Source organism: Carex rostrata, chromosome 10 (genome assembly GCF_964058835.1).
Source record: "Carex rostrata chromosome 10, lpCarRost1.2, whole genome shotgun sequence".
In the NCBI taxonomy this organism is placed as follows: Eukaryota; Viridiplantae; Streptophyta; class Magnoliopsida; order Poales; family Cyperaceae; genus Carex; species Carex rostrata.
The window spans coordinates 6,096,100-6,218,278 of record NC_135927.1 but is presented as its reverse complement, the minus strand read 5'-3'; the positions used below and the strand labels follow the sequence as shown (position 1 = coordinate 6,218,278).

Sequence of the window (122,179 nt, the reverse complement as noted above, 5' to 3'; positions counted from 1 at the left end):
GCCGCATGATATATTCACTGCATATATATGTATGTTAGCATTGCGTATTGGTTAGTTTATTAATTTATTATTATTTGAAAAAAAATATTTGATCATTAATTGGGAATATTTTGTATTTGAAACAAAAATTAACAAATAAGAATGGGCAATTAAACAATTTAGTTTTCATTTAAATTATAGTCTTTTTTATGTTAATTTTTTTCTCAACAATTTGAAATTTTAAATGTTATTATTTAATTTTTATTTTATCTAACAAAATTTTCTAATCAAACAAAGAATCAAGAAATTTTTAATTACATCAGGACAGTTGGTCAATCTACGTATTATTAACAATTTTCTCTCTCTCGTAAAATAATTGACCATGATTATATTGGCTTTGTTTAAATTGCTCAAGTTCGGAATTCGACTGATGGATATTTAAAATTGAAATGCTTAATCCCACTTTAGGAAATGCGTCCTCTTTTGTTTAGTAAAGAGACAACTTATTATGAAATTATTTGATGCTATGTCTTGTTTAGCTACAGGTGTATATATATATGACGAGGCATCCGATTACATCCTTTTTTGGTGACACCGGATTACACCCTATGTTTATAAAGTCCAAACTGTTCAACTTGTTGGATATGTTCAAATTTTACATTTTTTAGAATTTTTTTACTATTTATTAAGATGGGTACAAAAATTCAACGGTCTGAATATAGCGATTTTGTTAAATACTTAATAAATAGTAATAAAATTCTAAAAAATGTAAAATTTGATCTGCAAGCACATTTTAACATATTCAACAAGTTGAACGGTTTGGATTGACTATTTGGACTTTGTAAACTTTGAAAATGAAGAGTGTAATTCGGTGTCACCAAAAAAGGGTATAATCGGATCCCTCCTCTATATATATATATAGAGAGAGAGAGAGAGAGAGAGAGTAAGGCTACCATACATTGCAATGCATAGGCATCTTTGTGCATTGGACTATAAATTACCAGATTTAAAATCCAAATAACCAATCCAATCCGTTCATCTTGTTCTCCATATTAATATGTGCTTGGAGACCAAATTTTATATTTTTTGAAATTTTTTTACTATTTATTAAGCCACCTTGAAAATCGCTGATCCAACAGTAACAGTAAAATCAAAAGGCACCGTTGGATCAGCGATTTTCAAAGTGGCTTAATAAATAGTAAAAAAAATGCAAAAAATATAAAATTTGATCTCCAAGCACATATTAATATGGAGAACAAGATGAACGGTTTGGATCAGTTATTTGGACTTTTAATCCAGTGATTATAGTCCAATGCACAAAAATGCCTATGCATTGCAATGTATGGTAGCCTTACTATATATATATATATGGGATGGGCTACGCTACTCCATGGAGTAAAATGAGTTGGTGCTCCACTCCGCCATATTTTTATTTTGAAAATCCAAACGACCGATCCGAACCGTTAGATGTGATCTCCACATTGAAATGTGGTTGGAGATCAAATTTTACATTTCTTGGAAATTTTTTACTATTTATTAAGCATTTTTTAAAATCGCTGATCCGATGGTCCATAAAATTTTACTGTTTTTTACTGTTCACAGCAAAACAGAAATTTTGAAAAATACTTAATAAATAGTAAAAAAATTCCAAAAAATGTAAAATTTGGTCTCCAAACACATTTTAATATGTAGATCACATCTAATGGTTCGGATCAGTCATTTGGATTTTCAAAATGAAAATACGGCGTAGAGTACAAACACGTTTTATTCCATGGAGTAGCGTAGTCCTTCCCTATATATATATATAGAGAGAGAGAGAGATGGGCTATGGTGCATTGCAATGCATAAGCACCATTGTGCATTGGACCATAAATCACCGATTCAAAGTCCAAATGACCGATCCAAATCGTACATCTTGTTTTCCATATTAATATGTGCTTGGAAACCAAATTTTATATTTTTGGGAATTTCTTTACCATTTATTAAGCCACTTTGAAAATCGCTGATCCGGTGGTCCAGAAATTTTTACTATTTTTTACTGTTCACCTAGATTTTCAGATTTTCAATAAATCTAAAAAAATAGTAAAAAAATTCAAAAAAATGTAAAATTTGGTCTCCAAGCACATATTAATAATGGCTTGGATCAGTCATTTGGACTTTGAATCGGTGATTTATGGTTCAATGCACAAGGGTGCCTATGCATTACAATGCACCATAGCCCATCTCTCTCTCTCTCTCTCTCTCTCTCTATATATATATATATAGAGAGAGAGAGAGAGAGAATGGCTAATATCAAAACGTTTGCACTACGCCTCCCGTGCAACCGATTCATTTTCTGATTTGTAAAGTCCAAATGATAAATCTAAACCGTTAGATGTGTTCTCCATATTAAAATGTGCTTGGAGACCAAATTTTATATTTTTTGGAATTTGTTTACTATTTATTAAACCACTTTGAAAATCGCTGATCCAACGGTGGCTGTTTGGAACAGTAAAATCAGAAGCCACCGTTGGATCAGCGATTTTCAAAGTGGCTTAATAAATAGTAAAAAAATCCAAAAAATGTAAAATTTGGTGTCCAAGCACATTTTAATATGGAGAACACATCTAACGGTTTAGATTTATCATTTGGACTTTAAAAATCGGAAAATGACTTGGTTGCACGGGAGGCGTGGTGCAAACGTTTTGATATTAGCCTATCTATATATATATATATATATATATGAGATGAGTTACGCTACTCCATGGAGTAAAACGCGTTTGTACTCCACGCTGTATTTTTATTTTGAAAGTCCAAACGACCGATCCGAACCATTAGATGTGATCTCCATATTGAAATGTGCTTGGAGACCAAATTTTACATTTTTTGAAATTTGTTTACTATTTATTAAGTAATTTTGAAAATTGTTATTTTGCAGTGAACAGTAAAATTTTCTGGACCATCGGATCAGCGATTTTCAAAATTACTTAATAAATAGTAAACAAATTCCAAAAAATGTAAAATTTGGTCTCCAAGCACATTTCAATATGGAGATCATGTTAAGCGATTCGGATAGGTCATTTGAATTTTCAAAATAAAAATATAGTGCCATGGAGCGCGCGCACACATATATTTAACCTTCCCCTCCCTTATTAAATAAGAACTCGCTTAGCAAAAAGAATAAAGCTATTGGTAGGGACAGATCTTTTTATGTTTTGGGGTAGGCAATTAAGTGTTTAAAAAATAATTTGATCTAGTGTAATTTTTAATGTATACCTTCTTCGATTCTGACCCAACATTGTGTCCAATCTTGGTCTAGAGAAAAAATTATATCAGGTTCATATCGAATGTGTTAGAAGTTCTCATTGATATAAGAGGCTTTAAGATTAGTCACATAAAGCAATTTCAGTAAGATATATTTGAATCCGATATAAGATGAAGTATATATATGTTCTCCTAAAAAAAGTAAGATGAAGTATATAAATTGAGAATCAATTATTATTTATTAATCTAGCAAGATTGAAAGTTACAACTTCAAATCTAATTCAAAAGCATGCATTACACATTCAATATTATAATATTGAGATGTTTATTTTAGGGATCGACTAACAGTCTCCCTAGTTCAGTCCCCTATCAGTCCCCCGCACTAAAAAACAAAAAAATAGTTAAAACTTGCTAACTACCACCAAAGAGCAAGATTAATGTTATTTTATTAATAGTCAAAACGTATAGTATTCATACCTACAAATTTATAGTATTCATACTTATTATCAGAACTATTCATCATATGTAAACACAAGTTGGAGGGAACCAGTAACGACCAGGGGGACCGCTGACATCTTGTGACAGTCTGGATTGGGGATCGCAACCGTCTGAAAGCGACATTTGCCAAGATTGGAGACCACTACAGCGAATCTATATATTATTTATATCTAAATAAAGAAGTATTCATATCTAAACAAATGAAGTATTCATACTGGCGATTACGAAGTATTCATACATGTTTGAAATAATTTATACAATTCAAAATTCAAAGTCAGATTCATCTCTCTCACCCCATCTCTTCCAAGAAGTATTCATACTGACGATTACGAAGTATTCATACATGTTTGAAATAATTTATACAATTCAAAATTCAAAGTCAGATTCATCTCTCTCACCCCACCTCTTCCAATAAGTATTCATACATGTTCAAAATAATTTATACAATTCAAAATTCAAAGTCAGATTCATCTCTCTCACCCCACCTCTTCCAAGAAGTATTCATACTGACGATTACGAAGTATTCATACATGTTCGAAATAATTTATACAATTCAAAAATCATTGTCAGATTCATCTCTCTCACCCCACCTCTTCCAAGAAGTATTCATATCTAACATGAAGTATGCATATCTAACAAATGAAGTATTCATATCTAACTAATAAAGTATTCATATGTTCCACTTTGACAACCTTTGCTGGGCTAGCATGGACCCCTCCAATGGTGCACCACGCCCTCCCACCCGGATCTCGATGGTGCACCGCACTCTCCTCGCCTGATCTCGTCGGATCTTAATGGTGCATCACGCTCTCCTCGTCGAATCTCGAAGGTGCACCACGCTATCCTCGCTAGATCTCGACGGTGCACCACACTCTCCTTGCCGGATCTCGATGGTGCACCACGCCGAGAAAGAGACTCGGAGAAGGCAGCCGTGGAGATGGAAAATTTGAAGTTCAGCGAGTTTAGCGAGGGATTTTCAATTATAGTTAGCGGGGAACTACTAATGATTGCATTAATTAACTACCATAAACCATTAATCGGGGAGGACAGATAGGGGACTGGAAAGGGGAGGACAGTATCTTTACTCTTTATTTTATTCCTTAAAGTTGTTAACATTTTGCAAATTATAATATTTATTTGGTAATTATCAATAAACTCTTTGATAATAATAACAAATAAAATGCTTTCAATGAGAACTTCTAGAAAACACCTGTCTTCATCTTTCTCTAGACTCCCTTTTATGGCTAGTAGTTCGTGCTAGCACAAGATCAGCTCGAAAAAAGTTTGTAAATAGCTTGCGTGATCCAGGTTAATTTTCCTTTCTCTCCTTAATTTATTAACAAAAAGACAAAAAAAAAATAATTAAACCCTAAGCCAAAAAAAAAAGTCTTTTATAAATTAAGCTTACCTTCTTTTATATAGGTACCTGGCCTTCTTACTAACTAGTGATATCTTCTTACTAACACAAATAATTATAGAAGAATTAATTCCGATTTGGTGGTATAGTGTTACATTAATCTTTTTCTATCTGACAATAACTTTAGGCGTGAAGCATATTAACTCTAAAAATTCAGGAAGCTAATCAACTCACGCGACAATTGAAAAGTTAATATTTTGGAATTAAAAATGGAGTTATTTTTCATTTAAAGTTTCTACACTCTGGGACCATTTTTTTTATATTTAAAAAGAAACAGAGCCTCAATTTCTCAAATCAGCCTAAAAGTTTTGTTACATGAATTCAACATGTAAGAAAATATGTCTAAGACAAGCATGTCAGCAACTATAGTTACTATGATATATTGTGTGATGTGTAAATTCTAAAAACATTTATAATCACCTCTTAGTTCTCAACTAAGGAGTCATTTCAGATAAATGAATAAAGCTTCAACGTATGACAAGGTAACAATGCATTGGTACAGGCCTGGCTGGTACAATTGTACTGGTAAAACACTATCTCTACTGATATTGGCACCATCAGTAATTCTACCGTCAGCATTGAAATTCATATCACCTAATTTGATCATGAAAGCACTCTTATTAATAATTCATATGAGTTTAGATTGAGACCGTCAGATCTGTTTTGGCATGAATATAAAAGGGGCCCGTACATCCACCTCGGACCGGATTGGCCCGGATTCTGATCAGACGGTCCAGATCTAAACTAAAATTTGAGTTAATTCAGAGGATCCGGACTCCTCTTAGTGAAGGTCATTGCAAAATGGTGATACCAGATTTGAAATAGGAGCACATACCATGAGAGGCATTTTAACAAACACCTTAGCTGCAGACAACATTTTTATGGAAGATCTTTGCAGCCTTGATCTTTAATAACAGTGTTGTAAGTGATCAAGAATTGAATTAGGTGCACATCCCTGATCACCTACAACACTATTATTGAAGGTCATTGCTGCCCTGGTGACATCAGATCGACTTGAATTAGGAGCTCATCTCATGGGAGGCATTAACAAACACCTAAGGTGCAAAAAAACCCTACGTTATCTCTGTAGATATGTCTTAAAAGGAATGGCGGCTGAAGAAGTGCTTTTATAGTTGCAGTTTGGTTTTATAGGCCGTATTTGGGCCATGAAAATCAGGCCTCGCCAACACAAAAAAAGGAGATAATAAAAGAATCTGAACTCATTAATCTTGGATTAAGTAATTGATTTAACCGGACCCCTCTGGGCTCTGGCCCTCTCTTTTATATACCTTCCTCTGCCTTAGACTAAAGAAGAAAGGAGCAGGTAAAATACCAGTTTGTTGTTTTGGTTAAAAGAGATCTTCTCTTTTTGTATAATTGGGTATAATTTAAAAAGAAATTCAAAGAAGGTTGTAAATTTCATTGGTTGGTTACTATAAAGTTTGCACCTTTCTTCCTCAGTTAATTAATTCTCCCTTACTGGTACACCTCCTGTAGCAGCATAAGTGTCCTCCACTATTCAACTGCAACAGGAATAATTTGATATATAATACATCTGTTCAGATGCTAAGTCATGATCATTGCAGCCAAAAATCTATCATTGTTAAGCTTTGTGTGATTAAAACAAACATTATTTCTTTCAAAACACAATCTATAAAATGGTGCCATAAATTATGGAATAGCCTCGTCTGTTGTCTGTGAGCTGTCCTTCTGTCTTGAGATTTGAGAAGGAAAGGAGAAACGCCTGTCAATATGGTCCAATTAAATACACACAAATGAATATAGTACATAAGCACAAAATACACACAAATGGTCCAATTAAAAAAATCCTTCTGAAATCAACACTGAGCAATTGAAAATAAAATGCAAATATTGTAACAAATATCAAGGTCTTTGACAAATTCATAAGATAAACTCTTTTGAACTAACAATCGAGATTAAGATTGATTAATACTGAAACCTGGACCAAAGCAAGTAATTATTAAGTTTAAAAAACTGGAGATTCAGATCTACCCCCGTTTAATTTGAGTTGCATGGTTTGAGTACAAGGTGGGTAATCAAGATGCTATTTAATTCATACTCCATTCTAAATTCAGCTGGCAAACAACCCCTAATATTTGAGACAAGGACAAAAACAATTCTATTTTAGGTTATTTTTGGTGTGTCATGCAACATGAGGATATAGGTTCTGTGACTGCTTACAGCCGCCACGAACTAACCAAGGCAATATCCAAATGCCTCCTTAAATTAACCAATTACCAATTCACAAACCAAATTCCTTGCATAGATTTCAAGACCCAGTGCTGACCACAACTAAAATAACAAGCGAAAAATAAAATCATCAGCATATGTCAGAATTCTCGAAAAAGAAAAATAAAATCATACATTACAGAACTAATACACTTTTTTTTAAACATACATGAGCACACACATTATCCCACAAAAGTACAGTACAACTAAGCATTTTCACATAATCAACACGTACAACAATTAATATTATTAATAGCTATTGCTTTTCATCTTCATCTTTTCTAACATCTCTCATCTCCGAAATAAGTTTCTTCATTTCAACCGGACTCTCATGATTGCTTACTGCATTTAGAAGTATATCAAAGGTGACATCATCAGGCTTAAGGCCTTGCTCCATCATCTTCTCGGCCAAATGTAGAGCCTCTCTGATTCTGTTATTTTTACAATAGCCGTTGATTAAGGTATTATAACTGCGTTTGTTTGGCTTAATGCCTTTTAAATCCATACTTTCGAATAAAACTGCTGCTTCATTGAGATGGCCCTCTAGCACATAACCTTGCAACAGTGTTGTATATGTGATTACATTAGGTTTCACTCCTCTTTCCACCATAAAACCGACCAGCTTCTCTGCTTCACAGGTTAGGTGTTGCTTACACAGTGAATCTATTAATGCATTGAAAGTCACTACATTAGGTGAAATGCCTTGATCTACCATATCGCGGAATGCCCCAATGGCACGGCTCCAGTCACCGACAGCAGAAATCCCATGGATAATTGAACTGTATGTGACAACATCTGGCATCACTCCTCTATCTCTCATATCCCGAAGAAGCTCCGAAGCACGCAAGAAGGCCCCCTCTTTGCAACAACCATCTATTAAGGTACTATATGTGAATTTATCCGCTTGAACCCCACAGCCGACTAATTTGTCATATATTTCAAAAGCCTTGTTGATATCACCAAGCTCACAAAATCCAAGAATGAGACCATTGTAGGTATAGACATCGGGAGCAACTTCTTTTGCAACCATTTCATCAAACATTCTGAGAGCACTATGAGTGTTACCCTGGCTACACAGACTATGAATGAGAATGTTGTACGTGATCACACCTGGTACAACACCTTCAGGAGCCATGTCATCAAACATCCTCAAACCACTATTTGTGTCACCCTGGCTGCAGAGACCATGAATAAGACTGCTATAGGTATGCAAATTGGGAACAAGTCCACAAGTAGGCATTTCTTCAAACACCTTCCGTGCTGTGATAACATCACCATTTTTGCACAGGCCATCAATGAGAATGTTACAAGTGATCACGTTGGGCCACACTTTTTGAGCAGCCATCTCCTTAAAGACCTCTACGGCCATATCAATTTCACCCTCTTTGCAAAAGCCATGAATTATACTGCTATAAGTAATAACATCAGGTTTGGAACTACTCTCTTCACTTGCCATCTTACGACACAAGTCAAACCCAAGTCTGGTTTCACCAATGCTGCAAAGCCCTTCAATTAAAGTGTTGTATGTGATCACATCAGGAGTGCATCCCATAAGAGGCATTTTAGCAAACACCTTAGCTGCAAGCCCAATCTGTTTCGATACACAAAGTCCCTTGATGAGGGAGCCGAACATGATAGTATTAACACCACATCCTTCTCTCAAGGACTGACCAAGCACACAGAATGCCAGATCTGCTCGACCCATGCGACGGCAGCAATCTATGACGAGGCCAAAGGTATGTATGGTGGGAGAGACGCCTCTATCTCTGGTACGCTTCAAGCGATTAAAGAGGTTGAGTATGGTTGAGTAGCGGCTGGAGTGTTTAGTTTTAGAAATTGAGAGAAGAAGTTTGTTGATGGTAACAATGGATGGCGAGTGATTTTGTGAGGAGAGGAGGCGATGGAAGAGAGACACAGCCTCGGGCAGCTGAAGGCTCTCTCCAGATTGAATTTTCTGTTGTACCAATCTTTCGAGGTGAGGAGCGAAAGGTTTGGCTGCGTTGGCCATAGAAAAATAAAACCAAGTTAAATGTGATGGTTTAGTGCTTTAGGTCATGTTTGGTTGTGGAGTAAAGTTAAACCGGATTAAATTTCTTATTCCAAGCTAAATCGGAGTAAGTTAACCATGTTTAGTCGAGTAAGCTAAACCACCTTTCTAAGTGGTGTAAGTTACTCCGGTTTAGCTCAAATTTTACTCTATTTTAAACCGCTTATGTTACTACTCGTTTGGCTCCTTAAGCGTGAAGTAAGGAGTTTACTCCACCTCTTACTCTACAACCAAACATGATCTTAGAGTTCAGTCTTGCGAAGAAGTACGAGAATATATAGGTTGCGGGAGGATGGGGTTCTTATCGGATCTTAGATCCGAAATATTCCAACCTGATCCGAAGGTTGAGAATTTTTTTTTTTTTTTTGCTTCTTAAACGCCCGTAGGTTTGGAAGGTTGAGAAGTTGAGATGGATTAATTTGGGTAAAGTCATTTTCATTTCATGTGTTAATTTTCTTCGCGCCTTAATCAGATTAAGAAAGAATGACTGCGATTATGTATCATAATTAGTTGTCAGAGTTAGATTGAAATTCAGATTTCAGATATTTAGTTAATATTAAGATGAAATTAACAATAAATCAGAGTTAGATTGCATATTGTGTTGCTACTCGAATAAATCGTTGATCCAAGCGATAATACTCTTAAAAATGCTAAAATTATATTATAATTAATATATTGTTTTAAATGCTGAGCATATACATTTTCATTATTGAAAAAATGAAGTTATTTGTCATATTCGTAATTAAGCAATATTTTTAATAATAATTCTAGAATATTTTTATAGTTGTAATTTTAATTAACAAAGAGAGTAATATTTTGTATTGCAAACTAATTACAAAAATTTATGTAACACTTCTGAATGAGCATTTCTATTTTTTTTACAAGTGGAATGAAGATTCTCCTAATATAATTAAATTAGTCCTCTTATTCATATTGAGTGTTTTTATTATTTGCTTTAATCGCTTTATTTTGTTATGGCTTGAATGTTTCTATTGAGTGTTTTTATAATTAAATTAGTCCTCTTATTCATATTGAGTGTTTTTATTATTTGCTTTAATCGCTTTTTTTTGCTTTAATCTGAATAGATTATTAGTTAACAACATGTGTCATTTTGTTATGGCTTGAATGGTATTTTTTTTATTCGTTGGATGATTGAATTTTTTACTGAGATTGATTTTCTCTAATTTTATGATCGGGTCATCCAACAAAATTTAGATAATTATTAGAGAAATCTAGATATATACCCCCCCCCCCCCCCCCCCCCCCCCCCCATCATAACGAATCCGTATCACCTTAGGTACCTGAGGTGAAAGTTATAAATCCGGACCGTCCTTTTAACATGGCATGAATCTCCAAGCAGATCTCCTACGGTTTCAATAGACTCCGGATTGAATTTGAGGTGGTTGAGTTTAATCTGGATCATCCATTATTTTCAATTGTACCTCAAGTACTTTTGAGGGACACAATTAAACTCCATCATAACTTAGCAATTTAGATATTTTCTCATCAAAATCTAAAAAAAAAAGTTATTTCCCCATCTAAACTTACATAATTTACTTCAATCAATTTAAAACACAACTTAATATTAAGAAAAGAAATGTCAATCATATATACCAATACATTAATTAAAACACTGCACCTCCGTTTCCTTAGAATGGAAATTGAAATAAAATGAAGGGGAAATCAGGAAATTGAAATAAAATTTGTAATGCTTGCATGCTGCTACCATTGTTCAACAAGTATATGCTCTTAAAGAGACATCGTTAGTTGTTTGTCCCCGAAAATTTCATTTCAGATTTAATTGTATCCATGAGATTAATTAAATTTAATTTGATGCATTATTTGTATCTATAAAATTCACAAGTTCTCTTAATAAAATATTTTGCAATAAATTAATCTTGATATTGATATATACTAGATGCACGATGGGTGCTACAGTCGAGGTCTGAGGCAAGAGAGAGGTTTTGGGTGATCGGCGGGAGGGTTTTGGTCTGATGTCAAAAATAATTTGGGTTTTTTTTGGGTCGCCAATGATTTTTGGTATTTCTATTTTATTTTTTTTGAAAAAATACTTTCAGTGACTGGCGACAGCCCCGGTCGCTGATATCGGTCACATATAACATTTTTTGCTGTAGTGATTTCAAATTGACATAAATATTGAAGGATTCTATAAATTTTCAAATTGTTTCAAATTTGTTTGGATTTTGATCGGACGATTCAAATTTCAATTGTGAATTAACAAATTCAGTTTCATTATTTGAACGACCTAGACCTAAGATATATCTTTTATTAATTAATGCCATTTTTGTGGGGATTTATTAGGCAGCAAATTAACCACATCAACAATTAATGTCTGTCATTTGTACTATTAAGCAATGCCAAAACGAATATTAAGCTATCTCAAAACAAATATTTAGCATTGGTTGAATAAATAATAAGATTTGGATAACAAATATTAAGACTTCCGTGAAGCAATATTATTAACAATTAATGGAGTTATTTCATCGACATGGCGGGCCTCCTGCACGGAAAAAATCATTATTAATTAACAATTGTTTGTTTAAATCAAGGTTCAAAATAGCGTTTATCGCGTCATAGTGGGGAGCTTTCAAAAAAAGCTACAAATAGCGTCGCTATAGCGAAAGCTATGCCACATAGCGTTTTTTTATTTTTATAAAAATTATATTATATATTTGTACTAAATATCAACATTATTAGTCTCATAGAACAATAAATAATACCAAATTGATTAAAAAATTATAATATTCATATTGAACCAATACAAAGTCCAAATTGCGACTCAAAATATCTATAGTAATACTAATATCATAAACTATCGATCTTTTTCTATTCAAAATATATTAAGTATCATGACATAATATTTTTTTTTCTATTTAAATTTCAAAATAACTTAGACATCATGACATAATTAACTATCTTAATCCATTCAAGATATTCAAACTACCATATAGTAAGTATCCTTTTGTTACTTCAAGAAATATCTTAATATATTCAATATGAGTTTTTATTTAAAGCCCATATAAATTGAAAAGAAAAAAAAAACAGCTCATGTTGCATAGTGCGCTGTAGCTTCCTTATTTGATTTCATTTGATAGATCTCTTATTTAATAATTAATAGTTTAATATAAAGCTTAGTACGTCAATTGCAAAAAAAAAATTACGGTTAAAATCTAGCGCGCGCTATTTGCTCTATACGCTATGTGCTATAGCGGACCGCTATTACCGCTATAGCGTCTATAACTCAAATAGCATATGTCGATGCCATAGCTTAGCGTTTAGGGTCCAAAAACGCTATAACGCCACTATAACGACGCTATAGCGCACTATTTAGAACATTGAATACATATTAAGTATTAGATAACAAATATTAGACTTTCGTGAATCAATATGAGACATTTATCTCAATATTAACAATTTTTTAATACATATTACGTATTAGATGACACATATTAAGATTCTTTTGAAGCAATATTAAAAATTGAGTTGTTTTAGCACCAAACTTGGTCGACAACTGACAAAAGCAATTAAGACTTTTTGAAGCAATATTAAGAGTTAAAAAAACCAATATTAAGACATTTGTGAATCAATAATAAAAATTCTGCTTTTTTAAGCACACTGGTGGGCGCTGACGTTGTGCGTTGCAAATTGTAAAGTGGTCCAACAATCAAAGTCTTTAAGCGTTAGAGTCGGAAGATAACTGAGAGACTTTAGACGGGGACGAACTGTGGGTGTAAAATGATCCAATATTATCCGATTTCGTCTGAGTTCGAATTCAAAAAATTATTTATTCGTATCTGTATCTGCAGAGGCAGATACATTATATGTAAATAGAGTCAATTGACTCTCATTTATTTAAAAAAATTATATTTATTGTTAAATTTGTATATAATTTAGTAGAAGATGTTACATAATTGTCAAATTGACCCCCATTTGCAGCATAAGAAATTTATATACTTGACCTCTATTCACATTTGACTCCCATACCTTAAATGTTTGGTTCCGCCCCTATGTATATGTATCCAAAAATTATAACGGATAAGGGTACAATAAGATTTTAAATACTTGTATCTGACCGTTTATACTCCTAAACCATAACAAATGCACGATAAGTTCTTAAATTGATTATTTAGTTACATATTCATACCAATGATTTATTAAACTGCATATACATATATATATTTTGATGAACAATTTTACAATATGACATGATTAGTGACTAATATTTTGATAATTTGATATATATTTTGTAATCAACAAATTTATTATGAAAAATATTAGATCTAATTTATGAGTGAAAAATTATATTTAGGTGTTATTTTTTTACTGAAATATACATTAGTAATTTATTTTTAATTATCTGAATTATACTCATATCTAATCCGTGTCCATCCGATATTTGATCCGTATCGATAATGTTTAATATTCATTCCATATCTGTATTCGAAAAATTATTATAACGGAGAAAGATACGGTTTGATCACTATCCAATATGTATCCGACCGTTTGCACTCCTAATCGTGTCTCATAATACAAATAGCTTAAATTATGTACGCACTTTCTGTAAAACAATAATAAAATTTTATTTTTATTTTTATTCTAAAATTAATCTAAATAAAGAAAATTATACCTCTCTCTCTGTATATAACTCATTAAAATTATTATAAGTGCATATACAAAATACATAAGACTTCAATTGTGGTCTACTACAATTCCGGTCTAATTTTTATTCGAACTCAAAACCCGATTCAATTTGACCCATTAATTTTGAAAAAAAAAATTGATCTAAATACTACAACTATATACAACTCAAAAGTATATCAAAATTATATCAATTCAACAATATACATCTAAAAATTATATCAACTAAAAAAAAATTAGAGTAGGGCTACCATACTTTGCAAATTAAAGTGAGTGTTTTAATTTGCGTTCATATCTCTAGTTTCAAAATTCAAAACGTTGATCTGAACTGTTCAAGTTAATATCCATATTAAATTGTACTTGGAGACCAAATTTTATATTTTTTGAAAAATTATTACTAATTTTTTTAAAATTTTGAAAATCACTGTTTTTGATGGTCCAGAATTTTCTAATAACACTGATTTTCAAAAATTCTAAAAAAAATAGTAAAAAAATTTCAAAAAAATATATAATTTGATCTCTAAGCACAATTTAATATGGATATAAACTTGAACAGTTCGGATCAACATTTTAAACTTTAAAACTAGAGATATGAACGTAAATTAAAACATCAACTTTAATTTTCAAGGTAGCCTTACTCAAAAGAGTTATATCAGTTTCTAATTTGAATAATTTGAAATTCTGTTCGACTCAAAATCTGAAGAATTGAATCATGCATGTTTGAATCTTGGTTTATATATTAAAAAAAAAATCGGTCTCTAGAGCCTAGAAAGCTCCATTGAATTGAACAATAAATAGCATTAAAGAGAGAAAAGTACGTAGGTAGACCCGCTGCTGTTGTAAAACCCTAGAAATCAACCCCTTTCTCCATTAATTGCTCACTACCTTCAATCTGCTTGTGTAAGGTGAGATTTTTTTTCCCTGTTTCTCTCATTTGTAGATTAATTAAGTTCGAAAAAGTCTCACTTCTTTTCCAAAATTATTCTTTTTTGTATATACACAATCTTAGGGTTTAGTGTTTTTTTTCCATCTATCTTTCTCTTCCTGGGTGGGTTGCTCAAAATTCTCTATTTCAATTTAGCAACAGATGAAATTAAAAATCAATTGATTCTCTCTTACATTGTTTCCAATTCGATAGCAGCTTGCTTGCTCATAGTTACGCGGTGTTCCTTCCGTGGTTTGTGCAAGTGTAACATCCGATAAATATAATATTTTTTTCCTTTTCTAGAAATTATTTTAGATGTTTATATAATATTTATAAAAAGTTTAGGGGTTTAAAGTATAAACAGTAAAATTTGATAACGTGGCACACTATGGCCACGCGGCTTATGTATGTCTTGCCATCTTGAATTTTTACCACCGTTAAAAACCCCCATAAAAGCATATTTATCTCTCTTTACTGTTGTGATTTTATTATTCTTTGTCAAATGAGTTGCATCTTGATTGCTTTTGGTCAACAAAGGGATCATCAATGGTGAGCATTAGGCTCAAGGGGAAACTGTTAGAGACCAAAAATCAAGGAGAGAATCTGAATCAAACAGAAATTGATGAAGGAGAACACTCACAACCTTCCGATCAAGTAGAAATGGAGGCAATGAATGTAACCGATCGAGGTATGTGTTCTGATCCCATCCCGTTTTTTTTTATTATTGAAAACAGGAAAGAAACTTTTTTCATTATCAAATCATTTGGATTGAGCTTTAGCTTTAGGTTTAGATTTAGGTTTAGTATCAAAGCCTTTAAATTTATGTTTGTTTTTCTAGATTTGTTTTGATCTACTATTAAGTTCTTCTAAGAGAATATTAAGACTTGTTGCAGAAATATTAAGTGCAGGTTTGAGGTTAGATTTAGGTTTAATATCAGTTATTTAAATACGTACTTGTTTTGCCTTCATTTTTATTATGATTTAGTATCAAAGCATTTGCATGCAGACTTGTTTATAGGTTTAGGTTTAGAATTAGGTTTAGCACCAAATCTATTGAATCGATAGGTTTTTTCCCTTCATTTCTAGCACTAGTACTTCTAGATTTGTTAATGATCTACTATTATGATATTCTGATAGAATATTAAGACTTATTAAAGAAATATTAAGTGTAGGTTTAGGGTTAGATTTATGTTTAATATCAGTGATTTGAATACAGACTTGTTTCGCCTTCATTTTTATTAAGATTTAGTATCAAAACATTTGCATGCAGACTTACTTTTCCTCAAAATTTAGGATTAGTTCTTGGCTTGTTTTGATGCACTATTAAGAGTTTAAGACTCTTGGGATTCATATTAATACTTTAGGAAGTATTGTAAAACCAAAATTAACTTGTAAGTATTTCACAAATTGAGCATTCAGTCCAAAAAGTTATAATAAAAAGCTGAAAAATTACTTTACGGTATTAAGTATTTTAAACTTTCTAAATCTATAGTCGCAGTCAAGAAAATTGTTGGAGGAGAAGTTGCGAGTCAGAGCACAAGAATGATACAATGTGGACAGAATTCTGAGTCAGAGCAGCCGAAATCAGGAAAGAAACCGAAGGGACGGCCGGTGGGTTGGAGGAAAGGTAATTATGGCTTCAATCAATGTCATGATCTAATAATTTAATTGGACATTTATATGATTTTTTTTTTGTACTTTCCTGTGTTTGTAGACACTCATATGAAGAAAGAGAAATCCAATAAGCAAAAAAGTATCACACACAGATGCTTTCCTGATGAAATGATGGATTTCTTCTATAACAAAGTATATGATAAGCTTTCGTCTAAGCATAAGGAGTTGTTGTCTAAAACCCCCTTTCTCCACCTCTTTTGTTTTCCAAAGAAAACCCTAGCCAGCAATGTTGTCCTACACCAGATTCTTTTGATGTGGGACAATAATAAACGTTGTTTCAAATTCAAGGGGTCTGTTCTGAACTTTACCTCCGAGGAGGTATCTTTACTGATGTGCCTTCCTTGCAAAGGAAAACCAGTCTCATACCCTAGAGAAAAAGGGGCAAAACGAAAACCTTCCGTTCTTCGAAACAAATATTTCGAACCCAACAAATTCATCTTGAGAAAGGATCTTGAGGACAAGATTTCGATTGCATTAAATGAAAACCATGAAGCAAAAGATGTTGTGGGGTTGTTGGTTATGTACCTCTTCACCACTGTACTATTCCCTTTAGCTTCTGGATATGTGCCAGTTAACATGTTTCAGTATGCTGAAGACATTGAAAGTTTGTGTGGTTATAATTGGGGGAATGCAGTCTACCGGATGTTGAAGGACAACATCCCAACTTGTTCTTTGTTTGTAAGAAAATGGAGAAAGGTGGAGAGACAGAGAAAAAACTTAAGGGACAGCTTCCAGGGTGCGCTTTGACACTTATTGTAAGTTATTGTAACTCAGACTTATTAAAAAACATCTATATTAAAAATAGATTGTTTAAATACTAACACTTTAATGAATTGATACCAATACTTGATAGCATTGATATTATTGGCTTTCTTGCTTGGAAGTATTAATGCTCTTCTAACACCATTATTTTCTTCCATTTTGTTTTTTTTCCCCTTTTTGTAGGTGTGGTTCTTTGAACACACGAGATTTACTGGGGCACTCAAAAGCACTGGTGCCATTCCAAGATATCTAAATTGGAACTTGGATAAAAGTTGGAAAAGAGCAGGTTTTGTGCCTGCAATTGACGATGACAGAAATGTGGATGTCAATGGCAACAAATTGGAATATGATGAGCATGAGCAACCTTTGAAGGGATGTGGTTTTGTTATATCGCCTTTCAAAACTATGCTTGTGGATGAAGAGCAATTGACACTTTTCATCAACCAGGGAGTGTACTACATGTGGATTCAAATGTGCCCTATTTTGTCGAAGTTTGGGGTGAATCATTGTGGATGTATTGCGAACCAAGTTCAAGCAGATAGGATTCAAGAACTTGAATATAAAGTGCCATCCAAAGAAAGTGAACCACGTCTTCCTAAAGTATCTTCTATGGTTGAATATAAAGTGCCATCCAAAGAAAGTGAACCACATCTTCCTAAAGTATCTTCTATGGTGGAACACGAGAATCCATTAGGTAAGCAAAATTGAGCTGAATATTTTGAATGTATATAACATATAGTTTTCTGTACTTTCAACTTAAGTGCTATATGTTAAATTAACTTGAAGGCAGTTTTCTGTATTTTTGCAGCAGTTTTCTGTATTTCTGAATCAATATTTAGACCTTATGAACCAATATTAAGAATTTCTAAATCAATATTAAGCCCATTTGAATCTGTCACATCAATATTAAGACTTGTATTAAGGCTGTAATAGAAACTTATGTATTGTGGACCCAACTTCACAAGACTGTTTTAATTATGTATTTTGCAGTTGTTGAAGGTGCTACTGCAATGGAATGTTCTTCAAAAAAAGCAGCGAGGCCCTTGAAAAAGAGGAAATTAGCTTCCAAGAGTCGAACATCAGATGGTTGAGTGGGTTGCTGATGGCAGTTAATGAAGTGGATTGTTTTTTGGGTTTTGTTATAATCTTTCCTCAGCCCTATTAAGTGGCTTATAGTGTTAGGAGTTGATATATTTTGTGGAGCTTGTGGACTTATAATAGACAATGAATTGTTTTCTGTATTGTTTGATGCCTGTGTGCACAATGAACTGTTTGTGATTGCTTTTAGATGCTTAGTATTGTGTATCAAGCCATGTAGGCTTGTAATGGACATATGCTAGTGAGTAGATAAAACCCTTTAACAGGTTTAAACTTAGGTCATGCATTTATAGTTTTATACTGAATGAATATTTAAAATGTCTTATTATAAAAGAAGCCTTTTTTTTTATACGAAAAATTGGGAAAGGGAGAAAGTACTATAAAAATTATTCATGAAAAATATATATATATTTTTTCCCTCGTGCAACTACTATAACTCCATTAAATTGACTTAATAGCTGCGTACCTTCTAATTTCTAATATCTGCATGCGAACCTTTTTTTTAATAGCGGCGTACTTTTTTTTGAAAATTTCCAATAGTGGCTATCAGAATTACAATATACCAGTATACACCATAAAACAACTAAACATTCCTACGGCAATTACAGCAATGAGAAACAGGAAATCAAACCAAAAACTACTAGACCGAGAATCCCTCAATTCCCTGCACTACTCAACAAAATTTCATCCACAACTTGGCTTCTTTATTGGCATGATGTGCAATCCAAATTGGGTCTGTTTCACCCTCTTCGAAAATCTTCTTATTGCGTGCCCTCCATAAAAACCAGCAAACTGCAAAGAAATAGGAACCCCATTTATTCCTGGATATCCATCTCTTGCAAGCTCTCCATGATTTATCTACCGTAGCCAGCACTGTGTAACCTAGCTGTAAGATGTTAACACCTAGCAAAGCATTCATCCTTGTCCAGCATCGTCTTGCCCTATCACACTGGAAAAATAAATGCATCGCAGTTTCAATAGGACAATTTAGGCAAACCTCACAAGGCAAGTCACACTGTAAACCTCGGTGGATCATAACATCGTGTGTTAGAAGTCTCCCCTGTAATAATAGATAAACAAAAACCCGAACAGTTGGAGGTATTTTGAGCTGCCAAATGAACCGGTATCCCCAAAGTGTTTTCCCTGCTGATATTACCATCTTATAGAATGAATTAGCTGAATATTCATTGTCTCTTGTCCATAACCATACCACTCGGTCCTCTGCATGTTCTTGTACTTGGGGTACCTGACAGAGACCACTACTTATGGCCATTTGAAGTGAGTATTTTCTGGTACAAGGTTCAGGGGTAAATTGGGAAATCATTGTTGGATACGACCAGGAATAATAGCGGCGTACTTTGTAAACAAAATCCAAAGCAACTCACTTCACAAGCATTTAATCAAACATCATCAGCGCGTACTATGCAACGCCATTAGCAGCCATGTCATCAAACATCCCCAAAGCACTGTGTTACTGTGGATGTAGAGACCATGAATTAGGAGCACATACGTATCGTTAGAGGCATTTTAACAAACACCTTAGATACAGATAACAATCTTATTATATATCAAAGGTGTTTGCAGCCTAATTGATCTCTAATAAAAAGTGTTGTAAATAATCAAGAGTTGAATTAGAAAACACATCTGTGATTACTTACAGCACTGTTATTGAAGGTCATTGCAGCGCTGGTAACATCAGACTTGAATTAGGAGCACATCTCATAAGAGCATTTTAGGGCTGGTGTATTTATTTTAGTCTATGGCTTACGATACCTGGCGTACTAAAATAATTTTAGTGGTAAGTTAAGTACTGAAAATGAAAGGAAGAAGAGACTTAGGTGTGAAGCAGAGAGAAGTAATGGATCCCTCCATTTAAAATTAAATGATATATTAGTCAATTTAATTTTTAAATTAATTAAATAAAAATTTAAGTAACCCTTTTGAGCAAGGACTCAAAAGCTTTGGTGCTATAGATAGCATAAGAACATCCTTGGTGCTATAGATAGCATAAGAACATCCGTACTACGGCTTCAAAAACATATCGTATAAATTTTAAACTTCAATTTAAGTACCTCAATAAATTGGTTATATAATAAGCTTGTAGAGTACTAATTTTCACAATTTTTGAAAATTTTTTACTATTTTTTATGATTCATAAAAGATAGTCTAAAAATAAAAGAAAATTGTTAATATTTTAAGCTATTTTTTTCCATCTTTCATAAATCATAAAAATTACAAAAATAGTAAAAATTAGTATTTTACAATCTTATTATATAACTAATTTATTGAGCTACTTAAATCGAAATTTGAAGTTTATACAATATGTTTTTGAGACCGTAGCACGGATACTCTTATGCTATCCATAGCAGCCAAGCCTTACTCCTAAAAGGGACAGAAGAAAAAAAGAAGTTAAATTTACATAGATATATTGGATATTATGATGTATTTATGGAGAGATTGACTATTTTGAAAGTTTGTGTGAGCACACCGAAGATTTTCCCATAAATAAAAAACCTTCAATGGAAACTTCTAGAAAATTAAAAAAAAAAAATAGTTATAAAGAAACACACATCGCCATAAAATAGGCAGCCGGATTCCATAAACAACGCCCACTTGCTATATGTATCCGTCTTTTATCACCAAAAAAAATATATATATGAAAACAAAACACCAGTCTTTCTCTCTCTCTTTTATGGCTAGATGCAAACGCACATATATACACACAAAATGATAGGAAATACTGGTAGACTCACAATTGGTGACAACTATATATGCTAATTGATTTAAAATGACAAGTATTTCATTTGAAACTAGTTCAGACAAAATTAAATTTGCAATGACTTGAATAAAATAAAGTTAATCGACTAAAATGGCACAAGTATTGGACTGCTCAAATGTTGAGTGTTGACAGATACAGATTTTACAAATAAGACCTTGTAAACATTTACATTTTTCGTCGGGTCGACTGACTCATAAACTAGCTCACGAACTAGGTCAGTACCATTTACCATCCCCTGAAATTCAGGATTTCTGAAGTTGGGCCATGACAAAGTTGTCACCTGAAATCCATACTGCATAAGCAACAACAATTGATGAATAATTAATAACAAAGTTGAAGCAGTTGCTAGTCTGCTTGAGCCGAAGATTACTACAGGATGCTGGTTTGTTACCGGTCTTCAGTAGTTAGTGAATTCACACTTGTGCAAAAGTTATACACAAGTATTCATTTTTATTATTTCAAAAGAAAGATACACATTGAATAATGATCTTAGCAAAGTAAATTTCAGATCACAATTAATTTTAGATTCCTTTTGCAGCTTGAATGCAAGAACTGATTTCTAGCCCAATTCCTCAAGTATTTTTCTTTTCTATTTTCTTTTCTGTTTAGCATGCATGCCATTTTCTTCTTGAGATCCCAAATGCTTAACTGGTACCGTACGTGCTGGTACCAGGATAGTACTGGTACTTGCTAATAATTTGGGACCTGCAATTTGGACGATTCAAGAAAAAGTCAAAAGTATAATTACCCTAAATAGTAAATACACAAGTCAGATTAGGAAAGCATGAATTAGGCTACTAAATACTGGAACTTTAGTAGTACTGTAGGGAATCATAAATTAGGCTATATTTGTACAAAGTTTAAATTAACAATGACAAAGATAAAAGTACCAAGAACAACTTACTGGTATTGTACTGCTATAATAGAAGATCTGAGTAGATGTATTTTGCTTCGATATACTCTTAAGAACCTACTATGTAAATTACACATAGAAATAAAGACTTTACTCGGAGTTGTCCAAGAGGTTAGCTCACCATAGTTAGTGAGGAAGCGAAGCTAGTAGGGAAGAACGGGTTGGTTTTTTGAGGTGTATGCGGGGATATACCCTAAAAAAAATCAAGGTTTTTGACAAATTTAAAATGCAATCCCTTCTGCACTATAAAATTAACATTGATTTATTCTTTAACCTGGACCAAAGCAATGGTTTCTTAAATTTAAAAATAATTGGAGATTCATACCTTAACAAAGTACGGTAAAGCGAGAAGTGAAATTGCCCCAATAGAGCTGCTTCTTTCCAAGAGTACCCCTAATATTCGAGATAAGTACAGATACAATTTTAATTTAAGTTATTTTTGGTGCATCATGCACTAAGCTAAACAAGGCAATCTCCACATGCCTCCTTGAATTAACCAATTACCGGTTCAAAAAACAAAATGTCTTGCAAAGAATTCAAGACCACTGCTGACCAAACCAAATTTTAACAAGAGAAAAATAAGATCATACATTAAAAAATTAAACTTTTGAACTAATACAATTTTTTTTAATATACATCAGCACACACATTGTCCCACAAAATTCACCATAATTCACCATAATCAACATGTAAAACAATTAAAATTATTGATGGCTATTAGATTTCATCTTCGTGTTCTCTTCCATCTCTCATCTCGGAGATAAGTTTCTTCATTTCATCCGGATTCTCATGATTGCTTACTGCATTTAGAAGTATATCAAAGGTGACATCATCAGGCTTAAGGCCTTGCTCCATCATCTTCTCGGCCAAATGTAGAGCCTCTCTGATTCTGTTATTTTTACAATAGCCGTTGATTAAGGTATTATAACTGCGTTTGTTTGGCTTAATGCCTTTTAAATCCATACTTTCGAATAAAACTACTGCTTCATTGAGATGGCCCTCTAGCACATAACCTTGCAACAGTGTTGTATATGTGATTACATTAGGTTTCACTCCTCTTTCCACCATAAAACCGACCAGCTTCTCTGCTTCACAGGTTAGTCGTTGCTTGCACAGGGAATCTATTAATGCACTGAAAGTCACTACATTAGGTGAAATGCCTTGATCTACCATATCACGGAATGCCCCAATGGCACGGCTCCAGTCACCAACAGCAGAAATCCCATGGATAATTGAACTGTATGTGACAACATCTGGCATCACTCCTCTATCTCTCATATCCCGAAGAAGCTCCGAAGCACGCAAGAAGGCCCCCTCTTTGCAACAACCATCTATTAAGGAACTATATGTGAATTTGTCCACTTGAACCCCACAGCCGACTAATTTGTCATATATTTCAAAAGCCTTGTTGATGTCACCAAGTCCACAAAATCCAAGAATGAGACCATGGTAGGTATAGATATCCGGAGCAACCCCTTTCACAACCATTTCATCAAACATCTTGAGAGCACTATGCATGTTGCCTTGCCTACACAGACCATGAATGAGAATGTTGTAGGTGATCACATCTGGAAATACGCCTCTAGCAACCATTTCATCAAACATTCTCAAGCCACAATCAGTGTCATCCTGGCTGCAATGACCATGAATAAGAATGTTGTAGGTACGCAAATTAGGAACAAGTCCACAAGGAGGCATTTCTTCAAACACCTTCCGTGCTGTGATAACATCACCATTTTTGCACAGGCCATCAATGAGAATGTTACAAGTGATCACGTTGGGCCTCACTTTTTGAGCAGCCATCTCCTTAAAGACCTCTACTGCCATATCAATTTCACCCTCTTTGCAAAAGCCATGAATTATACTGCTATAAGTAATAACATCAGGTTTGGAACTACTCTCTTCACTTGCCATCTTACGACACAAGTCAAGCCCAAGTCTGGTTTCACCAATGCTGCAAAGCCCTTCAATTAAAGTGTTGTATGTGATTACACTAGGAGTGCATCCCATAAGAGGCATTTTAGCAAACACCTTAGCTGCAAGCCCAATCTGTTTCGATACACAAAGTCCCTTGATCAGGGAGCCGAACATGATGGTATTAACACCACATCCTTCTCTCAAGGACTGACCAAGCACACAGAATGCCAGATCTGGTCGACCCATGCGACGGCAGCAATCTATGACGAGGCCAAATGTATGGTTGTTGGGAGAGACGCCTCTATCTCTGGTACACTTCAAGCGATTAAAGAGGTCGACTATGGTTGAGTAGCTGTTAGGGTGCTTTGATTTAGCAATGGAGGCAAGAAGTCGATTGATGGTAAAAATGGATGGCGGGTGATTTTGTTTTTGTGGTGAGAGGAGGCGATGGAAGAGAGACACAGCCTCGGGCAGCTGAAGAGGTTTGGCTGCGTTGGCCATAGAAAAATAAAACCAAGTTAAATGTGATGGTTTAGTACTTTAGTGTTCAGTCTTGCGAACAAGTACGAGAAGAGATTGTCGCTAGAAAGGAAGAAGCGAAGTCCAACATAATAATAAAAAGGAGTATGTCATTTTTAGACTATATATTACTAACTTCAAAATCTATCAAATTAAGTTCAAATGGTAAATTTAAATTGTTCAAACCGATCTATTTCATTAGTTGTGCGTTTACATGTAAAATTTATAAGTTTTTTAGTTTATTTGGTATCAAGTCAAGCGGTCAAATATTTGAGTTTTTAAGTTAATTTTAATACATTTAGTTTTTAATTTTTTTGCCGCTTGATTTGATACTAAAATAACTCGAAAATATAAAAAGTTTGCATGTAAATGCATCACTCATAAAGTAAATTAGTTTAAACAGTTTGGATTCACCATTTGAACTCGATTTGATAGGTTTTAGAGTTGGTGTTATATAAACTGAAATGACACTGATGTTATATTAGCCATACTCAATAAAAAGAGGGAATATATAGGTTGCGGGAGTAATTAGGGAGAGAGTATCCTCTGCAGAGTATTATCTGCAGAGCTTTTAATCTAGTGCGTTCGTTTTGATCGGACGGACCAGATTAGAGGGGCCCAAATTTTGAGATCTGATCTGGTTCGTTCATTCAAAACGAACGGACCAGATTAAAAGTTCTACACAGCTCCGCAGAAGATAGCGTTCCAGGAATGAGGATGGGATTCTTATTAGATCTTAGATCCGAAATATTCCAACCTGATCGGAAGGTTGAGATGGATTAATTTGGGTAAAGTTATTTTCATTTCATGTGTTAATTTTCTTCGCGCCTTAATCAGATTTAGAAAGAATGGCTGCGATTATGTATCATAATTAGTTGTCAGAGTTAGATTGAAATTCTGATTTCAGATATTTAGTTAATATTAAGTTGAAATTAACAATAAATCAAATTGCACATTGTGTTGCTACTCTAATATATTATTTAAATCGTTGATCCAAGCGATAATACTCTTAAAAATGCTAAAATTATAGTATGATATATTTTTTAAACACTGAGCATCTACATTTTCATTATTGAAAAAATTAACTTCTTTGTCATATTAGTAGTTTAGCAATATTTTAATAATAATTTTAGAATAATTTTATACTTGTAGTTTTAATTTTACTGACATGACAAAAAAAAAATTTAATTAACAAAGAGAGCAATCTTTTATATTGCAGGGCTAGAGATGCTCATATCACTTACAAAATCATTACAAAATTTTATGTAACACTTCTGAATGAGCATTTTTAATTTATTACAAGTGGAATGAAGGTACTCCTAAATTAGTCATCCTGAATTCGATGCATGGCACTCAACTCGATACAAAGATAATTATGAAATTGAAACCGTAATTATCCTCACAAACAATATTCCAAACAATTCTAAGAAAAATTCACAATTTGATAAATTATTTAATTTGTATAAAGCAAACAAGAAGGATTTCTATACAGACTAATTGAAAAATTTGAAAATAATCAAACCTTTGTTATCACCACGGAGCTAGAGAGAAGACGAATACTTTGGCGCAAATGAATATAAAACTTGTGTATATTTTTGTTCCACCTAAATTTCCCTGAGAGTTTAAATAGCATTTTAGGATGCAATTACCATCGTCATTTAATGTGGGGTACTATTGGTGCATCTTTTAAAAGATACAGAGGCGATGCATTAATTGAATGTGTGCACTATAAACAGTTTATCTTACAAAATATTAGTATGCATTGTAATTGGGTTCCTGCCTTCTAACTCAAGATAATCATCATATCAGTTGGAACAGACAAGACAACCAGCATTGGAATAGCACCATACAAGCTCCAGACCAAAAGGATTTATTCTTCCATGAATAATGGTTAAACAAATAAGATTTATTATGTCTATTTGTTAAAAGATGGATAAATTGGATAAAAAGGTCAGGTGCAATTATATTTTAAGCCATTTTCCTTGCATCATACACCATGAAATATAGATAGTTATATATTCAATTAGTCTCCCAGAGTAATTAACAACAATTACATATTTAAGTAGGTGCTACACAAACACCAAACCACAATAAGAAATTGAGAGAAATTAAAACAACTAGGTCGAAGCTTGTGTTGGACACATTTTCTTAATTCAGAAAAGAAAATTATTTCAGTAATTGTAAATTTTAGTTATAAGACAAACAACAAGAAAGATGAAAAACTAAGATTAAAACTATTAACTATTGCTTTTCTTCAACTTGTTTTTTTTCCATCTCCCATCTCAGAGATAATCTTCTTCACTTCATCAGGATTCTCGCAATTACTTGATGCTTTTAAAAGTATGCGAAAGATGATGTCATCAGGCCTAAGGCCTTGTTTCATCATCTTCTCCGCCAAATGCAGAGCCTCACCGACTTTGCCATTTTTACAGTAGCCATTTATTAGGATACTATAACTGCGTATGTTTGGCACAAGTCCCTTGAAAGCTATTCTTTCTAGTAAATCTGCTGCTTCATCAACGCGGCCTTCTAGCACATAACCTTGCATCAGTGCATTGTAGGTTATTACATTAGGTTTCTCCCCTCTTTCAATCATCAAACCCACCAGCTTCTCAGCTTCACAGGTTAGTCGTTGCTTGCACAGGGAATCTATTAATGCACTGAAAGTCACTACATTAGCTGAAATGCCTTGACTTACCATATCACGGAATACCCCAATGGCACGGTTCCAGTCACCGACAGCAGAAAGTCCGTGGATAATAGAATTGTATGTGACAACATCTGGCATCACCCCTCTATCTATCATCTCCTGAAGAAGATCTGATGCACGCAAGAAGGCCCTCTCTTTGCAACAACAATCTATTAAGGTGCCATATGTGAATTTATTGGCTTGAAGCCTAGAGCCAACTAATTTGTCATATATTTCAAAAGCCTTGTTGATATCACCAAACCTACAAAATCCAAGAATGAGACCATTGTAGGTATAAATATCCGGAGCAACCCCTTTCACAACCATTTCATCAAACATCCTGAGAGCACTATGCATATTACCCTGACTGCACAAACCACGAATAAGAATGCTGTAGGTGATCACATTTGGAACAATACCTTTAGCAACCATTTCATCAAACATCCTCAAAGCACCAGGTGTGTCACCCTGGCTGCAGAGACCATGAATAAGACTGCTGTAGGTATGCAAATCAGGAACAAGTCTACAAGCAGGCATTTCTTCGAACACCTTCCGTGCTGTGATAGCATCTTCATTTTTGCACAGGCCATCTATGAGAATGTTACAAGTGATCACGTTGGGCTTCACTTTTTGAGCAACCATCTCTTTAAAGACCTCTACCGCCATACCTATCTCACCCTCTTTGCAAAAGCCATGGATAAGTATGTTGTAAGTAAAAACGTTAGGCTTGCAATTAATCTCTTTTTTTACCATCTGATGACACAGCTCAAGCCCAAGTCTGGTGTCACCAGTGCTGCAAAGACCTTCAATAAGAGTGCTATAAATAATCACATCTGGAGTGCATCCCATGAGAGGCATTTTAGCAAGCACCTTAATTGCAAGCCCAATTTGCTTCAATGAACATAGCCCCTTGATCAGGGAGCCGAACATGATGGTATCAACACCACATCCTTCTCGCAAGGACTGACCAAGCACACAAAATCCTAGATCTGCTCGACCCAAGCGACAACAGCAATCTATGACGAGGCCGAAGGTCTGGATGGTGGGAGAGATGCCTCTATCTCTGGTACGCTTCAAGCGATTAAAGAGGTCGACTACAGTTGAGTAGCGACTGGAGTGTTTTGTTTTAGAAATTAAGCTAAGAAGGCTATTTATGGTAAGAATGGATGGCGGGTGTTTTTTTGGTGAGAGAAGTCGATTAAAGAGAGACACGGCTTCGGGCAACTGAAGGCTCTCTCTGGCTTGGATTCTCTTCCTCACCAATCTCTCCATGTGTTCAGCCGAAAGTTTGGCTGCCTTGGCATTCATTGATAATCCCAAGTTAGATGTTATGATTTACTCTTCAATCTTCTTGGCAGTAGAGATGTGATGGTTTACTGTTTAATCTTTTCCCCAGGAGCCAAACATAAATTTGGGTCTGGACTCCGGAGTGAACAGAGAGCAAAATGAAAGGTGAAGACTGGATAGAGCTTCTTCAATCTTCAGTTGCAAATTGCATATTTGCCCCTCAAAAGTTCATAATATCGTATATATCATTCTAAATTTCAAAAACTCACAAATTTATTCATTTTATTTCTCTTTTCTATCAAAACTCAATTTTAAATTTATAAAATACTCATTTTACCTTTTAAAAGAAAAAATATGTAGCATATTTCAGAACAAATGTTAGCCTTCTAATTTAACAATTTCTCTACTTAAGACATTTACACAGTGACATCTAGATATATACTCATGTAAGCGTTAAAAGTAGAGAAACTACACATTAGTAAGCTTTCAGTTGACACAAATTATAATTTGAAAGTCAATATTGGATGTCGATTATGATTGAAACTACAATATATATATTTTTTAATTTTATTAGATACCATATAAAAGCACAATTATATGAGATATAAATGGAGATCAATACCTCTCAACTTGATCTGCCCCTTACTAGACAAACATAAATCTTGTATGTTCAATAAATGTAACCAAACTGGCATGTAAAGTTTCTTTAAAACATCGTATAAACTTCTCTAATGTCTTTCCATGTATATATTTTTAAACGTATCTTTGATCATTCTTTTTATTAATTTGATTCATATATAGCTCCATGTAATCATAAAAATGTGTTTGGTCACAGAGGTTTAGAGATAGAAGCCCCTCAATTGAATATACACATATGAAACATATAGTTTAGCACAGCAAGATAAATAGGGTACAAAAATATACAAGCAACTATGAACTATGCTTCTAATCTATCAAAAATTACAGATTTTCTAAGAAGCTAATAAATGGGAATATTGCACTACACATTTTCCTCCATTTTTTTTTCCCTTTTTTAATTATTTTCCATTTTTATATGTTACAACATAAATGTGTTGTGGATGCTGTACAGTAAAATTGGTACAAAACAGATCCTAATAGTGAATCAGTTGTCATGCAGCTTGTAGCATTTGTTGTGTATCATTCAAATTCTCAGGTAGTTTCTTCAAAACCTTAACTCGAAACATTGCCTACATAATAAAAAAAATATGTTTAACATTAGAAACATACACATCATACTTCAGCTTTTTCAAATTCAAATTTTCTGTACCATTTCTCAGCATGGATGAAAAACCAAAAATTGTGAAGAACAATATGTACCTTTTTGTCAGATCCAAATTCAATTACATCAGAGGGATGAAATCGCACAGGAAAGTTTGGTGGGATTCGGTACCTCCTCCCCTCAATGCTGAATAGATAAAGATAAAACAAAACAAGGCAAATATAACATAAATTTCGGATCTAGAAGTATTGTAAAGAAATATTTCATCGTATTAATTCAAGCACTTACTCAGTAACCCAGGTGCCATGCTCACTTCTCAAATCGGTTAAGTAAAAGACATTATTCTTGCAAGTTATGCATGCATGTTTTTCTGATACCTGCAAATTAAATGGAGATCCGTTTCAATCACTCATCTGAAGAAATCAATGGAAGCTCTTACACGACAAGGGATAAATTGTGCTTTATTAAAATACAGTCACATTGAAAGTTAGTTGAGGCCTAATTGAACATTGGTACATCTAAATAGAAAACATTATGAGGGCAAAGAGAGAGAGAGACCTGCGGAGAAGACAAGGCTAAAGAGAGCCCTGAATTGCTAGCATCTGGCCGATTTCTGCATATATAGACATATCTCATGCTTGTAAAAGCAAATAATAAGGAACAAACATAAAGAAATCTGCATGTTCTGTTTTTGTCACTATCCATCAGAAACAAGAAACAATGAATAAAACGGAACTTATATTGTAATTGATATCCCTAAAAATTTAGGGATATTTTTGCTACATTTATTTTACCTGGACCAAAGAAAAGGAAACTTAAAAGTGCACAAAAATATGCACCTTTTCCTAATTTTTTTAATATTATAATAAGAAAACTTAAATTGACTTTCTTGACCTTCCAAGCAGAAAAGAAAGGAAACTTTTTCGAGTTGTAGAACTTAGATAACAATTGCAGTTTATAGAAAGACAACGATCTATAAAAAATGCAGTACCCGACAGATATAGGCATCTTTTCATCCTTTATCAAATGGATAGGTCCAGTTGCATCACTTTCTCCGCTATTTACTGGGAAGAGGTACCACCTGTACAAAACAGTAAATTAATAAACTCAATTGTTCTTCTCTACCATATAGTCAATTGTAGCAACAACACATTCCGGTTGAGTTTTCTCTTTTTTTCTACTTAATGGGTAATAGTTATAAGAGCAGGGTTCAAATGCCTCGTATCTTTCATGCCTCAATCATGTATCACATCCTCATCTCCTTTTTCAAAGTCCAAACAGTCGATCTGAACTACTCAACATGATCTCCATATTAAAACATCCTTGAGGACCAAATTTATATTTTTTTGGAAATTTTTTACTCTTTTTTAAATAGGTATAAAATCACTGTTTTTGGATGATTCAGAATCTTATGAAAAATTGTGATTTTGTACCTATTTAAATAAATAGTAAAATATTTCAAAAATATATAAAATTTGATCTCTAAGCACATTTCAATATAGAGATCACATTGAGCGATCTGGATTGACTGTTTGGACTTGAAAACGGGGATAAGAATGTGAGGCACGATTGAGGCATGAAAGACATGAGGCATTTAAACCCCACTCTAGTTATAATTATTTCGAGTACTTAAAAATAGACTGGTACATGCAAAATTATGCAGCTTATGCGTTCTGACAATCACAAAATACAGGATGAAATTGACAAATGCAATGGTGTCAAAAGAAATATTGAAAAGAGAAAAAATGTCATACTCTCCATTGAGAGCCTGCTCCAATGCATCGTCATCTTCAAACCATTTCTTAAGCTGGTCACTTGCCTTTAGAAATGTTTATAAATTAAATACATAACCAGATGATTTTACAATAAGTTCACAATTTTACAGTATTTTATACAAATTAAAAAATATAAAAATAAAAGATTTTGTCATATCAAGGTACTTGGAGTATACCTTGTCAGAGAGCCGGCAGCTCAAGGGTCTCCCTTCAAGCTTTGTGCTGGAAAACAAAATAAAAGTTTTTTCTTTAACTATTTATTAGACGAAACCCAAAATAAATTGGTGGTCCAAATCTACATTAAAGGTTCATACTGGTATCTCCTGATAAGGTACTGTTCATTTAATAAAGCAGCCTGTTTGGCAAACGATGTTATGGTTATATTTTCTAAAAGAAATGGAGAAAATTGAAAGAAAGTTATAATAGATATACATAATCAAAGATTGGCAGCAAAAGACATACTACATCAGAAAAAAGTTAAATAGACCAAAAGAGGTATACTATGGAACAGCCTATTTGGTAAAGCTGTACTATTGTTAAAAAAAAAAATAGAAGTACCTGTTCCCACCAAGAACCCAACTTAGCATCAGAGGCATTCCAATTTTTATGAAAAACCTCCCACCGACACGGCCTGGGTGTGGTATCCTCAGCTTTGTCAAAAACTGAAACACCAAAAAATTTAAAAAGTATGAAAATCATACAATAAAACCATCACAGTAATTAACCATAAATGAGGAGCAATTGCAGAATGGCGTGTTAGGTTAGGCAAGTTTGGGTTGATTAATTTCTAAAAAAACTGGTAAAGTAGGAAAACTTGGGTTGATTATACCCTTGAAAATTGCAATAGGAGGATTAATTAAATTTAATTTGGTTGATTTTAGGGTTATAACTTACAGACAAAGGGCCCAAGCCAACCCCCAAATAGGGTCTATAAGTAGTAGCCATGATGGCAGCCATTCTTGCCATTCCATGTATAATTGCGACACGAAGCCTTCTCTCCTCTTCATACCTAAATTCAAAGCATGACAGCAAAAAAAAAAAAAAGTCAGTATAATAGTACAGAGGCAGAGACAGGATTTTAATCTATGGGGGTAAATATGCACATGAAGATTTCTAGTAAATGAAAATATAACATTTTAATCAATGGGGGTCAAATTTAGCATACATAAAGCAATTGTATCTAATTGTCCAAGTTTAAGGGGTTTTTAGATTAAATGGGGCTCAATTGACCCACATTTAGCAAATGTAACGAAAGCAGGTTTACTTGTTTGCTAGTTTGGATATTAGTTCATCCATTTCTTTTTCCCTGCTGGCTCTTAATTATTGTCATAGAAATATACAAAGCCTAACGATTTAAAAGAAAAATTAATGTTCAAAATTACCGCTTTAAAGAAGAAACAACGTCCACAGGTGTACCAGTCTTGGAACTCTCTACCCAAGCCTTCTCAAGCTCTACAGCAAGTTGATAACTATCCTGCAAAATTTCAGTGAAAATGTTTATGCTCAGATATCATGCTTCTTTATATCAGTGGTGTTTTTTAGTCTCGCAAAAATTTGCTTGGTTGTTGACTTCAAAATTGTTCATGTTCAAATATTGCACTTGAGTATGCATCTTAATAACTTCAAATTAACATGTCGATCTAAATTCTATACATCAAATAATTAATTTGCTCTCAGTAATTTCCCAATAATTCACAAAAGTATGGTCATATAAGTCACATCTAAATATATTTTTATTTGTCTATACATTTGTTCTATTGATATTAAAATTGGCAAAAAAATAAATAAAAAAGTCTTCATTATTATCAAAATATAATAATATTTTTTTTCCTTTTTATTTTTCTTTTTCATTATTAAAAAAAATTAGCGAAGGAGAAGGCTCGCAAATCACGGGTCTTTTTACAAATTACTCACTGAATGTGATGTGGACCTAATTTGTAATTTACCTCTATGGCCATACAACCACCTTGGCCCAGGTTGGGTTGCATGGCATGAATGGAATCTCCAAGTAAAGTGACGCGGCCTTTTCCCCAAGTGATAGTAGGGGCACGGTCGTAAATGTCACGTCTAAGTATTGCCTCTTCATCTGTCGCCTTTATCAAGTCTACCGCATTGTCACACCAGTCTCCAAAAATATCAAGTAACCTCTTCTTTTTACCTACCAAAGCATCAGATAAAAATTTTCATGTTATTGAATTTTCTGTCGCAACATTCTGTTTTATTTGAGACTACAGTGAAGTCATATTAGGTCAAATTGAGCTATCTTAGGTGCATGTTGGTGGTTCTATGATGCATTTAATGCTTTAGTTGGGGTTTTCAGCAGTTCAGGTTTCAGGTCAGTTAGGTATAAAACTATAAATATTCTGAGATTTGGTTTCAGTCAATCAGACATTTTGATTAGTCAATAAAAAATTTGTATGTGTTGCACTAATACTACTTTTGTTTGAATCTATTTTCAGTTATAGTTAGACTCTTATTTTCATGTAGCAGAATCCTTATGGAGGTATTTTCAGTTAGTAGCACCACACTGGATGTTTAGTACCAGTGAGATGAGATGGGCTAAATTTCAAAAGTCCTGGCTAAGTGCTAGTAAGTTGATGTGCATATCTGGTCAAATCATGATAAATTACAATTTTTTTTTTATTTCATACTGAGATTGAAACCTTCTATAGGAATCAATATATGTGTATATATATATATATATAGAGAGTTAGGCTGGGGTGCTATGGATAGCATAGTGGCCTCTATGCTACGGCTCAATATTCGAGTTTTCAAAATCCAAACGGTCGATCCGAACCGTTCATCTTATTCTCCATATTAATATCTGCTTGGAGACCAAATTTTATAATTTTCTGAATTTTTTTACTATTTATTAAGCCACTTTGAAAATCGCTAATCCAACGGTTTTACTGTTTTGTGCAGCCACCGTTGGATCAACAATTTTGTAAAATACTTAATAAATAGTAAAAAATTTCAGAAAAATGTAAAATTTGGTCTCCAAGCAGATATTAATATGGAGAATAAGATGAACGGTTCGGATCGACCGTTTGGATTTTGAAAACTCGAATATTGAGCCGTAGCATAGAGGCCACTATGCTATCCATAGCACCCCAGCCTAACTATATATATATATATATATATATATATATAGGAATATGCTAGCATGCTATGCATAGCATAGAGCCCCTCCATGCAACGCCTTGGATTTCGACTTTTCAAAATCCTAACGGTCGATCCGAACCGTTCATCTTGTTCTCCATATTAATATATGTTTGGGGACCAAATTTTACATTTTTTGAAAATTTTTTACTATTTCTTTAGATTTATTGAAAATCGCTGTTTTCAGCAAATCTGGACCATAAAAAAACAGCGATTTTCAATAAATCTAAAGAAATAGTAAAAAAATTCCAAAAAATGTAAAATTTGGTCCCCAAATACATATTAATATGGAGAACAAGATGAACGGTTCGGATCGACCGTTAGTATTTTGAAAAGTCGAAATTCAAGGCATTGCATGGAGGGGCTCTATGCTATGCATAGCATGCTAGCATATTCCTATATATATATACACATATATTAGCAAACGTACCATTTTCAGGATCAGTGCCACCAGCTGGTTCATTGTGAAAAGCATACCATTGCATTTTCCCGGCACCAACATCAGAAGAAACAAAATATTGCTTGTGACCCAGAAAAACTCGGTAACTGTTGATTAAAGAATAAATGCACAAATTAATCAACAATAGGATATGCATGCCAATTACGGCTTCATGACTGTTACTGGTCTCTTTATTGGGAGTTTAGTTTTTATCTGTGTTAATTGGTTTACTTCCTTTTTTCTTTTGAGTTTATCATGACATTAACTGAATTATTTTTTAAGAGAAATTTGAAGAACATTACGAATATTAGGCATTAAATACACAAGCTATGAAAAATGATAGAGAACTCTGTCTTACCCAACGGTTTCAATATCTGGTGGCACAAAATCAGCTATGCCAGTATAACAAGTATAACCTGAATAAGTTGCGTCTTTTGGTCCAAACAATATTTTGCGAACCTATTAATAAAAACATAGTGAGAATTCATTCATTTATTTAGTGATAGCAAATGAGAAGATCTGGCCAGGTTAGATTACATATTCCTCAGGCCATATTTTTTAAGTCATTCATTCAGGTTAAGAATTAGAGTGATGGTTTGTTATACTGTTTTGCTCAATTTGCCACAAAATAAATTAATAAAAAATAAAAAATGAATAATCTTTCTGTAAAGAAATTATATTGTGAAAATCAGGTGGTTATAAGAGTTAGTACCCTTGACCCAATTCCATCAGCGCCAACCAAGAGATCTCCTTCGAACTGTTGTCCATTTTCTAGCGTTACAGTAACCTATAATTAAGCAATGTAGAGTGTTACATTAGCTCTATTTTGCAAATTAAAAGGCTAAATCTAGTCAATCTATTATCTATCAATTTTTCTGTTTCCAAAAACCAAATGTTTTCTTTACTAAGTCATGTTAATGAACTAAACCTTTATTTTGACCAGATTTTCAGCTATAATTGTACAGAAATAAGGAGGCATGTTTTGTTTTGGACTTAGTAACCTAACTCACCTTATTTCCAAGATCAATATAAGTGCTGATATTGCTAAAATTTCATATGATTTCATCCAATTAAGAAGAATCCAAATGTGTACTTATCATTGCTATAATTTTGGCCAAAGTAAATGGGTTGTTTTTTATTAACTGGTAAAATGTAAATTTCCTTAACTTTAAAAGGTTGTAATACCTAGTTTAGTGAGTAATTAATTTTTAAATAAATTAAATTAAGGACGTGTAATAATTTGTAAAAAAAAAATTACATATGATGGTGTTGTATCCAAGTACACTAAAATAATTGGTACGATTCATAAAAGTACTAAGAAAATGAACCTACCTTATTTCCATCATCAACAAAATCGACAACATTGCTATCATTTAATATGATATCATCACCTAGTGCCTTTGCAAGTATCTGTTGTAAGGTCATGCGACTTATAACCCTAGTGACTGGTAGGCCCCGCTCAGCCGCTGGTGTGAATGTGTCAAACTTCACGTACCTAAATTCAAAATTCAAGTCGAAATTTACACACACAAAATAAATCGAGACATAAGATTTGCAAATTCACATAGTATATAAAGAAAAATATTAACATTAGTTAGCACAATTTCAATATTTTCCCGCTCCCTACAATTGTAATTATATTCCCGTCCTCCTTTCATTGCTATTTTTCAAAACAAACTACGAAATTAAAACAAACAAAAATTAAATAGCTAACAACTGGATATTTAGCAAAAGCTCCCACCATTAATGAGTCTGTATCATCTAAGATATCTCAAAATTTTCAGCTTTTTTCGGTGCCTATTCGGAATGCAAGGGGTCAGTATTATTGTGCTTTGAGATTCGTGCAGAAAGGATTTATGAAATCATACAAATTGAATTATAAATCCAAAAGCATCCATAAGTTTCATATAGTTAAATCATTAATACTACTAGTATCCATTATAAATCAGAACCTAATTTAAGTCTGAATCATACAAATTGAATAGTCAGAAAGCAAATGATACCAGCTTCCAGACAGCCCATCAACAATACCATTAACCCGATTACCCGTCAAGCAACCCGAATCAATGACCCGATCCGCGACTTCCATGTCAATCGCCTCAAGTGCAGCCAAGGCATTGCTTTGCAACTGGATGGGTCCCCTGTACTTTCCTTCCCCTCTAACTGCACTCAAATCCCTCTCCAAAACAACCACCTCAAACCCTCTGTTTCTCGCCGCAATCGCAAACACCAATCCCCCAATCCCGCCTCCCGCAACTAGAATTCGCGCTTTCGGAGATCTTTTCTCTCCGTAAGCCATAGTAACTAAACACTTGTAGTTTTCTCTTTTGATTGTTGGATTTATGATTGAAAGATTGTTTCTCATTAGTGGTGGTGAGAAGGGTGAAGAGATGAAGTGGCTTTTTGAAATGAAGTATGGATGCATTGGAATTTTGAACTGAATGAAGATTTTCTGTTGTACCAGTGAAGGAACCTAGCTGCTCCTGTTGTAAAATTTCAGCTTGTTCACTAATGAAATTAGTTTCTTTTGTTGGTGAAGAAATGAAGCTTTTGAGGGGAAAGGAGAATGTAAAGAGCTGGATCGACTGTAGGAGAAAGGGACTCCACTTGAGCTGGCGTCAAGATTCGTGCGCATGCTGACGTGTCAATCCAGGATTGAAATACACAGACATTTTTATATTCAATGCAGGAATTGGTCGGTTTTGATAAGATCTTTTTCGGTGCTCACTGCTCAGAGATGTGAAAATATCTCTTGTGCTCTTTTTATTGTTTCCTCTCATTAAGTGAGTCATCTTAAAGAGTAAAAGAAGATCGCCACACAGGTAGTTTCACAGTATTGTGCACAGAAGATATAATGCATGAAGTGGATGTGGCACTATTTACTAAGTGATGGTATCTACCGGAGATTCGGCGATTTATTATGGAAAATAAAGTACCAGGCTACCAGCAGACGGTGGTCAACGGTCAAAAACTAATGGGGCGGTTTGACTATTCTCATGGATTATTTACATTAAAACCCTGCTACTTTATTGGAATTGAACTTTAAAAGCTAAAAAATATACTGACTTTGCTGCTGTTAATCTGTTATAGAAGAAAATGGTAACTTGCAACTGGTTTCTAAAAGTTATGAACGAGAAACTTTTTCACATTCACCCTTAAACTTAAGAATATTATGATACTTGCGCCTATGACAGAATTATACAACAATTTACCTAATTTCTTAGTTTTGGAAGTACCATAGAAGTCTCTTGACCATTTCCCATACACAATTTCCAGAAAAAAAAAAATGGCAAAAATTATATAGTAAATTAAAATGAAATGTTAAACAAAGAAATAAATTGCTATTCACCATGAACCAGAGATGCCATCAACAAGGCCATTGATCCTGTCTCCAGTAACACAGCCAGCTTTCATGACCTCCTCGGCAACGTTCATATCGATCGCCTCCAATGCAGCAAGCGCATTGCTTTGTATCTGTATCGGGCCCCGGTACTGCCCTTCGCCTCTAATCGCGCTCACGTCTCTCTCGAAAACAATCACCTCAAACCCCTTTCTCCTTGCCGCCAATGCAAAAACCAATCCTCCGATCCCGCCCCCGGCAATTAAAATCCTCGGCTTTTTTGGGGTTGCTCCGAGTTTTGTCTCCGCCGGTAAAGTGGAAGGAGCAATTGCGGTAATTGCGGTTGAGATAAGCTTGGTTTTGGGTTTAGTTAGTTTTGTTATGAGGGATGAAGATAGGTGAGGTTCATCTAAGGAGGCGAGAAACCGGTGTTTGGAGAATGCCGGTGACGATGACACGGTGGGAGTCGAATATAGTAGTGCCATCGATCAACCCGGTAAGCTGGTATCGTATGAGGATAGAGATGCAAATGTTATTTGACTATCTTCTTCTTCTTTTCCTTTTTTATTTGTTGAGCTTGATTTGAGGAACTAGTGTTTGTGTTTGTGTTTGTGTTTGTGTTTGTTTGTTTTAGTGTTTTTGGGTTGTTGAGAACTAGGAAGAACTCAGAAGAGTGAAAGGATAATTGGTGGCAGAGAAAAGTGTGAGATTTTCTATAGACATTTAGATAATTGATATGAAGTAACGAATAGTTACATTTTCATTACATACACTTTTATTAAAAAAAATGACATAGAATAATTCATTTTTTATGCTTATTCAATATGTTAGAACACCATAATAAAATTTACAAATTTGGATTGTTACAATTTTTTTTATACACATTACTGTCAGCACACAGAATGCCACAGAGAAACTGAGTTATAGAGGATCTAAGGAAGCAAGGAGAGCCAGTGAAAAGATTTCTGAAATGATAGACATATACGCGCATTACATGTAGGTGTAGTGTTGCCACGTGGAAGCTTTACGTTGGCTGAATCACTGCGGAGATCTTTTGATGATAGTATGTGGTTCCTATCCGTAGGTTTGATCCTCTCCATTGCATGAAAGACCGGAGATGTCAGATGAACTTTGCAAAATATTTTTATGTCCAATTGTATGATGGAATTAAACAAAATAAACTTCAAGAAAATTTCAAATGTATTTCATCAACTTATTATCAAGATTATTGTGGTTACTTCCAAAAAAAAATACTGAAAAATAAAATGAAATGATGAAAGTAACTCATCAATGCAAGTGATAATAATGTACTATTGAGTATTTTCTTAATTTTTAGTTTTGACCATTTTTTTAAGGTTGGCGGATAACCATCAACAATATATTTCTAAAAAAGTTTATGTACAGAATTTTAACTAGAGGAGGGTTCAAATGCCTCCATTTTTTGTGCCTCCACCATGCCTCCATTTTTAATAACTTTAATAACTCAAAATTTAAAACTTAAAATTTAAAATAAAACCGTTGGATATGATTTACATCATTTTATCTATGCACGTGTAAAAAATTATGGCATTTCAAATTTGTTTTGGTTGTCATTAAGAACTTGTAAAAAACGTACTAATATGGATAATTTCTAGACGTTGATTTTTCAACTTATTGATTCATATAAAAACAAAATTGAAATGTAATAATTTTTTATGAGCACATAGAGAAAATAATATAGATCACATCTAACGGCTTTATTTTGACTTTTAAGTTTTAAATTTTGAGTTATTAAAGATTTTAAAAATGGAGGCATGGTGGAGGCACAAAAAATAGAGGCATTTGAACCCTCCTCTTTTAACTATTATCTTCCTAAACTTTCTAATATGTGAAATCCGCACCCAATTTTTCATTCAACTTTAAACAATTCATTTTGGATGTGAATGTCCATATATTTTGAACAAACATATTCTTCCTAGCATTTTTAATTATGAATTGTTTATGAAATTAAATTTTTTTAGGAGAATAAAACAATAGATAAACAAAATATAAAAAAATGAAATAGAAAATAGTTCAGTGTTTTATGAATATGTCATACGAATACTTGCATTTTGAAAGAAAAAAAATCATCCTTTTTGCTAAATAAGATATAAAATATTATAAATCATGGGTTCAAAATCTGAATGGAAAAATTATTTATTATAATAACAATGCTATGAAATTTGAATGCTCGACCTCCATCTTTCTTTAAAAAAAATGTTATGAATCATATATATTTTATACACAGTAGATTTTTTTTTTATGAAGGAGTCTCATATACCCTAGCATATTTTAAATATTATTTTCGAGAATCTAACATGCAACCTCTCCGTAGAGAGGTGAGACTCATGCCACTATAATAAGCACGCGATTCTATACACATTAGATATTAGAATGTGTTTTAATTATTTTGTTTTCAAATTAGAGTATATAATAGCATATTAGCTACTTAGGGATTGAGGGAGGTTTCAATGCTGTCGATTGTTTTGTTTGAGAGGGGGGCTGAGGGAAAATCTATTATCGGGAATTAAAATTAATTCAGATGGCTATATATCGTAAACATTGCATTTTTTTGAAAGGAGATAAGGGGAAGTTTATTGTCGAGAATAAAAATTCATATGGTTATTTATAAACAACTAGAAATTTTGGAGACCCCATATCATTACTCCCTAAAATATTTATCAATACAATGGAGATGTCCAGTACTAAAATACTGGAGACATGGTGCAAGTTGACTAGGTTATTTAGATGGTCGGCATCAAGGAAATGGATCATACACTATTTTATATTTTTCTTGTTGAAACCCTTTATGAAAGAAGAAATTATAATTTGTATAGCAAATGACTGAAATCCGGGACCCACACAAGTTTTTTTTCCTTGTACTGATGTTTTAAAGGCCATATTTTATTGTACTTGTAAGTTGTAACTATCTGACTGTATCTGAATTTCCATTTTGAGTTATAATAGCTTACTCTAACAAATAACAGTCACTTGTTATTTGTAGTGTGAAAAATTATTGGGTTCCTTGTTATTTATTTTAAGAAAATATCATGCTCCGTCACCATCAGAGATTTGAGGTTAATAACCTGTAGCCACGCTAGCTGTATAAAGGAAAGAATCCAGGTGGAAGTCGGTAGGATCTGCTCTAAGTTAAATAAAGAAAAAATAAATAAAAGATAATTTTCAGCAGAATCAAAATCATTTTGGTACCTATTTACACCCTGTTTGGGTGGAGAATAGGGAAAGGAAGGGGAAGTGAAGAATAGAAGAGAATGGAATGGAATAGAAAGGAAGATTAATATATTTAACTTGTTCGTGTTTGGATGATTAATGAGAAAAAATAAATTTAAGTTTTATTTCTTCTTATTTCTTATTTGGTTGATTAAAATTTAGAATTGAACATTTGTGGCAAAAAAATTGTATGATAATTATATTGGTAAGATATAGAATTGAACATTTGTGTGATTTTTTCTAAAAATATTTGCAACAAAATTTATTTCCATCCGTTACATCTCAAATTGAGAGAGAAACCGATTCTATTGTTTATGATGATATAAGGTTAAACCTTTCACCTCATGTACCCTTCACCTCTAACAAAATTTTATAAACCAAACATGATTTGATGAAAAGTTTTATTTTCTTTCTATTCCCTCCCTTACTCTCCATCCAAACAAGGTGTTAAATTAGTGAAAGGTTTAACTTAAGATTCATTCTATATTAAAACGGACAATGAGCCGGAACTAGAAATTCATGATAGAAGGTGCAAAATTTAAAATGAACAATATATTGTTGGTGAAAATTGAACCGAAATTCTCTGCAATCACAAAGAAAAGAAAACTCTCAATAAATTTAAGAGAAAAGGTTTTTGTCCACAGACCTTTGTCCACGGTCTGTCCACAACTAACAAATTGGTCCACTTCTAACGGATTTTATCCAATTCCTCCGACCTTTCCTTTATAAGAAGCCGCTTTGCCCTCTGCTCTTTGCCTTTTCCCACCTCCGCATCCAAAGAATCTAGTCTACCAAGAGAGCAGACTTATTGGCGAATCAAAGTCAAAGTAACTTCCATTTCCGATCAGATCTTCTCAGCGATTTCCTTCCTTTTTCGTCAATTCAAGAGTTCCTAGTCGCGAGTTCTTCGATCGAGCCTAGGTTTTCAAAACCATCGCGATTTCTTCTCTATTTCTCGACGAAATCGCTGTTTCTCGACGATCGACTAATATCCACGCTATTGTTTCACTATTTCTCGCTGATCGACTCATCGCTGTACTCGGAGGTTCTTGTATCGTTACTTTTTTGCTGATTAAATTTCTAAAATGAGAATTCGTTCCTTTCCTTTGCCATGGTTTTTCTTCTTTTAACTTCTCAACGATTGACTGCAGATTTGAATGAGCCGAGCGCTCACTAAAGCGACAAACTCCGAGTGTGATAGGTCAGAAAAGTACTTGAACAAAAACAATCAAATAAAATCAGAGAAATCTAATCTCGGTGTAACAAGGTGTAAATTGCTCAAATCAAAGGAGAGACGTCTTGCTTGGCCAAGTCTATTGCATCATCACCTCTCAAGGTAATTAAATGCAGTTCTTTTCTCTTTTGATCAAACCGATTTTGAATTTTGATTTTCCTAATTAATGCATAGGTGACAAACGAAGAGGAGCAGCAGCCTCAATCACTGATTTCCCTTCATCAATTTGTTGTTTGTTTTACCTTTGCTCGTCACGAATTTTCGAGTTCAATGTGTTTGGAGATATGGTTTTAATCGTCTCTGGTAAATTTACTACAAATTTCGAAAGATTTTCAAGTTTGATTACATTGCACAATCGTCTCTGGTAATTTTCAAGTAGTAGCAGCTCAATCGTCTATGGTAATTTTACATGATACATGAAGTAATTTAACACGATACATGAAGTAATTTTACTGGATATATGAAGTAATTTTACAGGATACGTGAAGTAAATTTACAGGATACATGAAGTAATTTGATATATGAAGTAATTTTACTGGATATATGAAGTAATTTTACTGGATATATGAAGTAATTTTACTGGATATATGAAGTAATTTTGCAGGATACATGTAGTAATTTGATATATCAAGTAATTTTACTGGATATATAAGTAATTTTACAGGATATATGAAGTAATTTTACTTTACTGGATACATCAGTGCTTTTGATTTGAATGTTTTTTATCGTTTGTTTTTGTAGTTGGTTGAAATGGTTCTGAGTGTCATGAAATTTGAGACGCCTGTCAAGGATAAATGGTTCTTCATTAATCCTTATTTGTCTGTAAGTATTTTTTTTTTCTTTTTTATTTTATTATCTCTTTATTAATTTAATCTTTTTATTTTTGCTGTTAAAATACTTGAGTACTCTTTAATGCGTTTTATCTTGTATGATACAGGTTTGTATGCATGATTACACTGTATATGCTTTTCAGTTAGGTAAATAACTTGTAAGATTATTTTGTAATTCTCATTTGTTATAAATCGAATTTGTTTCATTGTTTATTTTATTATTATGCAGGATGACATCTCAAAAGAACGTGTTGTTCTTGTGATGAGGCTTCTTACTCATTCGAACAATGAACACAAGAGGTTTTTAATGTAAAAGTTATTTGTCCATAGTTTTTTTGTTTCTATTATGCTATTCTGAATGTTGCGGTGAATATTTTTATTTTGTGTTGAACAGATGTTGTTTGTGGTGAACATATATTGTTTTGTGGTGAACAAATTTTTTGTGTGATGATGGATGTATGTATAGATTTAGCAATTTTAGAGTATACATGGTATTATTTTATGGTTTATATTTTGCAATTTTACATTATACATGATTCTTTGTAGGTTGTAGTTTAAACTGAAATGTAGCATTTGTTACATTTTATCTTACAGTATAGATGGTATTATTTTATGGTTTAGTTTTAGAAATTTAACAGTATACAAGATTTAATTGAAAATTTACAGTATTATGTGAAAATTTTACAGTATACAAGATTCAATTGAAAATTTACAGTATTATTTGAAAATTTTACAGTATACAAGATTTAATTTTACAGTATACAATATTCAATTTTACAGTATACAAGATTCAATTGTAAATTTTACTATGTAGAAGATTCAATTTTACAGTATACAAGATTCAATTGAAAATTTTACTGTATACAAGATTCAATTTTACAGTATACAAGATTCAATTTTACAGTATACAAGATTCAATTTTACAGTATACAAGATTCAACCCAGTGCGGACGCTAATAATTAACTCTAACTGTCAATAACCGCTAATAACTAACTCTAACTGCCAATAATTTCCTATAACTGTAATTTCTGAAAGTACAGTTTGAAAGTACATTTATTTTGTCCTGTTGTGCAAGTTGCAATATTTTTCTAACTATCATGGGACCACTTCAAATAGTTGCTGGATGTTTTGTGATTAACTGATATATTTTATGGGATATATTGTATAATTATACAGCATGTAGAAGTAATTTTACAGTATTCACGCAAGTCAAAGCTGTGGACAAATGGTGGACAAAAGGCTGTGGACAATTAGACGCTTCCTAATGGGTTACAACTGTCAGCTTGATTTGGACCCATTTTTCTTGCAAGGATTAAACTTTATATATATATAAAAAAAAGCATATCATTATATTTTCATAGTTTTTTTTTTCTTAATGGGCTTAATGGGCTACAACTGTCAGCTTGATTTGGGCCCATTTTTCTTGCAAGGATTAAACTTTAAAAAAAAAAAAACACTTATCATTATATTTTCATAGTTTTTTTTTTCTTAGGAGCAAAATATGTAAGAAAATTCAACTTCGTTCTCTGGTGACAGATGAGGGAAGGAAAGCTGAAAATATTTGATTTTTCTTTGACTAACCTATTCTATGGTATCATAATTTGTTCTAATTCAAGCCAAAAGTTGATATCCAATTTTAACTTAAAAAAAAATCAAATTTATGTTTCATTTAATGAGGGTACACTCTTTTTTTAGACTTTCAATTTTTGAAATTCTTAAATAGTTCAAAACTCAAATGTCAAAAAATGATTGAAATAATTTAATTAGCCTTTTTTATGGTGACATAACATATAATATAATAACATAATTGAAATAATTTATAATTCGACTGCTATAATGAAAGAAATGAAAAAAATTGATAATCAATTTACGACATAAAGAAATGGTAACCTATAAAAAGAAACCACCAAACAAATCCCATATGAAGGCTTTTCTAACTGCTGTTATCACTATTACATCTAGTATACATATTTATATCAAGCAGATTATGACGATGTATATCCAAAGAAAATAAAAAAATAAAAAAAATCACAGAATGTAAGATTTACAGTTGTACACACAAAGAAAGGATCAATATATCCTCTTTGCCACATTCAGACATTATTAAATTTGAACATACTTGCTCTCCATTGCTTTATTAAACTGTCATCTGTCAAGCAAGAACCAAAGAAAAAGGTTGGAATTTGAAAAGAGGAATTCAATATGTAACTTAATAGAACTGTCATTTCCAATACCCATCAAACCAGTGTTTCATATATGAATTTGTGTTGATTTGGCCGTGATTTGGGTTCAAAGTCCCTGGCTGGTACTAATCTTACACTAGGTTGGTACCAACAAATAATCTGTAAACTGACAACTGTTTACAATTTCCCGGTAAAAGATAGAAATTCAAAGTATCTACCAGACACATCAATACTTTTTCTAGGGTTGCTTTGACATTTACGACTTTTCAGGGATATAAAATTTGAAGACTTACTTGCTGGATGTATATTTAGTAATTGCAGCTAATATTTTCTCCTTGTCTCTTGTTGCGAATGATTCCAGTAACACTCCATCTTTATAGAAGTGAAATAATGGTACCACCTGTAAAGAAATAATGATCAGCTATCAGTAAAATACGAAATCTGTTATCTAACAAGATGAGTTTACTTTTGTAATTTTCAGAAATTAACTAGACTTTCGTATCATTGCAATTTTGGCCATTGCTATGAGACCCAATTAACCAATCCTTGTGGCAAATAGAGCTAAAAATTTGAAACTTGGACTCAATTTCATCAGAACTTGTCTCAATTGAGCCTCAAAAGTGTAACAAGGCTTAAAACAGGGATCAATATGCACCTTAATTAACCTTTATGTACAATATAAGCACCAAATAACACCATAGTTTACCTTAATTCGAAGTCGATCGGCAACTTCACTTTGCTCATCATATTCATCAATAACCTATTTTACAGCAAGAAAAAAAATTAGTACCTGAAAAATATGCTATAACTAATTAAATTTATATTAAACGGTTTTCTTTCCATAATTCCTAACAACGGTACTTGAAGAACTTATTTGTAATTTTTTATGGAATGTTTATATATAATACTGAATTAATTAGAGGACTATTATATAAAATTACATTGTGCTTTAGAAACACCACATCAGCATCTTCATCTCCTGCTCCTCTACATATCTTCTTGAAGCCTTGTTCAATGTACTTGCAACTCCCGCAAGATGTTCGATAAAAATCCACAACCACAAGTGCACCTCTCTCCTTGGCCTTCTCTAATATACTCTTGAATTCCTCATCGGTTTTGAACTCGGTCACGCAATCAACTGGACATACATCAATGTCTTCTTCTTCCTCCTCTTCCTTTTCTGATGAAGTATCCTTCATGGTGCCATTGTTAATGGCTCTGAGAGGAGAATACTTGGTTTTTGCCACTGAAATTGGAGATTTCTTCTGTGAGGCAATTCGTTGAACAGGTGATGGGCGGTGGGAAGAGAGGTAGAAAATGGGCCTTTGTGTGATTAGGTGGAGAGAGGAGGTTATCATGGCAAAAATGTAGTGGTATTTGATTGGTGATGATGATGCATTTGTTTTGCTTTGGATAAGAGGATAGGATACTTGGTGTCACTGTTGTAGACTTTGTAGCAGAAAAGTGCAATTTGTGTCTGAGCACAACTTGGTCACTGTTGTAGACTTTGTAGCAGAAAGGTGCAATTTGCGTCTGAGCACAACTTTGAATTTAAATCATTGAAATTGATCTACTTAATTAGTCCAAATTTACGTTTGAATTTTTTTTTTTTAAGTTTTGTTTTGTATACACATTAGAAGGTTAAAAATTACTTAAAAGGAAGTAGAAGCATCAATTTTATGGGTAAAGTTTTTAACAGAGTAGTTTTCACTTCATGCAGCGCACATAGTATATATCAAAACAGCACTGCATATGATTTGTACTCTGCATTAAGCCAAAATTGTTATGTTAAAATATTTACCCAAAATTATTCGTTGTTCCTCGTTTCGCCATGTCTTAATATATATCTGGTCTTTTGGGCCGGGCTTTAACAGCAAGAACTTTGGACCACTATTACAGCCCATTAGGGGTAAAACAGTAATTCTATCTTCGCAGTTCCATTAATTTACCATTTCTCCGGTCTCCACACGAGGTCCCATTCCTCTGAAGTAACTCAAATTCTGAGTTTAGATCTGGACCGTCCGATCAGAATCTGGTGCAAGCAAGTCATACTTTAATATTCGTGCTTAAACGGATATGACGGTCAGGATCTAAACTCAAAATTTGAGTTACTTAAGGTGATATGAATTCATCTCCACACTACCATTCTTCCATTGAGAAATGGCGCCTCGCTCTGACAGCAACACCGGCCATGGCGATGTTAGCGTGGCCACAAGACTGGCACTGGCCTCCATCTCCGCCTCTCTATCCGAAATCGCCACCTTCCCCATTGACACCATCAAGACCCGCCTCCAGCTCCACCGTGCCTCCTCCGTCTCCACCAGTTCCAAACTTCTCCACGTCTCTAGTGAAATCATCGCCAAAGGCGGAGGCTTCCTCGGCTTCTACAGCGGCCTTTCTCCCGCCATCCTCAGGCATGTGTTCTACACGCCGATCAGAATTGTAAGTTATGAGAACTTGAGAGGATTTGCTGTTAATGCTGATGGTGAGGTCTCTCTCTTTAAGAAAGCTTTAGCTGGTGGCGCTTCTGGTGTCTTTGCACAGGTAAATTAACAGTAGAGAATTTGATATTTTACTGCATAAATTCAATTTTGAGGAATATTTATGATTTTCCTTCAACTGGGACTTAATTTGTAATCAGATTAACCATCTGAACCTGTTTAAGACTTTGAAGAGATTCAACATTCTTTGCACTACACTGATCTGTCACATTAGTAAAGATTAGAATGCTGTTTGTTTCTATATATAATTTTGTCAAACACACCATATCAGAATTGATTCTCAAATAAAAAAAGTGAAGCAAATATGCAATGAAACTGGCATCGAGCATCAGTTGACCTTGAATTGTGTAAACTCTAAGCCTCGTTTTGATTGAACTGCCTCAATTGTTCCTCAGATTTTGTGTGCTTGATTTGGAGGTATCATTTTATCCAAAATAAATGCTACTGAATCTCAATTTTGCAATGACATAATAAAAGCTACTGAATCATACATATATGATACCTGACCTATATGCAGGTGGTGGCAAGCCCAGCCGACCTGGTTAAGGTCAGGATGCAAGCGAACCCCAACTTATACACAGGAATCTATGATGCATTCTCAAAAATAATTAAACATGATGGTTTTTGTGGGCTCTGGAAAGGCATAGCACCAAATGCACAACGCGCATTTTTGGTAAACATGGGGGAGTTAACATGCTACGACCATGCCAAACATTTCATATTGAGTCGAAACATTTGCCACGATAACATATTTGCTCATACATTATCATCTGTGTGTTCTGGGCTCTGTGCCAGTGTCATTAGTTGCCCAGCTGACGTGATCAAAACACGGATGATGAATCCAGGGGTTACTGGTAAAGCTGGTTATCAGAATTCGCTTGATTGTTTGGTGAGAACAGTCAGAGACGAGGGGGTTCAGGCCTTGTGGAAAGGGTTCTTTCCCACTTGGGCTCGACTCGGACCCTGGCAGTTTGTTTTTTGGGTTTCTTATGAGAAATTGAGACAAATAGTTGGTCTTTCTTCCTTTTGATTCTTGAAATTAGTTTTCTTGTTCTATTAAATCATTTTTTGTTGATATTTGGTGTTGGAAAAAAAAAATTCATGTATAACTGGTATTGCAATAAAGTAGTATTCATTTTTTTTTTTTTTTTGTAAAGCACTCTCTATAGAGGACTTCATGTAAAAAAAAAAGTCCTTTTTTTTGCATTAAAAATCTCACCTTTTGAAATTCAAATCATTCAATGCAACTCTCTGAACGTGATATACATATTAAATTTTGTTGGAAATCATATTGTATATGTTTTTTTATTAGAATTTCTTTTTACTAATATTAGAGAGATCAGAAAACCATATTACGCATAAGGTAAGAAATAAGATAAAATCTTAGAGTTTGCTCAAATAGACCGTTATAGTTACAAAATCATTTATTTGTAGTATAAGCATATCAGGAAACACCACATCCCCTAGAGATTAATAATTAGTAATACAACTTGTCATTTGATAGCCTGGGTGTGGGTATAGCAACCAAAGGGACAACCAGCTTTGTTATAGTCCCATATTTCTCTGATAAATTGACCTCCTTCCCTTCTGGGAGCTTCCAATCAAATGAATGCACCATTGTGGCTAGCAAATGACATGTCGTTCGCTCAGCCATAACAACACCTGCACAAATTCTCCGTCCATATCCAAATGGTAGGTAGTCAAATTCTTTCCCAGTAAAATCCCTCTTGAATTCCTCTTGTAAAAATCTCTCTAGCTTGAACTCCAATGGATCCCTTTGAATTGCCCATGCATTCACAAAAACCCTAGTACCTTATGGTATGAGGTAACCATCAATTGTGCAAGAGGAGTTGGGACAGCGTGGAAGGAGGAGTGGAAGTACAGGGTGGAGGCGAAGAGTTTCTTTAATGACACAAGAGAGGAATGAGAGTTGTGGTAAGCGGGATTCATGCATCAATTTGTCTTTTCTTATGGCTTGGATAATTTTTTCTTGTTGTTTTTGGAGTATGTTGGGCTTTTTTATAATCTCAGCCATGGCATTATCAACAGTGGATGATGTGGATTCTGTTCCTGCCAAAATCATTTCCTATTACACAAGGTTGTTAATTCTTAGAATCTTCCTAGAATTTATTTAAATAATTAATAAAGTGTTTTAGGACTTTAAACGTATTTGGAATTCCATACTAATTTTCTTATATTACTAGTGTTGTACTAATTTATGGTATTATTCTAAAGAGTTAGGCTGGGGTGCTATGGATAGCATAGTGGCCTCCCGTGCTACGGCTCAATATTCAAGTTTTCAAAATCCAAACAGTCGATCCGAACCGTTCATCTTATTCTCCATATTAATATCTGCTTGGAGACCAAATTTTATAATTTTCTGAATTTTTTTACTATTTATTAAGCCACTTTGAAAATCGCTAATCCAACGGTTTTACTGTTTTGTGCAGCCACCGTTGGATCAACAATTTTGTAAAATACTTAATAAATAGTAAAAAAATTCAGAAAAATGTAAAATTTGGTCTCCAAGCAGATATTAATATGGAGAATAAGATGAACGGTTCGGATCGACCATTTGGATTTTGAAAACTCAAATATTGAGCCGTAGCATAGAGGCCTCTATGCTATCCATAGCACCCCAGCCTAACTCTATTCTAAATGGATTAATTCCGCAAACACTTTTCTGACCATGAAAATCGAAGTACTTGTGGAACAAATTTGCTAATTCCATTTTCAACCTTCAAGAAGGAATAAAAAATGTTGTATAAGATTAGTGACAATGCATATCATGAGCAAAGCCTTAACAGGACTTTTCGCGAGAGAAAAAATGCATTTATAACGGGACTTTGTCACGAATAGAAAAAACACGTTTATTACGGTACTCCGTCGCGAAGAGTCACTTTTTATCCTCCCGAAAAGTGCCTGTCTTTTGTAATTATTACGTACACTTTTAAATGATTGAATTCAGAAATAGACATATTAATAAAAATAGTTAGAGTTAGATAGATAAATAACTAAATTTCAAATTTAGATGGAAAAATATCTATATCATAAATATATTTATGATGTGTATAGATCTAAATTTCTCAAAAAAGAGAAAATTAGACTGCCGGTGTCAGCATAACTTGACGTCTAACATTTTTTCTTTCTTTTGATCAAACCTTTTAGCATGAATGAGACAACCGCAGGCGTGCCATAGAGATTCAATTTATCTCTTGGAAAAAGACAAATTTATAAGAGGATTTTGGAATATGTATTGGCCCACGATTGACAAACCACCCCGGGAACAATTTTAAGACAAATGGATTCAGATTATTTTATGAGTGAGTCTATGGTACTATGCATATCACAGGTTGATTTGTAATACTGTTCAGTATTTTTGTTTTTAAAATTTTAACAGTCGATTTGAATTGTTCAACATATTTTTTATATGGATATGTACTTGTATACCGAATTTTATATTTTTAGAATTTTTTTATTATTTTTTAAGATAAGTAGAAAATCACTTGATCTGAAAATTTTGGATCATAAAAAACAGTGATTTTCTATCTATTTTTAAAAATAGTAAAAAAATTCTAAAAAATATAAAATTCAGTCTACAAATACATATTCATATGAAAAATATGTTGAACAGTGCAGATCGACTTTTAGAATTTTGAAAAAAAAAATATTGAACAGTATCACCGACCAAATCGTACTATGCATGTTACCATAAACTCACTCTTATTTTATTTTATTTTATTAGCAACTGTTTTTGTGTTGGCGAGGCCTGATTTTCATAGCCCAAACACGGCCCATAAAACTAAACTGCAACTATAAAATCACTTCCTCAGCCGCCATTCCTCTAAAACATATCTACAAATAAATAACGGAGGGCATGCAATGATGCAGCTAATCTGGTGTTCTCTTGCCCTAATCTGGTGTCGCCGCAGCAAAAACCTTCAATAACAGTGTTTTTTGCACCTAGGTGTTTGTTAAAATGCCTCTCATGAGATGTGCTCCTAATTCAAGTCTGATGTCACCAGGGCTGCAATGACCTTCAATAACAGTGTTGTAAGTGATCAGGGATGTGCACCTAATTCAAGTCTTTATCATTTACAACACTGTTATTAAAGATCAGGGCTGCAAACTGCAAAGACCTTGGATAATAAAAGTGTTATCCGTATCTAAGGTGTTTGTTAAAATGCCTCTGACGGTATGTGCTCTTAATTGATGGTCTCTGCATCCATGGTGACACACATAGTGCTTTGAGGATGTTTGACGACATGGCTGCTAATGGCGTTGTTCCAGATGTGCTTACCGACAACATTCTCATTCATTTCATCAAACATCCTCAGAGCACTATTCATAGTCTGTGTAGACAGGGTAACATTCATAGTGCTCTTAGGATGTTTGATGAAATGCTTGCGAATGGTGTTTCTCGAGATATCTATACCTACAAGTCTCATTCTTGGATTTTGTTTATTCAATAGTTTGGTTCTCTAATGTATGATTTTATTTTTCTCTTGTTATTTTTGTTGTGGTCAGCACAGCTCTTGAAATCTATCCAAGGCATTTGGTTTGTGAATTGGTAATTGGTTAATTCAAGGAGGCATTTGGATATTCCTGGTTAAAAATGTTGATTGAAAGATTTTGAATTTCTGGTACGGACCAAAAGGGAGACCAGTCATGGTTTATTTTATGATGGTCAGAAGGTGTTTGATGGTATTTTTTTTTTTCCATTTTTGCAAATTCATTTAAAAAAACAAAAAAGTCATGAGGGATAATCTGTAAACCTTGAATTTGATACCATGATGACTAACCATGTATGTAGTGTGATACCATGATGACTAACCATATATGTAATGTGGTACGATTTTTTTTTTGTTAACAAATTAATTATTTGTCAATATTCAGATTGGTACTTGTCATAGGATGAAATTTGTCTTACCTACTACAAAGCCACTGTGAATTGCTTCTTTAAAAATTAAATTACTGCCATTGAACAAGTCACATGCTTCCATTTCCCCTGCCACAACCAGGATAAGGCATCACCACCTTCTCTTTTGTCTCTTATAGTTATCGGATCACATCCATTTGTCCATGACCTGTCCGAATTGCCCGAGCTGGATGACCTCTTCTTACCTCATACTAGAGGCACAGAATCTGGCTTCCCAGCTTTTTGGGGCCCGCAACACTTGGTTTCTCATGAATGGAAGCACCTGTGGGGTCCATGCAGCTATAATGGCTACATGTAACCCAGGTATCACACCTGTCAGCCACGTCTGGTATGGTGCTGACTGGCGCAGTACCAAAATATATCATGCCAGTTTATAACTTTGATTGGGATATTGCTGGTGGGGTCAGTGCATCAGAGGTACAAAGGGCAGTACAAGAAGTAGAGAGAGATGGACATAGTAAAGTAGGAGCTGCTTTAGTGACCACTCCTACATATCCTGGCATCTGTAGTAATTTGGAATAAATTGTGAGTATATGCCACAGTTTGGGTATCTCAGTAATTGCTGATGATGCTCACGGGGCCCACTTTCGGTTTAACAAGGCTTTTCCAAGATCAGCTTTAGAACAAGGTGTTTATGTAGCAGTGCAATCCATACACAAGGTGCTTTCTTCCTTGACCCAATCTTTGATGCTACATTTATCAGGTGATTTAGTTGATCCGGGTCAGGTTAGCAGATGTCTTCAATTGCTTCAAAGCTCAAGCCCCAGTTATCTCTTTCTTGCCTCTTAAGATGCTTCTAGGGCTCAGTTAGGTCATGACACAAAAATATTTGACCAAACCTTGGATTTGGCCTTCAAGAAATACTGGGTATTGCTCTACTGGATTTATCTAGTTTTGGTTTAAATTTCTACGAAATGGATCCTTTGCATATAACTGTTGGGACCTCACGTCTTTGGTTATCGGGTCATGTTTCTGACAATATATAATATGAATACTATAAGATAGTTTCAGAAATTGTTGGAACCTGGCCTTTGACCTTTGCTTTTAACCTAGGGACCCGACATGGATCTAGAGAGGCTTATTCTAGGGTTAAAGCATTTGTCAGATAAATTCTTTCATGAAAACTCTTAAGATAATATGTAATGAAAGAGATGGTTCATTTGAACCATTTGAGAGTAGTCAAATGGAATTGACTCCTAGAGATGGATTCTTTACTAAGAAGAAGAGTGAGCATAGAAGATAGCATTGGTAAGACATGTGGTGAATTAATTTGCACATATCCACCTGGTATTCCATTGCTTATTCCAGGTGAGGTCATAACATAGGATGCCATAACCTACTTGTTGGATGCTCCGAAGCAAGGTGCAACGGTAAGTGGTGCAGCTGATAAGTCAATTTCTTCTATAATTGTGTGTGATTAGTGAATTATACACCAAAATTTGCGGCATATAAATTTTGCAAGATATTGGATATGTCAGCAGAAATTATGAGAAACTTCTTGATTGATTGGTGTTGCACAATTTAGTAGTTTGTTTTGTAAGTAAGATATTGTTCAATTAACGCTAAAAATAACACTTATTTTTTTACTGATTTGGCTATTTTCTCTTGCAAGAACAGATTGAAACATGTTACAGTACCAGTAACTTCAGTAAGATAAAAAAAAGGGAAAAAAAATAAACATTTGCGAATTCAATAACTTGCAAATGTAAAAAAGCACAACAACTTGCAAAGGCTACTTCTATGATGATTAATTTGGTTTCTGATGCTATGTTTTATCTTTTAGGACAAGTAGCTTTTTACTGATTCATCCTCAATCTTGAACATATAATAGGTCAACAATGGTGAAGAACAGTGTTTTCAGCTGTCCCTCAGCTGTTGGATGCAGATCCAACGTCTGTGGTCTTTGTGGTGATTTTTACCAGCACATGATTCAAGGATTCAATTTATCCCTGGCTGCTCTGTATAGTGTGCCTTCATTTGTGTGGTTCGGTTCGTGCTCTGCCACTGCAAGGGCTTGATCTATACAGTTCCCATTAGATTCATGTGCTTTTTCTCACTGCAAATGAGTTACTTCTGTCAAGTTTAAATGTTGGTTTGGTGTATTCTGATAGACTGGTTTGATGCTTTTGTGATGCTTTGATTGTATTCTGATAGGTCCGGTTTTCAGTATTAACAATTTCTATACGTTGTACAGGATTTTTTTTATTTTAATACAGATTGTTGATGAGAACTTTTCTGAACTAAATGTTTTATTATTCAATTTAAATGTAACATTTTATTTGTTGTTTTGTTTTTATTTCAATTAAATATTTGATTTCATTATTCAATTTAAATGTTTGATTTATTGTTTGATTTTATTCAGTATTAATTAATCTTAATTTCAATCGTATGGTCTAGATATTAATTTAACTCTTGACAACTAATTATGATCTTCAATCACGACCATTCTTTCAAGATCTGATGGACTTAAAAAGATCAACGAGCGAACACAATTAACACATGAAAAAAATGGTTAATTTCTCGTGTACCCTTCAAGAGTTGTTTAATTTCTTATTTACTCTTTACTATTAGTTATATCTCACATCTCTCAAGTCTTATTTTTTTTTTCTATTTACCCTTTGAATTAATAACCCACAATTAAATATTTCTAATTTATTTGTTTCCCATTGTACCCTTATTTTTTTTCTTTGATTTAAATTTTGCAAAGAAAAGAGTGCTATACCTCAAAGAAGAAATAGGTCCAAACCGGGTCGCTTATTTCTTTCTCTTTGATTTAAATTTGCTTCATAACTGTACTAACTTTTTTCCTTTACTGTTCCCTACTTTCTTTACACTGTTTCAGCCATTTGAAGAGCAAAGTTATGTTTGGTGAAAAATTGCACGCCAGTTAATGGTCATGTTTTAGCATCGCATCTTGTTTTGTGATTATTTGTTTGAAATAATATTTTTATTTATAAATTGAGAGAAATGAGAAATCTAGATTTTGGTTTTGTCAAACTTGTATTTATTTTTCTCTCTGTACTGCGTTGATAGGTTAAATTGATTCCTCTGATTGAGACCGGTCTTCAAGAGTCACAATCAAATATGTTTAATGCATTGTTGCAAGATTTATGTGCAAGTTTTGAATTTAAATTGCAACTGGTCTTCTTGCAACTGGCACAAAAATCTCTCATCAAAACTTCAACTCAAGAGTCATGAGGATGAACAACAATAATGCTCTTTGTAAAATTCAAATAAAAAAGAAAGAATATCAATATAATGAAAAATAAATAAATTAGATAATATTTAATTGTGAATTATTAATTCAAAGAGTAAATAGAAGAGAAAAATAAAAATAAAAATTAAGAAATATGTGAGATAAAACTAAAAATAGTGAAATAAATAAGAAATTCAACAACTCTTCAAAAATACACGAAAAATTAACCAAAAAAAAACAACCACAGTATTGCATTGACACAACACAAGATACATATTTGATATTCCAACCGCATCGACTCTTCTCTCTCTTGTAACTGCAACTTAACCCCAATTTTTCTATTTTTTCTTTATTGAACAACCGATGCAGTTGGAATATTTCGGATCTTAGATCCGATAATATCCCCATCCTCCAGCCTCTTCCCTCTTTTTATGTTAGGCACTTGGGCTTCACTTCCTACTTCCTACTATAACCAGAGGCGGAACCAAGGGGGTGAGAGGGGGGGCCAGGCACCCCCCATAAAATTAGGATGTTCCTTATATATATAGTCTAAGCGCACATTTTCATATGATTTTTTACAGATGCATACCGATTGGCACCTCCCAAATTCAAATCATAAGTTGTTCTTTCGTCTTTCGGCAATTCGCCCCCCCCCCTAAATTCAAATCCTGAATCTGCCCCTGACTGTAACAATCTCTTCCTGCGAAGAACATTGAACATTAAACCATCACATTTAACATGGCCAACTCAGCCAAACCTTTGGCTCGTCACCTGGAGAGATTGGTACAACATCGTCTTCAAGCTGGAGAGAACCTCCAGCTGCCCGAGGCCGTGTCTCTCTTCCATCGCCTGCTCGCTCCACAAAATCACCCACCTTCCATTTTTACCATCAATAGACTTCTTGCCTCCATTGCTAAAACAAAGAATTCCAGCCGCTACTCAACCGTACTCAACCTCTTTAATAGCTTGAAACATACCAGAGATAGAGGCGTCTCTCCCAATATCCATACCTTCGGCCTCGTCATAGATTGTTGCCGCCGCATGGGTCGAGCAGATCTCGCTTTCTGTCTACTTGGTCAGTCTTTGAGAGAAGGATGTGGTGTTAATACCATCATGTTCGGCTCCCTCATCAAGGGACTTTGTGTATCGAAACAGATTGGGCTTGCAGCTAAGGTGTTTGCTAAAATGCCTCTTATGGGATGCACTCCTAGTGTGATCGCATACAACACTTTAATTGAAGGGCTTTGCAGCACTGGTGACACCAGACTTGGGCTTGAGTTGTGTCATCGGATGGCAAGAGAAGGAGGTAGTTGCAAACCTAATGTTATTACTTACAACACCCTAGTCCGTGGCTTTTGTAAAGAGGGTGACATTGCCATGGCAGTAGAGATCTTTAAAGAGATGGCTGCTCAAGAAGTGTGGCCCAACGTGATCACTTGTAACATTCTCATTGATGGTCTATGCAAAAATGGAGATGTTATTACAGCACAGCAGGTGTTTGAAGAAATGCCTGCTTGTAGACTTGTACCCAATTTGCATACCTACAGCAGTCTTATTCATGGTATTTGCAGCCAGGGTGACACTGATAGCTGTTTGAGAATGTTTGATGACATGGCTGCTAAAGGCGTTGTTCCAGATGTGATCACCTACAACATTCTCATTCATAGTCTGTGTAGTCAGTGTAACATGACTAGTGCTCTCAGAATGTTTGATGAAATGGTTGCAAAAGGAGTTGTTCCTAGTGTTTCTACCTACAATAGTATCATTTTTGGATTTTGTGGGCTCGGTGATATCAACACTGCTTTTGAAATATATGACAAATTAGTCGGCTCGGGGCTTCAAGCAGATGGGTTCACATATAATACCCTAATAGATGGTTGTTGCAAAGAGGGGGCCTTCTTGCGTGCTTCGGAGCTTCTTCAGGAGATGAGAGATAGAGGGGTGATGCCAAATGTTGTCACATACAGTTCTATTATCCATGGGATTTCTGCTGTTGGTGACTGGAACCGTGCCATTGGGGTATTCCGCGATATGGTAAATCAAGGCATTTCACCTGATGTAGTGACTTTCAATCCGTTAATAGATTCCTTATGCAAGCAAAGATTAACTTGTGAAGCAGAGAAGCTGGTCGGTTTTATGGAAGAAAGAGGGGTGAAACCTGATGTAATCACCTATACAACACTGTTGCAGGGTTATGTGCTTGAGGGCCATCTCAATGAAGCAGCAGTTTTATTGGAAAGGATGGCCTTAAAAGGCATTGAGCCAGACCAACACAGTTATTGTATATTAATCAACGGTTATTGTAAAAATGACAGAACGAGTGAGGCTCTACATCTGGCTGAGACGATGATGAAGCAAGGCCTTAAGCCTAACCATGTCACCTTTGACATACTTCTAAATGCAGTGAGCAATCATGAGAGTCCGGATGAAATGAAGAAACTTATCTCTGAGATGAGAGATGGAAGAAATAACGAAGATGAAAACCAATAGCCATCAATAATTTTAATTGTTTTAGGTGTTGATTATGGTGAATTTGGTGTGCAAGTGCGAAAGTGCTTAGTGATCCCCCTACATTTGTGGGACAACATGTGTGCTGATGTATATTAAAAAAAAAAATGTATTAGTTCAAAAGTTTAATTCTCTAATGTATGATTTTATTTTTCTCTTGTTAAAATTTGTTTTGGTCAGCAGTGGTCTTGAATTCTTTGCAAGATATTTTGTTTGTCAATCAGTAATTGGTTAATTCAAGGAGGCATTTGGAGATTGCCTTGGTTAACTTAGTGCATGATGCACCAAAAATAACTTACATTAAAATTGTATCTGTCCTTATCTCAAATATTAGGGGTACTCTTGGAAATAAGCAGCTCTATTGGGTCAATTCCACTTCTCGCTGTACTTTGTTAAGGTATTAATCTCCAATTTTTTAAAATTTAAGAAACCATTGCTTTGGTCCAGGTTAAAGAATAAATCAATGTTTATTTTGAAGTGCACAAGGGATTGCATAATGAATTTGTCAAAGACCTTGATTTTTGTTGGAATGCATTGTAATTCATAGCTCAGTCTTAATTCTATGTGTAATTTACATAGTAGGTTCTTAAGAGTATCTCCAAGCTAGGGGTGTTCATTGGGTCCGGTTTAATCGGTTTTGAACCAAACCGAATTAATTTGGATCAAACAGTTTGATTTTTTCGGTTTAACGGTTCGGTTTGTTTTTTAAAACTGAATTATAACTTCGGTTCAATTCGGTTTGGAATTTTCAAAACCGAAATAACCGAACAGACCGAACTTTTATATATTATGAATTTGATCCGGACCGTTCCGGTTTATTTCTTAATACCCCGGTTTATTCCTTAATTAATTACTTTAAATATTTCGGTTTATTTCTTAATATCCCGATTTATTTCTTAATATACTTCGGTTTATTATAAATCAATTGCTTTAAATAAAAAATTAATATATTTCGGTTTGAACCGAACAAACCAAACAAACCGAACAAACCAAAATAAAACTTTGGTTCGGTTCGTTTCGGTTGCAATGCTAAATCGGTTTGGTTCGGTTCGGTTCTATTTTTAAAACCGAATTATAAATTTGGTTTTCTTAGTTCGGTACGGTTGAAACCGAACCGAACCGATGAACACCCCTACTCCAAGCAAAATACAACTACTAAGATCTTCTATTGTAGCAGTACAATACCAGTAAGTTGTTTTTTGTACTTTTATCTTTGTCATTGTTAATTTGAACTTTGTACACATATAGCCTAATTTATAATTCTCTACAGTAGTAATAAAGTTCCAGTATTTAGTAGCCTAATTCATGCTTTTCTAATCTTGACTTATTTGTAAATGTTTACAAGGTCTTATTTGTAAAATTTGCAGCTGACAACACACAACATTTGAGCAGTCCAGTACTGGTTTGAACTAAATTCAAATTTTTGAGCAGTCCAATACTTGAGCTCATTTTTGTTAATTATACTTTGTGTTATTCAAGTCATTGAAAATTTCATTTTGTCCGAATTAGATTCAAATGAAATACTTGTCATTTGAAATAAATTACCATAGTTGTCACCAATTGTGAGTCTACCAGTATTTCCTATCATTTTGTGTGTATGCTTGTTTGCATCTTGTTTGGTAATTAGCTGATGATTGAAAAGTTCTCTTTCTAAATCATTTTCTTCGACTCTATCAAAATGTTATAATGTGCGGGTTGTTTTTAACAAATGTGCATTTGAGCCACTAATAATTTGTGTTAGTACTGTTAAGATTTGTGAGTACTAACACAAATTTAAAAGTTTGTTGATTCTTATTCGGTTGGAATTTTATATAGAGATTTTTTTTGTAAAGTAGCATTTCAAAATTTACATTGAAAAAAAATAAAAACTAAAAGAGACTACATTTTTAATTTTTCAATATGTTACTTTTGATTTATTTTCCAAACACAATTTTTCCTCAAATAATGATCAAATCTTTTTGAATATAATGTGCAATTTAAATGACGTTTGATATGGATATCAATTGAATGTCTTGAATCTTGATATTAATTTGATTCTACAATTAATTCTGATGTTTAATCACGACCTTTCCTTGTAGATCTGACGTTCTGAAAGAGATTAAAGCGCAAACAAAATAAACACATGTACCCAGAACGCATGACATATTTGAACGAATTCTCATCCCCTCAGGTTACCTGAGTGAGTACAATTAAATCAGACAGCCCAAGATTGCAATTTTTAACTTAGCACGAATCTCAAAACACAAATAATACTGCTCCCTCCAGGTATCTGACTCAAGCAAATTGAAACGGACGGCTCAGATTTTCTCAGGCGGTACCTATTCGAGATAACGCAGGGGGCTAGTATTATTTGTGCTTTGGGATTCGTGCGAAGTTAAAAGAATGATCGTTTCAATTGTCAACCTCTTCATTACTCGTGCGAAGAAATTGAATAGCACACCATTACAGTTGAACTTCATGATGTCATTCATATAAACCAATATAATATTATGCATAAACGAGACAACTGCCGATTCGTTTTCCAGGATAGAAAATTGTTAATAATATGCATATTGACCAAGTGCTCTGATATGACTAAAAAAGTTTTTTTTTTTTTTTTTGTTGTTGTTCGGTTAGAAATTTTTTAAGACAAAAAAAAATAGCATTTAAAATTTAAATTATTAAAAGTTTAAGTTAAAAGATACTAATAAATTGTTTAATTTTCAATTCTCAGGTGTTAATTTTTGTGTTGTAGCGCACTGATATACAACCCATGTGGTAATAATACGAAAACAAGCACTGGCACAATTAAGGTATATGAAGTTCTCACTGGTGTGCGATTCATGTGGTATTAAAGTTTTATAATTTGTCTAGGCTTTTCAATATAGATATTCCAATCTCATGGGCTTTTGTCTTGTAACTGTAACTAGGCCCAAATTAACCCATCTCTCCAATGTGGTTGGAGTTGGAATGCTTCCGATCTAAAGATCCGAAGCAGCTTCGCACTAAACCATCACATCACATTTAACTTGGGATTTATTTATTCATGGCCAAGGCTGCCAAACCTTTCATTCCTCACCTGGAGACAATGGTACAACAACGCATTCAATCTGGAGAGAGCCTTCAGCTATCAGAGGCTGTGTCTCTCTTCCATCGCCTCCTCTCCCCACAAAATCACTCGCCATCCATTGTTACCATCAACAAACTTCTTCTCTCAATTTCTAAAACTAAGCACTCCAGCCGCTACTTAACCGTACTCAACCTATTTAACCACTTGAAGCGTACCAGAGATGGAGGCGTCTCTCCCACCATACATACCTTTGGCCTTGTCATAGATTGCTGTCGTCGCATGGGTCGACCAGATCTCGGATTCTGTGTGCTTGGCCTGTCATTGAGAGAAGGATGTGGTGTTAATACAATCATGTTCGGCTCCCTGATCAAGGTATTCTGTGGATTGAAACAGATTGGGCTTGCAGTTAAGGTGTTTGCTAAAATGTCTCTCATGGGTTGCACTCCAAATTTAATCATTTACAGCACGCTTATTGAAGGGCTTTGCAGCATTGGTGAAACCAGACTTGGGCTTGACTTGTGTCGTAAGATGGCAGGTGAAGAAGGTGATTGCAAACCTGATGTTATTACTTATAACAGTATAATTCATGGCTTTTGCAAAGAGGGTGAAATTGATATGGCAGTAGAGGTCTTTAAGGAGATGGCTGCTCAAAAAGTGTGGCCCAACGTGATCACTTGTACCATTCTCATTGATGGCCTGTGCAAAAATGGTGATGTTATCACAGCACGGAAGGTGTTTGAAGAAATGCCTACTTGTGGACTTGTTCCGAATTTGCGTACCTACAGCAGTCTTATTCATGGTCTCTGCAGCCAGGGTGACACAGATAGCGGTTTGAGGATGTTTGATGACATGGCTGCTAAAGGTGTTGTACCAGGTGTGATCACGTACAACATTCTCATTCATAGTCTGTGTAGCCAGGGTAACACTCATAGTGCTCTCAGAATGTTTGATGAAATGGTTGCGAAAGAAGTTGCTCCCGATGTCTATACCTACAATGGTCTCATTCTTGGATTTTGTGGAGTTGGTGATATCAACAAGGCTTTTGAAATATATGACAAATTAGTTGGCTCTGGGCTACAAGCAGATGAGATCACGTATAATACCTTAATAGATTGTTGTTGCAAAAAGGGGGCCTTCTTGCATGCTTTGGAGCTTCTTGAGGAGATGAGGGAGAGAGGGGTGATGCCAAATGTTGTCACATACAGTTCTATTATCCATGGGATTTCTGCTGTTGGTGACTGGAACCGTGCCATTGGGGTATTCCGCGATATGGTAAATCAAGGCATTTCACCTGATGTAGTGACTTTCAATCCGTTAATAGATTCCTTATGCAAGCAAAGATTAACTTATGAAGCAGAGAAGCTGGTCGGTTCTATGGAAGAAAGAGGGGTGAAACCTGATGTAATCACTTACACAACACTGTTGCAGGGTTATGTGCTAGAGGGAAATATCAATGAAGCAGAAGTTTTATTAAAAAAGATGGCTATAAAAGGCATTAAGCCCAACCAACATAGTTACAGTATCTTAATCAATGGCTATTGTAAAAATGACAGAATGAGTGAGGCTCTACATTTGGCCAAGAAGATGATGAAGCAAGGCCTTAAGCCTGATGATGTCACGTTTCACATTCTTCTAAATGCAGTTAGCAATCATGAGAGTCCGGATAAAATGAAGAAACTTATTTCTGAAATGAGAGATGTTAGAAAAGATGAAGATGAAAACCAATAGCTATTAATAATCTTAATTGTTGTAAGTGTTGATTATGGTGAAAGTGTAGTCACACCCTACTCTTGTAGGACAATTTGTGCTGATGTATATTAAAAAAAAATAGTATTAGTTCAAAAGTTTAGTTCTCTAATGTATGATTTACTATTCTCTTGCTTCTTTTTTTTTGTGTGGTATTGATCAGCACAGGCCTTGAATTCTAAGCAAGACAATTGGTTTGTGAATTGGTAATTGGTTAATTTAAGAAGGCATTTGGAGATTGCCTTGGTTAACTCAGATGCTATATTCATATGGTCCATGATGCACCAAACATAACTTAAAATAAAAATGTATCCGTCCTTATCTCAAATATTAGTGGTTGTTTGGCAACTGAAATTTAGAATGGCGTAGCAGAATAGTTGCTATTCTAGTTAATCTCGTGCCAAATGTCAAATAGCAGTATGGAATAACCTCTTGATTAGCATCTTCCACTATTCCATCAAAGGGTCGAATAGCGGAAGAGTTCATTATTCTGGTTTTCTTTCTAACAGTGCAACTCGAGTTGAATGGAGTAGATCACTGGTACACTCGGAAAGAAGCAGCTCTCTTGGGTCAATTTCACTTGTCATATTCATTATGGTATGAATTTTTTATTTTTTCAAATTTAATAAAGCCTTATTTTTCCAGGTTTCAGTATTAATTAATCTTAATTTTAATCGAATAGTTCAGAAGGTGATATTTTTTTAATTTAATAAATCCTTATTTTTTTTTCCAGGTTTCAGTATTAATTAATCTAAATTTTAATCGTCAAATTGTTCAGAAGGGTTTGCATTGCAAATTTGTCAATTACCTTGATTTTTGTTAGAATACTTGCATTATAATTTCAATTGCTCAGTCTTAATATCAGAAGGATTTTTTTTATTTAGTTTAACCATTTGTGTGTATTTTGTGCTTATTTATTATATCGAAATATAAAATGAGTACTAAGTAGCACTTGTTTTATGAAAAATGTGCCCTCCGTCGCGCTTCTTCTCCTATGTCGCGCTGCCACTTTGCCTCAAGGTACTATAGCTAACTAATTTCCCTGCCTCATGCATTTTGTCTTTGAACCTAGGTGATGATACCACAAGTATAACCTGTTGTATGTTCCAACTGATATGATTAAATCCTTGTTGGTGTTGGAATTAAGATTCTTAATTGATACTTGTTACTTTATTTCCAGTGAACAGAAAATTTATAGTGATCTTAAATTTGAATTTTTCAATATTAGGTGTGTATGTATTTAGATGGTGATATCAATAGGCACTGACAGTGAATTGTTTTGTAATTTCAATGCTAAAGCTCGTAATTAGTATCTAAAAGTAGCACTTTTGGGCATGTGTGCTGAAGTTTAATTTGGTATCTTTCCATGAATCGCTGAGTTCCAAAACTGGTCTAAATAAAGAGGGCTTACCAGATTTTGGTCCCATAACCCGACCTGGATTTGTTGATAGATTATATCAGTTTCTTCAGATTTTTCTGTAAATTCAGCCTCTTCATTTCTTTGCTGATAGATCATCATATTTTGGATTTGCGCAGCATGCAAATTATACCCATGGTTTTTGCATCTTAACTTGCTTTATCATAGGGCTGGCATATACAGTACCTAGATTTATTAGCAATGGCTGTTATGTTTTCAAACTGGTATGTACGGTACCCGTGATTGCTGGCAATGGCTGACAAGAAAAGGTGTGATCATCGTTTTCTTTTGAACTTCTAATGGTGTTTAATTATCCTGTAACTGCTGACTTGTAATGGATTTTTTCTTGTAATATATATATTTTTTGTTTTTGCAAGACAACTTGATGATTTGCATGCTCTTTTTTTTTTTTTTTCCCTCTTTTCTTTTTGTTGAAAGAGAAGTACCCAGAAAACAAATTGGTTAATCTAGGATCATTGTGTTAGGTTTTTGAAATTGATACGCTATATGGTTGAGTTTTTGATAAGCTTTTGTTTGGGCACAATAGATAAACTCAGATTTGAAAATTTTAAATTAAAGTTTGTCGATTGTTTGAAGTTCTGGTTTACATAATTGCATGGTTATGCATGATGAGGTTAAGCTCGGATTTTTTTTTAAGGACTATTTGTACAGTTTTATAATTATAGAGGTTGAATATGTGAAAATATTGTATTTTGTGATTGCCGAGGGTTGAAATAGGAAAAACATATACAATAATAATGACCATTTGATTTGATTCAACTGTATATGCTCATCACTTTTCCTTAGTTTTTGTTCATTTCCTTTAATTTTCAGGTTGTGACATTGTTGAAGCACTTCTCCAGGCATGAAACCTAGTGTCAATGAGAATTAGAATAAAAATAAAATAGCGATCATTATTACTTTGAAGATAATTAAACACAAAAATATATATAGTTTAGTTTAAGCACAACTTGGCTTCTTGAGACGTTACAATCATATATACATATATAATTTGTTCTCTTTGAATATCTAATATTTTGAAGACTTAATTATGTGTACATTTCATAGAATAAAATATATTCTAGCATATCATCTACTTTACTGACTTCACATGTAATGGTGTATGGATTTGAGAAGCTAGCCAATACAATTTCTTCTCTCTCATATTTAATGCCAGAAAAAAGTTGTACAAAAGTAAATAACCAACATGAAAACCGGGCTTTTAAAACCGAGCTACTCGTTTTTTTTTAATAAAAAAACGGCCCATTAAACTGGTTTTTAACTGTTCAATGACAGAGCTCAGACTTCTTATTAGAGAATATATATATATATAATCTCATGTTTTTTCAAATAGGCCGTACGTCCCCTTCAGAAGTTTGACCGCTCCGTTATCAAATAGCTTTTTTCCTTAATTAATTAATATGAACAAGATATGAGGGAGCGTGTGTTGTATTAATTAACTTTGAAAACATTAAAAATGTGACTAATCAGATTGCACGTACAGTACTCCTCACTTATTTCATGCCATGTGAAATTTGTGCGATTGTTAACAGGTGCCGCAATTAACTCTGATTCTACGGTCTGCTATTTTGAAAATAAAGATATGAGGAAAGAGTGCCCGTAAGAATACAAAAAGGATGATGCATTTTAACCGTCCTCTTACAAGAAATGGCGTGGCACAGTGGGATTGGTAAATTTTGCACTGTGACTCTGTGAGTGCTGTCTAGCCTCTAGTGTAGCAATGTCAGTATTTGTAAAAAAAACGTGAACTTTTGTTGTAATTGAGACAGATTATGTTCCCGCCACAATTGAGCAGGTTTTGGTCGGAGTTTGGATTCTTCTGTGGCCACACTGTGAAATGTGCATGTAACAGACTAATAAAATAATAATTATCATCGTTTAAGAAGTATACACATTATTATTATTATATTCATATAAATAATTATGGTATACTATATTTGATTGAGTCTTATGTAATATCTAAAATATTAGGGTCATTTGTAAAAATTACATGAGATAAATAAAAACATGATGATGTTAATATTTGATTGGGTCTAGGGTATTAATGGTCGGGCGGGTACGAGTATCCCGGGTATACCCGGGACGGGTACCGGTACGTCTCGGGTACGGGTAGGACGGGTACAAGGGTATTCGGGTACGGGTATGGTCGGGTATATTTTTCAAAAACCATATCCTACCCGTCCTATACCCGTACCCGTGTACCCTTGACGGGTAGGGCGGGTACGGGTACGGGTACGGGTACGGGTATTTTATTTTATTTATTTTTTTTTTTTTTTGCAGTTTTTTTCTGGTTTTTTTGTTGGTTTTTTTTTGCTGTTTTTTTCCGGTTTTTTTTCTGGTTTTTTTGTTGATTTTTTTTTTTGCTGTTTTTTTAAATTCGGATGAACAGTGGTCGGGTATCGGGTACGGGTACTCGGGTACTAGGGTACAAATAATAAATACATTACTGTAAATAAATTGGTTCGATTATTTCCCAACTGTATATGCTCACCAGTTTAATGAGCCGTCTTTTAAAATCGAGCTACTCGTTTTTTTTTTTTAATCAAAAGACGGCCCATTAAACTGGTTTTTAACGGTTCAATGACAGAAGCGGTCTCCTAATCGAACCAAACCGGAAAGGGCTCCAGTTTAATCCGGTTCAACCAACCTGTCTAGTCCGGTTCTGATAACACTGCTTTAAATTAATGGCATAAAGACATATAACATCTGGTTCAATTGGAGAAAATTACATTTTTTAAATAGAGAACAAGATTTTACACGCAAATATTGTGATTTTGTTATTGCTCTAGCTAGTATTCTATTTTATGTCTTCGCCTTATTTATTAAGATGCAAGCATAATATGATGAAAGGATATACTGAAAATTTTTATTTGTAAAAATATATTATCAACATATATAGTTATTGAAATTTTAAACTACCAATATTAATTAATTCTTTATAGTATAATTAAATCAAACATTGAATTAATGTAATTTAATTAAAAGACATAATTTGGTCATTGATGGAGTTCCAATAAAAATAAAACACTAATAAATTATTCGAAATAAGTATCATACACTTCCAATCTAAAAAAAGTATATTTACAAAAAAAAAAAGAAATTGAAAAAAAGAAAAGACAATTAAGTCGACATGATGGATACCCAACCTGTGATCAAAGATTGTTTCTTAATTTCTCTCCACAGAGCTCAGACTTCTGGCGCCCCACGTTTTAAGTTCAATTGGCTCGTGATATCCATGCTTCTGAAATAGGTTTTTTCAAATAGGCCGTACGTCCCCTTTAGAAGTTTGACCCCGACATTTTTAAAAATACCCAAAAAGAAAAACAAATTATTAATAATAACCAGATTTTTGGAAAAATTTTAAAAATGCCCAAACTGCCTCAAAATTCTGCGGTCCAGAATTTTTATTCCAAACCGCCTATTTTCTGGGCAGTCCGAGATTTTTTTTTTTTTTTTTTTTGCTTTTTTTGCAAATCAAATTTGCATATCTGGTTAACATAGCAAAATATCTTCAAAAATTATGAAAATTGACCGACATGTAGTATTGACATCGTAGAACAGGACTGTGAAGTTTTATAGAAAATCTCCGAATATATCGTGAGATATCAGCTCTAAAAAATTACCCGAACTGCTGAATATTTCATTATGAGCCCAAATTTGCACATCTGGTTAACATAGCAAAACACCTTCAAAAATTGTGAAAATTGACCGACATATAGTCTTGACATCGTAGAACAGGATTGTGAAGTTTCATAGAAAATCTTCAAATAGATCGTGAGATATCGGCTCTCAAAAATTACCCGAACTGCTGAATATTTCATTCTAAGCCCAAATTTGCACATCTGGTTAACATAGCAAAACACCTTCAAAAATCGTGAAAATTGACCGACATGCAGTCTTGACATCGTAGAACAGGACTGTGAAGTTTCATACAAAATGTCCTAATAGATCGTGAGATATCGGCTCTCAAAAATTGCCCGAACTGCTAAATATTTCATTCTGAGCCTAGGAAAGTCTGATTTACGCGTATGAGGTTTTCGAAAAGGGGAGGACAAGATGGATCCGATTGGTGCTTCAAAAATCGGGCATGAAAAATCCTGTTTAAGTTTTCGTTCGACGGCAAGTATTAAAAACAGCGATTTTTAAACCATCTTAATAAATAGTAAAAAAATTCAAAAAAATGTAAAATTTGGTCTCCAAGCACATTTTAATATAGATTAAATATCTAACATTTTGGATCGGCTATTTGAACTTTGAAACTAGAGATATGAGCGTGAATTAAAACATTAAAAATGTGACTAATCAGATTGCACGTACAGTACTCCTCACTTATTTCATGCCATGTGAAATTCGTGTGATTGTTAACAGGTGCCGCAATTAACTCTGATGCTACGGTCTGTTAGTTTGAAAATAATTAAGTTCCCCATCGATTGACCCACATGGAATAATAGTCTAAAAGAAAAAAGATTGAAATAAGTATGTAATTAATTAATGTGCTGAAAATAAATAATGAATAAGGACTTTATTTTTCACTTGTAATAAGAGTTAAACATGAATGATATATAGCATAAGTTAAAGAGTACTAAGAAATGACTTAACTTTAAGCCACAACCAAACAAAAATTAAGGAACTTAATTATTCCGTCTTAACCTAACCCACCCCAATCAAGACGTCCTATTATCTATAAATAGAAGGGGATTCTAAAAATCTAAAATCATTATATACACAGCCACAAGTATCTCCAAAAATTTAATCACAACACCTTTCATAAATGGCTTCAGGGTTTGAGAGACGGATGTCGGGACACTAAATAATTTTGTGGAGTTTTAGTTTTCTTGTTTATGGTGTATGCCAAATGCATTGATATCATCTTGAATGTAAAGAGAATAGTATATGAAAGAATTTATTTGTATTAAATTCTTCAATGTTTACATGCATGTACATGAAGGATCTTCATAGCCTTGCAAGATACTCTAACAAACTCCTAACAAAAATGCTAACAATCTTTGACCGTATAGTCTTAACGTGTGTTGTCTCTAACAAACATGATTTTTAGTTTCTAAAAATAAAAAATAAAAATATTAGTAAAAAGATTGTATAATTTTAAGTTTTGACTTCTCATAGAGTAAAGCTAATATACACTTAAGTGTACCGTACACTTAACTTTATAACCGCCAGATTTCTTTAAAAGTCGTGTAGATTCTTTAAAAGTCGTGGTAGCACGACTTTTAAAGAAATCTAATGGTCCTAAGGTTAAGTGTACGGTACACTTGGTACACTTAAGTGTATATTAGCTTTACTCCTTCTCATATTCTAATTTATGGCTATGCCTTTGTATATGTGCGGCTTATGGAGTGAGACAAAAGAACTACTTTCATATATATGTTAATGTTTAACGGTTTTTTTATTCAAATAAATAATTTGATATGTTATATTTTAATTATTATTGTTAATTGAATTCTTTTGTTATTATGGTCTCATACATATTAAGTCATTTTCTTTATAGTTGATCTAACATCTGTGCACTCGAAATTTAACAAATAATCTTTATTAAAACTTGATATAATCTTCATTTCTCATTTCTCATTTCTAGATAAAAATATTAAGCTATCTAAAAAAATATTATTGTAGTTGACCGCCCCACCCTTGAGCGGTTTGTAAAAAAAAAGAAGAAGAAGTTGACCACTCCAACGCGGGGCGGTTTGGTAAAAAAAGCTGACCGCCTCATGTTTGGGCGGTCAGGGCATTTTAAAAAAAAAAATTAGAGGATAGATTTGATATTTTCTTTACTTATTAATAAAAAATCGGAATTTTTTCATGTTGCATCGGGATTACATGATGCTCATTTTTAATTTTTATAAAGGTAAAATAGGAATTATAAATTTAGAAGTGTTATAGAATTAGAATAAATAATAAAGTTGATGAATTGAATAAATGTATGAGTTTTTATAATTTTGAAGAATAAATATGACATTATAAATTTTTGAGGTAAAAATACGTAATATTAAAGATTTTGAGGGGATACACAAAATTCACCCTAATTTGAACTAGAGCAATTCTGTCCTTGTCCAGATGGAATCTACTAGAATTGCTGCATACTTTCGTTAACTCAAATTTTGAGTTTAGAATCTGGACCGTCTAATCAGAATTTAGATTAATTCAGTAAAAATAAAATGTACGAGACTTCTTTAATATTTGTGCAAACACAGATAAAATGGTCTGAATTAGTTCTGATTAACTCAAAAATCATGAATGTAATTTCTTTTCCTTAAAACTCTAAAAAAAAAAAATTGGTCAATGGGTTCCCATATACCTTTTGTTTCCGTTAGGCACACGCAACAGATAATTAATTTTCGGAGAACCTTGTATAAGAACACTTTAAATGGCATAAAGACATATATATAACATCCTGTTCAATTGGAGAAAATTACATTTTTCAAATAGAGAACAAGATTTTACGCGCAAATATTGTGATTTTGTTATTGCTCTAGCTAGTGTTCTATCTTATGTCTTCGCCTGATTTATTAAGATGTATGCAAGCATAATATGATGAAAGGATATACTGAAAATTTTATATATAATTGTAAAAATTAGCAACATATATAGTTATTGAAAATTTAAACTACCAATAATATTAATTCTTTATAGTATAATTAAACCAACCATTGAATTAATGTAATTTAATTAAAAGACATAATTTGGTCATTGATGGAGTTCCAATAAAAATAAAACTCTAATAAATTATTCGAAATAAGTATCATACACGTCCAATCTAAAAAAAAAAAGTATATTTACAAAAAAAAAATGAAGAAAGAAAAGAAAAAAACCTCCTCACTGTACAAAGACAATTAAGTCGACATCATGGATACCTAACCTGTGACCAAAGAATGATATCTGATGCATGCACCAGATGCTTCTTTTTAGGGAACAATCTCATGTTTTTTTCTCTCCATAGAGCTCAGATTCATGCCGCCCACGTTTCATTGCAATTTTATCTGGAGTTTTAAGTTCAATTTGGTCTGATATTTTAAAAAAAAAAATTCAGTTCAGTATACAATCCTACTTTAAAAAAAGAAAGAGGTCGGTGCTGTTAAATTTTCTCCAGATTTTTTATTAATATTCTAAAAAATAAAGAAAATATCAAATTTGCCCTCTTAATTTTTTTTTAAATGTCCTGACCGTCCAAATGTGGGGCGGTCAGCTTTTTCTACCAAAGCACTCTGAGTTGAGGTGGTTAACTTCCTTTTTTTTTAACAAACCGCCCAGAAACAGAGAGATCAGCTACAGTAATTTTTTTTTTTTAGAGATCTTAATATTTTCAGGAATATCCAACCTGTGACCAAAGAATTAATGATATCAGTAGCCATATCATTTTATTAACTGATACATCGGTCGCCTCTTGGTAGAGAACAATTAATCTCATGTTTCTTTCTCTCTACAGACCTCAGATTGCTGCCGTATAGTACGTTTGATCAGAATTTTGTATGGAGTGTTAAGTTCAATTGGCTCGTGATCCATGCTTCTGAAATTGACGCCCCCCCAACTTTCCAGAAGTTAGTAGTCTGTTAGTTTGAAAAGTTTCCGATCGATTGAGCCACATGCATGCATGGAATTAATAATTAATAGTCTAATTAAAAGAAAAGATTGAAATAAATATGTAATGTGCTGAAATTAAATAAGTAATGAATAAGGAGTTTATTTTTCACTTAAGAGTTAAACATGAATGAACCTATGATAGAATAGAGTACTAAGAAATGACTTAATTTAGGAGAAGTACATTAACTCATTTCACTATATTATTGTTATCATTAGAGGTGTCAATGGCACCCTTTTATCCGTTTATCCGACCTTTACCGTATTCGATAAGATAGGTATGGATAAGAATTTTTTTTTTGTAAACTTATCGGATATGGGTACAGATAAAGATTTTTTTTGTTATCAAAACAGGTAAGGGTACGGGCAATGTTTTAATAATCGGTTCTTATTCAGTATTCGGAAAGCCACCGTATACCGCATATACAGTATGCGGCCGCATATTCGGATTTTTATTCGGATTTATATATTCAGATTTTCAAATGAAAAATCATAGGCATTAACTCTAATAAACATAAATAAACATAGATAAACATTACAAATAAACATAAATAAAACATAACATAAATTAGAACAAGTTAATAACCCACAATACAAATTACAAAACTACAAATAAGCATAAATAAAACATAAATTCAAACTTAAATAAATTAAATTATAACTTATTCTGTTCTTATTCGGATTCTTATTCTCTATTCGGAAAAAATTCGGTCGAATAGATAATATGCGGAAAAAAATATGCGGCCGAATATGCGGCTGAATATTCAAAACCAAATATTAGACCGAATACTCATTTTCTATTCAGATTCCAACTGAATATGAATATTCGACCGACTAAACCGACTTTTAAAACACTGGGTACAGATAAAGCCTATTTCGTACCCGTTATCCAATCGGATAATTATAAAAAAAATCATATATATTATATATCTTAATAAGCATTGAATTATTATCCATCTCCAACAGTCCAACTGGAAACTACTCTTGATCTTAAAATTTATTAAATTTTCTAACTTGAACAATTGACCATTTATGTAACTGTGTTAAACAATAATTTATCATTAAAGCACTTGAACAATTGACCATCTTGCTTTTATTTGTATACCTGATTTTTTTTATTAAAGAACAGAGATATTTGTGTTTTGATAAAAAAATAAGAGTGAGTCTATGGTACTATGCATATTACGATTTGACACCGTGCTACGGCTCTATATTTGAGTTTTCAAATCCTAATGGTCGATCCGAACCATTCATCTTGTTCTCCATATTAATATGTGTTTGGAGACCAAATTTTACATTTTTTAAAATTTTTTACTATTTTTTTCAAGCTTCTAAATAGCGTTTATAGCGGTGTAGCGGGGAGACAAAAAAAAAAAGCTTTAGCGAATAGCGGAGCTATAGCGAAAGCTATTATAAATAGCGTTTTTTTATTTCAAAAATTATATTTTATATTTCTACTAATAGTAAAAAGAGTGATGCTTCTATGGACATAAGGGCCTATTTGTAAAATGAATATATTTTTATTTTCAAAGTTCAAACAGCCAATCCGAACCGTTCATCTTGTTCTCCATATTAATATATCTTTGGAGACCAAATTTTACATTTTTCTGAATTTATTTACTATTTATTAAGATGGGTATAAAAAATATCAAATTCAGACCATTGAATTTTGTACCCATCTTAATAAATAGTAAAAAAAATCAGAAAAATATAAAATTTGGTCTCCAAGCACATATTAATATGGAGAACAAGATGAACGGTTCGGATCGACTGTTTGAACTTTAAAAATAAAAATATGTTCATTTTACAAATAGGTCCTTATGTCCATAGAAGGCTTTGCCTAGTAAAAATGTCTCATCAAGAAAACAAATATCAAATTAATTAAGAAGTTCTAATATTATTCATATTAAACCAATACAAAGTTCAAATTGTCATTCAAAATATCCCTAATTCAAAAACTATCGATATATTTTATATTCAAAATATACCACTACCGTATATTAATGCATGATATAAAATTTAATTGATATAGCGGTATAGCCCGCACATGTTCCATTGTATTGATATAGCTTAATAAAGTAAAAAAAAAACCAATCTAGATATTAATGCCCATTAAAATTGCAAAATCATGTTTTCAGAAAAAAAAAAATTGCAAAATCATAACCCATGTAGCATAGCGGACCGCTATTGCCGCTATTACCGCTACGCGCTACGCGCTATAGCGGACCGCTATTACCGCTACGCGCTACGCGCTATAGCGGACCGCTATTACCGCTATAGCGGTCGTAGCTTGATTAGCGCAGTTTTAGCCCGTAGCTTAGCTTTCTGGGTCCAAAACCGCTATAGCGGCGCTATAGCTTCGCTATAGCTAGCTATTTAGAAGCTTGATTTTTTTAGATATTTAGAAAATCACTTGATCTGAAAATTCTGGACCATCCAAAAACAGTGATTTTCAATAAATTTCAAAAAATGTAAAATTTGGTCTCCAAACACATATTAATATGGAGAACAAGATGAACGGTTCGGATCGACCGTTAGAATTTGGAAACTCAAATATAGAGCCGTAGCACGGTGCCAAATCGTAATATGCATAGTACCATAGACTCACTCAAAAAATAATGTAGTTAGAATTAATTTTCACATTAGTAATGTGATTATATATGCGACATATATTGCAGATATATTGCAGAAGGACACAAGAGGCATTCAAAGAGAGATCTTATGTAATGCTATCATTTATCACAATTTTTTATATCTTAATTAAAAATATTGATTTTGTTCCAAGGATCAAAATTTAAGTTTTCATTCTAATGTTTCAGTTTACTTTAATTAAATTCTGCTTGCTATTGTGATTTACTTTTGTTGAACACTCAAAGGGGCATCTCAAATAAACAAAAACGTTTCTATCTTTAGGAATTTAAATTTTCCAACGGTAGTCTCATGGAAATAATAAGTCTAACAATAAAATAATATAAACTGAATCAATAAAACATTTTCAAGGACATTGTACTCTAGTATTTTCATGAACCTCACTATAAAATATTATAAACAGACTTACCAAAACATTTGAAAGGGTTGTCTCATGGAAATAATTAATATGTCTCATTGCTTCCATTTTATTTCCATGCGCGCACTGGGTGTGAGGTATTTCCATAGGCTCTCAATAAAATATAGCATTTGGTCTGTTTAGCAGGTTATGGGTTATGCAAAAGTATTTCCAAGGGCGGATAAGAAACATTTCCAATGGTAGACATTAGGCATTTTCACGCGCTACTATTTCCATGGGTCTTCTCTTGAAAATTGTTAAAGGTGTCAGCAAACCTGATTTTATTTATAAAAAAAAACTTACTAATTGTTATCAATGTGTAAGACAAAAAAATGAATCAAATAATAAGAAATTTTACTGGCCATAAAAATACACTGTATTAATTAAATTGTCATCTTAAGTAACAATATGTTTTGTTAACAACCCACACATAAAATATTTTAATAAACAATTCAATAATTATTTTCATTCATGTCTTAAGTAACAAGCTCTAACGAATTGAGAATAGTAGTCATGACTTAACTTTAAGCCACAACCAAACAAAAATTAAGGAACTTAATTATTCGGTCTTAACCTAACCCACCCCAAGCAAGACTTCCTATATCTATAAATAGAAGAGGATTCTAACAATCTAAAATCATTATATACACAACCACAAGTACCTCCAAAAATTTAATCACAACACCTTTCATAAATGGCTTCAGAATTTGAGAGACGGTCGGGACACTATAAACCTACCATATGGAATGATGACTTCGTACAGTCACTAAGTAGTGGAGACGAAAATGTAAGCAGATAAACATATTATTTAGTAAGAGACCGTTCATGCATGAAGTTAGTTGTAGAGCATTAGCTTGTTGTACGTGTTCTCTAATGAGAGAAAAAAAAAAATCATAAACACCTTCTGTTTCTCTATTATTATTATTATTATTATTATTATTATTATTATTTTTTCTTTTGAATCTCTTCTTTGCGCTTCATAAAGTTAGTTGTAGAGCAGTAAACATGATTCATATGATTGTTATTTAAATGATTTTTTGAAACACAAAACCAAATGCAACACGGCGGCACGCACCAATTGTTTTTACATATTTCATCTCCATATGATACATAGAGATGTCATTACCTATTTGTCTAAAGAAATAATCCTTACTAGCTAGATAAATGACTCGCATATTCTTCTTGTTTTGCTTTCTGTACATGAAGGAGGGTAAACATATGGAAAGAGTATGCAAGCTCAAGAAAGAGGTGAGTCAAATGATATACAAGGAAGAGTTGCTCATGGATAAGTTAGAGCTTGTTGATACCTTGCAACAACTCGGAGTGGCATATCATTTCACGGACGAGATAAACTCCGTGCTTACTAACATCCATGAATCAATGGATCAAAATTCTTTATCCACAATGTTTGATGACCTTTATAAAGTATCCCTGCTTTTCAGACTGCTGAGGATGCATGGATTTAGTGTAACGGAAGGTACTTTTGATTTCAGTTTATTATATCATTGTTAATGTTAGAGTTTCAAAAAATTAAATTACAACCCAAAAAGAAAAAAAAACCAAATGATTTCAGTTTATTATATAATTAACTTATTGTCTTAACCACTAGACCAAATGATTATTCTCATCATTTTTTTTAACCTGATACTTAATTTAATTTGAAAAAAATATTCCTCATGTGACAAGTATATATACAAAAACTTGAGCAGATATATTCAGAATTTACTTCGACCACGAAGGAAACTGCAGAGAAAAGCTATATTCAGACATTAAAGGGATATTAAGTCTGTACCAAGCTTCTTTTCTCGCAAAAGAAGGAGAAAAGTTGTTGGAGATAGCAAGGCACTTCACAACCAAGCACCTAACAATTTTTTTGGAGAGCTCCAAATATGATAATTCAAGGCTAAAAGAACATGTGGCCTATGCACTGGAGATCCCTCTGAATTGGAGGATCGAAAGACTGCACTCTCGATGGTTTATCGAGCAATACAAGATAGATGAACAAATCAGACCTGCACTGTTGGAACTGGCTGTTTTGGATTTCAATTTAATTCAAAACTTGTACAAGAAAGAACTAAAGCAGGTGTCAAGGTAATAAGTATCAATTATAATATATACATGAATTAAATCAGAAAGGAAAACAACATTTCGATAATTAAAATTAATCACTTTTCTGTTTTACGGCTCTTCAAGAAAAAAAGCTTTCTGCATATGTACCTTCAAAATTTTCTTTTCATTTATCTTTCATCCAGATGGTGGACTGATTTAGGGCTTTACGAAAAACTACCATTTGTTCGAGATAGGCTTGTTGAGAACTACGTCGGGAGTGTATTCATCGCTTTTGAACCAGAGCATTCAAGATTTAGAAAAGCAATGAGCCAGTCAAACTGCCTGATTACAACCCTTGATGATGTGTATGATGTATATGGGTCATTGGATGAACTTGAGGTCTTTACTGACGCCATCCAACAGTAAGTGCTTTATGGGTGCAACCTGTATTTAATACATGTATTGGCTATTTCACTTCTTAATTAATTGCCATTTTCCTTTGAAGATGGGATGTCACTGCCACAGGGGGGCTTCCTAAGAACTTTCAGATGTGCATTTTAGCTCTCTTTAATACTGTTGAAGATCATGGCAATGAAGTCTTGAAAGAAAAAGGGCTTTATGTTATTCCGTATCTTAGGCGAGCGGTAATTAGTTAATCCATATCACATTTTCTTTCATTGTGCATAATTAATTAACCATTATATCATCGAAAAATTATTTGAAAATGAAAAAGAATGCTGATTACACACTCAAATTAATAAAGGATTCAGTGGTAATTAAAAGTTTAAAAATCTTTTGATTATTTTTTTATTGTACATTTATTTGTTTAAAACAATTTGGCAGTGGAAAGATCTATGCAAAGCATTCCTAGTGGAAGCAAGGTGGTATCACAATGGATATGCACCAACATTGGAGGAATACCTTCAGAACGCTCACGTCTCCATTGCTGGCATCGTATCTCTTTCCAATGCCTACTGCATAAACGATTATGTTACTGCTAAAGATCTAGAGCAGTTCTCATATGGTTATCCTAACATTGTTCGATATTCATCCATGAACTTTCGGCTTTATAATGACTTGGCAACTTCCAGTGTAAGTGCACATCCATTCAATGTAATACACATTACATTTCAAACAATTTCGTTGATTACACATCACAATTCTAATTTTAGGAAGAGATAAAGCGGGGGGATATCGACAAATCCATTCAATGTACTATGCATGACAAAAGAGTCACAGAATCTGTTGCTCGCCAAGAAATAAAGGAACTGATTTTGAAAAACTGGACATTGCTCAATGGCGAACTTGTCAACAACTATGCTCTTGAAAGGTACTTCAAAAATGTTGCTCTCAATATCCCACGCATGGCACAACGTGTTTATCAATATGGCGATGGATATGGCATGCCCGGCAGCGATACCAAGAATCTAGTAACCTCAATATTGCTCCAACCAATTAATTAAAAGGACATTTATTTCTTTTCTTTTCTTTTTCTTGTTTGTTTGTTTTTTTTTTTTTTTTCTTTCTCCTTAATTTCTCTCATTCATGTGATTTCCTTCTACTTGTACTCCCATGTGTGGCTTGTACTTCCGTGTTGGCATATTTTAGGCTTTTGTAAAAAAAATGTTGGCCTATATCAAGGCCTATATATATGTTGTTTTGTGTTATATTTTGTGTTCTTAGTGAAAAAAAGAAAGAGAACGGAAAAAATCGTTGATCCAATGGTGGCTTCTCATTTTACTGTTTTGTTAAGCCACCGTTGGATCAACGACGTTTTGAACTATAAAAATTGAAAAACGAATTGGTAGCACTAAAGCTCAGGAACTACCTCCAAAATTTATCGAATCGGCTTCAAACGATAAATCCAAACCGTTCAAACCAATCTCCTTAACAAAAGCTTCATTTCCATATAACATTTTCTTTTTTATTTATTTACTATCAAGTCAAGCCGTCAAAATATGAAAGATTTGGTGCGTATTTTAATGCACTATATCCTTCATTTTTTAACCACTTGAATTGATAGTAAATAAATTCGAATATTATTATTTTTTTATATGGAAATGAAGCTCTCATTAAGGAAATTGGTTTGAACGGTTTCGATTTGTTGTTTGAAGCCGATTTGATAGATTTTGGAGACCGGAAGCATATTGTTGATATACTAGAGGAAGTGTGTTAGTCGTATTATATATATGAGTTCGGCTAATGTCATAACGTTATAATTTCAGCCTAAGTTATAACGAGTCAGTTTTTGAGATTTCAAAGTCCGAATAACTGATCCGAACCGTTCATTTTGTTCTCCATATTATATGTGCTTGGAGACCAAATTTTACATTTTTTTAGAATTTTTTTACTATTTATTAAGCTACTTTGAAAATCGCTGATCCAACGGTAATAGTAAAACCAAAAGGCACCGTTGGATTAGCAATTTTCAAAGTGGCATAATAAATAGTAAAAAATCTCAAAAAATATAAAATTTGGTCTCCAAGCACATATTAATATGGAGAACAAGATGAACAGTTCGGATCGGTTATTCGGACTTTGAAATCTCAAAAACTGACTCGTTATAAATTAGGTTGAAATTATAACGTTATGACATTAGCCGGACTCTATATATATATATATATATATATATATATAGAGAGAGAGAGAGAGTGTGGCTAAATTGCTGTCGGCAGTATTTCAGCCAAGTGCCGCCGGGATATATTTTATTATGTGATGTTCAAACAACAAATTCAACCGTTAGATGTTCAATCAATATTAAAATCTACTTGGAGACCAAATTTTACATTTTATTTTTTTATTTTTTTACTACTTATGAAGCTGGTTTGAAAACCGCTGTTTTTAATACTGCATAAATTTACTGAAAACAGTGGTTTTCAAACCAGCTTAGATCAACGAGTATTATCGCTTGGATCAATGATTTAAACAATATGTTCGAGTAGCAACACAATGTGCAATTTGATTTATTGTTAATTTCAACTTAATATTAACTAAATATCTGAAATCTGAATATCAATCTAACTCTGACAACTAATTATGATACATAATCGCAGCCATTCTTTCTAAATCTGCATTAGGCGCGAAGAAAATTAACACATGAAATGAAATGGAGTACTTTAACCAAATTAATCCATCTAAACCGATCCGATCAGGTTGGAATATTTGGGCTTCGCTTCTTCCTTTCTAGCGACAATCTCTTCTCGTACTTCTTCGCAAGACTGAACACTAAAGTACTAAACCATCACATTTAACTTGTTTTATTTTTCTATGGCCAACGCAGCCAAACCTTTCGCTCCTCACCTCGAGAGATTAGTACAACAGAAAATTCAATCTGGAGAGAGCCTTCAGCTGCCCGAGGCTGTGTCTCTCTTCCATCGCCTCCTCTCCTCACAAAATCACTCGCCATCCATTGTTACCATCAACAAACTTCTTCTCTCAATTTTTAAAACTAAACACTCGAGCTGCTACTCAACCATACTCAACCTCTTTAATCGCTTGAAGCGTACCAGAGATAGAGGCGTCAATCCCACCATACATACCTTTGGCCTCGTCATAGATTGCTGTCATCGCATGGGTCGAGCAGATCTTGCATTCTGTGTGCTTGGTCAGTCCTTGAGAGAAGGATGTGGTGTTAATACAATCATGTTCGGCTCCCTAATTAAGGTACTCTGTGGATTGAAACAGATTGGGCTTGCAGATAAGGTGTTTGCTAAAATGCCTCTCATGGGTTGCACTCCTGATTTGATCATTTACAGCACGCTTATTGAAGGGCTTTGCAGCATTGGTGAAACCAGACTTGGGCTTCACTTGTGTCGTAAGATGGCAAGTGAAGAAGATGATTGCAAACCTGATGTTATTACTTATAACAGTATAATTCATGGCTTTTGTAAAGAGGGTGAGATTGCCATGGCAGTAGAGATCTTTAAAGAGATGGCTGCTCAAGAAGTGTGGCCCAACGTGATCACTTGTAACATTCTCATTGATGGCCTGTGCAAAAATGGAGATGTTATCACAGCACAGAAGGTGTTTGATGAAATGCCTGCTTGTAAACTTGTTCCTGATTTACATACCTACAGCAGTCTTATTCATGGTCTCTGCAGCCAGGGTGACACAAATAGTGGTTTGAGGATGCTTGATGACATGGCTGCTAAAGGTGTTGTTCCAGATGTGATCACCTACAACATTCTCATTCATAGTCTGTGTAGCCAGGGTAACACTCATAGTGCTCTCAGAATGTTTGATGAAATGGTTGCGAAAGAAGTTGCTCCCGATGTCTATACCTACAATGGTCTCATTCTTGGATTTTGTGAGCTTGGTGATATCAGCAAGGCTTTTGAAATATATGACAAATTAGTTGGCTGTGGACTTCAACCAAATGTCTTCATATATAATACCTTAATAGATAGTTGTTGCAAAAAAGGAGCCTTCTCACGTGCTTCAATGCTTCTTAAGGAGATGAGGGAGAGAGGGGTGATGCCGAATGTTTCCACATACAATTGTATTATCCACGGACTTTCTGCTGTTGGTGAGTGGAACCGTGCCATTGGGGTATTCTACGATATGGTAAATCATGGCATTTCACCTGATGTTGTGACTTTCACTGCATTAATAGATTCCCTGTGCAAGCAACGACTAACCATTGAAGCAGAGAAGCTGGTCGGTTTTATGGTGAAAAGAGAGCTGCAACCTGATGTAATCACTTACAATGCACTGATGCAAGGTTATGTGCTAGAAGGCCGCATCGATGAAGCAGCAGATTTACTAGAAAGAATAGCTTTGAAAGGCCTTATGCCAAACATACACAGTTATAGTATCATTATAAATGGCTACTGTAAAAATGGCAAAATCAGTGAGGCTCTCTACTTGGCAGAGAAGATGATGAAACAAGGCCTTAAGCCTGATGACATCATCTTTGGCATACTTTTAAAAGCATCAAGTGATTGCGAGAATCCGGATGAAGTAAAGAAGATTATCTATGAGATGAGACATGGAAAAATATAGCCGAAGAAAAGCAATAGTTGTTAATAGTTTTAATACTAGTTTTTCAACTTAATTTCTTGTTGTTCGTCTTATAATTAAAATTTACATATGCTGAAATTTTTTTATCTGAATTAAGAAAATGTCTCCATTTCTTATTATGTTTATTACAGCTCTATTTTGGAGTAATTTCTTAACAATGCGAACTTTGACCTGGTTATAATTTCTCTCTTCTTATTTTCTTATTGTGGTTTGGTGTTTGTGTGCAAAATTAAGATGTAGCATTTAACTTAAATATGTAGATGTTTTTAATTACTCTGGAAGACTCATTAAAACATTTGGTAATTGAAATTGCTAATATGAATCACTACTTGTATATTCATGGTGTATGATACAAGGAAAATGACCTAAAATATAGTTGTACCTGACCTTCTATCCAATATATATATATCCTGGTCTGGAGCTATTCCAGACCAGGATATGTATATCAAGGGATTGAACGTTGAAAACAAATTGACACTCTTGAGTCTTGACCTTGTTTTGTTAATAACAAATTCAAGGGCATTGAAGAATTTTTACATGACCGATCGAGAAATACAAAAGGGGAAGAAATCCGTCCCTTCCCAAGATAGATAAAAAACTAAATAAATAAAACCATGAACAAACACACTGTAAATTAATGTATTTTAATAGAGTTCTTTTTATGCTTAACATTTGAGATAAAAAGAATTAGCCAAAACATCTCTGTTTCTTTCAGCATGACATGAAGGCAGTAGATTAAACCACTAACCCCATCATCCCCTGTTACCCTACCACAGAATGGCAGCATCTTGCTCCCAGAATATATAGCATCATCCCCTGTCACAAATGTCGAAAGGAGTTTCTGTAAATGATATTGTCCCCTGAAGGAAATATATACCTAAAATTCTTTGATTCGAGAATAAACGAGGAAGGAGTTTCGCTAAAAAGAGGGTTGCAAGTTGAAGGTAATACAAACTATTATATATATAAATAATTGTGAGACCTTCTATTTTCCATGGAAATGCCAGCTATATATACTTCATATAAATCATAAAACTACAAATAATAAATACATTACTGTGATATTTTACCATAATTAATTTACTTCAAAGCAGTTAATCCATGTACCTTAAAAGATCTTTTTTAAAGCATATGGTAAGTTTCACAAGACAAGACAAGGTAAATAAATTGGGTTCACTTAACCAAAATAGGTTATTTCCCAATGTTAATTACATGAGATTCTGATAACTGAAAATCTCAGATCGATGTGTACTTCAAACTATGATTAAATTGACAAAAACACTTTAATTAATTTTAACTGAATTAACTGTCGTCCACAATAGGTGGCCTACCCAGCAACCCCAAATTCAATACTATTTCATATTGTACCATCAAATTTGGAGAAATGTAATGCAATTTGACAACAAATTTGAAAGGCAGGATGCCATCAGCAATTACAAGAATCAATATCATGCAATCAGTAAATAAATCTAATTATCTCAAACTTTCATTTATATTTCAACATTAATATATATTTATATATCTAATGCCAAGTAAATTTAAATTAATGTACAACTTAAACTATATTTAATTAATTAAATAAATGAATTAGTAGAGTCCAATTAGTTCCCTGAAGTCCATATTTTCTGATTTGTCTTCAGCCCAATTTAATTAGTTAATTTTCTAAAGCCCATATTTCCTTAATTAGCTTTCAGCCCATAATTATCTCCCTGCCAAACCACGCACCCCTTCTCTGTTCGCTCCTTATCCTCTCCCGTACGTAACCCCTAGAGAAAACTCTTCCTTTAAAACTTGTCCGCCAACCCCTATATTCTCTCCTCTGTTTATTTTAACTCTAAAATATAGAATCCTTATATGCTACGTTTCTCCTAGTAGTACTCTTATTTCTGCTCATCACAATTGCATTCATTTCACAGGTCACATACTCTTGTTAATTCTTCTTTACTTTAAATTTTCTCTTCTTATATAAGATTGTAAAATAGTGAATATACTATGAATATCTGTAAAATAAATATTTTCAGTCAATCAAAAACTATTTTCATAAGAATATATATTTAATATACAAATCACGTTTCCCATTGATATTTTATTTCTCTAATTGTCACATCTGTCATTAAATATGGTGTACATATATATATAGCTCATGTATAATTAAGCATTATCTGTCAATTTAACAATGTCTTCCATCATATATTTTTATATTCATGAAACAAAATTAATTGAAGTAGTAATGAAATAAATTAGGTTCAAGTCTAGAGATTGGAGAACATGACGAAAGTGAAAGGTACGCTTCAGGATCGTACGGAATTCCAGGTGCGATGTACTTATCCCAGATAGTTATTAAATTACTTAAGGAAAGATGCCATAACTATTATTGAAATGGATTTTTGAAAGGAATGTGATATATGTGAATAGAAAAGGCTAGGATACGATAAGTGAACAGGGGCTGATATGTTTTACATATCAGGATGTACACATTGGGTCAAGTGTTCGACTGGATCTCTCGTTAATGTGACTGTAGGCGAAAGCGGTCCTGTCACGGGTCAAAACTTAGCAGAAAGCCGGATGCACCGCCTAATGAGACAATCAAGACCTAGCGGAAAGCCGGATCCACCGCCTAGTGAGACAACCAAGACTTAGCGGAAAGCTGAATGCAACGCTTAGTCAAGCAAAAGAAATGTGAATTAAAAAGGAAAAATAGATGTTTTCGATTAAATAACTAAATTGGTGCATCATTGGATAGATTTCATTTATTGAATTTGAATGAGAAATTTATATTTGATATCTAAAGTTAATTTCACAAAGATCCGGGCTAGACCTAAAAATCCGCACGGAAAGTTTTGTTCGAGCTCTCATCCGTACCACTTTATTTATGTGGGTTCCAGGTGACGAAAACAACTTGGCTAGATGAGGTGAGGAGTAAAATGAGAAAGCAAAGCGAGAATAATTATTATATTGCCACTTAGTTTGCTTATTTTGTTTGTTTGAATATATATAATGAACATGGTTATGAGACATTTATATAATAGCCATGTCCATTTATGTCCTTTGTATCAAAATACTTGTGTGATTTATATATAGATTTGTGGCAGTATATATATATATATTTTATTAAAATTTTATTGATGATGTGTGTAACATGCTCACGCCTTACGTATAAGTACGTGGCGGGTTGTCATGGGGTGTGACAATATATTTCCTAAGCACGGATGATAGGGGGGGCATCTATGCCATTGATGAGGTAGTTGGTTTATTATCTCCTAATTGGTCTTTAGTTGATACTAACTATTTTTCCACTGATATGATTGTTCTTAGTGATTGATATTAGGGATCTTGATGTTTTTAGTGATGTTAGTTTGATTGTTTTCTGATATACTACTTTATTTTGTGGTTGCTGATACTAGTTGTTTGATGTTCCACTAGTTCAGAATAATTGAATTTTTGTATGACATATATTGTTTCGTAATGAAATAGGTGAAATTTCACTTTTTCAAAAAAATAGATATATATTTCCTAAGCAGTTGAAATAAATTTTTTTTTATTTACTCACAATTGCAAATAATATTAAATCAAAATTTATGTCACAAACCGAGTAGAAGACAATTAAAACCGGATGATTACTTTAAACTACAAGCAACCAGACGACAACGAACAAAGTAGGATCAGATTGAATCGAACAGGTCAATCAAAACCACCATTAAATCGGAATTTAAACGTTCTTCTCATTCCGTTGGAATAACAAGCAATAAAAGATATTAACCAGCTATTATTTGGTACTATGTGGCTATGAAGGAAGGGTGGTTGTGGTAGGGTTTGATTTTTTTTCTTTATTTAATAAACAAAGAAGAAAAGAGAAATAAATTAAACCAAAATTTAGGTTAGAGAAAAAGAGATGACTCGATCACGTTTTATTTTTCCTTTTTGTTACCAAGGTTTTGAGAGAGACAAAAGGGATCCTTTATGGGCATTTTATAAATTGAATTTGATCTATTTGTTGAATTCAATTTATTAGATTAGCAAAACAATTCTCTTCATTCAATTTTCAATCTATTAATTGGTTGATTAGATTTAAAATGTTACATATGATTTAGCAATGGTGTTGAATAGTTTTGCATAGTTCAAGATGAGTGCAAAAGTACTATATATAATTTAAGAGTGATATTAGACTAAATTCTCAATTTTATAAATTATTTCAATAAATTGAATATGAATATAAATTATTTTATAAGAGTGATATTAGACTAAATTCTTAATATTTCGAATTTATGTGATTGTTGTATTAATATTTATTGTGTCACAAATGGAGATATCAAATTTAGGTGTGTCTCTCTTTCTAAGGAGTATGGCTAATATAACATTAGTGTCATTTAAGTTTATATAACACCAATTCCAAAATTTATCAAATCGAGTTCAAATGGCGAATCCAAACCGTTCAAACCAATTAACTTTATGAGTGATGCGTTTACATGCAAACTTTTTTATATTTTTGAGTTATTTTAGTATCAAATAAAGCGGCAAAAAAATTGAAAAATGAATGTATTAAATTAACTTAAAAACTCACACATTTGACTGCTTGACTTGATACCAAATAAACTCAAAAACTTATAAATTTTACATGTAAACACACAACTAATGAAGTATATCGGTTTGAACGGTTTGGATTCACCATTTGAACTCGATTTGATAGGTTTTGGAGTTGGTGTTATATAGACTGAAATGACACTGATGTTATATTAGCCATACTCCTTTCTAAGGGTGTCAGAAACAATTGCAACGGTGGCCCTTGCTAATAAATTCCTCCTTTTATAATAAAATAATATAAACCGAAACTTAGAAAACATTAGCAACGGTGCCCCTTGCAAATAGTTAAGCCCTTCACAATAAACTAATATATCTGAAACCTAAACTCAATTGCAACGGTGTCCCTTGCAAATATTTTTGACTTTAATAATAGAATAATATTAAAAAATATGGTTAAACATTTGCAACGGTGGCCCTTGCAAATAGATATCGTATTACCAATAAAATATTATAAATAGCATCCTAAGAACTTATGCAACAGTGGCCCTTGCAAATAATAAGGTCTTTCAGAATATAATAATATAAAAACCCACTCTAAATACATTTGCAACGGTGACGCTTGCAAATAGTTTAGGCATTCACAATTAAATAATATAAACACAATTCTAAACATTATTTGCAACGGTTGCCCTTGCAACAAATGTGTGTCTGGGGTGTTTGGGGTGGGTCTTATTATTTGCAAGGGGGAATATGTGACATTAGCAAGGGCCAATGGAAGACATTAGCAAGCGTGATTATTTGCAAGTGCCTCCCGTTGCAACAATATTAATTTAATCAGCGAAATTCAAAAGCTCTATTTCTATTGCAAGGGGGCTTCCTACGCTTGCTAATAACACTTTCTACGCTTGCTAATATTGGGGATTCTAGTAGTGGCGGTAGCAATTTCTCAAAAGCTCCATAGAGGCTTTAGAGACTGAAATAATTTTTTTTGTTATTTTTTCATGATCAGTGTGAATGTAAATGGAGATCGAACTGTTGCGTTGATTAAAGGCCCATTTTATTTCCTTTCCCAAGGCATCAGACTTTATTTATTGCATTTTAGGATGCAACGGTGTTATTTTTTGCATGGCTACAGGTACCGTAGCGGATACAATACGGCGATATGCTAATTTTTAGAATTGACATAACAAATTAATGTATAGAGAAATAAATATATATTTAGATGTGAATTTTCAAGATAGTTAATCAACTTTGCTTTAGAGCTTGAGAAGGCTTGGGTAGAGAGTTCCAAGGTTGTTACTCCTTTGGACATTGTTTCTTCTTTAAAGTGTTAATTTTGAATGTCAATAAGTGTTGTAGCATTAGGCTTTGTTTAGTTGTATGGACTTTGAATGTATGGAATCTGAATATGACAACTAATTATAGTCTTTAATCTTGACCATTCTTTCTATATCTAACTAACTGAAAGAAATTTACTCTAGAACACACAAAAAAAGAAACTCATGGGCTTTTGTCTTGTAACTGTAACTAGGCCCAAATTAATCCATCTCTCCAATGCGGTTGGAGTTGGAATGCTTCAGATCTAAAGATCCGAAGCAGCGCCAATGCGCCATCTTCTAACCTCTTCACTCAGCTTCGCATTTAACCTATTCTCTACTGACTAAACCATCACATTTAATCTTAACTTGAGATTTATTTATTCATGGCCAAGGCTGCCAAACCTTTCATTCCTCACCTGGAGAGAATGGTACAACAACGCATTCAATCTGGAGAGAACCTTCAGCTACCCGAGGCTGTGTCTCTCTTCCATCGCCTCCTCTCCCCACAAAATCACTCGCCATCCATTGTTACCATCAACAAACTTCTTCTCTCAATTTCTAAAACCAAACACTCCAGCCGCTACTTAACCGTACTCAACCTATTTAACCACTTGAAGCGTACCAGAGATGGAGGCGTCTCTCCCACCATACATACCTTTGGCCTTGTCATAGATTGCTGTCGTCGCATGGGTCGACCAGATCTCGGATTCTGTGTGCTTGGCCAGTCATTAAGAGAAGGACGTGGTGTTAATACAATCATGTTCGGCTCCCTGATCAAGGGACTTTGTGTATTGAAGCAGATTGGGCTTGCTGGTAAGGTTTTTGCTAAAATGCCTCTCATGGGTTGCACTCCTGATTTAATAATTTACAACACTTTAATTGGAGGGATTTGCAGCACTGGTGAAACCAGACTTGATGGCCTTTGCAAAAATGAAGATGTTATCACAGCACGGAAGGTGTTTGAAGAAATGCCTACTTGTGGACTTGTTCCCAATTTGCGTACCTACAGCAGTCTTATTCATGGTCTCTGCAGCCAGGGTGACACTGATAGTGGTTTGAGGATGTTTGATGACATGGCTGCTAAAGGCGTTGTTCCAGATGTGATCACCTACAACATTCTCATTCATAGTCTGTGTAGTCAGTGTAACATGAATAGTGCTCTCAGAATGTTTGATGAAATGGTTGCAAAAGGTGTTGTTCCTAGTGTTTCTACCTACAATAGTATCATTCTTGGATTTTGTGGACTTGGTGATATCAACAAGGCTTTTGAAATATATGACAAATTAGTTGGCTCCGGGCTTCAAGCAGATGAGATCACGTATAATACCTTAATAGATGGTTGTTGCAAAGAGGGGGCCTTCTTGCGTGCTTCGGAGCTTCTTCAGGAGATGAGAGATAGAGGGGTGATGCCAAATGTTGTCACATACAGTTCTATTATCCATGGGATTTCTGCTGTTGGTGACTGGAACCGTGCCATTGGGGTATTCCGCGATATGGTAAATCAAGGCATTTCACCTGATGTAGTGACTTTCAATCTGTTAATAGATTCCTTATGCAAGCAAAGATTAACTTGTGAAGCAGAGAAGCTGGTCAGTTTTATGGAAGAAAGAGGGGTGAAACCTGATGTAATCACCTATACAACACTGTTGCAGGGTTATGTGCTTGAGGGCCATCTCAATGAAGCAGCAGTTTTATTGGAAAGGATGGCCTTAAAAGGCATTGAGCCAGACCAACACAGTTACAGTATATTAATCAACGGTTATTGTAAAAATGATAGAATGAGTGAGGCTCTACATCTGGCTGAGACGATGATGAAGCAAGGCCTTAAGCCTAATCATGTCACCTTTGACATACTTCTAAATGCAGTGAGCAATCATGAGAGTCCGGATAAAATGAAGAAACTTATCTCTGAGATGAGAGGTGAAAGAAATAACGAAGATGAAAACCAATAGCCATCAATAATTTTAATTGTTTTAGGTGTTGATTATGGTGAATTTGGTGTGCAAGTGCGAAAGTGCTTAGTGATACCCCTACATTTGTGGGACAACATGTGTGCTGATGTATATTAAAAAAAAATGTATTAGTTCAAAAGTTTAATTCTCTAATGTATGATTTTATCTTTCTCTTGTTAAAATTTGTTTTGGTCAGCAGTGGTCTTGAATTCTTTGCAAGATATTTTGTTTGTGAATCGGTAATTGGTTAATTCAAGGAGGCATTTGGAGATTGCCTTGGTTAACTTAGTGCATGATGCACCAAAAATAACTTAAATTAAAATTGTATCTGTCCTTATCTCAAATATTAGGGGTACTCTTGGAAATAAGCAGCTCTATTGGGTCAATTCCACTTCTCACTGTACTTTGTTAAGGTATTAATCTCCAATTTTTTAAAATTTAAGAAACCATTGCTTTGGTCCAGGTTAAAGAATAAATCAATGTTTATTTTGAAGTGCACGAGGGATTGCATAATGAATTTGTCGAAGACCTTGATTTTTGTTGGAATGCATTGTAATTCATAGCCCAGTCTTAATTCTATGTGTAATTTACGTAGTAGGTTCTTAAGAGTATCTCCAAGCTAGGGGTGTTCATTGGGTCCGGTTTAATCAGTTTTGAACCAAACCGAATTAGTTTGGATCAAACAGTTTGATTTTTTCGGTTTAACGGTTCGGTTTGTTTTTTAAAACTGAATTATAACTTCGGTTCAATTCGGTTTGGAATTTTCAAAACCGAAATAACCGAAATGACCGAACTTTTATATATTATGAATTTGATCCGGACGGTTCCGGTTTATTTCTTAATACCCCGGTTTAGTCCTTAATTAATTGCTTTAAATATTTCGGTTTATTTCTTAATATCCCAATTTATGTCTTAATATCCCGATTTATTTCTTAATATACTTCGGTTTATTATAAATCAATTGCTTTAAATAAAAAATTAATATATTTCGGTTTGAACCGAACAAACCAAACAAACCAAACAAACCGAAATAAAACTTTGGTTCGGTTCGGTTCGGTTGCAATGCTAAATCGGTTTGGTTCGGTTCTATTTTTAAAACCAAATTATAAATTTGGTTTGCTTAGTTCGGTTCGGTTGAAACCGAACCGAACCGATGAACACCCCTGCTCCAAGCAAAATACATCTACTCAGATCTTCTATTGTAGCAGTACAATACCAGTAAGTTGTTTTTTGTACTTTTATCTTTGTCATTGTTAATTTGAACTTTGTACACATATAGCCTAATTTATGATTCTCTACAGTACTAATAAAGTTCCAGTATTTAGTAGCCTAATTCATACTTTTCTAATCTTGACTTATGTAAATAGGGTAATCATACTTTTGACTTTTTTTGAATCGTCCAAATTGGAGGTCCCAAATTACTAGCAAGTACCAGTACCAGTACCATCCTTGTACCAGTATGGTACCAGTTAAGCATTTGGGATCTCAAGAACAAAATGTCATGCATGCTAAACAGAAAAGAAAATAGAAAAGAAAAAGAATTGAGGAATTGGGCTAGAAATCAGTTCTTGCTTTCAAGCTGCAAAAGGAATCTAAAATTGTGATTTGAATTTTACTTTGCTAAGATGATTATTCAATGTGTATCTTTCTTTTCAAATAATAAAAATGAATACTTGTTTATAACTTTTGCACAAGTGTGAATTCACTAACTACTGAAGACCGGTGACAAACCAGCACCCTGTAGTAACCTTTGGCACAAGGAGACTAGCAACTTCTTCAACTTTGATATTAATTTTTCATCAATTGTTGTTGCATATGCAGTATGGATTTCAGGTGACAATGTCACGGCCCAACAATTCAGAAATCATGAATTTCAGGTGATGGTAAATGGTATTGACCTAGTTCATAAGCCGGTTTATGAGTCAGTCGACCCGACGACAAATCTGCGGGTTTCGGAATCAATCAACCCGACGACAATTATAAATGTTTACAAGGTCTTATTTGTAAAATCTGCATCTGTCAACACTCGACATTTGAGCAGTCCAGTAACAACTAAATTCAAATATATGAGCAGTCCAATAATTGTGCTCATTTTAGTCAATTAATTTTATTTTATTCAAGTCACTGAAAATTTCATTTTGTCTGAACTAGTTTCAAATGAAATACTGGTCATTTTAAATCAATTGCCATAGTTGTCTCCAATTGTGAGTCTACCAGTATTTCCTATCATTTTGTGTGTATGTGTGTTTGCATCTTGTTAGGTAATTAGCTGACAGTAGAGGAAGGTAAGCTTTAAAATATATGTCACATTTTGTTGGCTCCATGTGTATCCCTCCTGAAGTGAAGCAAAAGGAATATTGCATAGAGACAAAACATTAATTCCTGCTGTCAATATCTTCTTGAGTGGATTTTGTTGGACTTGGGTGAGAGATAATTTTTCCTCTCTTGAGGTTGTCATGCATGGAGGTTTAGTGACCAAGCTTGATCTCCACCACCGGTGGTTGTCACAAGGGCAGCCAGCAAATGCATTAGATTCAGATTGCACATGAGACTGAGAAGCAATAGGGTCAGCATATTGAGGGCTCGGCTGCAGTACTCTTCGTACGTAGACTATATATCGTGGCAGCTAGTTGCATGTCCTCTATTATGCGCCTCAGTATAATCGTCACCATTCCGGTCATTTGGGTCTGCAAAGTTCGGGTAGGGCCTAATGCGCAGTGGGATGTGAGGCATGCCATCCCATTGTCGGATTTTAATTCTACACTCTGCATGCCCAGTATTGTGCGAAGTGAACTTGGACAAAGAGGGGGGCACCGTTCTCGTGTCAAAGCACCAGATGGATGCCGCAATGCATGACTTGTCAATCCCCAACAGATTCTCAGCATTTATGAAAACTATCTCCCCTAAGAACGAGAGAAGCCTAACAATGAAGAACTCATGCCACAACGGCACGGGGAAGCCAGTGACTATGATGTCGAGGCGGTACCCGAAGGTCGGTTGACGATAAATATACAGATTAGGGTCCCAGGGAGTAATGAGGATATCATAGGCAAGACTCCATGGCATGACATCTATGATTGTTTGCGCACGACTAAGCTAATCAGGAAGCCTAGCTAATAAGAAAGGTATTAAATTCCCACTGATTAATCAGATAATCCTGCACTGTACCGCCATATCGAAGAATCAACTGGGCTTGGACTGCAATTATATGGCCTAAATGCAGGTGGGGACCCCAGACACAAATTGTCTTCTGTTTCGAAAAAACTTGGATAGCTGCGCTCCATGCGAAGTTAATGCTGGTGCAGAGGATTTAGGAGAATTGAATTTGAGAATTTTGGATAAGAGAAGTAAAGAAGCAGTTAAGAAGAAGAAAGGTGGTGTTATGAGTATTCGGATTACGATTTTGCGAACCATGATTCTAACTTCTAAATAATTTATAGGACCTATCCTACATCGAATGTAATTCAAATACATATTGTGATCAAAATGAAAAAAAAAATGTGAGAGTTCAATTGATTCAATAGCGAGAAATTCAATATAGAGGTTTTTAACGGAATTTTATTGATTGGGAACTAATTAAAATGACACTTTTCAACTAAAGTCCAGTAAACATAAAATTAGAAAAAAATCAATCCCAGTAAAAAGTTCAATCATCCAACGAATAAAAAACCATTCAAGTCATAACATATCAGTTTAACAAAACCAGTAACAAAAACAAAATGACGCATGTTGTTAATTAATTATCTATTCACCGTCAAACAAATATCAAGTGCACCATCGCTCTGTTTAATCGTAAAATAAAGCGATCGAAGTGAATAATAAAACACTCAAAATGAATAAGAGGACTAATTATTTAGGAGTATATCCATTCCACTTGTAAAAAATTACAAATGCTCATTCAGAAGTGTTATATAATATTTTGTAATTACTTTGTAAGTCATATGAGCATCTCTAGCCCTGCAATATAAAAGTTTTTTGTCATGTCAGTAAAATTAAACCTACAAGTATAAAAATATTCTGAAATTATTATTAAAATTATTGCTAAATTGCTAATATATAAATAAGTTCATTTTTTTCAATAATGAAAATGTAGATGCTCAGCGTTTAAAAAATATATTATACTATAATTTTAGTATTTTAAAGAGTATTATCGCTTGGATCAACGATTTAAACAATATGTTCGAGTAGCAACACAATGTGCAATTTGATTTATTGTTAATTTCAACTTAATATTAACTAAATATCTGAAATCTGAATATCAATCTAACTCTGACAACTAACTAATTATGATACATAATCGCAGCCATTCTTTCCAAATCTGAATTAGGCACGAAAAAAATTAACACATGAAATGAAATGGAGTACTTTTAACCAAATTAATCCATCTAAACCGATCCGATCGGGTTGGAATATTTGGGCTTCGCTTCTTCCTTTCTAGCGACAATCTCTTCTCGTACTTCTTCGCAAGACTGAACACTGAAGTACTAAACCATCACATTTAACTTGGTTTTATTTTTCTATGGCCAACGCAGCCAAACCTCTTCAGCTGCCCGAGGCTGTGTCTCTCTTCCATCGCCTCCTCTCACCACAAAAACAAAATCACCCGCCATCCATTTTTACCATCAATCGACTTCTTGCCTCCATTGCTAAATCAAAGCACCCTAACAGCTACTCAACCGTAGTCGACCTCTTTAATCGCTTGAAGTGTACCAGAGATAGAGGCGTCTCTCCCAACAACCATACATTTGGCCTCGTCATAGATTGCTGCCGTCGCATGGGTCGACCAGATCTGGCATTCTGTGTGCTTGGTCAGTCCTTGAGAGAAGGATGTGGTGTTAATACCATCATGTTCGGCTCCCTGATCAAGGTACTTTGTGTATCGAAACAGATTGGGCTTGCAGCTAAGGTGTTTGCTAAAATGCCTCTTATGGGATGCACTCCTAGTGTGATCACATACAACACTTTAATTGAAGGGCTTTGCAGCATTGGTGAAACCAGACTTGGGCTTGAGTTGTGTCGTAAGATGGCAACTGAAGAGAGTAGTTCCAAACCTGATGTTATTACTTATAGCAGTATAATTCATGGCTTTTGCAAAGAGGGTGAAATTGATATGGCAGTAGAGGTCTTGAAGGAGATGGCTGCTCAAAAAGTGAGGCCCAACGTGATCACTTGTAACATTCTCATTGATGGCCTGTGCAAAAATGGTGATGTTATCACAGCACGGAAGGTGTTTGATGAAATGCCTCCTTGTGGACTTGTTCCTGATTTGCATACCTACAGCAGTCTTATTCATGGTCTCTGCAGCCAGGGTGACACAAATAGTGGTTTGAGGATGTTTGATGACATGGCTGCTAAAGGTGTTGTACCAGGTGTGATCACGTACAACATTCTCATTCAAAGTCTGTGTCGCCAGGGTAACCCTCATAGTGCTCTCAGAATGTTTGATGAAATGGTTGCGAAAGAAGTTGCTCCCGATGTCTATACCTACAATGGTCTCATTCTTGGATTTTGTGGACTTGGTGATATCAACAAGGCTTTTAAAATATATGATAAATTAGTTGGCTCTGGGATTCAAGTGAATGAGTTCATATATAATACCTTAATAGATTGTTGTTGCAAAAAGGGGGCCTTCTTGCGTGCTTCGGAGCTTCTTCAGGAGATGAGAGATAGAGGGGTGATGCCAAATGTTGTCACATACAGTTCTATAATCCATGGGATTTCTGCTGTTGGTGACTGGAGCCGTGCCATTGGGGTATTCCGTGATATGGTTACTCAAGGCATTTCACCTAATGTAGTGACTTTCAATGCATTAATAGATTCCTTGTGCAAGCAACAATTAACTTGTGAAGCTGAGAAGCTGGTTGGTATTATGGTTGAAAGAGGAGAAAAACCTGATGTAATCACTTACACAACACTGTTGCAGGGTTATGTGCTAGAGGGAAATCTCAGTGAAGCAGAAGTTTTATTCAAAAAGATGGCTATAAAAGGCATTGAGCCAGACCAACACAGTTACAGTATCTTAATCAATGGCTATTGTAAAAATGACAGAATGAGTGAGGCTCTACATTTGGCCGAGAAGATGATGAAGCAAGGCCTTAAGCCTAATGATGTCACATTTCACATTCTTCTAAATGCAGTTAGCAATCATGAGAGTCCGGATGAAATGAAGAAACTTATTTCTGAGATGAGAGATGTTAGAAAAGATGAAGATGATACCAATAGCTATTAATAATCTTAATTGTTGTAAGTGTTGATTATGGTGAAAGTGTAGTCACACCCTACTTTTGTAGGACAATTTGTGCTGATGTAAATAAAAAAAATAGTATTAGTTCAAAAGTTTAGTTCTCTAATGTATGATTTACTATTCTCTTGCTTTTTTGTGTGTGGTATTGGTCAGCACAGGTCTTGAATTCTATGCAAGACAATTGGTTTTTGAATTGGTAATTTGTTAATTTAAGAAGGCATTTGGAGATTGCCTTGGTTAACTCAGATGCTATATTCATATGGTGCATGATGCACCAAACATAACTTTAAATAAAAATGTATCTGTCCTTATCTCGAATAGTGGTTGTTTGGCAGCTGAAATTTAGAATGGCGTAGCAGAATAGTTGCTATTCTAGTTAATCTCGTGCCAAATGTCAAATAACAGTATGGAATAACCTCTTGATTAGCCTCATCCACTATTCCATCAAAGGGTCGAATAGCGGAAGAGCTCATGGTTTTCTTTCTAACTGTGCAACTCAAGTTGAATGGAGTAGATCACTGGTACACTTGGAAAGAAGCAGCTCTCTTGGGTCAATTTCACTTGTCATATTCATTGTGGTATGAATTTTTTATTTTTTTTAAAATTTAATAAATCCTTATTTTTTCAGGTTTCAGTATTAATTAATCTTAATTTTAATCGAATAGTTCAGAAGGTGACTTTTTTTATTTAATAAATCCTTATTTTTTCCAGGTTTCAGTATTAATTAATCTAAATTTTAATCGAATTGTTCAGAAGGGTTTGCAGTGCAAATTTGTCAATTACCTTGATTTTTGTTAGAATACTTGCATTATAATTTCAATTGCTCAGTCTTAATATCAGAAGGATTTTTTTTATTTAGTTTAACCATTTGTGTGTATTTTGTGCTTGTTTACTATATCAAAATATAAGATGAGTACCAAGTAGCACTTGTTTTATGAAAAATTTCCCCTCCGTCGCGCTTCTCCCCCTATGTCACGCTGCCACTTTGCCTCAAGGTACTATAGCTAACTAATTTCCCTGCCTTATGCATTTCATCTTTGAACCTAGGTGATGATACCATAAGTATAGCCTGTTGTATGTTCCAACTGATATGATGAAATCCTTGTTGGTGTTGGAATTAAGATTTTTAATCGATACATGTTACTTTATTTCGAGTGAACAGAAAATATCTAGTGATCTTAAATTTGAATTTTTCAATATTAGGTGTGTACGTATTTGGATGGTGATATCAATAGGCACTGACAGTGAATTGTTTTGTAATTTCAATGCTAAAGCTCGTAATTAGTATCTAAAAGTAGCACTTTTGGGCATGTGTGCTGAAGTTTAATTTGGTATCTTTCCAAGAATAGCTGAGTACCAAAACTGGTCTAAATAAAGAGGGCTTACCGGATTTAGGTCCTGTAACCTGACCTGGATTTGTTGATAGATTCATCATATTATATCAGATTCTTCAGATTTTTCTGTAAATTCAGCATCTTAACTTGCTTTCATAGGGCTGGTATGTACAGTACCTAGATTTATTAGCAATGGCTGTTATGTTTTCAAACTGGTATGTACGGTACCAGTGATTGCTGGCAATGGCTGACAAGAAAAGGTTTGATCATCGTTTTCTTTTGAATTTCTAATGGTGTTTAATTATCCTGTAAATGCTGACTTGTAATGGATTTTTTCTTGTAATATATATATATATATATATATATATATATATATATATATATATATATATATATAGAGCTAGGCTACGGTGAGTTGCGAAGTAAAGCGACTATTTTACTTCACGCTCATATTTTGCGATTTTAAAGTTCAAAATGTTGATCCGAACCGTTCATCTTGTTCTTCATATTGAAATGTGCTTGGAGACCAAATTTTACATTTTTTGGAATTTGTTTATTATTTATTAAGCAATTTTGAAAGTCGCTGATCTGATGGTGCAGAAAATTTTACTGTTTTTTTACTGTTCACAGCAAAACAGCAATTTTAAAAAATACTTAATAAATAGTAAAAAAATTCCAAAAAATGTAAAATTTGGTCTCCGAGCACATTTCAATATGGATTAAATATCTAACGGTTCGGATCGGTAATTTGGACTTTCAAAATAAAAATACGGCGTGAAGTAGAAACGCGTTTTACTTCGCAACTCACCGTAGCCTAGCTCTATATATATATATATATATATATATATATTTATTTTTCAAGACAACTTGATGATTTACGAGCTCTTTTTTTTTTTCCTCTTTTCTTTTTGTTGAAAGAGAAGTACCCAGAAAAAAAAATTGGTTAATCTAGGATCATTGTGTTAAATTTTTGAAATTGACATGCTATATGGTTGAGTTTTTGATAAGCTTTTGTTCGGGCACAATAGATAAACTCAGATTTGAAAATTTTAAATTGAAGTTAGTCGATTGTTTGAAGTTCTGGTTTACATAATTGCATGGTTAGGCATGATGAGGTCAAGCTCGGATTTTTTGTGTATTATTGTTTACAATTTTAAGGATCTATTTGTACAGTTTTAAAATATTGTATTTTGTGATTGCCAAGGGTTGAAATAGGAAAAAAATATACAATAATAATGTCCATTTGATTTGATTCAACTATATATATATATGCTCATCACTTTTCCTTAGTTTTTGTTCATTTCCTTCAATTTTCAGCTTGTGACATTGTTGAAGCACTTCTCCAGGCATGAAACCTAGTGTCAATGAGATAATTATTGTATGGCTACACCGCTACGGAGTACCTTTTTAGTCTGATTACAACTACCTGTTTTAGAATTGAAAGCTGCATATAAGAATGTTGTTTCGGTTTTGTTCACCTAGGTTTTGTTGGCTTCCAGGATTGCTTGGAAATTTTCTCAACATATATTGGCACTTCTTTTAACACAATTTTTCATGGTTATTGATTCATGCTGTTCTTAGTTGCCCCAAGAGTATATATTACTTCAGCTGCAGCATGTGCTGTAATGAGTGAAAATTTGCCTTGCAATAAAAGAAGAGAAGACGCTGGTGCCAGAAAGGGGGAGAGAGTTAGCTGGTCTTCCCTTCTAGTGTACTGAGCCTTTCTGACGGGGCCCGCCACCTGCTGCTGTTGTCTGCTGATGACATGTACCAGATGAAGAATATTAATGAATCAACAATTTTCAAAATAGCTTAATAAATAGTAAAATAATTCAGAAAAATGTAAAATTTGGCCTCCAAGCACATTTCAATATAGAGATCACATCTAACGGTTCAGGGCGATTTTTTGAATTTTGAAAACAAAAAAATAACTTATAAGAGCATCTCCAACGGGGATTGTTTTCGGATTGCTTATTCCGACGTGTCAATTGCTATTTCAATTGCTGGAATGTATGGCGCTTTCTAAATAAGCAAATTTGCTTATAAAGCAAAGGCTTCTTATGGACACAGTGGCAAAATAAAACAAAATGATTGGCTGTCAAAAAACAATCTTTTTCTTTTCAATGTCTCTCTTCTCCAAACTTCCGTACCCAACACAAGAATAAAAGAAAAAACATTTTCTTTCATTTTTCTCAAAATCTATTCGTTTCCGGTTGTTTCTCGAAGTCTTGGTTGATTTTGCCTTTTCATTCGGTGCATTTTAAGATCTCAATTGTTGGGTTTTTTTTTTCTCCGATGAGAGTTTCTCCGAGCAACAATGGTGAGGGTTGAAATCCTGTTTGAGCCTTGTTTGAACACCTTCTCTCCAATATTTCTTCTTCCCTATGCAGATCTCTGCATAAAGTCGTGGAGTTTGACTTTGATGAGAAGTGCAAGGAGGCATTTGACCATGGTCATAGATGGCAAATCAATCTTTTGTAACTTAGCGGGTTGCCAATCCCACCTATTTATATTTGTTTGTATCATAAATGGAGTTGTTTGTTAAAGGATTTTATTTATCCACTATTATTCTATTCATGCCTTGCCTTTAAAAGGAGAGCATGCATTATTACTAAACCTAAAATGGATAACCTGGATCCAGTCTCATATCGCATCTTAAAATTGAGATTTAAAATGATACTAGAGGAGAAGAGGAGAATAGCGAGAGAAGAGGAAAGAGGAGAGCGCAAGAGCAAGATAATAGCAAGAGAAGATGAGACAGAGGAGAGCAACGGAGAGAACAGGAAAATGATAAATTGAATTTATGAAGAAGAAGAGAAAGGGGGCGTTTTTTTTTAATTTTTCACTGATGCGGCATTAATTGCAATCTATTATTAATTGTTGGGATGGATTATTTAGCAATTATGAATCTCTTTAATTGCTAAAGGTAACGACGTGGCTGTTTAGCAATTGACTTTAATTGCTCCATTGGAGATGCTCTAAGCATATATTCTTATATGTTTATGTAAGTAGAGTAGCCAACTTCATATATATATTACGAGGAGAGTTAAAATGCACTCTCTTTTGTGCTTCTAATGTGCACTCTCTCCTCATATCTTAATTTTCAAAGTTTAAATAGTCGATTCAAACCTTCCAACGTGTTCTTCATATTAAAATGTGCTTGGAGACCAATTTTTATATTTTTTTGGAAATTTTTTACTATTTTTTCAGAATTTAAAATAAGTTTTGGTTATTTTGGTGCGGTTATTGTTCAGTTGGATGAGTTGGGTTATAATAAACAACAAAATCTTAGTTTACCAGTAATTAACTGGCCTGTTTTGAATTGAACTGATCATCGTTTCCCCAGCCCCTTAAAGAACGACCATCTGTTTCTGAACAGCAATAATTGCATGATTTGATGAGCAATACTTTGTAACATTAACTTGTATGAATGGTGTTGACTGTTTAACTTGTATAAAAGAACTATCAATATGGTAACTATTAACATAAGTGTATTTACAGTGGATATGGTCTATACGTACCATAGAAGGCAAAATTAGACGAGTCAAATCAGAATCGGCTGAGTCGGGCTGGAATCAGACCAGACCGAGGTGATTCTGGACTGAGTTACTTGGCAAGCGAGTTCTTTGCGAAAATCTGGGTTGAACAATGTTGAATTGGCCGAGTGAAGCGATTCTGTACCGATTCCAGACATTCTCACAATTTGGAACGATTCTCTCACCGATTCTGCGTTTTTTTTGTTTAATTTGGAATTGACAAGTAATTAACTAGCAGAGGAAAGGACAAAGGGGTTGAAATCAACCGCATTGACGTCGTGAAGAAGAAGAAAAGAGACACGGACGGATCGATTAGTGCGCGCGGAAATGAGCAGAGGCAGCGAATTAATTATTAGAAGGACAATTTCTGCAGCTGGACTCCGAGATTGAATCGAATTTAATATGCTCATATCGTATAAATTTTTAACTTTCAACATTTATTTCGAACAATTTCATATGTACTTTATTTTCAAACAATTATATTTGCAAATAATTTGTTTATGTATTTAATTTTAAATTAACTAAATACTCTTGTTCATCTATCTACAAAAACACTATTTACTCGTTAAATGTATTTTAAGTTGTAATACTTGTCTTAAATTGTCTTAGTGGATTTTTTAAGCGTAATTATTTATTTAAATATAAATTATTGATAAATTAATTTTTTATCAATATAAATAATACAAAACAAGCATCTAGAAGAAAAAAAACTCCGAGTTTTCAATCTGTTTCAACTGATTCCTACTGATTAATCTGATTTCGATTCTATGTTCAAGTGATAGATTCTGATTCCGTTTCCGATTTTTTCCTTCTATGGTTTACACCTCGTAGATCCACATCCATTTCAAATAATGTGAATGCGAGATGGTTAGTAATTGAAGTTCAATTGGTGCTAGTCATGAGAACTGAATTATATGTTGTTTCATAGAAAGTTGCAGTTAACCTCGTCAACACATAACATAAAAGAGAAAAATTAACTGAAAAATAAACTTAGTGATAAAGAGCATCATAACTGGAGCATTTAAATGGTCCCACATTGAGAGTAAATTAACTATCCATTATAAACTCGGAGACATGCGTTAATCTCTATTTTTATTGAACCTACGGTTAGTGCATCAAGCATTTAAATGGTCCCACATTGAGGAGGTATAAACTAACTATAATCATTATGTTATTGTAAAAATTATGAACTTTTTATATAAGAAAAGGAGAGCATTTAATGTTACAACCAAATATTCACAACTAGTAACAAAAATCATATTTAATGTTACATAAAATGAAGTAAACCATAACAATCCGACCCAATTAAATCCATGCATTGAGCACAATCACAATTAATTATAAAATGTATATAACAATAGAAATTTTAAACCTAGCAACCATAACAACGGGCTGGTATGAAAAGTTGAACGTCCCAGGAACAACAAACTGAAAAAAATGGGAACTTACAAAATTATAACGAGACTCAAAATCTGACCATTCATCTCTTTGCAGAGAAGGAATATATATATATGATTATGTCATGTCTTCTCCTTTTATTTTTCGTGTAGTCTCTTTTTATTGATAGTAGTACCTGCTCAACATAATCCATGCAATAAATAAGAGTAGTTTAATTAATTACAATGGAAAGAATAGAAAATTAAAGTGACAATCAATTGCAGCTATACGCAAATTAAGCATATGAATAGCAAATCAAGACGAGAAAAATTGTAAAGAAATTCTACAACCAAAAAGCATGAGAACTCACGTACCCTGTATGCAGAGATGGGATATGCTCAAATTTGTGTTGATCTTCTCCTTGCATAGATTCGCGTAGCTGAGGTGAGGCCCAAGGTAATAATAACTCTTGAAGAGTCTGCACCTTTTGTAGCTCGGGAAGTTTGTGCAGCATCTCACAATCGTCAATTTTAAGGTGAATAAGGATGGGCATAGCTCCCTCTTTTATGTCCCAATGACATAGATTCGGCAGACTTACAAGCTTCAGTTTTTCAAGGTTAGAAAACCCCCCAGTTGAACAGATGAGATGTGTTCCCACATATGAGTAATGGCCTAAATTAAGTATCTTGAGGCTCTGTAGCATCTCCAATATGGGCATTGGATCTTCCTCAAGCATAGAATATGCAAGCGTCAATTTGGTGAGGTTTGTCGGGAACATCTCAACACTTAGAACACATTTATCTCTTACCCATGCCTTTCCCTGGAGATGTAGTTTTTGTATCTTTTCATGACAAGGTAAGTCTTCTGTACCATCAAATGATAGCAACCCACCTACATTTTTAATACCAAGGGAGACCAACTGTTTTGTGCTTCTCAGAACATCCTTGAGGTTTTGCCACACATCTAGAGCCCTTTCATTATCTAGAAAGCAGATCACTAACGTACGCAAGTTGATACAACATCCAAATTCAACAAATGATTCTCTCTCTATCCAGACATTTTTAACTGTTTGTAGATTTGTATGTTGATCCCATTTTAATGGTAAATAGAAACTATTGCAATATACATGTCTAAGAGTTGGGATTACGACATTGCACAAATCTGTTGTTTCATTGCTAGAAACTAGTGCCGATCCCTTGAAATCAATGGTTTCTAGATTATAGAAGGAAATTTTATTAATTATTTCTTGTGGAATATAGCAGCATCTCAAACCCAAGTACCTCAAGTGTATCAAGTCCTTTGGCCACTGTATCTGAGCAAATTCTTCCATATTGACATGCTCCAAGGTTAACACTCGAAGTAGTCTAAAGCCACTAAAATTTAGTTTGCTAAAGCCACAATCATCTGATGAATTTTTGCCCAAACCAAAACAGAATAAAGAACGAGTGTTTTCCGAATAAACACCATCCTCAGTGAGAGTGCAAAATTGTAGTGCCGCACGGTGTGGATTTATAGCAACTAGCTGGTTAATATCTTCTTCTTCTTTTGAGAATATAGTGAAGAAGTTCTCCTCTTTGGCTTTGCAGATAGCTAGGTCTCGTAGAAGAACATGCATACTGTAGTATTTGCAGCAGTTGTTCCAAGATTTTTCAGTAACTTCAATCAAGCACCTACAACAGTATTGTTCATACAAATTGGCATCAAAGAAGAAGTGAAATATTTGTTTTTGAATATGTAGGTATTTCTTAAAATGAAAAATGATCTGAACACTTGGCTATATCTTTCCTCCATATTGATAGGTATTCCTTAAGGAGGTCCCATCTGAATTGCCCATATGGGATGATAGAAATATAAAATATATTAGATAATTCGAAATGCTGAAATTATTATTGTAAAAATTCTTATTCGGCAAATATATTAAGTTGCATATAAATTTGTTTTGAGTGGATATATATGTTATGTTGCATTATAAATTTTTATATATGGATAATATTAAAAATATTGGTATTGCCTGAAGGTGAAGCACTTATTGAAGAATATGGTATATGGATGTCCTCTTACCGATCGAACACCTCTAGTAACGTACTCCTAACTGCAAAATTAAATTAATTGATGGTATACCGTAGCACAATTGAAAAGGACGGTCCAGATTTAATTTCATCCTATTCTTGCTCGGGATGATTGAGGGGGCAGTATTATTTGTGCTTTGAGATTAGCGCCAAGTTAAAAAGAATAATTTTGGATCGAACCATCCTATTTAATTGTACTCAGTCCGGTAACCTGAGAGGATGTGAATTCTGCCGAGGGGTGCGGATATCTACAGCAACTTGACTCATGCAACATTGAAGTGTGAGAAAAAAATAAAAATAAATAACTGCTTTTAACCTCTTAATTATTGACAGCTCATAATTAATTGGTACAGTCTCATTGCAGTAAACTGTTGAAGTAAAAGGTGAAAGGGCCCCTGTTATTACAACTTTGTGCTTATTTTCTCTTTGTTTCAAAATTTCTCTATAATTAATTGTGTATTTTTGTACAGAAGTTTTATTTTTAATGAAGTTTTGTAGGCACGTGCGTATAATTGAATTTTTTTGTTTGATAGTCTGACACTGTAGTAGAATCCAAGCAAAATAATATTTTTGAATGTGTTTCGTACGATAAAGATCGAATTACATCGACAAAAGTATAGCTTACAATAATAAAAAAAATTACGATATTAGCTTTTGTTCAAATAAAATTTTTAATTGTCATTTTTCAAATTCTTTTGACTGGAATAAAGGAAGTTAATTTTTTTCTACAATATTTTATATGTGTGGCACACACACGCCTTGTCGCGCAGTGCACACGACTTGGTACTCGGAAACTGCCTCGGTATATTATTTATATATACGCACTCTTGCATGCTATGGACCATTTAATCACATTTGTACTTGCAAGAGAAAAAATGAAAATGGTTTAGAGCCTATTCTGCACTCTGCAGATTTTATAATATTTAGCTAAATGTTAATAATATCTAACTATGTATTAAGATATACCAACATATTTGTTTGAATTAATTTAGTCTATTTAAAAAAATATATCCTTATTAAATCGATTATTGGAAAGCTTTTCGTAAAATAATTAATTTGTATGTTTACCAGCCGTGGATGGATATATACGAAAATTGTTGTTTATTCGCACTTATCGATATGTGACATAAATTGTGACAACTAAATGTTTATATTTGGACACGAGAAAAAATTTCTAACAAGATATTTCTGTGAGGTACAGTCCATAACCTTATGCATTAAATGTAACGTAGCGATACGGATAAAAATCGAATTAAACTGAAATATAAATTTTTGAACTGATTTGAAATATTCATATTTCGAAGTTTCAAGTAATCCTGAATTCGATCTGAAACATTCGAATTAAAGCCGATACCCAGTTGGCATTTGAACCTTTAATAATCATAATATGATATATGTTATTTGTTATAAAATTCACATTCTTTGAGATATCTCATAAATTACGTGACTGTTTGGAAAATTTCAAACTCTTCTAAGATATCTCATATTTGCGTGACATTTGGAAATTATCAAACCGACAGCACGAATATTAAAGCAGCTTAATTAAAACCCTTAACCTGTTCCTTTCTCCTTCCGTCCCCTTTTACTTCTCTGTGTGTGTTTTGCCCAAACCAAAAGAGAGAAAGAGAGAAAGAGAAAGAAAGAGAGAAAAGGACTTCAATTTCCGTGGGAATCGATCAAATTGCTCGGAAAATCGAGATCTGAATCGAGTACATACTAGCGATCGCTTCCAAGTCTCAAATTGGTATCTCTTTCTTCGATTTTTCTCATTAAACCCTAAATTTCTTGATTTGTCGTGTTTGTGGTTGAAATTCGGAATTAGGGTTTGAATCGTTTGAATATTAACCTATTGAACCTCTAAACCCTCGGTTGACTCCGATTTGAATTGGAATTGAATTTAGAAGGGTTTCGATGGTTTAGTGAATTTGGCAGATTGATTCAATTATTAAACCCGATGTCTAAACTGATAAATCGAATACCGAATACGTATCGATTGTATAGCATTACTTTGATTTCATTTTAGGTTTCATGGTTACAAGTGATGAATTGATGTTGTATACAGTAATCGGTGTTTTATACAGTATATAGATACCATCGGGACTAACTGGAAACATATACCTGAATTTGGAACTCGATATGAACTGAATTGCCCTGTTAAACCCTTTAATTCCTGATTCTGTGATGTATGTTGCGGGCCGAAATGGTCTCTTTGCGGGCCGCAAGACTGTTAAGAATTAACCCCGGTACCACACTTTGTCTCTGTACTAACATGTTACGGGCCGCAACACTTTTATTACGGGCCGCAATAGGTGAATCCAAAACAAGTACTGATTTATCTGAATTAAGTTGTAGGGAGTAATAATTATTACGATCGTCTAATTATCGAATACAGTCTAAATTGGTATCTATATATGATGATAACAGGCATAAGTGATCGAACAAGAGAATCCCGAGATACCTCAAGAAGTCTGAATCCTCGATAAGCGACACGATCGTCATAACAGGTGCAGGGGTTCACGGGATTTTTCTTGGAATTTATTTAGGAATTAAATAGATCGTTTTAAATTGCATTTTGAGATTCTGATTGCACGCATCATTGAATTACTGCATAATTATATGGGTAACTGAATTGAATAGTTATAACTGTTTGACTGAGCATATTGGTATGGTTTATCAATTGATTGTTTCTTTGATTCTGATATGAACTGAAACCACAGTACTGAATTGATATTATTATATATATATATTGTTATTGCAAAGTCTAGGTCATGACTAGACTTTGTTTCAGGAACCATATGCGCATTTGGGGAATGACCCCACTGACTCCAGTACCGGTTGGAAAGGGGATACGGTTATACTGTTATTACTGTGATCGTAGGAATATGGAACTGTGGTATACTGTATACTGTTGAACTGTTTTTTTTTTTGAACTGATAGAATTTGCTTCTGATTGAATTACTGATTATTGAGAATCGTGATATATTTAAATTGATATGGATATTTTAATTGTGAACCAGAATCAATAGAATTGTTAAGCCGAGGAAGATAGATTCAGATATCTGTTTTCTTTAATCTGACCCTGTACTTATGCATTTAGGTCCAAATATCTTACATGATTCCGATTTGTGTTTCTCAAAGGGTGATATTATTTAGAGATTCATTTGGAATTTCATTTCAAGTTACTGCATTCATGTTTCGTAACTGATTATCGTATTTAATTCTGATATGGATTTCTTATAAATCCAGTAGCCCTGCATAAATTCCGCACTGGGAAACTGCGAATAAGTTTCTCACCCCTTTCCCCTCGTGGGTTTTTCAGGAAAGAAGGATTAGGACACTCGAGATCGTCTGGAGAGCAGGAAAGGAAAGAATAGGTATACATATGCCTCAGTCTGATGATCTTTTGTACTGGTTATAGTACTCGGATCACATTTTGTTGTATATATCCATGTTAACCAGACTTGTGTAAGTAATTATCTGAGTGTTTTTGTATTTTAAATTTCTATGAGTAGAATGTGTAGTCTTTATTTTGTATACTTGTATGAATTGATCGGGGTAAATTATGGATCAATTAAATTGGGTAATTGCTTGCATGATTACTTGAGAAACTTGGGAATTAAATTAATCGGGTAATTGGGATCAGTTTAAAAGGAGTAATTGGTGTGGTTTTGGGATGAAAAATCCATTCATCTCATTGTTTCTGCCTTCTGGATATATATATAAGAATTATATATATATATTCAGGGCATAACTGCGCGCCCCTAGTTCCGGGGTGTGACATTAAAAGTTACTAAATTTAATATTGCAAGTACTCTTTTGTAAAATAAAATCTATTTGAATTATAATTGGAAATTACTTTTATTTTTTTACCTTGGGAGAATGGTGGTATTAAGGAGGTAAAAAATTAAAGAGCTCATCTGTGTACCGGACCGCATGCAATGATTGAATTTATAGGGGAAGTAGAGAGGAATTTTGAGGAAGTTATAAATTTGTTTGAATGTAATGAGAAAGGGTTAGGCCGAAAACACATCAGGACTTCTTTTATAGGTGATAGAAGTACCTTCAAAAATATAACTTAAAAAGATATACCTTTGCGCTAGCTCTTGAAGGAATTTCTCAGCTCTTTCCTCCATTGTTCCACCTCTATTTTTTGGTATGAATCCTTCAGCCATCCAGATTCTTGTAACATGCTCTCCTGAAATCTCATAATCTTCAGGAAACAAACCAAAATAAAGGAAACATGATTTGAGAACACTAGGCAAATCTTCGTAACTCCTGGCTAGGACCTTCATGCACTTCTTCCCATCTCGATCATGCCAATCGATGGTCTCGTCCAAGGTATTCCAAGCCGTGTATGTTCGATCTCTCCTTGTGAGGATACCGCCCAGCACAACCAATGCCAAGGGTAGCCCACCACATTTTTTCATTAATTTTTTGGCGACTCCCAAGAGATCATGAGGGTAATTCTCAGGTTGCACATCTTGTTGAAAAACTGTTCTGAAGAGGAGATATAGACCCTCATCGTCATTTAGGTAACGGAGTTTATACGGTTTAGTATTGCAATCTGCTGCTATAGCAACATCAAGCGATCTAGTGGTAATTATCACGCGGCTCGCATTGTCCAGATCGAGTAATGCTATTTCCAACTGCTCCCAAAGATCAATGTCCCACACATCATCTAGGATAATTAAGTATCTTTTGCGTCTCAAGGAGCTCGTTAGCTTCAGCGCTAAATCCCTATCTGTTACTAGTGGATTTCCGTATTTCACTCGAGGATCTACTGAGTATAGAATTTCTCTCAAAATATCATTTAAATTGTAATTTTGAGAAATGGTCACCCATTTGCGACAATCAAATTGCCCCTCCAGTTTCGCACTGTAATTAGAAAAATGAATGTGTTACAAATTTATAACAAACTTACATTTCTTTAAGAAGATTCAGACAACATTTTGTAACAAATTTATGTATCATCAAGAAATATATATTATATTTATTACATGACCATTGTAAAAGATTTTGTAATAAATTTGCAACAAATTTACGTCAAATATATTTCCATGAGTACAGGATTTTTTTTTTTTTTAATTGTTACAAATTTACATGATCTTTTCCAATTCCGCACTGTGGTTATAATAATGAATTTACATCAAGAAAAGAAGCAGCACAAAATAATAGAAAATTAAATGGAGTTTTGTGTGTGTCCATGTTACATGATTGATTATATGTATTCTTAAGATGATCTGGACCACATTTTGTAACAAATTTATTTATTGTTAAGAGAAGATTCCTTGAACCACTTCTTTGTGCATAAATTACAACGAAGCTAAGAACATTTGGAGCCATTCTTACCATTATGTAAATCCAATAACCAAAACAGACGCTAATTTTGATTAAGCATACATATTACGTACGGTGATTATTTTGGAATAAATTATTTGAATTAATGATATATATTGGGTGTAGTTGAGTAAAATTTCAGTAAATTTACATGCATATTTGCAAATCATCACAACATAATTTTTTCGATCCACTTGAATCACTAAACAATTAATCCCTTTATATAACCCATTCATGTCATGAAAAGATAATTTAAGTTTTTGTTCAATGAAAATACTGGATTTTGTTCACCATTTAAAAAAAAAAAATTGTCAGGTTGCTCTAGGTAACTAGAGATACATGCATGCAATGTAATTAATTACTAATAGTAAAAAATAATTCATGACAAAATCTCATTTTTCATTACCTGATTAGATCGAACCATTGAATTTCATCACCTCTTAAGAAAGGAAAAAATCATAACAAATTAATTAAGGATCGAATTTGGACAGTTGAGTTCTTCACAATTAGTTGGTTTGGAATTTAGCAATTTTCTTGTTATAGATTAATTTTTGCACAAAAATTCACCCACTATATATAAAAAACACGGATTAAAAAAGTGGCATGCACCTATTATATACTTCTTGGACCAGGGTAGTCTTTCCGAGGCCACCAGTACCCACAATCGAGAGCACTGTGCGCCTTGGTAGTGGTAGTGATAGTGGTAGTGGTAGTGGTACGTAGTAGTGGGTACCCACAATCGAGAGCACTGTGCGCCTTGGTAGTGGTAGTGATAGTGGTAGTGGTAGTGGTAGTGGTGGTAGTGGTAGTGGTAGTAGTGGTAGTGGTAGTGGTGGTAGTAGTAGTGGTGGTGGTGGTGGTGGTGGTGGTGGTGGTGGTAGTAGTGGTAGTAGTGATAGTAGTAGTAGTAGAAGTAGTATTGCATACGGATCCGTATCCTTTTCGTTAACTCAAATTTTGAGTTTAGAATCTCGACCGTCTAATCAGAATCCAGATTAATTCAGTCAAAATAAAATGTACGATATTTCTTTAATATTTGCGCAAACACAGATAAAATGGTCTGGATTAGTTCTGCATTAACTCAAAAATCATGAATGTAATTTCTTTCTTTTTTAAAACGCTAAAAAAAAAAAAATGGTCAATGGGTTCCCATACTTTTTGTTTCCGTTAGGCAGGCTCGTGATCCATGCTTCTGATCAAATAGCTTTTTTCAAATAGGCCGTACGTCCTCTTCAGAAGTTTGACCGCTCCGTTATCAAGTAGCTTTTTTCCTTAATTAATTAATTAATTAATATGAACAAGATATGAGGGAGCGTGTGTGTTGTATTAATTAACTTTGAAAACATGAAAAATGTGACTAATCAGATTGCACGTACAGTACTCCTCACTTATTTCATGCCATGTGAAATTCGTGCGATTGTTAACAGGCGCCGCGATTGAAAATTAGTTCCCCATCGATTGACCCACATGGAATAATAGTCTAAAAGAAAAAAGATTGAAATAAGTATGTAATTAATTAATGTGCTGAAAATAAATAATGAAAAAGGAGTTTATTTTTCACTTGTAATAAGAGTTAAACATGAATGAAACTATGATATATAGCATAAGTTAAAGAGTATTAAGAAATGACTTAACTTTAAGCCACAACCAAACAAAAATTAAGGAACTTAATTATTCCGTCTTAATCTAACCCACCCCAACCAAGACGTCCTATTATCTATAAATAGAAGGGGATTCTAAAAATCTAAAATCATATATACACAGCCACAAGTATCTCCAAAAATTCAATCACAACACCTTTCATAAATGGCTTCAGGGTTTGAGAGACGGTCAGGACACTAAATAATTTTGTGGAGTTTTAGTTCTCTTATTTATGGTGTATGCCAAACAATAATGCATTTGATATCATCTTGAATGTAAAAATAATAGTATATGAAAGAATTTATTTGTATTAATTTCTTCACTTTTTACATGCATGTACATGAAGGATCTTCATAGCCTTGCAAGATACTCTAACAAACTCCTAACAAAAATGCTAACAATCTTTGACCGTATAGTCTTAACGTGTGTTGTCTCTAACAAACATGATTTTTAGTTTCTAAAAATAAAAATATTGTATGTAAAACTTTTATAAAGTTAGATCTACAAAATAAATATTAATTTTTTTTTTGCTTATTAGAGATTGAACTCTTTGATATAAAAAGGCTCCGATTGATCACCATGGTTCAAATGGTTATTAAATCCTGGACATGATCGATTTATTTTTTTACATGAATAAAATCTAAACTTATAAAAAGATTTGTTATAAATACTTCCTAAATAATATGCCATGAATTACTTTAAAATAAAATTCATTTACGTTTCACATAGATAAACGGAGATTATATGGCCATGCCTTTGTATATGAAAAATATTAAAACTCTTATCTTCATTGATTGATATGAGAAATGAGAAATGAGATTAGTAAAAAGATTGTATAATTTTAAATTTTGACTTCTCATATTCTAATTTATGGCTATGCCTTTGTATATGTGCGGTTTATGGAGTGAGACAAAAGAGCTACTTTCATATATATGTTAAATGTTTAAAGATTTTTTTATTCAAATAAATAATTTGATATGTTATATTTTATTTATTATTGTTAATTTAATTCTTTTGTTATTATGGTCTCATACATATTAAGTCATTTTCTTTATAGTTGATCTAATATTTGTGCACTCGAAATTTAACAAATAATCTTTATTAAAAGCTGATATATAAAATATTGATATATTAAAAGTTAACAAATAATCTTTATTAAAAGTTGATATAATCTTCATTTCTCATTTCTAGATGAAAATATTAAGCTATCTAAAAAAAATATTACTGTAGCTGACCACCCCACCCTTGAGCGGTTTGTAAAAAAAAGAAGAAGAAGAAGTTGACCACTCCAACGCGGGGCGGTTTGGTAGAAAAAGCTGACCGCCTCATGTTTGGGCGGTCAGGGCATTTTTTAAAAAAAAAATCACAGGACATATTTGATATTTTCTTTACTTAATTATTAATAAAAAATCGGAATTTTTTCATGTTGCATTGGAATTACATGATGGTCGTTTTTAATTTTTATAAAGATAAAATAGGAATTATAAATTTAGAAGTGTTATAGAATTAGAATAAATAATAAAGTTGATGAATTCAATAAATGTTTGAATGTATATATGTATGTATGTATGTATATATGTAGATATGTATATGTATATGTATATGTATATATGTGTATATGGGACTTGGCTACGGTGCTATGGGTAGCTAAGAGGTCTCCCGTGCTACGGCTCAATATTCGACTTTTCAAAATTCTAACGGTCGATCCGAACCGTTCATCTTGTTCTCCATATTAATATGTGCTTGGAGGTCAAATTTTACATTTTTTTGGAAATTTTTTACTATTTTTTTAGATTTATTGAAAATCGCTGTTTTTCAGACAAATCTGCACCATAAAAAACAGCGACAGAGCCCCATTCGTGGCTTTCTCTTCTAACGCGACAGAGCCCCATTCGTGGCTTCCTCTTCTAACCCACCCCAAGCAAGACTTCCTATATCTATAAATAGAAGAGGATTCTAACAATCTAAAATCATTATATACACAGCCACAAGTACCTCCAAAAATTTAATCACAACACCTTTCATAAATGGCTTCAGAATTTGAGAGACGGTCGGGACACTATAAACCTACCATATGGCATGATGACTTCGTACAGTCACTAAGTAGTGGAGACGAAAATGTAAGCAGAGAAACATATTATTTAGTAAGAGACCGTTCATGCATGATGTTAGTTGTAGAGCATTAGCTTGTTGTGCTCTCTAATGAGAGAAAAAAAAACTCATAAACACCTTCTGTTTCTCTATTATTATTATTTTTTTATTTTTTATTTTTTTGAATCTCTTCTTTGCGCTTCATAAAGTTAGTTGTAGAGCAGTAAACATGATTCATATGATTGTTATTTAAATGATTTTTTGAAACACAAAACCAAATGCAACACGGCGGCACGCACCAATTGTTTTTACAGATTTCATCTCCATATGATACATAGAGATGTCATTACCTATTTGTCTAAAGAAATAATCCTTACTAGCTAGATAAATGACTCGCATATTCTTCTTGTTTTGGTTTCTGTACATGAAGGAGGGTAAAAATATGGAAAGAGTATGCAAGCTCAAGAAAGAGGTGAGTCAAATGATATACAAGGAAGAGTTGCTCATGGATAAGTTAGAGCTTGTTGATACCTTGCAACAACTCGGAGTGGCATATCATTTCAAGGACGAGATAAACTCCGTGCTTACTAACATCCATGAATCAATGGATCAAAATTCTTTATCCACAATGTTTGATGACCTTTATAAAGTATCCCTGCTTTTCAGACTGCTGAGGATGCATGGATTTAGTGTAACGGAAGGTACGTACTTTTGATTTCAGTTTATATCATTGTTAATGTTAGAGTTTCAAAAAAAAAAAAATTACAACCCAAAAGAAAAAAAAGAAAAAAACAATAAAAATTGTGGCGTTAGGGAAGGAGATGTTAAGATTATTATATTGTAACAACAATAAGTGTGGTTCATGATAAAATATTTTTTCATTATCACATGTATAACATTTTTACTTTGGAGATGGAAATTTGTATTTATAAAGGTGATCAGTTTACATAATTTTAGTATATTTATAATTTCTTTTAATAGGAGTCAAGTCTCTCAACTTTAATATCCATGATAAAATCACGGCTGGATTTTCAATTTAGTATCCCTAGCTCGCATATAATTAAATTATTGTCTTAATCACTAGACCAAATGATTATTCTCATCGTTTTTTTAAACCTGATAATTAATTTAATTTGAAAAAAATATTCCTAATGTGACAAGTATATATACAAAAACTTGAGCAGATATATTCAGAATTTACATCGACCACGAAGGAAACTGCAGAGAAAAGCTATATTCAGACATTAAAGGGATATTAAGTCTGTACCAAGCTTCTTTTCTCGCAAAAGAAGGAGAAAAGATGTTGGAGATAGCAAGGCATTTCACAACCAAACACCTAACAATTTTTTTGGAGAGCTCCAAATATGATAATTCAAGGCTAAAAGAACATGTGGCCTATGCACTGGAGATCCCTCTGAATTGGAGGATCGAAAGACTGCACTCTCGATGGTTTATCGAGCAATACAAGATAGATGAACAAATCAGACCTGCACTGTTGGAACTGGCTGTTTTGGATTTCAATTTAATTCAAAACTTGTACAAGAAAGAACTAAAGCAGGTGTCAAGGTACGTAATAAGTATCAATTATAATATATACATGAATTAAATCAGAAAGGAAAAAAACATCTCGATAATTAAAATGAATCACTTTTCTGTTTTACGGCTCTTCAAGAAAAAAAGCTTTCTGCATATGTACCTTCTAAATTTTATTTTCATTTATCTTTCATCCAGATGGTGGACTGATTTAGGGCTTTACGAAAAACTACCATTTGTTCGAGATAGGCTTGTTGAGAACTACGTCGGGAGTGTATTCATCGCTTTTGAACCAGAGCATTCAAGATTTAGAAAAGCAATGAGCCAGTCAAACTGCCTGATTACAACCCTTGATGATGTGTATGATGTATATGGGTCATTGGATGAACTTGAGGTCTTTACTGACGCCATCCAACAGTAAGTGCTTTATGGGTGCAACCTGTATTTAATACATGTATTGGCTATTTCACTTCTTAATTAATTGCCATTTTCCTTTGAAGATGGGATGTCACTGCCACAGGGGGGCTTCCTGAGAACTTTCAGATGTGCATTTTAGCTCTCTTTAATACTGTTGAAGATCATGGCAATGAAGTCTTGAAAGAAAAAGGGCTTTATGTTATTCCGTATCTTAGGCGAGCGGTAATTAGTTAATCCATATCACATTTTCTTTCATTGTGCATAATTTATTAACCATTATATCATTGAAAAATTATTTGAAAATGGAAAATAATGCTGATTAGACACACTCAAATTAATAAAGGATTCAGTGGTAATTAAAAGTTTAAAAATCTTTTGATTCTTTTTTTATTGTACATTTATTTGTTTAAAACAATTTGGCAGTGGAAAGATCTATGCAAAGCATTCCTAGTGGAAGCAAGGTGGTATCACAATGGATATGCACCAACATTGGAGGAATACCTTCAGAACGCTCACGTCTCCATTGCTGGCATCGTGTCTCTTTCCAATGCCTACTGCATAAACGATTATGTTACTGCTAAAGATCTAGAGCAGTTCTCATATGGTTATCCTAACATTGTTCGATATTCATCCATGAACTTTCGGCTTTATAATGACTTGGCAACTTCCAGTGTAAGTGCACATCCATTCAATGTAATACACATTACATTTCAAACAATTTCGTTGATTACACATCACAATTCTAATTTTAGGAAGAGATAAAGCGGGGGGATATCGACAAATCCATTCAATGTACTATGCATGACAAAAGTGTCACAGAATCTGTTGCTCGCCAAGAAATAAAGGAACTGATTTTGAAAAACTGGACATTGCTCAATGGCGAACTTGTCAACAACTATGCCCTTGAAAGGTACTTCAAAAATGTTGCTCTCAATATCCCACGCATGGCACAACGTGTTTATCAACATGGAGATGGATATGGCATGCCCGACAGCGATACCAAGAATCTAGTAACCTCAATATTGCTCCAACCAATTAATTAAAAGGACGTTTATTTCTTTTCTTTTCTTTTTCTTGTTTGTTTTTTTTTTTTTTTTTTTTTCTTTCTCCTTAATTTCTCTCATTCATGTGATTTCCTTCTACTTGTACTCCCATGTGTGGCTTGTACTTCCGTGTTGGCATATTTTAGGCTTTTGTAAAAAAAATGTTGGCCTATATCAAGGCCTATATATATGTTGTTTTGTGTTATATTTTGTGTTCTTAGTGAAAAAAAGAAAGAGAACGGAAAAAATCGTTGATCCAACGGTGGCTTCTGATTTTACTGTTTTGTTAAGCCACCGTTGGATCAACGATTTTCAAAATGGCTTAATAAATAGTAAAAAAATTCAGAAAAATGTAAAATTTGGTCTCCAAGCACATTTTAATATAAAAATAAACTTGAACTGTTCGGATCGACGTTTTGAACTATAAAAATTGAAAAACGAATTGGTAGCACTAAAGCTCAGGAACTACCTCCAAAATTTATCGAATCGGCTTCAAACGATAAATCCAAACCGTTCAAACCAATCTCCTTAACAAAAGCTTCATTTCCATATAACATTTTCTTTTTTATTTATTTACTATCAAGTCAAGCCGTCAAAATATGAAAGATTTGGTGCTTATTTTAATGCACTATATCCTTCATTTTTTAACCACTTGAATTGATAGTAAATAAATTCGAAAATTATTATTTTTTTATATGGAAATGAAGCTCTCATTAAGGAAATTGGTTTGAACGGTTTCGATTTGTTGTTTGAAGCCGATTTGATAGATTTTGGAGACCGGAAGCATATTGTTGATATACTAGAGGAAGTGTGTTAGTCGTATTATATATATGAGTTCGGCTAATGTCATAACGTTATAATTTCAGCCTAAGTTATAACGAGTCAGTTTTTGAGATTTCAAAGTCCGAATAACTGATCCGAACCGTTCATTTTGTTCTCCATATTATATGTGCTTGGAGACCAAATTTTACATTTTTTTTAGAATTTTTTTACTATTTATTAAGCTACTTTGAAAATCGCTGATCCAACGGTAATAGTAAAACCAAAAGGCACCGTTGGATTAGCAATTTTCAAAGTGGCATAATAAATAGTAAAAAATCTCAAAAAATATAAAATTTGGTCTCCAAGCACATATTAATATGGAGAACAAGATGAACGGTTCGGATCGGTTATTCGGACTTTGAAATCTCAAAAACTGACTCGTTATAAATTAGGTTGAAATTATAACGTTAGGACATTAGCCGGACTCTATATATATATATATATAGAGAGAGAGAGAGAGAGAGAGAGAGTGTGGCTAAATTGCTGTCGGCAGTATTTCAGCCAAGTGCCGCCGGGATATATTTTATTATGTGATGTTCAAACAACAAATTCAACCGTTAGATGTTCAATCTATATTAAAATCTACTTGGAGACCAAATTTTACATTTTTTTTTAATTTTTTTACTACTTATGAAGCTGGTTTGAAAACCGCTGTTTTTAATACTGCATAAATTTACTGAAAACAGTGGTTTTCAAACCAGCTTAGATCAACGAGTATTATCGCTTGGATCAACGATTTAAACAATATGTTCGAGTAGCAACACAATGTGCAATTTGATTTATTGTTAATTTCAACTTAATATTAACTAAATATCTGAAATCTGAATATCAATCTAACTCTAACAACTAATTATGATACATAATGGCAGCCATTCTTTCTAAATCTCAATTAGGCGCGAAGAAAATTAACACATGAAATGAAATGGAATACTTTAACCAAATTAATCCATCTAAACCGATCCGATCAGGTTGAAATATGTTGGACTTCGCTTCTTCCTTTCTAGCGACAATCTCTTCTCGAACTTCTTCGCAAGACTGAACTCTAAAGTACTAAACCATCACATTTAACTTGGTTTTATTTTTCTATGGCCAACGCAGCCAAACCTTTCGCTCCTCACCTCGAGAGATTAGTACAACAGAAAATTCAATCTGGAGAGAGCCTTCAGCTGCCCGAGGCTGTGTCTCTCTTCCATCGCCTCCTCTCCTCACAAAATCACTCGCCATCCATTGTTACCATCAACAAACTTCTTCTCTCAATTTCTAAAACTAAACACTCGAGCCGCTACTCAACCATACTCAACCTCTTTAATCGCTTGAAGCGTACCAGAGATAGAGGCGTCAATCCCACCATACATACCTTTGGCCTCGTCATAGATTGCTGTCGTCGCATGGGTCGAGCAGATCTTGCATTCTGTGTGCTTGGTCAGTCCTTGAGAGAAGGATGTGGTGTTAATACAATCATGTTCGGCTCCCTAATTAAGGTACTCTGTGGATTGAAACAGATTGGGCTTGCAGATAAGGTGTTTGCTAAAATGCCTCTCATGGGTTGCACTCCTGATTTGATCATTTACAGCACGCTTATTGAAGGGCTTTGCAGCATTGGTGAAACCAGACTTGGGCTTGACTTGTGTCGTAAGATGGCAAGTGAAGAAGATGATTGCAAACCTGATGTTATTACTTATAACAGTATAATTCATGGCTTTTGTAAAGAGGGTGAGATTGCCATGGCAGTAGAGATCTTTAAAGAGATGGCTGCTCAAGAAGTGTGGCCCAACGTGATCACTTGTAACATTCTCATTGATGGCCTGTGCAAAAATGGAGATGTTATCACAGCACAGAAGGTGTTTGATGAAATGCCTGCTTGTAAACTTGTTCCTGATTTACATACCTACAGCAGTCTTATTCATGGTCTCTGCAGCCAGGGTGACACAAATAGTGGTTTGAGGATGCTTGATGACATGGCTGCTAAAGGTGTTGTTCCAGATGTGATCACTTACAACATTCTCATTCATAGTCTGTGTAGCCAGGGTAACACTCATAGTGCTCTCAGAATGTTTGATGAAATGGTTGCGAAAGAAGTTGCTCCCGATGTGTATACCTACAATGGTCTCATTCTTGGATTTTGTGAGCTTGGTGATATCAGCAAGGCTTTTGAAATATATGACAAATTAGTTGGCTGTGGACTTCAACCAAATGTCTTCATATATAATACCTTAATAGATAGTTGTTGCAAAAAAGGAGCCTTCTCACGTGCTTCAATGCTTCTTAAGGAGATGAGGGAGAGAGGGGTGATGCCGAATGTTTCCACATACAATTGTATTATCCACGGACTTTCTGCTGTTGGTGAGTGGAACCGTGCCATTGGGGTATTCTACGATATGGTAAATCATGGCATTTCACCTGATGTTGTGACTTTCAATGCATTAATAGATTCCCTGTGCAAGCAACGACTAACCATTGAAGCAGAGAAGCTGGTCGATTTTATGGTGAAAAGAGAGGTGCAACCTGATGTAATCACTTACAATGCACTGATGCAAGGTTATGTGCTAGAAGGCCGCATCGATGAAGCAGCAGATTTACTAGAAAGAATAGCTTTGAAAGGCCTTGTGCCAAACATACACAGTTATAGTATCATTATAAATGGCTACTGTAAAAATGGCAAAATCAGTGAGGCTCTCTACTTGGCAGAGAAGATGATGAAACAAGGCCTTAAGCCTGATGACATCATCTTTCGCATACTTTTAAAAGCATCAAGTAATTGCGAGAATCCGGATGAAGTAAAGAAGATTATCTATGAGATGAGAGATGGAAAAATATAGCCGAAGAAAAGCAATAGTTGTTAATAGTTTTAATACTAGTTTTTCAACTTAATTTCTTGTTGTTCGTCTTATAATTAAAATTCACATATGCTGAAATTTTTTTATCTGAATTAAGAAAATGTCTCCATTTCTTATTATGTTTGGTAATTGAAATTGCTAATATGAATCACTACTTATATATTCATGGTGTATGATACAAGGAAATTGACCTAAAATATAGTTGTACCTGACCTTCTATCCAATATATATATCCTGGTCTGGAGCTATTCCAATATTACAAAGGTCAGTCTAAAGGTCTCTTTACCAAGATTATCAAGGGATTGAACGTTGAAATCAAATTGGCACTCTTGAGTCTTGACCTTGTTTTGTTAATAACGAATTCAAGGGCATTGAAGAATTTTTACATGACCGATCGAGAAATACAAAAGGGGAAGAAATCCGTCCCTTTCCAAGATAGATAAAAACTAAATAAATAAAACCATGAACAAACACACTGTAAATGTATTTTAATAGAGTTCTTTTTATGCTTAACATTTGAGATAAAAAGAATTAGCAAAATAATTATCTTCATTCAATTTTCAATCTATTGGTTGATTAGATTTAAAATGTTACATATGATTTAGCAATGGTGTTGAATAGTTTTGCATAGTTCAAGATGAGTGCAAAAGTACTATATATAATTTAAGAGTGATATAGACTAAATTCTCAATTTTATAAATTATTTCAATAAATTGAATATGAATTTTAGCTGTAGCAATTTATCAAAAGCTCCATATAGGCTTTAGAGACAAATAATTTTTTTTGTTATTTTTTCATGATCAGTGTAAATGTAAATGGAGATCGAACCGTTGCGTTGATTAAAGGCCCATTTTATTTCCTTTTCCTAGGCATCAGACTTTATTTATTGCATTTTGGAATGCAACGGTGTTATTTT

General features: G+C 33.8%; 11 protein-coding genes, 1 long non-coding RNA gene and 1 pseudogene across 18 annotated transcripts; 8 read left to right on the top strand and 5 right to left on the bottom strand.

The window, feature by feature from the left end:
* Positions 1–7,525: 7,525 nt before the first annotated feature.
* LOC144560175 (uncharacterized) lies at positions 7,526–24,775 on the bottom strand. The gene is made up of 2 exons (XM_078309358.1): positions 24,723–24,775; positions 7,526–9,432 (listed from the first exon to the last, which is right to left on the bottom strand). The coding sequence occupies exon 2, from the start codon at positions 9,393–9,395 to the stop codon at positions 7,644–7,646; it is 1,752 nt and encodes a 583-aa protein (XP_078165484.1). The 5' UTR covers positions 9,396–9,432; positions 24,723–24,775; the 3' UTR covers positions 7,526–7,643.
* On the top strand, positions 15,642–18,066 carry LOC144560785 (uncharacterized). The gene is made up of 4 exons (XM_078310033.1): positions 15,642–15,706; positions 16,511–16,645; positions 16,733–17,447; positions 17,638–18,066. The coding sequence occupies exons 1-3, from the start codon at positions 15,679–15,681 to the stop codon at positions 17,437–17,439; spliced, it is 870 nt and encodes a 289-aa protein (XP_078166159.1). The 5' UTR covers positions 15,642–15,678; the 3' UTR covers positions 17,440–17,447; positions 17,638–18,066.
* On the bottom strand, positions 22,865–24,706 carry LOC144560176 (uncharacterized). Its single transcript, XM_078309359.1, has one exon. The coding sequence runs from the start codon at positions 24,660–24,662 to the stop codon at positions 22,962–22,964; it is 1,701 nt and encodes a 566-aa protein (XP_078165485.1). The 5' UTR covers positions 24,663–24,706; the 3' UTR covers positions 22,865–22,961.
* Positions 24,776–29,494: 4,719 nt separating the features above from the next.
* Positions 29,495–39,324, bottom strand: ABA1 (zeaxanthin epoxidase (ZEP) (ABA1)). 2 transcript variants are annotated; one of them, XM_078309323.1, is made up of 16 exons: positions 38,619–39,324; positions 36,602–36,764; positions 35,982–36,056; positions 35,628–35,728; positions 35,261–35,376; positions 33,618–33,829; positions 33,054–33,145; positions 32,566–32,680; positions 32,230–32,333; positions 31,848–31,893; positions 31,651–31,715; positions 30,888–30,977; positions 30,455–30,509; positions 30,185–30,273; positions 29,995–30,082; positions 29,495–29,864 (listed from the first exon to the last, which is right to left on the bottom strand). In XM_078309323.1, exons 1-16 carry the CDS (start codon positions 39,092–39,094, stop codon positions 29,787–29,789), a joined length of 1,965 nt encoding a protein of 654 aa, XP_078165449.1. In that variant the 5' UTR covers positions 39,095–39,324; the 3' UTR covers positions 29,495–29,786. The 2 variants fall into 2 exon arrangements, with proteins under 2 accessions (XP_078165449.1, XP_078165450.1); XM_078309324.1 differs by lacking the exon at positions 38,619–39,324 and adding an exon at positions 37,273–37,830.
* A 6,498-nt stretch (positions 39,325–45,822) lies between these two features.
* On the bottom strand, positions 45,823–47,556 carry LOC144560145 (Thioredoxin superfamily protein). The gene is made up of 4 exons (XM_078309322.1): positions 47,048–47,556; positions 46,813–46,866; positions 46,400–46,506; positions 45,823–46,072 (listed from the first exon to the last, which is right to left on the bottom strand). The coding sequence occupies exons 1-4, from the start codon at positions 47,462–47,464 to the stop codon at positions 46,069–46,071; spliced, it is 582 nt and encodes a 193-aa protein (XP_078165448.1). The 5' UTR covers positions 47,465–47,556; the 3' UTR covers positions 45,823–46,068.
* A 614-nt stretch (positions 47,557–48,170) lies between these two features.
* UCP3 (Mitochondrial substrate carrier family protein) lies at positions 48,171–49,749 on the top strand. Its single transcript, XM_078309799.1, has 2 exons — positions 48,171–48,650; positions 49,125–49,749. The coding sequence occupies exons 1-2, from the start codon at positions 48,267–48,269 to the stop codon at positions 49,635–49,637; spliced, it is 897 nt and encodes a 298-aa protein (XP_078165925.1). The 5' UTR covers positions 48,171–48,266; the 3' UTR covers positions 49,638–49,749.
* Positions 49,750–53,577: 3,828 nt separating this feature from the next.
* Positions 53,578–55,710, top strand: LOC144560805 (uncharacterized; annotated as a pseudogene).
* A 6,541-nt stretch (positions 55,711–62,251) lies between these two features.
* Positions 62,252–91,165, top strand: LOC144560466 (uncharacterized). Of its 4 annotated transcripts, none has more exons than XM_078309670.1 (2): positions 62,252–63,612; positions 90,595–91,165. In XM_078309670.1, the coding sequence occupies exons 1-2, from the start codon at positions 62,276–62,278 to the stop codon at positions 90,980–90,982; spliced, it is 1,725 nt and encodes a 574-aa protein (XP_078165796.1). In that variant the 5' UTR covers positions 62,252–62,275; the 3' UTR covers positions 90,983–91,165. The 4 variants fall into 4 exon arrangements, with proteins under 4 accessions (XP_078165796.1, XP_078165795.1, XP_078165794.1 ...); XM_078309669.1 differs by having other exon boundaries at positions 62,252–64,054; positions 91,008–91,165; XM_078309668.1 differs by having other exon boundaries at positions 62,252–64,075; positions 91,008–91,165.
* Positions 77,348–79,655, top strand: LOC144560812 (monoterpene synthase 7, chloroplastic-like). Its single transcript, XM_078310053.1, has 6 exons — positions 77,348–77,599; positions 77,832–78,213; positions 78,375–78,593; positions 78,677–78,815; positions 79,015–79,263; positions 79,344–79,655. Exons 1-6 carry the CDS (start codon positions 77,380–77,382, stop codon positions 79,632–79,634), a joined length of 1,500 nt encoding a protein of 499 aa, XP_078166179.1. The 5' UTR covers positions 77,348–77,379; the 3' UTR covers positions 79,635–79,655.
* LOC144560467 (uncharacterized) lies at positions 89,370–121,317 on the top strand. Of its 3 annotated transcripts, XM_078309672.1 has the most exons (3): positions 89,370–89,843; positions 95,956–96,339; positions 120,188–121,317. In XM_078309672.1, exons 1-3 carry the CDS (start codon positions 89,414–89,416, stop codon positions 121,243–121,245), a joined length of 1,872 nt encoding a protein of 623 aa, XP_078165798.1. In that variant the 5' UTR covers positions 89,370–89,413; the 3' UTR covers positions 121,246–121,317. The 3 variants fall into 3 exon arrangements, with proteins under 3 accessions (XP_078165798.1, XP_078165797.1, XP_078165799.1); XM_078309671.1 differs by lacking the exon at positions 89,370–89,843 and having other exon boundaries at positions 95,451–96,339; positions 120,188–121,313; XM_078309673.1 differs by lacking the exons at positions 89,370–89,843; positions 120,188–121,317 and adding an exon at positions 96,445–97,328 and having other exon boundaries at positions 95,455–96,339.
* LOC144560804 (putative disease resistance protein At1g59780) lies at positions 100,119–112,875 on the bottom strand. Its single transcript, XM_078310048.1, has 5 exons — positions 112,861–112,875; positions 111,489–111,817; positions 109,632–110,417; positions 103,848–105,143; positions 100,119–100,314 (listed from the first exon to the last, which is right to left on the bottom strand). The coding sequence occupies exons 1-5, from the start codon at positions 112,873–112,875 to the stop codon at positions 100,119–100,121; spliced, it is 2,622 nt and encodes an 873-aa protein (XP_078166174.1).
* LOC144560096 (uncharacterized) lies at positions 107,137–109,141 on the top strand. Its single transcript, XR_013513323.1, has 3 exons — positions 107,137–107,286; positions 107,967–108,046; positions 108,862–109,141. It is a non-coding gene; the product is annotated as an uncharacterized LOC144560096 (long non-coding RNA).
* LOC144560468 (monoterpene synthase 7, chloroplastic-like) lies at positions 114,575–117,659 on the top strand. Its single transcript, XM_078309674.1, has 7 exons — positions 114,575–114,640; positions 115,042–115,312; positions 115,796–116,177; positions 116,343–116,561; positions 116,645–116,783; positions 116,985–117,233; positions 117,314–117,659. The coding sequence occupies exons 2-7, from the start codon at positions 115,054–115,056 to the stop codon at positions 117,602–117,604; spliced, it is 1,539 nt and encodes a 512-aa protein (XP_078165800.1). The 5' UTR covers positions 114,575–114,640; positions 115,042–115,053; the 3' UTR covers positions 117,605–117,659.
* Positions 121,318–122,179: the final 862 nt, after the last annotated feature.

What these genes read in the sequence shown, in the direction of transcription:
- LOC144560175 (XM_078309358.1), bottom strand. Translation starts at nt 9,395, where the DNA reads ATGGCCAACGCAGCCAAACCTTTCGCTCCTCACCTCGAAAGATTGGTA.
- LOC144560785 (XM_078310033.1), top strand. Translation starts at nt 15,679, where the DNA reads ATGGAGGCAATGAATGTAACCGATCGAG. An exon ending in AATGAATGTAACCGATCGAG is followed by an intron (nt 15,707 to 16,510) that starts GTATGTGTTCTG and finishes CTAAATCTATAG; the next exon opens with TCGCAGTCAAGAAAATTGTT. An exon ending in GCCGGTGGGTTGGAGGAAAG is followed by an intron (nt 16,646 to 16,732) that starts GTAATTATGGCT and finishes CTGTGTTTGTAG; the next exon opens with ACACTCATATGAAGAAAGAG.
- LOC144560176 (XM_078309359.1), bottom strand. Translation starts at nt 24,662, where the DNA reads ATGGCCAACGCAGCCAAACCTCTTCAGCTGCCCGAGGCTGTGTCTCTC.
- ABA1 (XM_078309323.1), bottom strand. Translation starts at nt 39,094, where the DNA reads ATGGCACTACTATATTCGACTCCCACCGTGTCATCGTCACCGGCATTC. An exon ending in TTGTTGATGATGGAAATAAG is followed by an intron (nt 36,057 to 36,601) that starts GTAGGTTCATTT and finishes GCTTAATTATAG; the next exon opens with GTTACTGTAACGCTAGAAAA. An exon ending in CTGATGGAATTGGGTCAAGG is followed by an intron (nt 35,729 to 35,981) that starts GTACTAACTCTT and finishes TTTTATTAATAG; the next exon opens with GTTCGCAAAATATTGTTTGG.
- LOC144560145 (XM_078309322.1), bottom strand. Translation starts at nt 47,464, where the DNA reads ATGATAACCTCCTCTCTCCACCTAATCACACAAAGGCCCATTTTCTAC. An exon ending in TGGTGTTTCTAAAGCACAAT is followed by an intron (nt 46,867 to 47,047) that starts GTAATTTTATAT and finishes GCTGTAAAATAG; the next exon opens with GTTATTGATGAATATGATGA. An exon ending in CCGATCGACTTCGAATTAAG is followed by an intron (nt 46,507 to 46,812) that starts GTAAACTATGGT and finishes ATTTCTTTACAG; the next exon opens with GTGGTACCATTATTTCACTT.
- UCP3 (XM_078309799.1), top strand. Translation starts at nt 48,267, where the DNA reads ATGGCGCCTCGCTCTGACAGCAACACCGGCCATGGCGATGTTAGCGTG. An exon ending in CTTCTGGTGTCTTTGCACAG is followed by an intron (nt 48,651 to 49,124) that starts GTAAATTAACAG and finishes ACCTATATGCAG; the next exon opens with GTGGTGGCAAGCCCAGCCGA.
- LOC144560466 (XM_078309667.1), top strand. Translation starts at nt 62,276, where the DNA reads ATGGCCAAGGCTGCCAAACCTTTCATTCCTCACCTGGAGACAATGGTA. An exon ending in TGATGACATGGCTGCTAAAG is followed by an intron (nt 63,162 to 82,114) that starts GTGTTGTACCAG and finishes TGGCTGCTCAAG; the next exon opens with AAGTGTGGCCCAACGTGATC.
- LOC144560812 (XM_078310053.1), top strand. Translation starts at nt 77,380, where the DNA reads ATGATATACAAGGAAGAGTTGCTCATGGATAAGTTAGAGCTTGTTGAT. An exon ending in TGGATTTAGTGTAACGGAAG is followed by an intron (nt 77,600 to 77,831) that starts GTACTTTTGATT and finishes AAACTTGAGCAG; the next exon opens with ATATATTCAGAATTTACTTC. An exon ending in ATGACTTGGCAACTTCCAGT is followed by an intron (nt 79,264 to 79,343) that starts GTAAGTGCACAT and finishes TTCTAATTTTAG; the next exon opens with GAAGAGATAAAGCGGGGGGA.
- LOC144560467 (XM_078309671.1), top strand. Translation starts at nt 95,502, where the DNA reads ATGGCCAACGCAGCCAAACCTCTTCAGCTGCCCGAGGCTGTGTCTCTC. An exon ending in TGATGACATGGCTGCTAAAG is followed by an intron (nt 96,340 to 120,187) that starts GTGTTGTACCAG and finishes TGGCTGCTCAAG; the next exon opens with AAGTGTGGCCCAACGTGATC.
- LOC144560804 (XM_078310048.1), bottom strand. An exon ending in CTTCAAGAGCTAGCGCAAAG is followed by an intron (nt 105,144 to 109,631) that starts GTATATCTTTTT and finishes ATACTGTTGTAG; the next exon opens with GTGCTTGATTGAAGTTACTG. An exon ending in ATCCCATCTCTGCATACAGG is followed by an intron (nt 100,315 to 103,847) that starts GTACGTGAGTTC and finishes TGTCATCAGCAG; the next exon opens with ACAACAGCAGCAGGTGGCGG.
- LOC144560468 (XM_078309674.1), top strand. Translation starts at nt 115,054, where the DNA reads ATGGAAAGAGTATGCAAGCTCAAGAAAGAGGTGAGTCAAATGATATAC. An exon ending in TGGATTTAGTGTAACGGAAG is followed by an intron (nt 115,313 to 115,795) that starts GTACGTACTTTT and finishes AAACTTGAGCAG; the next exon opens with ATATATTCAGAATTTACATC. An exon ending in GAACTAAAGCAGGTGTCAAG is followed by an intron (nt 116,178 to 116,342) that starts GTACGTAATAAG and finishes TCTTTCATCCAG; the next exon opens with ATGGTGGACTGATTTAGGGC.